The 124,215-nt window shown below is 45.6% G+C and overlaps 3 protein-coding genes and 2 long non-coding RNA genes across 6 annotated transcripts in view; 2 read left to right on the top strand and 3 right to left on the bottom strand.

The window, feature by feature from the left end:
* The first annotated feature begins 2,619 nt into the window (after nucleotides 1–2,619).
* Nucleotides 2,620–38,336, top strand: ADORA2A (adenosine A2a receptor). 2 transcript variants are annotated; one of them, XM_075012544.1, is made up of 3 exons: nucleotides 2,620–2,674; nucleotides 23,809–24,706; nucleotides 36,443–38,336. In XM_075012544.1, exons 2-3 carry the CDS (start codon nucleotides 24,357–24,359, stop codon nucleotides 37,404–37,406), a joined length of 1,314 nt encoding a protein of 437 aa, XP_074868645.1. In that variant the 5' UTR covers nucleotides 2,620–2,674; nucleotides 23,809–24,356; the 3' UTR covers nucleotides 37,407–38,336. The 2 variants fall into 2 exon arrangements, with proteins under 2 accessions (XP_074868645.1, XP_074868646.1); XM_075012545.1 differs by lacking the exon at nucleotides 2,620–2,674 and adding an exon at nucleotides 23,392–23,418.
* Nucleotides 30,492–75,128, bottom strand: LOC142022563 (uncharacterized). The gene is made up of 4 exons (XR_012647987.1): nucleotides 75,096–75,128; nucleotides 38,328–38,491; nucleotides 31,856–31,955; nucleotides 30,492–31,043 (listed from the first exon to the last, which is right to left on the bottom strand). It is a non-coding gene; the product is annotated as an uncharacterized LOC142022563 (long non-coding RNA).
* LOC142022564 (uncharacterized) lies at nucleotides 54,873–66,295 on the bottom strand. Its single transcript, XR_012647988.1, has 3 exons — nucleotides 66,047–66,295; nucleotides 57,684–57,823; nucleotides 54,873–55,412 (listed from the first exon to the last, which is right to left on the bottom strand). It is a non-coding gene; the product is annotated as an uncharacterized LOC142022564 (long non-coding RNA).
* Nucleotides 74,754–113,924, top strand: UPB1 (beta-ureidopropionase 1). Its single transcript, XM_075012546.1, has 10 exons — nucleotides 74,754–74,907; nucleotides 75,894–76,065; nucleotides 80,678–80,765; nucleotides 82,453–82,547; nucleotides 85,774–85,935; nucleotides 94,083–94,252; nucleotides 100,575–100,656; nucleotides 109,709–109,751; nucleotides 110,651–110,805; nucleotides 112,819–113,924. The coding sequence occupies exons 1-10, from the start codon at nucleotides 74,807–74,809 to the stop codon at nucleotides 112,900–112,902; spliced, it is 1,152 nt and encodes a 383-aa protein (XP_074868647.1). The 5' UTR covers nucleotides 74,754–74,806; the 3' UTR covers nucleotides 112,903–113,924.
* A 3,027-nt stretch (nucleotides 113,925–116,951) lies between these two features.
* The window catches only part of GUCD1 (guanylyl cyclase domain containing 1), a 12,582-nt gene continuing 5,318 nt past the window's right edge, over nucleotides 116,952–124,215 (bottom strand). Inside the window, exons 4-6 of the mRNA XM_075012337.1 lie at nucleotides 123,894–123,985; nucleotides 120,587–120,828; nucleotides 116,952–120,129 (exon numbers count right to left, since the gene is read on the bottom strand). Coding sequence (XP_074868438.1) covers nucleotides 120,038–120,129; nucleotides 120,587–120,828; nucleotides 123,894–123,985 — 426 coding nt within the window. The 3' untranslated portion in view covers nucleotides 116,952–120,037. The remainder of the gene's footprint in view (nucleotides 120,130–120,586; nucleotides 120,829–123,893; nucleotides 123,986–124,215) is intronic.

The raw sequence follows: 124,215 nt of genomic DNA, 5'->3' as shown, positions 1-124,215 counted from the left end.
GGCTGCTGAAGGTATCATCCAATATAATGCCTCACCCTCTACCCCTGGAAAGGGCGGGAGGAAGGCTTTTCTCAGCTTAAGGCTGTTCAAGATCTTTATCAATTATGTGATTTAAAAACTTGCAAAGAGAGGTCAATTATAAAGATCCATTTGACTTGCTTGGTAAAATGGGCTTTTTTGGGTTTTAATACAGCAAGGTTGTATATTTAGGAACAGAGAACGCAAGTCATACAAAATAAGGAACTGCATCCTGGAAAGCAGCTGCTGAAGGATTTGGTGTCACTGTGGACAGAGAGTTGAATATGAATGCTCAGTGTCATGCTGGTGCTAAGGTCACCCAAGCCACTGCAAGCTCCATCTGAACCAGTCCGGCTTCCTCCTGAAAACACTTTGGGCACCAGGAAAAGGAAGCAGCGATTGCTAGATACAGCTCCAACTTGTCTTCACTACCTTGACAGAGCCAGACTGTTGAGACATTCTCCACGTGTCATCTGGCTATGGCCAAGCTTCATCGAGGTTGGCCCATCTCTTCACAGAGAATGCGGAAGTGGGTGTAGCAGTGTATTGTGCTGTGCTATCAGCAGGCTGGTCTACTTCTCTACTCCAGCATTAGCAGAGTGAGCCTCAGAGCTCAAGTAGCATCTTCTGCCTGCTCCAGGAATGCGTCCGTAGCAGAAAGCTGCAGCTCACTGGCCTTTAGCAATGGTTACACTTGGGACTGAGCAGCCACATCCAGTGCCAGGTTTGGAAGAGCAGAACTGCAATCATTGTTCAACTGGTACAGGTGGAGCTCTTAATCCCATCATCTTGAGGGGACAGCAGGGGCCAGTCACCTATGATGGAATCCACGCTGACATACCCTAAAAGGAAAGAGCAGTTACTTGCCCTACGGTAACAGGGCTCTTGGAGGAGACGTAGTCAGTGTGAGTCCCGCACCCAATGCTCCATTCCCTCTTTTGGAATCCTCGGCAACACGGTCTTGAAATTGTGGGGGAACAAGGACTACTCTACCCTAAAACACAGATCCACCTCCAGGTGCTCTGGGTTACTGCAGAGTGACTGACCAGCCTCTCCTGAGAGTGCTACTGAAGAACAAGCAAGAAAACTACCAGTCTTTCAGGTCTTCCTCACCTATCCTAGAGCAGCAGAAAGGATTGGTCCCGTTTTTAAAACCAGCTTTTGCAAGTTGCCTTGAAGCTGATCCGCCGCCCAGGAGGCTCTTTTCTGTCATCCATTTGGTTACTACTGACGTTCTATTAATGATCTGCGGAGAACATCGATTTTCCCTGCTTTTTAGTAACTATATAATCAAATGACCAGCATCTGATGAGGTGAGTCTGTGCTCACGGAATCTCATGCGCAAAACTTTTCTGTTAGTCTATAAGGTGCCCCAGGACCCTTCGTTGCTGTTACAGATCCAGACTAACACGGCTACCTCTCTGATACTATATAATCAAATTGTCTCAGCAAAATCTAGGCCTGTGCTGGTTAGATGGCTCAACAGAAGAGGAGGATATTAAAACAGGCCTGAGACCACTCTATCTTATTTCAGATTTCCCCTAATCAGCGTTTAAAGCTCCCTGTCTGCCTCCAGCTTACTAGCCAGACTTCTAACAGAGCTACCTCTGTTTCTCTTCTCACAGCGTTAAGCTATTAAAATACACGCACTGCCTTTGCTTCAGGGAACGGCAGAAGGAAGAGTTGAAGACGAGAGAGGAAAAAAAAAAAAACTTCACAGCTCGAGTGACAAGGATAACCAGGGGCCAGGGTCTGACTTTCCCATGGGGGATGTGAGACGTTGTGCAGCTCTCGTTGACGGGCGCGTGGTGAAACCGCGCTGTGAGTCTGCATAAAGAAAGTGGAAGGAAGGGTGTTTCCTTCTGGGGGAGAGCCCAACCGAAGTGGAGCGACTGACTGTTTACCTGGGCATCTTTGATTTTGAACAGGAAGTGCTGCCCCCGCGCCCCGAGGGCCTAGGAGACCTACCACAGCCCGGCGGTAGCTCTCTGGAGGCTTTTAGATGGAAACCAAGCTCGGAATCCCCTCGGGCGGTATTTCTCCCCCCCCGCCACCCGCCGCGGAACACTGGTGTTCCCTGACCAGGCGCAGGTGTGTCGCCAGCGTTTGGCAAAATACCCTGAGGCTGGACGCCCCCGTGGTTAAAACCGGCCGCGCTGTTACTGCTTCAGCGCCCCCCCGAGCGGGTCTGCCGGGTGTGTTGCTGCTTTGCGGGGTGTCCGGCCCTTGTTTAAAGACGCCTGGCCTCGGTGCGCCGCGCCCGCGGCACATGGCTCCTGGGGCGGCTGGTCCTCCGCGGCGGAGGCTCCGTCCTTCTCCCTTCGGCAGCGGGACTCGGCAGCCCCCGCCCCCGGCGAGGGTGGGACCCAGCCGCGCTCCCCAGGAAGCCTGGTGCGCCTCGGCCAGCCGGGGCCAGTTCTTCCTCTGCCGGGGGCGAGCCCCGCTGCGTGGCCCCAGCCGGCCTCGGGTAGCGGCGCCCGGCCCCGCTCGCCTGCCTGGCTCCGCGATCCCCTCCAGGGGGCGCGCTGGGGCCCAGCCGGCGTCTCCCGGCGCCGGGGCTGAGTCCGCGAGTTTGAATCGGCAGGCGGCGGAGCGGCCACGCCGGGACGAGGGTCCCCCCGGGCGGCGGGCGGAGGAGATGCGCGGCCCGGGACAGGTGGGTGCTGCGCGGCGCGGCGCGGCGGGAGGAGCGTTCCCGGGTCCCGGCCGCCTGCAGGTGGGGGAGCGTCTCCCGAGCCCCCGGCTGCGCGGCGCGGCGCGGCGCGTGGGGCAGAGAACGAGCGCAGCCTCCGCGCTGCCCCGCCGCCGCATCGGGCCCTGGCACGTGGCCCTGGCGCCGGCCGGGTCCCCCCTTCCCGGGAGCCCCGGGCTGGGAGAAGCGACCCCCTTCCCCGGGTCTCGCACCGGAGGCGGCGGGGCGGCGCTTCGGCCCCAGCTCAGACCGCGCTGTGAGCCGGGCCGGGCCCTGCCGGTGCGAGGCGCCGTGTGTCTTCCCGCCGTACAGCCTGGAGCCCGGGGCCACTGCGCCGCCTGCGAGCGCTGCCGGGGAGCCGGGCGCGCTGGGCTCGGGGGTCGCAGCCGCCGCCGCCGCTTCCTGTCTCTCGAGCGGGTTGAGGTTTGGGCTTGGGGCTGGGGCTCCCCCGACAGCCCCGGCTCCAGGGACTCGGTCTGCGGTGGCCGGTGCCAGCTGGTGGCCGGGGCTGGAGCTGCTGCTGGGGGGTCTTTGGAGCTGGGGGTCGAAGACGGGCCGGACCCAGGAGGATACCGGAGCGAGTGGGGGTTTTCCGAGGGCGCGGGGCTGAGGTGCCTCCGGGTCCGGATTCTGGGCTGGTCTGTCTGCCCGGGACTGTGGAAATAGGTCAGGTCTGGGATTTGGGGCAGCTGTTGGGCAGGGTGGGGGCAGCTCCCCTTGTCCTCTGGGGAAGCTGCACAGGTTCGGGTGGTTCTGAGCGCTGGACGGGAGGTTTTGCAGCACAGGTGTTGCCAAGATGCACCAGGATCCAGGCTCTTGGGGGAAGGCGGAGGAGCGTCTCTGCTCTGTGGGAGTGTTGGGAGGGGGGCTCTTGAAGTCAAATGTGGGTAGTTCTGTCAGCATCTTGGCAGATCCAACTTTTACTTTCATCCCTGTGGGGGCTCCTGGCTGACTGTGTGGTGGCTTCCCGGATGGCACAGGTCGTCTTGGGTCTGAGGCTGTGCCTTTTCGCTCTGGGTTGTTAGCAGCACACTTGGGTCTGCTCTTCCACTGATGACCTTTGAACACTTAGGAAAAGGCAAGCAACTGTCCACTCCCTCTTTTCTCTCACCTGAGTCCAGCAGCTGCGGGATTGGGACAGTTCCTTGTCATCAGAGTTCCTAGCAGCTCTCAACTTGATTTCCCCCAGCCCCTAACTTCTCTTCAGTTTGGAGTCTAAGCCCTTCATCTTCCTTGCTCCACCAGCCCTCTGATCTCCCACAGCCACCTCAAATCCTCAGCTTTTGCGCCCCCCCCCCCCCCCGGAATCCTCAGACTTTCTAGCCTTTAGTGATGTTCCCCTGGAACTCAGCCCTGCTGCTGACTGGTGATCTTAAACAGCAAGAAACAATGGCTTCCCCGCAGTATCAGATACTGGTAAATGTGTGTATAGCACTCAGCGCTGGAGAGTTTGTCATTTAACTCTGAAACCAAATTATGTGACTAAGTAAACAGCTTCACCCGAGATAAATGAGATGGTTCATTTTTGCTAGCTGATATTTACACTGGGCTCAATGCCATCCAGCATTTCAATAACTTCTTCAGCTGATGAAAGCCAAGCACTCTGAGCATCAGTACATGGAAACATTGTCAGTAAAACTGTCAATAGAGGGATCTCATGGCTCAGCAAGAGGGAAAAGGTCATGACTGGGGTGAGATCCAAGTTGTGGTTGTTCTGAATGGACCTTCCATGGTGACTTCTGAATCATCTGCAGTTATTAGCAAAGGGGCCACATCTTCTGCTCAGCCCTCCTAGTCTGGTGTAAGGAAAAGAGGGTGTTTACAAAGGGCATGCAAGGTACTGGGTCGCATGGAGCAGCCAGGCAATGGGTGAGATTCCTTCAGCTCATCCTTTCTGTAGGCAGAAAGACTGTGGCAGTGAAACCTGAAGGCTGTGGCACATGTAGAGGCTGATAGGTGCTGTGCAAATATCACGCAATAAGGTTGTGTTTCTGAACACTGGTATAAGCCACACATGCAATCACATCTGTCTTATTACAAACCTAGAAGCACCATCATTCTGAAGATGGGGCTTGACAGTGTCTTTCTGGCGCATCTATGTATGATGCAAGGAGAAAACAGAAGGGGTTAATTTACAAGGCTAAAGTGTGAGTCATTTGGGTAAATAGTAGTTAGGGCAACTTTTATTAACTATTTAAACCAAAATTAGTATACCAAGCAGATGGTCATCTATTAGCTAACTCTGTCCTTGAGCATATTTATTTTCAGGCTTTTAAGTCCCAGCCTTGCACTAATGAGGAGCTGTGGTAATTGACAAATTCAACCTCCTGCATTCAATAGAGACAATTATACAGCGGGCCCAGTCCTCTCTGTTTTGTCTTTAAAATGGAAAACTACCAGATCAGATTGTCACAACCACCTACAAAGGGATTAAACAGAATGACAAGCAGGGATGTGAGAGATCCTCAAACTGGATTAGATTCATGGGAGAATTCACTTATACTGAATCTGAGTTTAAAAAAAGAGAGAGTGACCCAGTAAAAATACGATTAAATAGTCAAAGTATATGAAAAGTATGAGAATAAAATAGAGCCCTACTGGTGTGGCAAGTAACTCAAGCTGTAAATTGACAATTGCCACTTGTAAATCCCTAGATTTATATACAAAGCAAACGGCTACTTGCATGCACACGTGTGTATCGAAAGTAAAGAATGCATATGCCCAGCAGTCTGAGTTCATGGAATGCAGGTGGGAAGTCTCTTTCCACCCTTTTGCTGGGATGGACTAGTGCTAGACATATGAATATCAAGCCCCCCTTTCCACGGGAAAGATAAAGTGAACACACCTTCCTGCTTTTGATGAAAGGCATCAGACCCTGATGCACAGGTACTGACAGGGGGTGAAGAACTACTAACAACGTAACTATGCGGCTTTCCCCTTCAGCACACCACTAAGAAAATTGTTCCAGCACCTCTGCCCTGAAGGCGATATCTGGACTGTTGCAAACTTGCTGAATGGGTTGGGAGGAAAATATAGATCCAATATGAGTATTTGTGCCAAAACTTCTGTAGTTATTTCTTTCATTGCTGTTATTGTAATAGTTTTCCATACCAGCTGCTGCTTGCACTCCCACATCTTGATCTAATCAGCTCTCAGCAACTATTCTTATTGTGTAGTCTAATCACATGTAATGAAGTTTAGGTTGGGCCCTGTAATTAAATCCTGACAAAAAACAGAGAAAAAAATGCAATTGGGTATGAGGAATTCGGGCAAAGATGATTGTTCTGGATTTTCACCCTATCCAATGCCTGTAGACAGCCTCCAGAAAAGCCCTTTCATTTAGTGCAATCCAAGAATCTCTGCTCTTGGGTCTTGTGTCTTTTTCATCTGTTCTTCTGGGGTGGGAAAGACACTTTCTTCCTCCTTTTTTGCAAAGGCATTAGACTACATGTGACCAGATACATGTAGATTGTCCTGGTCAGGTGATATACCCATATGTTCTCAGTCAGCAAAGTAACAGGAAACACTAGAACTACTCAATCACTTGTAACCATTTCAACTTACATACTCACAAAATAGTGATCAGTAAGGGTTGGATGGCTCCATAGGAGATAACCTGCTGAGCAACAGCATGAATTCTATACAGAACCAATTATGAAAACACCCTATAGCAAACTCTGATATGATTACGAGCTTAGTAGACAAGGGAACATGGTGGACATGGTATGTTATAAAGGTCTTTTATAGTCACATGGGAATTGAAAAGTTAAAATTTAGAGAAACATACCGTGGGGAAGTTATCACATGGACCATTGAGAGAGACAGCAGCGGGAGAATTTTAGAGAAATAGGCAGCAGAGTGATAATGAATTAGGTTGTTGTAAAGTCAGACTCGGGAACTGCTCTCACTAGGCTGCAGTGGCCAACCAGTTAGGGACGAAGAGCCATGTGGATAGCGTGCAAAAAGCCATGTATGAGATATTTCTTTTTATCTATCTGTCATCTATCTAGATAGATACAAATAAACATATAATACATGGCTCAATGCCCTCCTCCTCCCCCAGAGTCAGGCACCCCCAACTTCCCTGCTCTAATCTAGTCCCACTCCCCTCCTCCAACTATAACCCAATCCCCCCATGCCCCAGAGCTAGACACACTCTCACTCCCCTCCCCCAACCCCGCCACTCTAACAAGATTCTGGCAACTCACCAGAACTGTTGCTGCTGCGCCAGAGCTGTTGCCACACACTCCTCCCACCAAGCAGTGGGGCGTGTGCGCGGAGCAATGGACAACACTCATGGGGCACGGCTCTGAGGAGGAGCCACATCTAACAGCTCAAAGAGCCGCAGTGGGCTACCCCTGCAGGAAGCAAAAGATGAAGGCTCTGATTAGGAAAGGCCTTAACTGTAAGCATGTGCTGAATGTAGATGCTTTCCTCCCAGGGAGGGCCTTATCTGCGGACCTGTTGGCTGGTCAGCAAACAGTGATGTAGAAAATGACCTAGGGATGATGGAATCAGCTGGAAGTCTCGACTGAGCTGATACTGTTGCACAAAACATGACCATTGGGCCGTGATATTTGCTGGAGTAGCAGATGGAAACCAGTGAAGAAGCAGTAGTCCCTTTCCGGGCTGTTCTGGTAAGGTCAGGCTTCGACCTCTGACCAGCACTGGGGCGCCTGCTGCTCATAAAGACAATATGCAGACAAATCAGAGCGGCGGTGCCGGGTCGGAAGGGAGTAACTACACCAGTGCAGTTACTGCAGGGTGAGGTTGTGAAGAGACTCCCCTGATCTTTGTCACGCCGAGGGGGTAACAGTTTGAAAATACTTGAAAGGTCATAAGCTAAAGGTCTCGGTGCAGCTCCTACCTCTGAGCCTGGCGGGCCATTGCCCCAGCACCTCTGGCTTGGCACATCCGTTATGAAAGTAACAAACTTGCTTGAGCCCCCAGCCCCTCTCATCCTGAAGGGAGCACTGCCAGGGAAGACGGACGGAGCCCAGGGGTTGCAGGCTGACGGAACACACCCAGAAGCATGAAAGGGAACGTTTTCCTGACTGTGTAACTGAGGCAATGGAATGATTTGTGGTGAGCTTCAAGGGTGGAGTGGTAGTGCAGGTGGAGGTGTGAACTAGCCCGGCAGGGCAGCTAGAGGAAAGCGGGGGAGAGGTCTCACAGAAATGTGATGATGTGGGAAATGACATGCTGGGCTGCTTCCTGCAAGGTGCTGAGTTCACACCTATCACATTGGTGTCAATGGAGTGCAAGGTGCTCAGTGTCTCCTGGGAAGCATTGTCTGTGTCTTGCAGAAGCAGGCCTGTATCTGCCAACTTGTGGCTAGACTTTCCAGAGTCCTGCATTCAGTGCCTGCATGTGCTGCCATAGCCTGCATGTTATCCCAGTCATGCCTAACTGGGAGCAGTGCGATGCTTAGGCAGCAGCTGTTCCCGGAGTGCAGTGAGGCAGTGGGAACTGCGCTCAACTTGCCTCTGCTGGGGGCCATACCTTGCATATCGTACCAGGCTCATTCCTCACCCAGTCAAGTGAATGAAGCAGAGAAGCTGAGCTTGGGTGTATTGTGATTTAGGCTTCTTTATGTTTTCCCCTCCAAAGGGAGTGAGTGCTAAGGTGTGCCATGTTCTCACACTTGGGACAGTCACACAGCGCTTGGTCTCTTGCTTCAGCCACTTTCTGAGCCTCCCAGTCTCTTCCCCTTCTCCTGGTCTCAGACATCCTTCTCTTTCCCCTCTGTTCAGTAACTGTTAGCATAAAGAAGGGCCCAAGGGTCTGGTGGCTGTATATCGGAATAGGTGGTACAGTGCTGGCATGAGAGTAGAACTGCGATTTAATCTCTGCGCTCATTTCACTTTGTAATGCTGTTTCCGTGCCTATCTCCCCAGGCGGTGGGGTCGAGGAGGTAAGAATTTATAGCTGTTTACTCTTTTCTTGCCATTACCAGAGCCTTCTGGGAGAGGACTGCTTGGTCCTGTGGGACTTACTTGAGAGCCTCTCTTACATAGCTGCTGAAATTTCTGGAAAGCTGAGTGTTAAGTAAGTCCAGATACAGCCCATTCCCCGAGGCAGAAGAGTCATGGGAAGTGGGTTAATAAACCTTCTGTTGCATGGCAATAAAAGTTTAATTTTCACTCTGAGATCAGTGCACTCAGGCACACTTGGGAGGAGCTCTGAAACTGGCAGCAGGGAACTTTCCCCTTACAATAAGGTCACCCAGAAGCGTTTGAGGGGCAGCTGCATTAGCCTGCTTCAGCAAAGCCAACGAGGAGTCCTGTGGCACCTGAAGACTAACAGATCTCTTTGGGCATTGGCTTGTTGACAAACCCCCGTGTCATCAGATGCATGGAGTGGCTTGCACATTGCCTTTCTCTATAATTTCCATTCTGCACATCTGACTAAAGGGGTTTTTGCCTGTTAAAAGTTTATGCCCAAATAAATCTGTGAGTTTTTAAGGATGACTTGTTGTTTTCGTGGATACAGACTGACACCCTGACCCCTCTGATTATTAAACTGCTAAGAGAGCTGTAATGTTCATATGTGGCTAGTGCATAGAGCAGTCCCCATATTCTGCAGCAGTCAAGAAAATAGTATTGCCAGACAGCATCTAGAGGGTATTTTTTTCGATCTTACTTTGGTAAAATAACTCTGTCCTGCCATCAGATGAGCAGTATTGACCTCAGGCTGCCTGTGTGGAAGCACCCCAGCAGTTTTATGTTTTCTGTACAAGGTCCAGGTTTTGCAGCCATACAGGAGACTGGTCAGGACTACAGCCTTGTACGCATTCAGTTTAGTGGACTGTTGGCCAAATTATGAACCTGGAAGTCCTGGACAGAGCAGGAACCACGAGCATTGAAGCCATGATTCTGAAAGCCCAGCTTTGCTGGACAGGGCACATCATATGAATAGAGGAGTCAAGAATCCCTAAGCAACTCCTCTACGGTGAACTGTCCCAGGGCAAAAGGAATCAAGGTGGGCCTCGCAAGAGGTATAAAGACTGCGTGAAGGGCAAGATTGCTCATGCTGGTTTAAAACCAGATCAGCTAGAGCAGCAGGCAAAAGACCGAACAGGCTGGCGTGCTCTCGTACAACACACGTGTGACAACTTTGAAGAGCAGCGACACATACGCCTCACTGATGCTTGTGAGAGGAAGAAAGCAACAGCAGCAGCCGCACCAACAGAGCCAGAACAATTCCCTCCCCCCCCCCCACCCCGTGTGAATGCCTATGCTGTTCAAAGCTTGGACTCCTCAGCCACTTGCGAGTCCACAACCAATGAGCCTGTGCCAGCTCAAGAGGTCGTTGTCTGACACGACGGACTACCTACTGCTTTGGTAAAGGCCAAGATGTGCCATGTTGGGGATGTTAGAAAGTACAGTGAACAGGTTCATTTCAAATGTGTTGAACACCCATGGTCTACGTTGTTTAAAATGGCCCATGATGCTGGCTTTCCCCCTTGAGACGCCTTCAAGGGAGCTGACTTGCAGAGCTGCTGAGCATCCCCCCTCCTGAAAATCAAGACACTTGAATCTGTCAGGTTGGATACCCAAAGACAAAAGTCCCTCGATCGCCATCACTCAAAAAGCCCAGATTAGTCCTGGCTTTATGGAGCCAGCTAGGGTTCATTTGGGCACGTAGCAGACGCTTCACCTGCCTGTCTAGCTGGGGTCCAAGGTAATTAATGCAGGTGGGGAGGGAAGATGTGGGGGAGGTGGCTTCAGTTCTTGATGAGGTAAATTGCATCCTTTGGTCTATGAGCCACAGGACTGCCCCTTTTCTACAGTTCATTTTGCTGTTGTTCCTCCCTCCCTCCCTGTCCTGAGAAGGGAGAGAGATTCGGTTCTCCCAGGGGGACCAGTGACTTCTCTAAAGCATTCATAACACAGCCTTACTGTATGTAATGTGTGTTTGGCTCCCCTTCCATTTTCAAGGGTGGGATCAACCAAGGTGGGCTCAGCACTTCTGAATTCAGTCTTCTCCAGTGTGTCTGGTCTGGGAGCGGAGCTTGGTTTGGACCCACATCAGTTACAAACCTCTTTGTAAGTCAGAGCAAACCCCACTGCCACTTAGGAATCTGTTTTGGGACTATCTTCTCACTTGCTCTTTGCTGACAGTAAGGGTTGGGTGTGGCTTATATATTGGAGAAGTTGATGGGAATTTCTGTAAAGCAAGGGCTGGAGACTTTTTAAAATGTAGCCTTTCTTGCAAGCAAGCTATAGATTTATATCTTGAGTATTTAGAGGCGCAAAGGATCATTCGCTGGATGTTGGAGGGGTAATTGTTAGAAGGAATCTCTGCTGCTTACTGATGTCTTTGCCTTTCCACTTTTTAGACAAACATTTGTGCTCATAAACAATTAACAAAAAACTCCTGCTAGAATAATATTTTATGAGGTGATTTGCAATAGGACAAGCTAGATCACCAGGCTGATAGGCTACCAGGAAACTATGGTGGTTCCAAACAACGTAACTAGCAATACATGCTGTTGCCAAAGTGCGGCATCAGACTCTGCTGGCTGAGCAGGTCCAAAGGAGGGATGTAGCAAATGCAGCAGAATGTGGTAGGAATGATTCTCAGCAAAGATCATAGAGACCCAGAGAAAGAATGTAAGTTTTTGCTCGATCCCTGGATGCACAGACTGGAGTCATTCGAGAAGAACACTGGCATTTTTTAGTAGTTGATTTGTTTTGTAAACGTTTTATTCAAAATCCTAATGTCACCTCTGAGAAAAGGTGGTGTAACTGGGCCAACCGTCTGTGCCAATAGTGAAAATGTGAGTTGTCCTGTAAACAGTGCTTTTTTGGTGCCACGACTGAGTGCTGGCACCTTGTCAGCCCCAGGCGTGGGATTGGCAGGGGGTGAGGGAACTGGCTGAGTAGCAGCTCCTATTTTTTTTTTTTTAAACAAAAAAATTACTGCCTGCAGGAAACGAATAGAATTGTGGTGCAAATAGCAGAAGAATAAATTCCCAGGGGAGAACAGGAGCATTGTTTTTTAAAAATCCTGTTCATTGCACTGAGTTCGTGGGACAGAAATGTTCCAGGTATAACAAGGGATAACACAGGTCAGATGATGCATATTAAAGAAATCTAAAAACTGGAAGCAAAAAACCTGAGGTGATTGTTCAAACAGTGGTGAATGATCCCTGCTTCCTAGGAGCCACATCCAAAGCCAACATTCACAGGCAGGGTTGGGCATCTGATCTTCAGGAGTGTTACATTTGCATTGCTATGGAGGCAGAGTGACCTCACTTATAAGGAGAGTTTTGTGGAGATGCTTCCCGAGTTGGAGCAGCCCAAGGTAGTGCTCAGTAGCCGAGGTGGGTCAAGTGAAAACTCACCCTCACTCCAAGGCCCACAGAAAGTGAGGCTGAGGAGTATTTGTTGGGCCGGCACACGTCACTTCATTGAGATGGGTCTCATATACCACGTGGAGGAAGCAGGTACAGTGTTCAGGCAGAATGTCTGCCTTGAAGATAACCAGATGGAGGCCGTTGAGAGGGGCCACGCTCCTGAGGTACTAGTCCCTGGTTCCCAAACTGAAGGAGCAGAACAAGTCAAGGAGAATGGTGCAATAGTGCATGTTACTGGTACAGCAAAGTACTAGGCCTCAGTGGTGCCTGTCATGAAAAGGAGGAGGCAGGGCTGAATTAACTCCTCTGGTGGGGCCAAAAATGAGTCCAGAGTGTGGGAAGGGGCTGCAGGCTGATGCAGGACGGTGGGTGTAAGAAGGGTTGAGGGCTGCAACTGGGATGAGGCTTTGGGGTGCAGAATGGGGCTGCAGGCTGAGGCAAGGGGTTGGAGTGCAGGAGGGGGCTCAGGACTGGAGGTTGGGGTAGAGGTGCATGGTCCAGGTGGGAGTTAGAGTGCTGAAGCAGGCTCAGGGTTGGGGTATGAGGTCTAACCCAGAGCCCACACCCCTTTCTGCACCCTAAGTCTCTAACTCCTTTCATAGGTCTGGGCCAGATAATGTGCAGGGGATTTAGGGGCTGCAGCCCAGAGCCCCAGGCTAAGGGGGCCTCGCAAGTAGATCTGGCCTTTTGGCAGTTAGATGTTTCTCCAGGGCCCTCCTTAGCCCGCAGCCATGGGCTGCAGCCCTTAAAGTCCCTCTCTTAATTCCACCCAGGGAGGAGGGCAGTTCAAGGTCTTCATGGACCTAAAAAGTCTCAGTAAAGAAGTAAGTGGGGTGAGGTATATTCTCCCCACCATGGAAGAAATTCAGCTGGTACAACAGTATCCCCCGCACTGGGATTCTGACATATTCCCTTCCACCCCGACTATGCCCAGCAGAAAACTTGCAAAACCCTCTGAAGGATATTGCTCTACTGCAGTCCAAAAGCTTTCCAAAGGAAAGTGAGTGAGCTGCTGGAAGCCATTCTTCATGGACGACACTTGGGGTACAAACGGAGGTAATGGTGAGATGAGCTCAGAGGCAAATGGGCCAAACTTACACGGAAAAAAGTATAGAAATGAGAGAGATCCTGTGCATTCTAAGAAGAGGTGGCGGGACATCCACAGAGGGCAAGTCCATCATCTTTCAACAATATAGAAATTTTTTGAGCAAATTCCTGCTGTGCTCCGGAAGGCCTAACTCTTCATGAATTACTTAAAACCCTGGTTCTTCCTTTGCTCTTCAAGTGCTCCTGGGTGGGGCCGTAACAATTGATGTAGAAGAGGAATCTGACCAGCAGAACTAGCACTGAGTCTTTCCCCCTTCCCCTGGAGACCACATGTTCTTCTGATTCACATGGAGATGACTAACCCTGTGGAGATGATGCACTAGTGATAACAGCAGTTTTTCTAAGCAGGGTTCTCTTTCCCTGTTTTCACTAGGATTCCATTCAACCTTTTCTTTACTCTTGTGTGATGCTGCCTAGCCTACGCTGGAGGAGCGTTACTATTTTGTCTACGCCTGAGCCAAGGGCTCAGTCCTGGGTCCTTCATGTTCCTGAGCCACACAGTGCAGAATTCCTGCTGTATGCTAAAGTTATTGAGACTTGGCTAAAGTGGACACCAAGGAGACTTTTTCTTTGTTTTTTAGTCTAGCTCTTGTGCTCTCAGTTGCCCCCTGTGTCCTTCCTCTACCTTTACTGGCACTGATTGGTCTGGTGCACATTGCAGCTAGAGGAGACATTGGCGGAGGGGGTGTGTCTTTGCCCCAGTTAACCAGGTAAAACAGGGGAGTCATGTTGGAGTGCAGGGACAGGCGGCTGTTGCCCTGGGGTCGAGCAGAATGGGTGGGTTCAGTCTCAGAAATGGCTGAAATCATCTTTGCTCAGAAGAAAATGTGAAGTGATGGAGGCTTTAGTGGAGCCCTTAAAGCAGGGCTGGCAAAATAACAGCTGGCAGGCTGGAGCTGGCCTGCCAAACCATCAGACCCAGGCTGCCACTGTCTCACAGCTCAGCAGGAGCCTCAGGCAGGCTGCCAGGCTTCTGTACCTGCCCTGACCCGCATGCTGCTCAAAGAGGCTGGCTGTGGGGGCCACGTGATCTCTGCACACGGTGTGCCCCAGGGGAGGATTTGTGTGCTGCTCCCACCCCCAGCACAGTCTCACAGCTCTCATTGGCTGGAACCTGCCAGTGGCAGCTGCCTTTGGCCATGCTTGTGGTATAGGCAGCACAGGGCAGGCCCCTGCATGGCGCACAGAGAGCACATGGCCCCTGCAGCTAGCAGCATGCAGGGGTGTGTCAGGCAGGGTGCTGCCGCAGATAAGCACCTCCTGGCCAGAGCCTGCACCTGGCACTTTATCCAGTCCCTTCCCTCAACTCTCTGCCCCCGCCTCCTGTATCCCTGCCCAGGTCACAACCTAGATCCTCTGCACCCCCATTCCACCTCCCAGACCCTGCACTTCAATCCCCTGCCCCTGGTCAAAATCCAAACCCCTGCAGAACCTCTAGTACTCCTGCCCCATCACACCCCCACCCCATCAAATCTTGACCTTCTCCTCTAGGTCAGACTCCTCTCCCACACACATACCCCAGCCCCCTAGCCTGAGCTCCCTTCTGCACCCAACCTCTGTCCCAGATTCTGCACCCTTCCATTAATACCATGGATGAATATGGCCCTTGACCACTTCCCAGATTCCTGGAGTGTGCCCACCCCAGCCTGAAAGGAACTTGGTTGCTCAGCTGGGAGTTTCTATGTTGCTTCACCGAAGGAGGACTTAATTCACAGATGGGTGTGTATGTGCTCCATACTGCCATGCCTGGGGAAACCTGAGTGGAGTCCAAATCTCAGTTCCCCACAGCTGGAAGAGGCTGGGAATGCTACAGAGGTAGTGAGCTCAGGCCCAGGCCAGAGGAGTTGTACACACCACTCCTGGTCGAGCTGAAGACAGGGCAGAATTCATGGGGTCCCGAAGGGGTCTTATCTCTGCTTTTTGCAGCCAGGAGGAGGATGATTTCAAAAAGATCCTTGAGGTAAAAGAATGAAGAAGATTTCTCCCCAGGACAGTGGCAGGGATGTTGACTCCCCGTGGGGGTCATGGTGTCTGCAGGGGTGCAGATTGTGAGAAGACAGACAAGTACCGTAGGCAGACTCAAGACAACATTTTCAAGTGGGCCAAGCCCCCACAGCTTCAGTTGAAAGTGATTACAACTGCGGGCACTCAGAGTACCTGCAAATCAGGCTAATAATATGCTGTTATATTCATGCCTGATTTGTTTCATTTTCATCCTTCGTTAATAACGAACGATCAGAAGGGAAATAATTAATATTTAATTTCCTCTTATTGCTGGAAGCAGATGACTAAAAGATCAATTAAAATGAAACCAATAAGGAAACCAGAAGAGCCACATCCTGCTGAGATAGAGTAACTCTTCCTCCTGCCTGTGCACACCAGTCACCTCTTCATCCATTAGCGAGGGTGTAGAGAAGCCGGCAGGCCTGCTTTCCACCCACGCCCCAGCTACTGCAACATGATGTGAGGGAGATGGGCAACCTGGGAAACAATTGTAAATAAGGCCTCTAAAACTGTGCTCTCTAAATGCAGGGAACAAACCAGCGAGCAGCATTTAAAAGCAATGGAAAGGAGCAAATATAGAGTTTTGAACCCGTTTGTTGCCAGAAGTGTTTCTCAGAGACAGGGAAAGTCTGGAGGCTGGGGAACGTGTGTGATTGGCGATTCTGAAGATATGTGGCAGAAGGCGGCAGGTTTAAAACCTCTTCAGAGGGAGGAGGTTGTTCTCAAGTGGCTGAAAGTTTCCTTTTGGAGTTCTGAAGGCAGGAAACACATGACTTATTCACAGCACCAATCTCTTGGTTAAATGTCAAGTGTAGGGTATGTGGAAATAATGCCCTGTACAAATCCTAGGTTTTGCCTGTAGGAGACAGGGTATTCGGCAGATGAATGGCACTTGGGACAATATAATTTTCAAGGGATGCACTTGGAAGCACTGTGCTCAGGAAATGTGGGGCCATCTCAAGATGGCTGTGTGTAGCATGAGTTCCAGTCATAGTGGTGTCTGCAGGTAAGGCCAGGGTGAGCGATCCAGGTTGCCAAGCCTTTTAATTGGGGCTGTGGAGGGGGAAGTGCTTTGGGTGCTACCTCTGTCCCCTCAGCAAAATCTCTCTGCTCCAGCCAATAGGAGCTGAGAGATTTTGCTGGGGAGTGGGGGCCGTATGTGAAATGGACCAATAGGAGCTGAGAGATTTTTCTGGGGGCGGGAACAGCACCTGAAACCCTCCACTCTCCTCCCCCAGTGGAGACAGACACCTGGAATAGCCAGCCTATGAGGGCTGCTGCTGCTTAGGTAAGTGCATCCTGGCCAGAGCCTGCTTGGACACTGCTTGGCAACTCCCTCCCAGGCCAGAATCCTCTCCTGCACCCATACTCCCAGACTCTGTGCCCCAGGTCACTACCCCGTCTTCTCCAAATTCCCTGTCAAACCCCACTCCCTCTCCTGCACCCAGTGCCCTACCCAAGCTCCCTTCTGCACCCAGTCGCCAACCCAGACCCCACACCCTCTCCACAGAAAAGTGCAGCCCCTGACCACCTACCTAACTCTCCAAGTAGCACCCCATCAAAAATTATATCCCACCCCTCAGGTCAGGGACGCCACTTCTTCCATCCCTGTGTTATCTTGACATGACTCACTTTCCTTAGTGCTGGTTTTCTCTGGTCTGGAACCAGCAGGGAGAACCCATTCCAGTCCAGAGAGTGGCCTGGAGTGGAGAAGAATGGCTCCAGGCAAGGAGGTGGGATGGCAGGGCTGAGGAGACTCAGCTGTGGTGGACCCTCAGCCTGTCAGAAGTGGACTTGGGGACAAAAGGAACAACAGGGTGGGGAGAGAGGTTCTTGTGTTTGCTTTTAATTCCACCTCAGACCATACACTGCAAGGTCACAGTAGCTCCAGCTTTTATATGTTAGAAATGCACATGGTTCCCTGCTCCATCACGCTACTAGGGAGATTCTCTTGTGCTGAGATTCTCTGAGGCAAGTGCCTCTACCTGGATGTTTCATGCACTGTCTCCAGCTGCTTGGTCTGGCACTCTGGCTGCAAAGGGAATGGACTCCTAAGAATTTTTGCTCCCAAAGTGGGGTCACAGTCTGAAGGCTGGAGGATCAGAGACCGTCTTTCTGAGAGATCCCGCCCCCCAGCCACTGTTCTGGGATTTTGCTAACATGCCTAAGATTGGCTCCCAAATTAAAAAGTTGTGGCTCTTGTCAAACTGTTTACTCCACAGCTGGAAAGAAAATGCTCATCGAATGAGGAGGCTGAGCTGTGATTAACAAATCCACTCCTCACCAGCATGATGATGGATAGTGCAGGCGTGAGTACCAACAGCAAGAGGTCTAAACTGAGCCTCCAGGGGACAGGAGCTGGAAAGGAATTTCTATGAGGAATGTTCGAAACAACATGATCTGAGGATTCGCACCAGATAAAAGCCCCCGGACAGCTCAGGAGACAGCAATGACAGCACCTGAGTCCAAAGTCAATTGGAAGAGCTCAGAACAAAAGCTTTTTGGCCTCCAGATGTGAGCGGTTGCATTGGAACATGCTGTTCAGAGTCTTTATTCAATTTCAAGAGACAGATTTTCATTGGGGCTGAAATCGGAGCTAGAACAGAGTGTTCCAAGTCATGACAAATGAACAAGGGAGCTGCTTAGGGGGGTGGTGAGTGGCAAGAAAGGTTTATTTAATAATGGGAGAAAGGCAGGAACACAGCCCAGTGTAACAAGGAGGGATTAATTCAATTAACAGCACAAGACATGAGTTGGAAGAGCAGTATTAACTGTAGCTGTCCAGCAGGCTGCAAGGTACAGGTTAATTTTCCCTATTCACAAGAAGTTTACAATATTGATCCCTTGAGGACCTAATGAAATATTAAATACACCACACACAATACCTCCATAAGTAAAGCAGGTCTGCGATTAGATTAATTTCATCAGTGTGGGCAGCTGGACTGTTGTCAGACATGGACTAGAAACTTAGCCAAGAAATCAGTGTCTCCACAACATACACCTCTTCTCCTTTGTGTGGTGGGTATTTTTTCATTCTGGCTCAGTAAGTTCGAGCTGCTGAGGCCTGGTCTGCAAGCTAATTTTGGAACTAAAGCCAGCTTCAAACAGTTCTGCAATCAAGGGGTCAGACTACTGGTGGGACAAAGGTAAATCCTGCCCCACTACGCGGGAGTTGTGGGAATGGCACTCACCTCTCAGAGGCCATTGCACCTACTGTGCTTGTGGCAGTCATGATGCTGGAGTGCTGTAAATTCACACCCTATCTAATGCCAGTTAGAACCACAGAGATATTAGTGCTGCTGAAGGAGTGGCAATGCTGGCATGTCCTGGCTGGAATGTTTGCTCAACGCCAGTTATTTGTCTTGAGATGTATTGGCTCTTACAGTTTCCCTCCCATGAAAACCCCAAGTGTAGCAGAGCATAAGAACCAATTGTCCTTTTTCTGGACAGAACACTGACGTGATCAGCAAAGACTGTGATGGAAAAAGAAGGCTGCAACACGCAAGTGGAACCAGAGAATGAAGCAGCAGCCAAATTTGGTGCCTCCAGAGACCAAATGAGAAAATCGGTCAGTGATGCAACTGGGGGAAGCAGAATATACGAGAACTCTCCTGACATCAGACAATTAAGGGCACTCATTGCATCTGAAGTTCCAGCATTTTTTTCTCAGGAGGATGGGCCCAATGGCAGAAAATTCCACCTCTCCCAGAATGTGTTTGAACTAGGTGGGCCTTTCCTGGAGTGATGAGCACCAGGAATCCAATCAAACTTTGGTATCTCATTCCTCAGATTAAAACCAGCCGTGTTGGACATAGATGAGCTGCCGAAGTGTTCCAGTTAAAAAAGGCACGATTAGGATTCAGATGAGTTCATCAGCCTACACAAGGAAGTGCTGATTTGGGAAAAGATATCCTATCAGTCCTGTTTCTCCTTCTCTCAAATGGGAATCATGACTGTGAAATCCTTTGTAGAGTGCTTTGAGTATGGCTGATGTCAAGCACTATGTAGAGGTAGATGGCAGTTTTATTGTTATCTGCATCCTGTTTAACTCGATTACTTCAGTGGCTTGTTCTTCTTGAGCACGTCTGTTTTTATAGCTGTCGTAGCTTCAGGTGGCAGATCTGTTCTTTTTAAAGTTGACTTTTTTATGGGTCAGAGGGTTTGGCTGACCTACTCCATGTCCAGCTGTTAAATTTCACTAAGTCATTATCTGACAGTGAGCCGGTAGTTAAGCTCCAGTTGCATTTAAATTTGTGTGTGTGTGGAGACATGAGTGGGAGCTAGAAAATCCACATTGTTTGGAAGGAAGAAAAGGATCTACAAAGGTTAGAGTGTTATTGTGTGTCATGGTACGTGTGTGTTGTGTATGCTTGGAGAGATGTGAACTAATTTGGTGCCCCTCTTCTCACTTCAAAGGCCTCATTTGGGGGCTCTAGCTGTGACGGGCTAAGCTGTGGAGAGAGAGAACTTCCCACAGACACACATGGGAGCTCTTGGAGCAATATTTTCCTGTCCATTAAAGTTGCCACTTTTTCCTCATTTTTCTTTTTCACTCTGTCATCTGTGCTACGTTACTCTGTCTCCTTCTGTCATCTCCCTTTCCTTCTTTTCTGGTAATCTGCTGCTAACGCTTTTGCTCAAGGGCTGGCTTTCAGGCTAGAATGCATTTTGGCAAGTGGGCCCCTCAGTGTGTTTCAGGCAGGATTTGAAATGGACAAGGGCATTTGGGGAGGTAATACGGGGTGTACTTTTAACTGTGGTGATATACGGTGGAAAAAAGAGCTTCTAGAGCAAGGATGAGGAGCCTCTGGTCTGCGGTCTGGACTGAGGCTTGCCTGGGTCAGGCCCATGGGGCTGGGGGCTCCTCTTCCCAGCATCTGGCCCACTGCTGGTGGGAGGTGTGGAGCCCCAAGCTTGTTGGCTGGAGTCAGGCGAGCTGGAGCTGGAGCCGGAGCCAGACCACAGGCTCTGTCTGGTGAGGGCAGAACTGGTATTGCTACTCCTCTCCATCACCCAGCTGAGGGAATAGCAGAGCACTGCTGCCTGGAGAGGCTTTTTTCCAGGGAGCGTTTCTACATGCTGCTGTTACTCCAGCTGGGACATGGCAGTAAGTGCCCCCCATTGCCCAGACGCCCAACCCAATCCTGCACTGTCCTCCTGCCTAGACCCCCTAACGCCCACCCTGCTCCTGCACCGCACCCCTGCCCAGACCCCCACCCTCAGCTTGCTCCTGTACTCTCCCTCCCCCAGCCTTCTCCTGCACCCTCCGTCCAACCCAGACCCCACACCTGCTCCTCAGCAGACCCTTCCTGCACACTTCAACCCTGAACTTCCCACCTCAAGTCCCCAGAAAAATAAATCTGGCCTGAATCTCCGTCCCCTGCCCCCCCAACCTCTTCACCTACCTGTCTGTGGTGCTGGCGCGTGAGGGGAGTGAGGTGTCTCAGTTGGGGGCACATTAGTGAGGGTTTTGTGGCCCCTGTCCCAGAAGAGGTTCCCCACACCTGTTTTAGAGGGACTGGATAGAGATATTTTTTTTCTAAAAGATAACAACAGAGAGTGCCCTACCTCAAGGGATGATTGATAAAACAGAAGATCCTTGTCTGCCTTTACCCGCTACATTGCAAGTTCATTTCCCCTATTAACTTCCCCTGCACAAACCCAAACTATACAGATAAAACAAAAGGGGATTTGGGGAGTTGATGGAAAGGTACGTTTTAGCACTTCCAAATCAAAAAGACCATTTCCTCTCCTTCCAAACACAGTGCTAAAATAGATAGTTAAACCAATGAAAGGTGCAAGATTAGATAATCTCCTTCAGATCAGATGTAAATCACAAGTTAATTATATTTTCATTGTTTTTATTCCTATATTTTGTTTTTGAAACATTGGTTTCATCTTCAAAATGATCTGGATAAATTGGAGAAACGGTCTGAGGTAAACAGGATGAAGTTTATTAAGGACAAATGCAAAGTGCTCCACTTAGGAAGGAACAATCAGTTTCACACATACAGAAATGGGGAGAGACTGTCTAGGAACGACTACAGCAGAAAGGGATCTAGGGATTATAGTGGACCACAAGCTAAATATGAGTCAGTGAGATGCTGTTGCAAAAAAAAAGCAAACATGATTCTGGGATGCATTAACAGGTGTGTTGTTAACAAGACACGAGAAGTCATTCTCCCGCTCTACTCTGCGCTGGTTAGGCCTCAGTTGGAGTATTGTGTCCAGTTCTGGGCACCGCAGTTCAAAAAAGATGTGGAGAAGCTAGAGAGGGTCCAGAGAAGAGTGACAAGAATGATTAAAGGTCTAGAGAATGTGACCTATGAAAAAAGGTTGAAAGAACTGGGCTTGTTTAGTTTGGAAAAGAGAAGATTGAGGGGAGACATGATAGCGGTTTTCAGGTATTTAAAAGGGAGTCATAAGGAGGAAGGAGAAAACTTGTTCTTCTTGGCCTCTGAGGCTAGAACAAGAGGCAACGGGCTTAAACTGCAGCAAGGGAGGTTTAGGTTGGACATTAGTAAAAAGTTCCAAACTGTCAGGGCGGTCAAACAGTGGAATAAATTGCCAAGGGAGGTTGTGGAATCTCCATCACTGGAGATATTTAAGAACAAGTTAGATAGATGTCTATCAGGGGTAGTTTAGATAGTACTTGGTCCTGCCATTGGGGCAGGGGGCTGGACTCGATGGCCTCTCGAGGTCCCTTCCAGTCCTAGGGTTCTATGATTCTATGATTCAGAGCAGTCTTTTGTGAAGGTGTCAAAAACCAGCTGGTGGTGCTGTTCCAGGTCATCTGCTCTTGCAGCACCAAAGCGTTCATCTGGGGAGGCTTATCTGCCTTGTTGAAACTGAACCCAGAGGTGGTTTACCAGCTGGCCCCAAGGCCCCTTTCTTTCCCATCCCTGCCTGTATTCGTTTTCCATATCTATAGTCTTAAAAAAGGGACAAAACTCCAGCAATCCTGTGCAACAAATGAGGTTTCAAACTGGACCCAAAGCATTGCATCCTGTAGTCACTTGTCCAGCCAGTGATGGACGGCGAAGGTCCAGAGCCTTAAATTAAACTCTGCAAGCCTTGTTGTTGATTGTGACAATTTGGTCAGTGTCTTTGGATGCCGATGTGGACAGTAGAGCCCTTCAATGCGTGCATTCAATTTGTGTGTCTTGGGTTAACACAACATTGAGAGGTGAGGAGCTGGCTCCTGGTTCCAGGCTGCCAGGCACCAGCTCCCCAGGATTCAGAAGAGTGGGGGAACTGGCCAGCTGCTGCACTGGTCTGTTTCCCGACTCCTGTCGGGGTGGCAGCTGAGAGCCTGACTCTTGGCTGCTGATGCTGACAGGAGCAGTTTCCCTATCTTATGCTTTCCTAAGAGAAGTGGGCAGCCCAGAGACAGGCTCTCAGCTTCCCCCCACTCACAGGAGACAGGAAACTGACCAGCACTGCTGCAATGTGCTGGTCATTTTCCCAGCTCCTCCCAACTTGTGTGAAATTTGAGTTACACAAGGTTGTCCAGGAATACAACCTTTGTGTAACTCGGAGGTCTGCTGTATATATCACAGCACAAAGGAGGGTTTGACTGCAGTAGCGATAAGTGCTATGCATGTATCTCACTTTTTTGACCAGTGTGTGTGGGTCTGTTCATGTGTACCGGTTAATGTATGTGTATATGGCATTAAGAGCTTCTCTGTGCATGGGAATGTGTGTCATTGGGGCCAGCTTGCTGCTATTTGCTGAGGTGTGTGTGTGTGTACACCTTTCTGCAGGGGAGTGTGTAAACCCTCAATTTTGTGTCTGCGTAAGTGTGTGTGTATCGCTGGTTGTAAGTCCATCATTACGATGCTGATGCTGACCCCTTTCATAAAGTGCTTTGAGATCTAGCAATGGAAATTTAGCAGAGGTTGCTATTATACATTTGCTTATAGTGGGACGCTGTGTGTGAGTATGGGTGTCTTCACATCACAAGGGATCTTGGATCAGCATGCGTGTCTTTCTCTCCAGGGCAGGAAAGTATTGAAGGATGTTTGTCTGAGATCTTTTGGGTATTTCTTGTGTCAGTATTTCTTGTTTTCCTCTCGCGTAGAGCTAAAAGCAGAGGAAGGAAATGTCAAACCTGTTACGTATGCAAACGTGCTTATGTTGGACCGTGTGGTTTGATCTCTGATCACATGCTGGTAACTCCTTTGCAAGTGCGTGTAGTATCTCAGTAGTGCTGAAATACACTCGTGTGTTAGTGCAGGTAACAAGTCATGTCCTTGTGATCGCTTGGAGGCAGGTGTGTGTGTGTAAGTGTGTGTGTGTGTGTGTGTGTGTGTGTAAGTCTCCACCTTTTTTCAGCTGAGGCATAATTAGCTGGGTTCTCGTGTTTCAGGACAGACTGTCAGGCAGCTGCTGGATTGCTAGCTCAGTTGTTAGCCTCCAAAACAAAGCAGTGCTTGTGTTTCACATCCTCGCTGTGCAATATTCACTTTGACCAGGCAGCTTCCGAGGGGGGATAAAATATAAGACTTTTGTCTGTGATGTTCATGTATCATTTTGATATGCCACTTACATGAGATTTTGCTTTTTCCATCTCATCACTGGAGCTGATTACTTAGTGTAGTGGTTTTTGTTGTATTTTCTTTTGTAGGAAGCAAGTGGAGAAGCTGAATGTTTGCAACAGCTAAGAAGATGATTCCTTGAGTCCTAGAGGGTTCGGTCAAAGGAAGAAAGGGAGAACATGATGATGATCCTGAGAGGTGGCAGGACATAGCGAAGAGCGCTCTGATTGCCAACAGAAACCCAACAAACCACACGTGACTATAGTGGGCAGCACACTTCAAAAACACATCTGCAGGGCTTTCAGTTCTGAAGGGGAAAGGGTTTCTCTGTATGAGGTTTTTCCTGGGGCCAAATCTGTCGGAGCTCAGTGGACCACTAAAGCGCTTTTGCATTATTCTGAGCATGCTGAGAATCTGCAAGGTTTATCCTGTCTGCTGACACCGGCAGGCCCTGTACTCCAACTTTCTTCCCTGAAGTGGGAAGGGGAGCAAGGTAAGCCTCTGGACAACAGCTGGCAGCAGAGTGCCCTTCAGAACCCAGACTGATTTGGGGTGCCTCAGTGGCTGTTCGCAGCACTGCAGATATGGACACTGAGCTTCTCTGGCACCTTCTTACATTGGCCCGGTCAACCTCACCATGCTAGTATATGGGACTGAAGGCTTCATTTGGGATGTAGCTTACATCATCCTGGAACTGGTCATTGCAGTGCTGTCCATCTTGGGGAACATCCTGGTCTGCTGGGCCGTCTATCTGAACAGCAACCTGCAAAACGTCACCAACTACTTTGTGGTGTCTCTGGCTGTGGCCGACATAGCCGTGGGTGTGCTGGCCATCCCTTTTGCCATCACTATCAGCACTGGCTTTTGTGCCTTCTTCTATGGCTGCCTCTTCATTGCCTGCTTCGTCCTGGTTTTGACTCAGAGTTCCATCTTCAGCCTCCTGGCTATCGCCATTGACAGAATCATCGCTATCCGAATACCCCTCAGGTAAGCCCAGAGGCGGTGGGGGCTGGAGTGGGGAAGAAGCCCAGAAGGAATGGGCATCTCTACAGTGTCCTAGGTGCTGTGATCCAGGGGGAAAAGAGAGTTAAAAGGGACAGTGCCACTTTCACTGTAATCTGAAAATGCTATTTAGATGCCAAACTTGTCCCTTCCTGCTGGAATTGTTGCATGTTGCATTTCTATTCCTTGTCCCACGTAAAAACCCGAGAAGTCCTGTAAGACCCATGAAAGCTCTTTACCTCATAAATAAAATGGCTAGTCTTTGAGGTGCTACAGGATTTCTTGTTGTAAGCTGCTGAACAGGGCTACCCCTCTGAGACAATTGTTTCCCATAATATATGTCCATGGAATTACCTGGATTCTACCTAGAAGCTTATGTTCTGCACTGAGACAGACTCATAACTAACTCTAATGATTGATTCTGAGTTGGACCAGACAGTGCCAGAGGGATCACTGTGGGAAAGCGAAGCACGAAAGGGAGGTCACAGTGGACAGCAGGGGCTCTGTCTGGTGGCTGGAGGTGTGCTGTTACAGTGAAATTCTCAAGGGCCAGCATGCAGCTGGAAGGAGGAGGAAGGGGGGTGCTTTAACACTATGCAGGCCGAGAGGGAGAGTGCACTTTTTGTTAATGTGATCAGGAGGATCCAGAATGGATCAGGTGCAGCATTTTTAACAGAGGAGGCTCTTTGGAAGAAGGCTGGGTCCAAATCCGTCCCGCAGGTGAGCACCCCACACACTGCGTCCTTTGGCAGGGAGGGATCTTCCAAAGCAGAGCTTGCTGCTGCTCTGTGGACAAGTGACCAGATTCACATAGATTAGGGGGATATTTTATCTGGTATGGGAGAACTGCTGCTATCTGATCATCATAGTCCTGCAAGTACATGCGCCAGCCTGGGGCTCGGCTGTCACCTGGTGCGGTTCAAACCTTGTTTGTACTGGGCTTACTACAGAGTGGGTAGCTTTGTGCAGCGGCTCACTGACAATGCCTCTTGAGTAATTTCTCAGGCATTTAAGACACAGAGGAAGCCTGTAAATGAGCAACTCCCTCCATTCTTCAGCAAGGGCAACCTGGAAGGGGGCAGACCTGGCTGTAACTGTAGTGACAGCTCTGTATCATTCTCTCTCCTCCTCTTCCTCTTTCTTACCCCTGCTCCCCCCAGCAGCTTGTTCTGATGCCCTCATTTTGAGGAGAATGCTGCAGCTGCAAAGGGAAATTATAATCACTCTTGCTTCTCATTTGCCACCCAGAAACTCCTGTGGTGGCAATTGTAACCTAACCCTGTCCAGTGTACATGGGCTGCTCTCCTGCCTTCTCTTCCCCTCCTCTGCCATTCAAGCACCGTGGAGGGCTGAAGAAGGGACCTGATGGAAGCAGCTAGGCAGTGGGGAGAGATAGTGAGAGCCCTGGGGCAGCCACATTCAGTATTGCAGCCGACTGTTTGATGAATTAAAACAATTTGTTGCCCCTTTGGTAATTCTTGTGACTTGTACCTAACGCAAATAACAAGATAAAGGCTAATTTCCAGGTGTTGGGCTGTTTCAGCAATAAGAAAACCCTTCCAGGCCTGTTCCTGGCTGCTTTCTTTTTGTCACCAGAAATGCTGCAGGTTTTCCACTTCCTTGTAGACACTTGCTACAGCAATGAGAAGAGTTCTTCTGGTACTGCAGGTAATCGCCCCTCTCTGAGGGGCAGTACCAATGTCAACAGAAGAATTCTTCCATCAACCTAGCACTGTCTACACTGGGAGTTAGATCGGTTTCTCTGTCTCTCAGGAGTGTGGCTCTTTGACACCACTGAGCAACATAGCTGGGTTGATGTATTTTTTTGGTGTAAACCTGGTCCCAAAGGTGGGGAAGGCTAGGCCTGCTGACTGTTCTGCATAAGAATAAATCTGGCTGCACAATCTAGCAACAGGCTTCTGATTTCGTAGACCAACCAATGAAGTAGGTTGTAGAATGGCTGATGCATTTGGACTGTGCTGGAAATGCCACAGAGAGAGGGACAAATCTGAATGAGCCTGAATTATTCAGTTATCTCTGTTAATAGTGTATCAGATGATTTTGAGCAAATTTACCAAGGAGCAGAAGGCTTGGAAGGATTCAGTTAGTATCAGTAAATGTTGATTTAATTGTTCATACAAACAGATGAGCAAATATTTTGATCTGTAATACACAAAATAAGAAAAAGGCTGCTTGAGAACTGATTAAGTTTGATTTAAGGGTACTTACTTGGCATATTTTGACGTGTAATGTTGTATTAATGGTTTATAAAGCTTTAGCTTTTTAAATGTCAACGTCCCCTGTTATCTATTAATTATTGCCTGTCACATACACCCTTTTTTCACATTTATGAAACTTTAAAGCACTAAAAAAAGCTGAAAAATAAGCATAGATGTTTTCCATCAAAATCTAATTCTGCCAAGTGTACATATAATAGAAACATTTATATTTTCATGTAACCAATAGAAGATGAAAATATGGAATACAGGTTGAACCTCAGTAATCTGGCATCCTCAGGCCCTGACTGGTACTGAACAAGTGAATTTGCCTGACCACGGGATGTCAATATTGTCTAGCAGAATTGCCAAAATTTCCACTGCTTGGGTTCTTAGAAGATATTTAAGAGTAAATGAGCGCTAAATACCAGCACAGAACACTGAGAGCCAGGACTGGTGGCTGTAAATAAACTTTATGGGATCACAAGAGATGTGGCCACACCCATGATAAGTGGTTGTGGGGCTAACTAAAAGCATGCTGGATTATGGATGTTGCCAAATGAGAAAGTGCTGGACTAGAGAGATTCAACATGTACCTAATTTCCTCTGCAGCAGAACTTAAAGTTAGTGGAAAGCCTGAGACACCGGCATGCTTGTGAAAAGCAAAAGAATGCAAAACATATAGCAAAATGTACAAGCAAGGATGATGACAACAGCAGGTCAAGCCACGCTGAATTGGTTGGGGTCTCATCCCCCAAATTACACTGGTCTAAGGCACAGAAGTGTAAATATATAGCTTTGTACAAGTGTCCATTGAAGGTTTAGCACAGCGGTTCCCAACTTTTCGAGATGGCGACCCATTTTGACAATTCAGTACGACTTTGTGACCCAAGTCAATTCAAAACTGGGGTAGGGTGCTGGGAGGGAGCTTCTGCCCAGGAAAAAATTTTTTTGTAAATCTTGATTTGCCCCTCCCTGCCCCCGCCTCCAGGTTTAAACCCCTCACAGCCCCAAACTGCCCCTCCGCCTCCAGGCTTAAACCCCTTGCAGCCCCAAAACACTCTCCCACCTACCTCATGAGCGCCACTGCTGCCCCCTGGTGCTCTTTTGCCAGGTGGCTGTTGCTGCTGCCGCCACTGCTTCTTCTGCATGGCTCCCCACAGCTTCTACTCCCTTTCCCCACCTGCAATGTGGGCAATTCCCTGCCCTGCTGTGCTGAAAGGGGACTCAATTTAAATGCTTTAATGGTTGGATCCCTTCAGCTGGCTGTTAAACCTATTAAACTGAATTCAATTTCAGTGTGGCAGGGCAGGGGCTGGAGTTGGAGGAGTGAGCAGCAGCAGCAGCAGTGGGAGCTGCAAATGGCTCCTTAAAGAGCCACATGTGCCTCAGAGCTGCCCAGCTGGTGACCATTAGAAAATCTAATGGTGACCCATAGGTTGGGAGTTCCTGGTTTAGCATGTTGTGATCCAGAAGGGCTAGAAGCTGAAGGGGCATTTTATCACTGGAAAAGGGAGAATCGCAAGATTTAATAGGATACTCAACACTTGATTCTGTGCCTCGAGGCATCTAAAAGTTAGTCCTTGAAATCCCATCCTTATTACTAGGTTGCAAGAATTAGAATTTTATTTTTATAATTTTGACGGATGGGGATGTTTAGTTTTTAAGCCTTTTTCAAATTTATTGATTTACATGTTCACAATTGCAGGAAACTCAGGGTGGATTAGAAAACAGTTATTGACAGATGTTGAGATTAAAATTGTTAAAGCTTTATAATTGTTAAAATACAAATTATCAGCATCACATGTCAAAACATACAAAGTAAATATATGTCAACTGAACTCCAAATTCCCAAGCAGGCTGTTTCTAATTTTGCCTGTTGCTTAACTTCAGTGATTATAGATGGAAATGTGTTTTTTCATTAGGCTGTACATGGTGAAATATTTATAATAAAAATCAAAGCCTTTTAAGCCTAATTATTATGTCTAGGGAAGCTGTTTTATGCCACTTTTAGAAGTTTCTAAAATGTGTTAATTATCCTTTTCTCTTCTTTTGAGATCTTCACAGTGGCGCTCATGGTGCTAAGGGAACCTGGCCTGTTGCAAGTGGAAGGATGTTAAAATAGTACCAGGCTTAAAGTTAAGTATGTGAGCAGTCCCCTTAGGCCTATTCACATGCTTAAAATTTATCACATATGTAAACGTTTGCAGGACTGGGGCCACAAGGTTTATAGTCTCCCAAATGTATCTGCAAAACCGTTTTTAGTGTGGTATGTAACAGTTTCACAGGGATGTGATAAATTTGGCTTTTGCAGGGTGTTGTGCATCTGAGTTGTGAAGGTGCTTTTAAAACCGCCAGTTCTGCATGTGAATCATTTGAGATGACCTGCATGGCTTTGCTGTGGCTTTGACACTTGACTTCTGGATGGCCATGTTGTTCACATGTGGATTAATAAAATCACCCTTTTAAAAAATGTCTTCTGTCCCTTATCATTCTGAAGACATTCTCTGCAGTGGGAGCTAATGCTGGGTTATTCAGCAGAAGGCTGGTCTATCCAGCTTTTTATACCACTATATTTTTTTAGACTGTAGATTTGGAAACCAATAAAGTTGGATCGCAGCCCTCTAATACAGTAAACCCTTGAGTTATGCGGGGGTTGCATTCCTGCAACCCCGAGTAACTCAAATTTTCGCGCAAGTCGAGGGGAGATGGTAACCAGGCTGCTGCCTGGTTCCTGGCTCCCAGAGTGGTGGGGAGCTGAGAACCAGGGAGCTGGGAACTGGGAAGCTAACCAGCCATGAGCCGGTCAGTTTCCTGGGTCCTGCAAGCCTAGGGGAGACGGGAACCAAGGTTCCCATCTTCCCACTGCTTGCTGGACCCAGGAAACTGAAGAGCTTGTGGCTGGTCAGTTTCCCGAGCTGCATAAGCAATGACGAGAGGGGAACGAAGCAACAGCCTGATTTGGGGCTGCCGCTGGGGGCTGGGCAGGGAGCCCAGCCACTTCCCAGCAGCAGGGTTGCTGGGACCCCCCCTCCCCAGCTGGGGACCCCGTGGCTGGCTCTGCCACCCAGGCGCTGCCTAGCCAGCTTTCAGCCGCGAAGCTATGGAGTCCCTCCACTGCCCCCCCACCCCCACCCACGGCACTGCCTCCCTCACACCTCATCTTGCATAAGTGTGAAATTGGCGCATTTCAGGTGCACATATCTTGGGGGGTTACTGTATGGGCGCAGTTAGAGGACATAAGTGGTACCCTATTACATTATTAAAATAACCTACATCGGTATGAGCACTTTATAGCAGTATAACTGTGCCCACACAAGGGGAGCTCTTCCAATTTAACCATTTTGGTAACAAATTGCACCCAATCAATACAAAAACCTGTATATAGCTTTGTGTACAAAAGGGCCTGTGTGTTCCCTTTTCAGCTTGTCTTCTACAATCGCAATGGTAAATGTTGTTGACTCTGTTTCTCCTGGAAAAAACTATGGATGAATAGACACCAGATTTCAGACCTCAGACATGATGAGAAAGCGACGCCCAGTTAAAGGAAAGGGGAAGTGATGTTTAATCTGTTCAAAATGTCCTAAGTAACCCAAACATTTGACAAGCAACTGAAGGAAAATATCCTTAAAGGTTCAACATTCCTGATTTGTCTGAAAGCTGGGTGGGGAAAACACACACGCTTGGTTATACAGGTTGAACCTCTTACATCCGGTACTCTCTTACTGGCAAAATCTGTGGTCTGGCAGGATCACAGATGTTGCAAGGCCAGAAAGTCCTGGGGCTGGGGCTGACCAACATCCACTGAGCAGGGGCCAGGGCCAGAGCAGAGGCCAGCAGCTTGGTCCAGACTGTAGCTGAAGCCCCTGCCTGTCCTGTGGCAGTGTGGGGCTGGAGCCAGAACCCTTACCTGCCATAGCCCCATGGCAGTCCCAGGAGCGTGGGGACAGGAGCCAGAATCCAATAATAGCTCGGGGGAGCTCAGAGTCTCAGGGGAGCGGGTGGCTGTTGCCACCTGGACAGAAGCCCTGGACTTTCCTGGTATGGCAAATACTGTCATGCAGAACCTGTCAGGTCCCGACCATGCCAGACCAGGGTGGTGCAACCTGTAATTAAAAAAAAAAAGTGTCAAACCAATAATTGATGAATTTTGCTTAAAGTAGCCCACAATTTCTAAACTTTATTTTAAAAAAAAGTTGAAAGAAAATGCTGCAAAATCAGAAAAAAAAACTTTAGGAAGTTTGTCAAAACAAGTAGCTGGTGATGTAAGGACTTTTGCTTTAGGCTAGAAAGTTTGTCAGGTTTGCCAGTTCTCCTGGACTGGACGGACCAACACTGTTGACAGTTTGCAGAAATGTTGGTGGTGCCCAGAACCCAGGTTCTGAGCAGGAGTTTGGGTGCCAGGTGCAGGCTCTGGGCTGGGGCAGGGGATTGGGGAGCAGGAGGGGTTGGGGTACAGGCTCTGGGAGAGAGTTTTAAGTGCAGGAGAGATCTGAAGGGTCAGGCTCTGGGACCAAGTTTAGGTGCTGGGTGCAGGCTCCGGGCTGGTGGGGGTGGAAATGGGCAGTGCTTACCTGGGGGAACCCCCCTGTGGCAGCAGCTCCTAGGTAGAGGGGGGTGCTCAGTGTGCTGCTGCCCACAAGTCCTGTTCCCTGCAGCTCCCATTGGTCTCAGGGGCACTCAGGGCAGAGGCAGCAGAGACACCCCCTCTCAGGCTGTTTTAAATCACCCAAACCTTAGGCCAGGAATATTCCTGGTGCTTAGGTACCACAGAACCATTAAACTCACTGCCCATTTCTCAAATTACATTTGGCCGGCATGTTGTCCCCATTCTCATTTTATTTGTGAGAGCAGTTGGGTGAGGTAACATATCTTGGATCAACTTCTGTTGATGAAAGAGACATGCTTTTGAGCTTACATTGAGCTCTTATCTCTCTTCACCACATTGGTCTAAGAGAAGATTTCATCTCGTCCACCTTGTGTCACTAATATTCAGGACCAGGATGGTTACAGCAACTCTGCAGACAACAAGAGAAGAAATCCTTCTATTTGTGATGATCCCTCATCAACTGTAATAACAGGCTGTCCAGCAAATTGTTCTTCCTATTCTGCTTTGCTCTTGGATAACTTAAATGGGCAAGTAATTGTGGGCACCCCTTTTCTGAGGATTGCTGAAACAGTCACTTAAAAGCTGTTTGCAAGGTGTTCCTTCTAGCTAGCATTGAATTTGCAACTATGAACTCATATTGGACTGAACATCACTTTTCACCCACACAGATTGAAATTCGTTGGATGTAGTGAGCCTGTGTGAAAACCAAGATGCTGAAAAGTCCTCTTTAATTCCCACTTGAGTCGTCCTGTTGCTAATCTTGGAGCTCAGATGTGGAACAGAAGCTCACACTTGATAATTTAACCCTAGGCAATTAAAGCAGCTGCTGAAATGTCTGATTTTGTGCTTTAACTCCCATGTTTTGGAACTGAGCAGTTGGATCTGCTCTTAGCTGTCCCTAGATTCACAGCCTTTTTTCTGTCCCTTGTTTGTATTGCCTTCCCTCCTGGTGTAACCTGCATTGGGGCAGATGTTTTCACACCCTTTTGCTGGTGTAGAATGAAGCACAGCCCCATGGGGAGTGAGTGTATTTTGTTTCCTCATTTGTACACTGACCCTCAGCCACGTGCAAGTTACATGGGCAGAGCTCACTGTCACAAGGCTTGTACAGTCTGGAACATGTTCTAACTTGGAGTATCACTTCCTGCCAGAGTCACTACTTATTCCCCAGGAATGGTCCCACTGAAATCAGTGGAGGTCAAGCCTCGCAGTAACTGCTGGTAGGATCAGTCAATTCTGATAAGCTCTTCCAGGCAGAAATTTGACTTTGACATGCTCGGATCCTGTGCCCTCTTGGCTGCCACATTCAGGACCATTGACAGAGTGCAGAGGGGACAACAGTCTTGGCCCAGCAATTCAAAAGGGCCTAAGACTCCCAACCACTGCAGCAGTGGCCAGAGCCCCAGGTCCTTTACATTGCTGCTGAAGCGCTGGAGAGCCAGCTTTGGGCAGTGTTAAGGGGTGTTTGAAGGGTATAACGTAGTCTGCGGGACACGCTGCCCCAGCTCCACCGCTTCCTAGAGTGCAGAGCTGCCCCCCCCGACACCTTGCCCGGGGAGCAGCAATGCTGTCAGCCTGGCTGTTAATGATTGTACTTCTGTGCCTGTAAAAAAAAAAAATCATATTTGGTTCCCATCTGGAAGGCCCCTGGCTGTGCTACAGCCATAAACCCACTCTGTGTAATCCTTCAGTCTCCACAGACCTGAGCTCACTTTCTTATTAGGTTACAAGATGTCACGATGTTCTGACCCTTCCAGAATTGTGGTGAACTTGTTTTGTTTGTTGGTAATGCGTTTTCATCTTTCTCTGTCTCAATGGATTTATCAAATAGGGCATAATGTTACTTCCCCCCGTGTGGTGAGGCACACATCAAACCTCTTGGAGATCCCTGAAGGAGAGACAGGATCGAAGGGTCCACTTCTATACTGATTAATTCTGCTGCCAGATCAGCACTCTAGGGCAGTACAGCAAGGAGGCTGCTTGGGTTAAAAGCTGCTTGAGAAGCCTTAAAGCCCATTGCATGGAAATCCCCAGAGGGTATGAGCGTGGGGAGGCAGGATGTCACTGGAGCTGCAACAAATGTATTTTTAGCGACAGGGAAGGGACCTCTCCAGCCGTGGGATAACAGCTGTACAATTTCAAAATTCCTCCTGACAAAGACATGGCCAATTCTAGGGGATTTTTTTAAGCTTTAGGTGCCATCTGCCAATCTCTTGTTCTCTGTTTGTGATTTTAAGTACAAGTTGCACCCCCCTCATCCAGCACCCTCAGGAACTGACCGGTCCTAAACGAGGGAATTTGCTGGATGAAGAGACGTCTCCCTTCCCCACCAGCCTGCTGCCCCTCCCTGCTTGTGGCTCTGCACCCCACTGGGCCCTCTGTCTCCACCATCCCCCACCTTGTGCCTCTGCTGCCTCTTTATCTCCAGAGTGTCCCGCACTGGCTCCAGCTGCTGGCTCTGTGGAGGCTGGTTCCAGCCGTAGCCAGGCTGCCAGCTCCAGCCCTGACTCTGGGGTACCAGCTTCAGCCCTCACTCAGCTACTGATGCAGCTACAGCCCCGGGGCCTGGGCTACAGCTCCGGCTGGGCTGCCTGCATGGCTGGAACATCCTAAGGGCCAAGGATGTTGCTGGACCAGAGATTGCCAAATTTGGGAAGTGGAACCTGCATACATTTTGAAGCCCAGGTACAATTCCATTCATGTCACTTAGGCTACATCTACATTACCATGGAAGATTAACCTAGTAAGGGTCGATCTTCCAGGGTTTGATTTCACACACACATGTAATGACACACTCAGGGGTCAAAGTTGACCCCTGTGCCCCTCGCGAGGGGCGAAGAATCAGGAAGGTCGAACGGAGAAATGCTCCCATCGACCTCCCCTGTGTAGACAGTCACTGAAGTGAGCCACAGATAAATCGATTTTTAGCTATGCAATTGGCATGGCTAAGATAGCGTATCTGCAGTTGACTTCTATGTGTAGTGTAGACATAGCCTAAGATTTGAATTTGACACTTTCTGAGAATTCACACAACTGTCGTCAGGTTCCAGAGATACCATCTCTATTTCCTAGGTCTGATTGAGTCCTCTCACCAGTTTTTAGAGAGAAGAGTTGCAACATGCTTCTCAATTTTTTGCACAATTTACCACTTTTTATGCTCTTGAAATGCAATTAAAGAATGAATGAATGATCAGCCTGCACTCCCAGCGGATGCCTGACTGTGTTTTCCAAGGACTAGGAACACATCCCAGTTCCCAGTTCTGTTTTCTGGCTGTGAGAGACAAACAGCATCCCTCCTCCCCTTCCCTGCGGGGCTTTCATTTGCCTTAGGAGAGGAGCGTGTGTGGGAAGAACAAGCCCCATTAAGAAAGAGAGTGAGTTCTTTTTTTTTTTTTTTTTCCTCAAGTTTGTTTGTTAAAAGAATCTGACATGGGGAAAGGAGGAGTACAACTGCTGGAGACCATGGGAGCAGCCCATCATCAGATCACGCACGCATGGGGTCAAGTAGTGTGGGACCCAGCACCGGACAGTGTGGGAACTCTGCCATTCCCCTTCTGTGTGAAGTGCTATGAGGGGACAAGAAATTGCACTCAGATGTGACACACTGCTGCAATGTACATTTTCAAACCTTAAAGCTGGCGCATTCAGCAGAGGACTTAAGGCGTATCACATATTTGAGACAGACAGTGGTCTTTTGGTGATGGACCAGTTTCTTACCATGCTTCTGTTTTCTCTCCCAAAACAGCTGGGTTGATTTAATGCTGGAAGCACTGGCCTGAGGGGTACGGTGATACGCTGACCAAAGAGAACAACAAGTCCTGTGGCACCTTATAGACTAACAGATACTTTGGCGCATAAGCTTTCGTAGGCAAAGACCCGCTTCATCAGATCCATGAGTGGGCACCAAAGTATCTGTTAGTCTATAAGGTGCCACAGGACTTCTTGTTGTTCTCGAAGATACAGACTAACACAGCTACCTCTCTGATACATTGACCACAGAGCTCTGGCAAACCCGGTATGTCCTGTTAATCAGAATCCTTGATCTTTGCTCAGCTGAGCCAGCCAGCCATACTGAATTGGGTACTTTGTGAGAGGCATAATTGTCAGTGTTGCTCAGCTGGTGAGGCTGTTTACGGATCCTGTCTCAGCTGATCAGCATTGGGTTGGCATTACTGAATTCCCTGTGACTGCCATCAAAGTTCTACCGTGCTAGGCCAGGAGTGCTGTGATGCCTAAGTGCTGGTACTGAACTAATGGTACTCTTTCTCTGAAACCTTCACCTCTACTCTGTGACATTATACGACTAGTACGGAAGGCTACAGCTTTGTGATACTGGGCAGTTGTACTGTACTCCTGCGACCCTACCTGCACTCAGATAAGGAGTGAGCAATACCATAGTGCAAGGGCACTGAATAGCTATTTCTGTGTTTGGCATTACACACAGATAAAGTTAGAGGAGCAACTCTGTATGTTTCAGTGCCCAAGGGACACAAAGCAGGACTATTGCTTCCTCTGTTTTTTGACAAGCAGGCTCATAAGCACATACGAGCACAAGCATAAGTAAGGCAGAGAAAGGAAATGCTGGTTGGCTTTATTTATTTAGAACTGACCTGGCCTGCTGGCACCCACCCTTCACCACCCAAGAGTGAATGGGACACATTAAGGGCACCCTGTTCAGGTTCAACATCACTCTGGCTTTCACAGCGTTGAGGGAAATGGGCGCAGCAGTGTAGTTCAGTGATGCTTCTGTTAAGCATATGTGGCAAGCTGGAGTGTTCCATGAGATGCTCTATCTCCCATGTACATTCCGTGGAGTTGAGCCACTGGGAAGTCACTTGGGCATCAAACGCTTGTACCAGCGACATTGTTGTAATTCTTCTCTCCTCTGCCTTCCAGGTACAATGGTTTGGTGACCAGCTCGCGAGCCAAAGGCATCATTGCCATCTGTTGGGTCTTGTCATTCATCATTGGCCTGACACCCATGCTGGGTTGGAACAAATGCTCCCAAGGGGGAGCTCAGGACAACGAGTCCTTACCCAACAACTGCAGTGAAAGAATGGTAGCTTGTCTCTTTGAGACTGTGGTCACCATGGAGTACATGGTCTACTACAACTTCTTTGCCTGTGTGTTGGTGCCCCTCCTTCTCATGTTTGGCATCTACTTGAAAATCTTCATGGCAGCCAGACGGCAGCTCAAGCAGATGGAGAACAAGATGGTACATGGGGAACGCTCACGCTCCACTTTGCAGAAGGAAGTCCATGCAGCCAAGTCTTTGGCCATCATCGTTGGATTGTTTGCTGTCTGTTGGCTTCCACTCCACATCATAAATTGCTTCACCCTCTTTTGCCCAGATTGTGCCCGTGCTCCACGTGGACTGATGTACTTAGCCATTATTCTATCTCATGCCAACTCTGTGGTGAACCCATTAATTTATGCCTACCGAATCAGGGAGTTCCGACACACCTTCCGTAAAATTCTCAGGCAGCATATTGTAGGCAGGAAGCAATTCAAGACTGGTACTGCCAGTACTAGGACTTCCACTCATGGTGGGGATGGAGAGAATACCAGCATCAGGATCAGTGAGTATGCTCTAAACATATGCACCAATGGGGAGCTGGGTGTGATCCACAAAGACACTGACATGCAGGTCTTCAGTAAATGCAAGGCAGGTTTGGAATGGCACCGCAATGGGAATTCACTAGACATGAAGGTAAATGGGCATCTCCCGCATCCTTGCAAAAATGGGGACCTCTCAGGTGTCTGCAGGAACATGGAGCTTCTTAGTGAAGAGCTAATTGGCAAGCATGTGTCTTACTCTGAACTGGAGAATTCAACTTTGGAAGCATCTGACATTTCCTGATGATTCTCACAATGTCTTCCTACTGGAAAGTTGTCTTTTTTTTTTTTTCTTTTTTTCTATTAGCTGCTTCTACTCTAGCAGAAAGGGAGGATTAAGTGGAAAAGAGGAGGGAGTCCAGGTCACTACTGGTTAGGGTTTCCGTACCCAGGACTTATGGAAAATCTTAAGAACTAGACTGGAGAAAGATCAAGAGGCACCATATTGGACAAAGGAAGAGGAGGGACACTATATCTGTCAAAGGCCCAACTCAGAGAGACAGCAAAGGTCAAATCTGGCAATTTTAGCATTGGGAGACTGTTCAAGCAGTATGTGTTGTGACATTAGGCCATACTGTGTGTCTGTGGTTGTTCAGCAGTTCAGTGTTTTTACCAACATAAATGAAGTTGCAGCCAAAACATTTACTTCTTCAGAAGCAGGAAGAGGGGGCGGAGCTTTTAACACAAAGGCCTCTGACAAAAGTAGAGGCTATAGCAGTGCCTACTGGGCAGAAAAGAGGCTGCTGTTGCCTGGAGAGTGAAGGGATTCACCTGGTGGAAACTTTCAGCACCTTCTACTCTGAGATTCTGTTTTAAAATCAGCTTTTAAACCTTAATAGAACAATGAGTTCCCGATTTTCCGCTCATGGTTAGATCATTACAGTCTATTGTATTATAGTGAGCTGGGATAGCCACAGAAGATTTTACCTCCCCTGTGTTCCATGGAGAGGGGGTGAAGGGGAGTGAGTTGTGCATAAGTTGCTATTATATTGTCAGTTATGAATATATACAAGAGAGAGTGACTCTGTCCACCACCCCAAGCCTACAGCATCAAACAGCTATATCCTGGCATACTGAGGCAAACTATTTTTGATCCTTCCATTTCACTGAAAGGACAAAGACTATATATGATGATATGGTGGTTTTATTAGCCAAAAGCAGGTACCTGTGTGCTGTGGGTAACAGCGGGGGAGGGGCAGGTCCGTTTAGGAACGGCTGACAGGATGAACTGCTGGCAGTGTTAGGAGAAATAGGAGATGACCACAGGCTAGGTCAATTTTTGTAATGTCTTTCTGTCTGGTTCTTTCTTCTGTCTCTGTACGTTTCCACCTGTGTATAAAAAATATCTATTCATTTCACAGCCTTAATTAGGTTCTCTCTTGTTGGTGAACTTCCATGTCTCATAACTTTTAACACTGTACTTTGTTTTAAAGGCTGTAATTCAACTGAGCCCAAGTTGCTTTTTTGTGTGTTGTATCAAACAGCTCCTAGAATCTGATAAACTGCAAAGCCATGTGTTTCTTTAGTAGGTGGGTGTGCATTATGAATGAATGCACATGTGTACATCTATACCAGTAGAAGTGGGCTATGTGAGTGTGGTTTGAGAGAGAAAGATGCTTGTATTTCAGAGAATTGGAATGCCCCCAGTGCAGCCCTCTGTGATCTGGGTAGACAGTGCATTAGCCTCGCCTGCCTGCCTGATATACCATGGTCTCAGTCTGTCTCAAATACAAGGTACGTAACAGTATGGTGTGTTACAAAAGGTTCTTAAATGTCTTTGGGAGGGCCCCATTAGTTGTGGCTGATGAAGTCAGTCACCTTTAAGGGGGTTAATGAAATCTTTATCCCACCCCACCAGCTTGTATTCTGTATGTGCCATGCATGCTATGAAAAAAAACAAACAAACCCAACAACCTATTCCAAAGATCACCTAAAATAGTTATTACTATAACGCTGATCTGGAAACAAGCCTGATAATCACAGGGCCTTTTGGGGCTAGAGGCAGGTGCCATCAGTCCCACTGGAAAGCTAGGAATCTTTCCTTTCCAGTGATTCATTGTTTGATCCTGAAGCATTTAGATCAAGCATGTCAAACATATGGCCCAACTGAATTTTTTTGCAGCCCTGGGGCTGGCAGCTGGCTTGGGCAATGGAGTACCTTAAATTTACATTTAAATTGAAAATTATTACATACGAGCAAATAACAATGTTACACATCAAATTTTGTGAACTATTAATAACATTATAAAACAATAAAATTCATATTAAGTGTTAAATTCTCAGTTAAAATTACTGTATTATATTCAAATAAGACCTAAAATATTATTAATATACCTAAAACATAATTTATAATAATAAATAATTCTGACTTTCCAACAGCACATTTTTTGGTGTCCCTGAAAGCACTCAGTTTTTGTTTGTGCAGCCCTCAGTAGGCTTTGCGTTTGACATGCCTGATTTAGATATTGCCTCTCAATGCTGTCACTGGTCCAGGCCTGAGCTTTGGCCATCCCAGACCTCAGCTCAGGCAACTTTTTTGGGGGAAGGGATTCAGAAATTGGGATGCGAGAGAAAGAAACCCAGTGCTTATTCTTATTCATTCCTTATTGACAAACTGTAGTAAGGGAATTTCCTATTTTTTGTGCTCCCTGGGTGAAAGGAGGATGGGGGTTGGTATACAACTTGGGGAGTTCAGCAGTGAAGCTCCCAGGCCAGCATGTGTTTTTCAGCAAGTACATCTGCTGACAGAAAGTTACTTCTGCCACCAAAGATTCAGCAAAATGACAAAACAAATATTAAAATAATAGAGACATCGCAGTCCAGTTGAATCACTTCCTTTTTTGGTATGAGCCTTCCACATAGTCTAACGTCAGTGGAGTAGATTATCAGTCTGGCACTACCAACACCCACGAGGTCATTTCCCTGTTCTCTTACATCACCATTAGTCCCGCTATAGCTTGCATTTGGGATCTTATTGCTCTTGATCTTTCCTGGTGAAATGAATTTGTCTGTGCTTTATGGGGGATTGTGCATCTCCACCCTTCTGTGATTTCCATCACTAGAGGAATATGAAGGGAAAAAGAGTCTGTAATCTTTCCAGATCTCAGTTAGGCTTGGAAATGCTGCTAAGAATTACACAAGATGACATCCTGCCTTCATGTCATAATAATTAGGTCCTCACAGAAGCCGGGCAGAGAAAGAAGTGTGGGAAAATACCAGCATTGCTCATGTGCTGGAACACACTCAAGTGCAGAAAGTATATCCTGTCATGTTCTGGTGGCTGTCACACCAAGATCTGCCTGATGCTATATTACATCAAACTTTGCAAGAGCCAACGCAGGCTGGCTGCTGTCCACTACTGACCGAGCTTCCTCATCCCCAAACGTGCAGCTTGCTTACTGTAAAAACAGAGATCATCTACTTGGGGGTTCCACTGGAAAAGACTCCAGCCTCACGTTTGTCATATAAGTTCACTTGGTCCAAGCCATGTCAGAATTGGCTCCAATATTGCTATTCAGAGCATTCAAACCAGAGTGGATAAAAATGGATACAGTAAACTCTTTCATATCTGGCAGACCTGGGACCAGGAGGTTGCCTGGTGTTCAAATATTTGGATAAAAGAGACAAATACCAAGCAATGCATAACACTAAAGAAAAACAAGATTAGATATCAAGAAACAAACAAACGTATGCAGAGAACTTTTTTTTTTTTTTTTTTTTTTACAAACAGTAGTAATTATTTGTATTTATTTTCACTATACTGTACTTATGCAAAATGTAACTAAAATTTACTTATGGCAGTAGTTCCCAGCCTTTTCTAGACTGGGATCCATTCCGACAATTCAGGAAGACTTGGGGTGTGTCCACATTCAGAACTAACTTCGAAGTTAACTTTGAAGTAGGGACCCCGACTATGAAGTCCTTACTCCATTCCCGGGAATGGAATAGTGCCCTATTTCGAAGTTTAACTGCAAAGTAGGGTTTTTGTAGAAGCTCAATTTCGGAGTTGCTTACTTCGAAGTTGTACTTCACAGTAAGGAACTTCAAAGTTATTTTTGTAGTGTAGACACAGCCTTGGTGACCTGAGGCAATTCAAAAACAGGGGAATGGGGAGGGAGCAGAGAGATAACTAGCTAATTTTGCACCTGGGGCAAGATTATAAAATTGCTTCCCCTCATGTTTATACAATCACAGTAATTATTTAATAGAATAAGGGAAAATACATTAATAATAATAAAATAACAATACTCTTTATTATAGTATATTACTTTCATTATTATAGTTGATCTGAGTTGTGGTAGGGGAAAAACCCTCATCCCCAAACTGCTTCTCCCCCCCTGCTCCCTCAGCTTAAACCCCACAGTCAGGAGCTGGAGGGAGTCACACTCGAGCTGGGGAGGATGGGGGTCACACTCAGAGGCTGGAGGAGGTGGGTGAGTCATGCTTGGGCTAAGGGGAGATACAAACAAAAAAATGAAAACTGACTGACAAATCAGCTACAAAGAATGCCGGGGAGAGAAATTAATTACTGCAAGAGTCTAATAAGTGGCTTGCCTGGGATGACTATAAATATCAAAGGTGAAGAAGCTGTTTTTGAAATGCACAATTGCTTCTCTATTGATAGAGATAGCTGCGGCTTCTTTAAGAGCCACATGCAGCTCTGAGCTAATGGCAACCTTTAACAAATCTAATTGCAACCTATGTTTGGGTCCCGACCCATAGGTTGGGAATCCCTGATTTATGGTTAAAAAGCCCATTATTTGTGAGTTCCGCATAAGAGAATGCTGGATATGAAATAGTTTATTGTATTTTTTTTAAAAATGAAAAGAAAACAGTTCTTTATTTAAACCTGATTTTTTAAAAATCATCAATACTAAATTTCTTATTTAAATATGTGACAATTAAATCTCATCACAAACCTACTACAGACACACTTACAGCCTCATAAAAATGTGTTATTAGCTCTAGTCTGCCTAACCTAATTACTAGCTCTTGCTTCTGGGCTTTCAATTTCTGTTTCTTGGAGGAATGCCTAACATAGTGAATGCAAGGGGGATGGGGATAGGTTTAGAAGATAAACTAAGAACTTAAAAGTTACTTAGAAAAATTAGATGTCTGCAAGTCACCAGGGCCTGATGAAACACATCCACTCAAGTAGCTGATAGAGGAGATATGTGAGCCTTTCTTTAGCTAGCATCTTTGAAAAGTCCTGGTACTCTGGGGAGATTCCAGAAGACTGGAAAAGGGCAAATATAGTGCCCATCTATAAAAAGGGGAATAAGAACAAGCCAGGGAATTACAGACTAGTCAGTTTAACTTCTGTGCCAGGAAAGATAATGGAGCAAGCAATTAAGGAATTCATCTGTAAACATCTTCAAGAAAATAAGGTGATAGGTAACAGCTAGCATGGATTTGTAAAAAAACAAACCAGCCAAACCAATCTGATAGCTTTATTTGATAGGACAACAACTTTTGTGGATAAGGGAGAAGCGGTGGATGTAGTATACCTAGACTTTAGTAAGGCATTTGATATGGTCTTGCATTATCTTCTTTATCAATAAACTGGGCAAATACAGCTTAGGTGAGGCTATAAAAGGTGGGTGCATAACTGGCTGGAAAACCATGCTCAGAGGGTAGTTATTAAGAGTTTGCAATCATGCTGAAAGGGCATGAGAAGTGGGGTTCCTCATGGGTCTCTTTTGGGACCAATTCTGTTCAATATCTTCACCGATGATTTAGATATTGGCATAGAGAATACACTTAATAAATTTGCATATGATACAAAGCTAGTAGGGGGTTGCAACTGCTTTGGAAGATGGGGTCATAATTCAAAATTATCTATTCTATACAAAATGGAGATATGATCTGAGATAAATAGGATGAAGTTTAATAAGGACAAATCCAAAAGAAGGAATAATCAGTTCAAACATACAGAATGGGAAGTGACTGTCTAGCAATGAGTACTGCAGAAAGGGATCTAGGGGTCATAGTGGACCAGAAGTTAAATATGAGTCAACAGTGTGACACTGTTGCAAGAAAAGCAAACATGATTCTGGGATGCATTAACAGGAGTGCTGTGAGCAAGACATGAGAAATCATTCTTCTGCTGTACTCTCCACTGATTAGGTCTCAGTTGCAGTATTTTGTCCAGTTTTGGCTACCACATTTCAAGAGGTATGTGGGAAAATTGGAGAAGGTCCAGAGAAGAGCAAGAAGAATGATTAAAGGTCTAGACGACATGAATTATGAGGAAAGACTGAAAAAATTGGGCTTGTTTAGTTTAGAAAAGAGAAGACTGAGAGGGAACATGATAGTGGTTTACAAGCACCTAAAAAGAGTGCTCCAAGGAGGAGGGAGAAGAGTTGTTCTTCTTAACCTCTGAGGATAGGACAAGAAACAATAGGCTTAAATTGTAACAAGGGAGGTTTAGGTTGGACATTGGGAAAAACTTCCTGTCAGGGTGGTTAAACATTGGAAAAAATTGCCTAGGGAGGTTGTGGAATCTCCATAGCTGGAGATATTTAAGATCAGGTTAGACAGGCATCAGGGATGGTCTAGATGGCACTTGGTCCTGCCATGAGGGCCAGGGATTGGACTCAATGACCTCTTGAGGTCCCTTTCGGTTCTAGTGTTTTCTGATTCTCAGCAGACTAAAAAGTAATACATGCAAGGGCAGATAGAAACTGGATAGCACTGTTTTTATTCTGTTATGTGGTGGTAGCCCTTGGTCAAATGTGGCAGAAAAGTTAAGATGTTCTCTTAAAGACAGAGAGATAATATATAGGAAGGGATAGAGGCGGCATAGAAAGGAACAGTGGAGTGGGCTGGAAAGATAAAGGCAAAATATTATTCAACACACACACACAGAGCTTCCTATATACCCCCACACTTTAGCCACAGAAAAACTGTCATGGTTTCTGGGCATAAGAGACAGTATCTTGGAATATTTTAAAGAAATTCTTTTCCTGGGTAAAAAAGGAAAATGTGTCAAGTGTAAGCAGTGCAAAAAACATGATGCAGGACTTAGTTCAAAAAATGAAACGGCATAAGGAAACTGCTTATTGGAGAAAAATGATGTGGATGAAGATGCAGCTATGGCTGAGTGGATCAAAGGGTTAGAAACTTAAACAATTCACTTTGCAATGCATTGTTATTCAAGACTATCTCTGTGCTTTTCAGCATGAGTATGATTTGACAAGTATATTTCCAAGCTGTTTGCTGTGTTGGATGGTGCTAGAAGAAAAGTTTAGCTTCACTAATCCTTACGGCTCGTTTAATTAGTTAACTAGTTTTAGAAGCTGTCACTCAAGGCTACAATGCAGAAAGCTGCAATAAGAGGATCTAGAGTTGCCAGTTGCCATGGAGAATCATTTTCTTATATTACATAATACATGCTCCTTATTTGGAAACATCAGCCACAGACCATGATGGTAATGCCATAAGTCTCATTCCTATTTTACTTCAGCATAGTTCCTGGTTTGTATGGTACCTTACTGTAATGATTTTTCTGGTCCATAATTAGGGCTTGTAGCTGCCATGATCACGATCAGCCAGAAAAGAGGCCTGGGGAATTATATGGAGCCTATCAGATCACACTCTTCTATCTTTCACATGATTCATGTTTGAGATAGACCTTCAGGATATCTTATTGAGGAATGACAGGCAATCAGCTGCCATGCTCAGGAGCAGTGGTTAGATACAAGAGTCCCAATGCTCACTGAACAATGTTCTGTAGGAAATCCATAGCTGTAGGAGCCAGTATTGCTATCACATAGTGACATTGACAGCAAACACCACAGACACAATGAGACTCACTGTCACGGTACTGCCAACTCAAAGCATTAAAAACCCACCAGTCAAGTTCCCAAAAACCATGAGATTTTAAAAAGCAGGGCTTTGGGGTTCTGTTTATTCACCTTCCTCTTTTTAAGCCTCTTTAGGATTCATATTTTCAGGTTAGCCTCCAGATTTGTGACCTGGAAGTACAGATTTGAATGTGAAACCATGACTCCAACAATAGAGGCTGTAGCAAAATCATCCCACTTGTGAGGCTCATTAGTACTTCGGATTGGCCAAGAGTCTGAAGAGAGACAAAGGAGCTCTGTGCCAAGTACAGGCTTTCCTCCTGCCTCTTCTATCTGACCTTTTTCAATTATCTATCTATTATTCCCTTCTTCTCTCAATTACAAAGATCAATATGGTCAGTACAAAGGTCAAAGAAGATATGGTTCTCCTCCCTGCCCCCCTCACATCTCCTCACTTCCTTCAGAGTGGAGAAGAGTTAGCTGATGAAACACAGCTGTTCTGAAGAAAGAGAGTCTAGGTAAGGTGGAGGACAGGGTGGCGGGAATCAGAGGAGGAGAAGGAGAATAACTCTTAGGGAAGCAAAGACAAAGGGAATTGGTCCAATGGGAAGCAGGTAGTAGTTAGAGGGAGTCTGTTCCAGCTCCCTCAAACTATTCTTTTAAAAGCGTCCATCTCCCGCAGAGAGAGCTATTTAATGTTGACTCTGTGAGGAGATTCCATGAATTTCATCATTCCCAGGAGACTAGCAAATTTTAGGGTTTATTTGCTTTGCTCAGTTTTAGATGAGGTTTTGGCTGGTTGCCAGGATTGGCTTTATGAAGAGCTACTCTTAGTGCCTTTTGCTTGACAGTATCCTGTCTGGTTCTGTGTACCCAACACATCACAATTTTATTTTGTATGGCACAGGTGAGCTGGACTGTTTCAAAATCCTTTGCAAGTGTGCCTGGTACAGTAGCAGAGTTAAATAGCGGAAAGCTATGTATTGACAAGACCAAGATGGTTGAATGACAGATGACATTTGAAAACTGGTGGAAAAAAACAAGAAGGGCTATTTTAGAGCATGAGATTTTTAACCAATGAATGTAATTTGGGGTGGTCAATAAGTGAACACTTGTACTGGGGACAGAAGGATTTTGGACAGCTCAGGGATGGGAGACAAGTGTACTGGAGGATTCTGGAGCATTCGTGGGGCAGAAACATGCTGGAAAATTTGGGGGTATGCACTGGGGGCTTTAGGGATGCACACTGGTGGCATAGCTATCCTGGATAACCCATGCTTCTAGTGTTCCCTGTTAGCTGTACATTTGTGCAGCTGTTCAGGAGACATTCTAATGTTGCAGAGCACCCCCAGCTTATTTTGTTTCTGCTGGCAGTGCACATTCACACGCGCCTCACTGCAAAAAGTTATTCCACATAAGGATGGAAAAAGTCCACTTATGGATGGAATGGATTAGAGGAAAAGTTGCATGCTTCCTGTATTTATGCTGGCTTTCCCCAGGAAGTTATAGCTGATAGTTCCCTGCCTGGTCATTATGTGGCTGAGGCAGAATGGATTTTTGGGAGGCTCTTCCCTCACAGCAGATGGTCATCTGAGAATGTCCATCTGTAGCAAAGGCCTTTCTTCTTGATCAGTACCTTAATCTTCTACAGGGATGGCTAACCATAGTGCAGCCATGCTCTTGAGAGGGGTGTGGCATCGGAGCTGTAGAATAGTAGAGAGTTGTTGGATAAGGAAGCTGCCTAAAGATCAATCCTCTCCACAGTTACAACTGGCACAGGAGTCAGCCCTAGCACTTCACAGCAATGCTGTATGGAAAAAGTCAAAAACCTGACTTTTTTTACCTTTTTTTCACCAGCTTGAATCAGGAGTAACTATAATGATATATAAAAATAATATATATTTTCACCAGTGAGAAACTGGTGAGGAGACAATCTGGGCCCAAAATATCTAGAACGTGAGAATCAGGCCTGAGTCTGGTCCTTGTACTTCTCAGCCTTACTTTGGAAGCTATGTTAGTCCAAGCCACAAGGTACCAAAATCAGGACTGGATCCCTCTTATCCCAGAACACCTGTTGCATTCACTCCTGGCCTCCTTTTATCTCACAGATTTTTCTTTTCCCTTTCCTCTGTTCATCATCCCCATTTTGTATTACATACTCTCACCATTACGTAGGGCAAAGGGTCCCAAATACATTAGTGCATACATGGCATCACTCACCCTTTTAATTTAAATGTTTTATAAATGATACATTGGCTGCTCCCCCACTTTCCCTCTCTCAACATCTGTCACGTAGGAGTGGGAGCAGTGTGGCAGAAGAGGAAGTGGATTCTGTGCATGTCATTGTATTTTAAATGTATTGACCAATGGTTTAGAATGTGATGAGTCATCAGAGAGCTGGGCACCGAAGGGCCTGCTGCTGGTGGTGCTGCTGAGTGTAATGTCTTGGTTACATTTTTTTTAAATGAGTATTACAATAATAAAATATATTTCTAAAGGACTGTGAGTGCCTTTTGTCCTGGGGCTGTGGAAGCTGGCTTGCCCTCTGGGTTTGTTTCACAATGTATTATTAGTGTGAGTTTTTCTGCTGGGCCCATCCTGAAAGAGCATTTCCTCTGCTACCCTTGGCTCCTTCTGTTAAACTTCCCCTGAAAGAATTAACATGATCCAAGATGCCAGACCCAGAAAGAGGCCAGAAGCCCTTTGTATCCCTGGTTTGCTGGGATCTGTTATCCCAGCACTGGGAGGAATAACACTGATGTGTTCATTGGTCTGCATGAGCAGTGGACTGTGGTTTGGCTCAGGTACATGGTCTTGTCATGGCAGATGGAAGTGGCAAGTTGTTAAAAAGCCAGACACTTGAATTGGGAGAGCACTCAGACCCTTGTGCAACTCTGCTGGCTGATTTCAGCACCTCACATCTGACTGGGTGCCCCTGCTCTTTCAATGCATCTCAGTAGTTTATCAGTACACCTCAGACCTCCTAAATGCAGTGACTTTGCTATTCCATTTCTGTGTACCCCTACATGGTTGTATCAGTCCACCTCAGTCCTGATCTGCACCATCCTTGCCTCTCCAGGCCTGGCCCCTTGCTAATGCTAGGAAGTCTAGGGAGGGAATGACCACTGTTCAGCCTTTCAGTCTGGTGTGGGACAGCATTCACAGGCTGCAGAAAGAACTGTGTCCACCTCCCCTCAGCTAGGAAGGGAGACTTAGTGATAGTGAAAATGATCCACAACTTGAGGGAGAAATCAGTGAAAAAAGTGAGCTGGAGTCCCTGTGGACTCAGGATAAGCAACGCCTGAACTGCTTCTTCCAGGATGAAAGTGAAAATATTTTTCATAAACACACTCTTCTGTTCTGAAGCATCAAAGAAAAAGAGCTTGGCAGAACAATGGGAGCCTGCCAGAGTACAGTGGGAGTACCTGAAGGAACAATGGGATCCTGCTGGAGTACAGCGGGAGTTCCTGCAGGAACAAGGGAAGTACATGTCCTGGAGGAAGAAAACTGAGTCCTTGGGAGAACAAAGAAAGCACCTGGTTTACAACACAATTCGTCTAACCTTCAAGACTCAGAGCTTTGCTCCGTCATCCAAAGCTCCACAGGCAAAGGCGGAAAACAAAGGGACTTTACAGTGCTTTAAGGCAGTCCTAGGACCAGATCTCCCCTAGTAACAGTTACATAGGCTACATGCTTTGTGAGAGATCATGATCTGCCTTTCAACTGGGCAGACAAGATGATCTCTTGAGTGTTTTTCCATCTCTGACATTTATATGACCAAGGTAGTGGTGCTAAAACTAGCCAACACCCAGCATCCTAAATCTAACACTAATGCAATTCGCCTACTAGGTTTTCCCCTGCTGTAGGAGCCCAGTGGTGGTTCTCTTGGAGAATGAGTCCATAAAAGCCCAGCGCCCTCTCAGCTCCCATTGATTTTGGGCTGAAGTGTGTGGAAGTAGAGAGATTCAGCAGTAGCTCATGAAATTTTTCATGTAGCTTAATTGCTGAAAAATATTGTTTCAATCAATCTGTAATTAGTCATGCATTGACCTAATTAGTTTTGGTTGGGAAAACTTTTTCCAGGCCAGTAAACCACATGTGTGGCTGAATCCCATTTGGAGGCTTCTTCAACACAAGGGTTTGGGCACCTGCCCAGGCTGTGGGAGGCAAAGGCCTGTTTCTGCTCACTCAGGTGGGGGAAGCTCTGAGTTCAAGTTCCTGTTCTGAAATGAAGATTAAACCTGAGTTTGTGCATGGGTTGTTGACCAGTGTCACAGCCCAGGCCACCGTGCCTTCACAGCATACTCAATTACACCTTAATCTGTGATGTAGATCATAGCTCCCCTGAGTCCCAAACCCTTGCCCCACTTTGAGCCCCCCAATCCTGAGCACCCTCCTGCACACCAAAGCCCTCATCCCCAACCCCACCCCAAAGCCCCCATTCCCAGTGCAGAGCCTTTACCCCATCCTGCACTCGAACCCCCCCAGTCCACAGCCTGTACCCACTCCTGTGCCCCAAGTCCCTCATGCCGAGGCCACCCCAGAGCTTGTACCCCAACCCTTTGTCTCAGTTCTGAGCCCCTCAATCACAGACCCTCTGTTGAGCCCAGACCCCACTCAGAGCCCTCACTGTCCTGCTCCCCAACCTTATGCCCCAGGCCTGAGCCCTTCCCACACTCAGAATCCCATCATCTCACTCCTACCATGTAAATTTTCTTATGTGCACCAAAATGAAGGTGATGTGTAACACATCACCTCCAAGCTGGTGCATGAGAAGCGTCATTCCAGGGACTGAACAAATTAGGGGAAACACTCATGTAGAGGTACGTATAATGGATAGTTTGAAGACCATATTTTCCCCCATCCCTTCTTTTGCTCTCCTGAGAACTGTGTGCGCAGTGGTGGGTGCATAAAATATCTGAGATTTTCTCATCATAAAATGGCATTTCAATGGAGAACCTGTGGGAGTTGGACATAGACAGCTCTTATTGACTTTTACGCTTACCAATCTTTTGCTTCTTCGAAAATCTCAGGTTGAATATGCAGCCAAGGAGAAAGTCTGTAAAGGAAGCAAGCTCAGACTTGGATACTACAGGGAAGCACTCTTCCTTTCTAAAGCCATGACAGACAGAGTTTGAGATCCACACCACAAACAGGATGGGGTCAGAGAGCTGCACTGCAAACCAAGTTGGCACCACATGGTAGGAACAGTCACTGGTAAGATCCTACAGAGAGATAGGAAGCTTCTGATCAGAATCCAGAAGAACGTTCCAAAGATGATGTCTCGTACCATGGCAGTAAAACACCCTTCTACCTTTCAAGAGAAGGTGCTCTCAGTCATGGGGAGTGGCTGAAATCAGTCAGGGTGGTTCTGAGGGATAGGAGGCTCAGACAGAGGGAGTAAAATCATCCTGCATCTTCAGAAAAATACGGACATGGAAACTGCAGTGCAAAATGTCCCTGTGGGAGCCAAGGATGTCCAAGGGGAGTACTCCAAAATTTGGCATGACTGCATCTGGACTAAGCCCTAGCAGCTGTGTCCTTAGAAGGGACCTGGAACTCCAAGGCTGCAAATATCTAATGTGTCTGTGTTTGGATTTTAGGGTGGCGTCAGACTCTCATATATGGTAATCTTATCCAAGAGAAATCTAATGAAATAGAATTGAAGACTAAGGATCAGTTATACAAGGAATGAAAAAAAAAAAACCCAAAACCCCAGACCATTTAAGTGTGAGCTGCACTGATGGTGCCTCTTGAACCCGTGTCCTGTTATTGTTAGTGCGGAATGCAGAGGCCTGGGCCAGTGAAAATAAGGAAGGCAGCCTGACAGATACAGATTTTTATCTTTTCAGATTTGTTGTGACCTCTCCTAGAGTATAATAAATAAAATTGACTAAGGAATTGGCAAGTGCCCTATAACACACAGTCCTAGTGGCAGGACTCAGCAGAATGTTCTGCTTAGCTTTAAATGCCTATTTCAGAGGGGTGTTAAACAGCTGAGCTGTGGTAGGTGCTGAAACAGCCTTCTGTAGAACAGATACGTTGCATTTGGTGTCTGCATGTGTCTGTTGCTGCTGATCCTGGACAGAGAAGATTTTTTAGGCTCTATGCTGATTCTGCTTTTAAAACTGAGCCATAAACAGAAAGAAACGACCGAACAAATTGTTTGTTCCAATGGCCTGAAAATGGGGAGGAGGGAATCCCCCACCCCTGTGGCTGAGTCCAGCCCTCAAAATTATTCACATTTGCAAGTGCTCAGCAGCTCTGAGGATTAAATAAAACTCCACCATTATTACCTCCTTTCATTCCTTCCAAATAGCCAATCCCTTTCTGCACAATGGACACCGGTGATACTAAATCATTCAGTCATTTGGAAAACTTGGCTCACAGCAAGCAGCATGAGTTGTAGCTTTGTGAATTACTAGTCTTTGAATTCCTGCCATCTTCTATTAATACTGGCATAAGTACAAGCATGCCTAATCTGTCTGGTCCTAGACATGGTGGTAAGCTTATGATACATAATGATCTTCTCAAGGAGGAATAGGAAATATTAATATAATGAACTACTGGAGCAGTTTCTTGATACTAATTGTGTATTATCCCTTTTGAGCCACAAGGCAACCTGTGTACTGACGTGTGTACTTGCAGTAACTCTAAAGCCAAAGGAGAAGCATTACATGGTGATAACTCATGAGGATATTTGTCGCCAACATTGCTTGTCCTAGTGATAGCAACGAAGGGTCCTGTGGCACCTTATAGACTAACAGAAAAGTTTTGAGCATGAGCTTTCATGAGCACAGACTCACCTCATCAGATGCTGGTCTTGGAAATCTGCAGGGCCAGGTATAAATAAGACAGAGCAAGGGTGGGGTTAACAAGGTTAGCTCAGTCAGCAAGGGTGAGGCTTACTACCAGCAGTTGATCTGGAGGTGTGAACACCAAGGGAGGGGAAGCTGCTTTTGTATTTAGCCAGCCATTCACTGTGAATACAAAAGCAGCTTCCCCTCCCTTGGTGTTCACACCTCCAGATCAACTGCTGGTAGTAAGCCTCACCCTTGCTGACTGAGCTAACTGTGTTATCCCCACCCTTGCTCTGGCTTATTTATACCTGGCCCTGCAGATTTCCAAGACCAGCATCTGATGAAATGAGTCTGTGCTCATGAAAGCTCATGCTCAAAACTTTTCTGTTAGTCTGTAAGGTGCCACAGGACCCTTCGTTGCTGTTACAGATCCAGACTAACACGGCTACCCCTCCAATACTGTCCTAGTGATGGTATTTCTGGTTCCAGCCTCAGAATAAGCAATCTGTAAACTTCACAGATGTTCTGTAGAACTGAACAGTTTGAACCAGCGCTGAATCAGAAGCAAACTTGGATGACATTCTTGGTCACTTGGGTGTGCCTGGAAACATGAACCCAGACAGACATGCCTGCTGTTGGAGATTGATCTTATGTTTTCCTGAAGTGTGAATTTACTTTGTCAGTGGAAATGGAAACACGATAGCTATGCACAGAAATGCTCCACATTGCAGCACTGTCTAGGTGCCATTTTTTTTTTTTGGATGAACATTTCATTCTTGAATGGCTTGCCTCAAACCAAAGATCCATTTGTAAGAAATGGGTAAAACAAGTTCTAACTGGCCAAACAGTATCCTACTATATTAGCACTGTAGCCAGATAACTTTCATGGATACCAAAAATGGTCACAGTTAAGTTCCATGTGACGCACAGTGAATCTATATTGATAAAGTCCCATGCAAAAATACAGCTTGGTTTGAATGGTGGAGCCACTGCTTACTTCAGGAGTGCCCTGCCTACAGCCTTCAGGTTATGAATGGTCCACCAGATCATTTCATAAGGTTTCACCACAATATACTAAAGGCCAATTCATTAGCATTTTGTCGTCATGTTTACATGATTTTAGTTTACACACATATGTAAACAAGTTGTCTCTATGTACAGTAGTATGTAAATACACACAAAACAATATGAAGGTAAAATATAAATCAATACAGGTGATTTATATCATAATAAAACATATGGACTCTGTTGGACCCAAACTAGGTTGTGCTTCGGTTTATGTGGCCCTCTCCTGTAATAAGATTTGTCACCACTGACCTAGTCTAACCAACCTGTTGTGACAGAGAGTCCTTTTTTAACCATCTGCAACACTTTTTGTGGAGTTATAAGTGAGCAATCCAGTGCCTTTTAATGATTCTCCCTTCTGTTGAGAGGAGGAGGAACAACATATTCCTGAACTGACAGCAATCACCATTCTCTTGACACTGCAGCAAGAGCCAATGCTCATTGGGAAGAGATGTGCTGCTGTCACTGTTAAACAGGCAGGGCTCCTTAGCCACCCAACTCAGGGAGGGTGCATCAAGGCATACCCTAAAGTGAGGCTCTGGAGGGCAATATGTTCAGAGAATCATTACTGTTGGCAAGTAATGCACCTCTGAGTACAGAACATGTTGGAAATCGCTGCATTTGAAGACCTTGTTGAATGAGTAATCAAATGATGCTGCACCTGCTGTGAAGCTATAGACACCAGTATGTGAATGAGTAAGCTAAGATGTTCAGTTGCCTCCACATGACTATGCAGTCCACTCCTCACCCAAATTCAGCCTGAGCACAATTGGCCTCCCCCTCTCCAGTGATGCCAATGACAGTGTTAGCCCAGATGTGAACTGGGATCTTTATGCCGAGCTTTATACCCAGGAGCCTACTGGTAAAGGTGCTGAGCCTCTACTGTAAGGTCCGCTCAGCATCAGAGGCTGGCTTTGATGGCTCCTTCATTACTAAGGTGCTTGCTGTTTGGGGCTGGCACAATACTATAGGAATTCCTTGCCTTTCTCTAAACCCTTTGGAAGACATGAAGAGGAGACAGAAGGGGGAGAACATCAATCTCTTCCAAATACCCAAATTTACTTCCAACAGAAGAAAATGCTAAAGATTGCAAACATTTTTCTCCTCTCCGATCATTAATAACTCAACACCACCAACAAAGCCTAAGGCCATCTGCTTGTCCTACAGCTGTGTCTTTCTGAATTCATCAGACACAACATCTTGATATCCTTCCCTAGGAAATACACAGTAATAGCTCTCATTGGCACTAAAGCCTTTCAAGCTGTAGAATTAACGTACATGTGTGTAATCAAAAAACCAGGGTCCTGTGTTCTTTAGATCTGCTCCTAACTCTGTGGGTAGCAGTTGTCAAAAAGGCAGTTTTCAGCTGGCTGCTCTCTCTTAATGCCTGCTCCCCACGGAGTTTTCTTTCAATACTGATTTCTGTAATTTAAAATTATCTCAAAACGTAACACTTTCTGCAAAAGGAGATCCAGACAGCACAGCCTATGTTGTCAGAGATCCCTAGCATGATTGTACTTCCCATGATGTCGCTGCTGAATGACCTTCTTAACACTCATCAGAAACAATGTCATGGTGAGATTTCACTGTACCACTCAAAAGTGAGATTCAGTGTCCACATACTGATACCACCTTTGGTTTCATCTTCCTCCGTGGGAATATTTGATTCCCTTCTTAATCTGGAAAACAGTACATTCAGCATGGAATCCTTGTAACGACAGACTAACCTTCTCTTCCCTTTAAACCCAGGGCAAGTTGCTTTGGCATTTGGGCCTGGAGGTCTGTGAAATGCACATAGCTCAGATCCAGCAAGGATAAATGCTTAGGGACGGGGTCAGCAACCCCCCAGCACTTGTGCCAAGAGTGGCATGAGAGCCAATTTTCATCAGCACAAGAGGTGGGAGACAAGCCCCGCCCCTCCTCCTCCATGCAGTGGTGTTTGCTCAAAGGCATGCTGCCTCCATGAAGTAACAAAAGACCAACTAATGCTAGCAACCACCACCTAAACAGTAAAGCTCTGCATCATAATTTATTTATTAATAAAGCTGTTGCAAGTAGGACTATTAGTGCCTTTAAAAATATCCCCAGCACTTGGACTATACATAGAAGTCCTATGAAGTCCAGGTGAAATTTCAGCACTCTGCCTTGGAAAGGTTGATGACCCCTGGTTTAGGGTCTGGATCTCATTTACATTAAGGTCTTCTTATGAATCAGTCCTTGATAGAAGTGCTTGTCTGTCCCCAGTATAGTCAGGGACATCCCTAGGTCTTTAGCAATACATTTGCTGTTCTTCCACTTGGGCTGGTGCTCTGTGTGTCAGATCTCTGTGTTAAAAAGTGTGTTCCAGTTTTCTCCCTGAAGAGACAGAGCTGCTAAAACTGCCTTCAAGATGAGATGCACAGGAACTTGTTCCCTTTCAAGATCCCCAGCCTTTGACCACTTCTTCCTTTTGTGCACCCTAAGGTAGGCAGAAGATGTCTCTTTTAGTTGCTTTGCTGAATTTTGGTCAGTGCTCCCATTAGGCATGCAGTGGCTTTCCAGCAGGTCAAACCTGATCCCCGATCCCTCAAGCCTGCATATCTGCACAAGAAAAATAATCACTGGACATAGCATCAACACAATCAAACAACAGACAGGGTAGAGGCTGAGACATACAGCTCTCTTCTATGTAGGTACAATAGCAGGGCACTCTTAGCTATGTCTGTATGCCTTTCAAGAGCCTTTATACTAGTGAAAACTGCGCAGTAACTCAGATTTTCCCATGGACTCCATTCCTCTTCATGGGACCTGTGTATCAGCCCAAGCCATGAAGGCTCCCATCCCACCCTAAGATCTGTGGGTTTGTCGGACCCTTGACATCATGCTAATGTTATGTTTGGCTGAGGTCTATCACTAGTTGGCTTTTTTTTTTTTCATTTTTCTGTGATGCTCAGTGAGATGATGGGCATGCCATCTGTGTATCCCAAAATAGATTACCTCAGCAACCAAAGGGGGGTGGGGAGAGAGGAGTGCCCCATGGTTCATAAGGAGGCTTTTGTTATGAAGATCTAACAGTGCAGTCCCAGCTGTGAAGAGGAACAGATGGAAAAGGAATATAAAAATAGATCTAAGCATGCTCACTGAGCCACTTTCCCTTGCTGGCTCAAGGGGAAATCTCAGATGTTCTCTGCTTAAGAGTGGGGAGCTAGGTGATGTGCAGCTGGCTGTCTGGAGCACATTCAGCTCTTGTTGGAGTCAGGGGCTCCATCTCTTTTCAGGCCTGTCCACGCCACAGCTGACACGCTGAACAATCCTATTTGTGCACAGCTGCTGTGAGCACATTCCATCTCAGCTGCCCCTGTGCAGTGTGGACAGCTGTGGTGTTTTTTCCTGGAGATGCCATGTTACTAGACTGTGCTACATTCTATCTGTACAACAGGGTTAGACTGCAGCATAGGTCTCAGCATGAAAACTTCATGCACACGAGCTTGGAAAACAGTGTTAGTGTCCTGCTGGAGACTGGTGATGCTAATGTGCTTTCAGGCACAGGATTATCCAGCTTTGGACAGTTAAATTAGAATCAGTGTTTGTTATTTGCATATGTCTGGGACTGGTGAAAATCCGTAACATTTCTTGAATTTTAGCACAAGCTAAAGATTTAATGGCAGAAAATACAGCATTTGTTATTCTCTAGTTTAAAGTCATCTAATCAAAGAACAGAAATAATAGTATGTGAACATAAAGATCAGCAAATTGTTAGTAAGCTGAAAATTGTTTCTTCAAATGATTTGGGGAATATTAACAAATAATTAATGAGTTCTCAGACGTTAGGATCCATTCATGAACAGAAACAAGGACTGAGGTCTATGTTTTCAAAAGTGACTACTCGTTTCAGGTGCCTGGATTTTTGAGGACCTAACTGGACCTCTGAGAGTGGTCTGATTTTTCAGGGCATGTGAGCCACTTGCCCTCAGGAAATCAAGCTCTTTTGAAGTGTCTTAGGTTAGGCACCCAAAATCATGAGTTATTTTTTAAAATCTAGCCCATAATTCATAGTACGTAATCCACCCTTCTAGTAGTGACTTTTGACCTTTCCCCTTGGGATCCAAGGGGGTGCTCAGACAGTGGAAAAGTATCAGCAGAGGAGTGGGTTGCTACAAACACTCTCTGAGGGTATTAATAAAAGTGAAAGCAGAAAGAGGTGATGGAGATTGGCTGCAGCAACATTCAGAAGATGAGGTGACACTGTGGCCCAGAAAGTGTGTGTCTAGGTAGAATGCTGTCCCCTGCTTCTAGCTTGGCCTCCACACTCTGTCATCTTCTGTTAACTGAATAAGGATAAGATGGACATTTCCTGCCTGTTTCCATAATGCGTTAATTTGATACATTCTGAGCATCTTCCTGTAGCAAATGTTCCTGAATCTAATTGAATGTGAGGTCAGGCACGTGGAGAGGGCATGTCAGGGGAAGTAGAGATATAGGGGAATCTGCATGAAGTGGTAGAAGGAAAGAACTAAATTTTGGCATAAATTAGTGGTCAGGTGTATGTTGCCTCCTTTATAAAAGCTCCTGATGTTAGCTGCTGTCACTTTTCTATGTTCTTTTTCTTTCCTGTTTTTTTTGTCTTCTCCTGTCCCGTTTACATTGTGTTTTGCTGCCTTTTGTCTTCTTCCCTCTCCCCGTTCTCCCACTTTGCAGAAAGCTTCATGCTATGAGCTTTGAGGATGTCTGTGGAGGTTGCCCAAGAATGGGCTGAGCAGAGGAGAGAAGCTTGAGGTAGCTGGGTGCTGATGGAGGCTGCCCCCCGGGCATGTGAACTGACCCCACAGCTGCTTCCCTTCAGGACCAGGCTGGGAAGATGGATGGTCTTACCTGCATATTCAGCAGGATGTTTGCAGTGAGCTAGCATGTGGCTGGATTGGGGGCCTTCCACTAATCCTCCCATGCTATTCCTCTACTCCTAGTGGAGAGATGAGAGACCTGAATGGAGGGAAATGGGGTCGCAAATAGACCTAAATGGAAAGCAGGGAGAATGAGTAGTGACAAAGAGGTATCTGTGTTAGTCTGTATTCTAACAAAACAAAACAGAAGTCATGTAGCACTTTAAAGACTAACAAAATAATTTATTAGGTGATGAGCTTTTGTGGGACAGACCCACTTCTTCAGATCTATAGAATTTCCAGTCCAGACCCAGTTATAGGGAGCACAGAGAGGAAGATGCCACCTTGGTGGTAAACATCAGCATTCCAGGGCCTGCTGTTAATCCTTAGGGAAAGTGTCCCTCAAGCAGCCGTAGATAAGTTAAGGGGAACCCCACTGGCTCCAGGAAGCTGTTTACTGTAGAAGTCAGCATGGAAGTTGGCTATCAGAGTGCATATTTGTAAGGTACGTGCATGTTCATCTTGTGCCTTTTAGTCAGACTCATCTGGGTACATTTCTACTTGTTAAATGCTCCTCTTGGTGTTTTATGCTTTCAAATTCATCCCAGCTGAGGTCAAATGTTTGACTTGGTCACCACCATTTGCGTTGTACTCAAGTGGTGCCTTCCTTCCAAATTGTTCAGTGTGTTTTACAGACAACTTGGCTTATGCCCCTGGGAGAGAGAACTGCCTCTACTATGGCAGAGGCAGAGACAGACACCAAACGTAGAACACCTGATTCTCACTCTTGTTCTTTAAGCTCAACATAGTTGTGTTTCCGTTACGTCTTTAATGTCCAAAATTTCATAGTCCCCACATCCCACCAACATTCTCTACATTCACAGGTCTGTTCTTCTGTCCATTCCCCTTCCTTCTTCTACCCACACTTCATTTTAAATTCTCTGGTCAGAAAAACTTTGTCATCTTTCTTACATTCTTCCCAGGACTCATACTCTGAAGAGCTGCTCCTCACACACCTTTTCGAGCTCTTGTCAGTTGCTGCCTACAAGTTCCCTTTTTATATGTCTGTGGCTATACCCTCTCCTCTCCACAGCACCATTCTCACTCGCTCCTTCAGGATTGTCTGCCAGTTGTCTCTTTCTTCTTTTCCAGCTGCTCACACCACAACTGTGTTTGTCCCATCAGTACATGATAGCATCAATGGATCCTTGTTTGAAAATATGACCCTAAACATGAGTGATCATGAACATGAGACAGGAATTGAACTTGTTCCCATGAGGCTTCTATACTTGTATAGACTAGAGCAGGGGTCAGCAACCCTTCTAAAGTGGTGTGCTGAAATTTGACCTTTTGACTTCTATGTAGGGTCTGATTGCTTGATGATACTTTTTAATGTCACTAATAGTCCTACTTACAACAGCATCATTAATAATTTAATAAAGATGCAGAACTTTACCATTTAGGTTGTGGTTTGTAGCATCAGCTGGTCCTTCGTTAATCCACAGGTGGCATGACTTTGACCAAGCTCCTAGCTGCATGAGGAGAAAGGGTCGGGCTGAGCTTCTGCCTGACATACCAATGAAAATCAGCTCATGTGCCACTCTTTGCACCCATGCTGGGGGTTGCAACCCCCTGCTCTGGAGTCTGGAATTAAATTGTCTTTTTTTCCTATGGTTTTGTTTGTCTTTCAAATAACTTGTTAATCCATCACTGTCCTCTCCCCTGCATTGTTCTGTCAGTAGGATTTCATGGGTTTCTAATGCATTAGGAGCCCAATGTGAAGAGGCTCTGCCATCCTTATGATGTTTGAGCTGCAGCTTTGACAACTAGAGAAAGGACATTGGTATATTTACCACTGTAAACACACGTACGTCCCTCACACCCCAAGGCAGAATACTGTACTACATAATTAGTATATTTGAGGCAATCAGTAAACTGTGCATACACACTATATTCACTTGCATGGTGCTGACAGTTGTGATAAGTTGCACTGTAATGTGGTACACAGCATTTACAGGCCCCTTTGACTTCCTTCCTAGGCACTGCCCTCTAATCCGTCTCCCCTAGAATTTATTCTAACATTCCAAAACTCTCTGACCAAATGAAAACAAGTGCTATTTTTAAATGAATTAGAGAGTCTGAGTTAATTTTTTCCTTCTTTCTCTCCCAGCAGCGAATTTCTACCCCTCTCCCAATCTAAAACACTTTGCAGAGCTGAGGTGCAGGATGGGCAATTTTCAGTTTGAGTCTGATATTCAGAGTCTGATATTTTGTGATTCATTGGGTTAGAAATGTGCTTTTTCTTAAAAAGCTAGAGATTTTCTCCTTTCAATGATACAAGACTGTTTTGCTTCAAGGTTGGGTAGGGCATATTTCTGAATTTAAAACTGAAGTACCGTGCAAGGAAAACTGTATTTTTGAGACCACCACCATAGAGGGCTTGTTTATAGTGTAAAGTTCAATTGTGGTAGAAAGAAATCTTGAGGGACTGTGATAACATGTTAAACACTCAGTGTAGACTAAGATGATAAGGTTAACCATGACCGGCTGACATGTTCAACATGACCATCACCATCTAAACTGAAGGCTAAATCATATTTGACCTTATATGAGTTATCAAAGTTCCTCATGATCAACATGATGTATTTTCTAGTATTGACCAGTCCTCTGATATGAAAAATATTCTACAGAAGACTAGAAAATGTGAGCCCAGTTAAAAATATGAAGAGGATGAAGGAATATTGAAAATAGATGGCTGCATTATAATAGTTTTAATTGTTCTTCCCTTTCCAAAGCCTGTATCTGAACTCAAAGTAATGAAGGGAGCCTAACAACGGAGAGGAAAAATAGCATTCATGTGTATTAGAACTAAAGCTGGGCATGAGCCAAGTTGCAAACACTGATGCATTCTGAGATGCATTCTGGCATCCTTTAATGACACTGACACCAATGTTGCTGATTGGCTCTGTTAGGAACGGTTGCTTGAGGGCAGTGGCTGCTCAGTGCCAAAACATCTTGGCTGTTCCAAAGCTGAATTCCCAGACAGACCCAGCTGTGGGATCATCTGTAAATGATAATCTGTTAGCCACTCTCTCCCCAACTATCCCAGGCACTTGGAGTCGCCAATAGTAAACTTTTTCCCTCACCATTGTTTTCAGTTAATTAATTAACCTCCCACGCTCACCCAGTCGATGCACGTTTGTTAACTTTTACTCATCACATCCCACTTCTATGGGGGAACCATACAATCCTTTCCCTGACAGGGCCATGAAAAACTCCAGCTGGTGTGAATCCAGCAGCAGAGACCAGCAGTTTGATCCCCTTGAGCTATTCCAACCTCTTGGTTCTCTTGGCAGAAGCTGTGTTGTGTGCACATATCGTGCTTCTCCACCCCCATCCCCTGGCTCTGAGCATCAGATGGTGCTCTGCCAGAGAAATGTTGTTTGGGTTGAAGTGGGAGAAATGGACTTGTATGGAGAGGGGTGGTTGTTATTCGATGATTGTCCAGGTATGTCAAAAGAGGGCTCTCCCTGCCCCCAAGCCCAGGCTGGCTTTGTGGAAGCACCACAAAGATGATTTATGTTACTCGGTTGGCTGCAGCTGAGCTGATGCTGCTAGTTCTCATTATGCTGAGGCCAGGAGGAGTTTATTTTAATGTCAATGTGTTTGTGGGTAGAAACATAGTCAACTACCGATTACCTTATGTGGAAGGCAGGATAGGAAAGTGTGGCTAGGAGGACAAACACACCTGTGAGTTTAGTGGCATTGTCTGAGCCATCATCAATGCTGACCCCAGCTACATCATTGTCATTTGGTGCAGGGAGAAAAGAGAATTTCACGAACAAGAATGATCCATCAAGCTCAGCTTCAGGGTCAGGGAAGTCAGCCAGGAATGTTCTCTCTCGCACTACCCAGGAGGACAATGTGGGTTCAAAGGGGAAACAAAAGTGACCCTTACCCCACTTTAAAAGTCATTGCCCTGAGTGAAGACTGTTTTCCAGGATTCTGTGCAATGGAGGCAGCATTTCTGGACTGTAATTTCCAGTCATGATGGGAAGAATAGGGTGAGACCTTGAAGTAATACAGCATTAGCAAATGGCCATCTGGAAAGATAAAGCAGCAGGAGACATCCCTTCCAGAGGTTTCAAGCCAACTAACCTAAATGTGACCTATTTCATCAGGGAGTCTGGCATTAAACGACCAGAGTAGCACTTCTTAAGGCACGAGCACAAGACGTTGGGATGGAGTGAGGGGTCACCTATGCGCCTTGAGATACAAGATCATCCAGCTGGTTATCTACAGACAGCAGACCGTCCCCAAGGAGAAGTGGTGGTAGTGCCTTTTGAAAATAGGGCTATCTTTGCATGTGACTAGGGCTGTCTCTCCAATTCAACTGATGTCTTACAACTCTTGTGGGAGGAAGCACATGTTCAATCTAATGGGATAATAGAATAATATGCTGAGTATTTCAGCATTGAGACAGTCCAGCTGGTGGCTAGAACCACAAATAACCAAAGAAAAACAAATTTTACATGTTTCAGGAAGCAATTCAGTGCATAAAAAGGCTGGGGGCGGGGTGTTATTTGTATATAAAGAACAAAACCTGTTCTGTTCCGCCATATCAGGAATGTCAAACTCATTCTGTGGAGAAGACCAAATTCCACCTTTAATGATGAATTCAGGGGCAGGCTATAGAGCTATAATTCCTTCTGGGCCCACAGCAGAATTCCCATTGATGGCAATGGGATGTCAAAGACAGAATCTAGTTAGTAACTGTATCTTTAGTTATTATCATCCTTAATCATTTATTCAGAACCTTACTGACACCTCAAGTATCATTTGAAAATATCCTCCTTGTTATGCCCAGGGCTATCTCTAGCCTTTGTTTCTCTCTGTCCCCATGCTCTTTTCTGTGCTTCTATTTCCCTTAGTCTTTTTGTGTCTCCTCTTTTCTTTCCTCTGCAGCTAGTTCCAGTTCCTGCCCTCATAGGTGTTCTTCTAATAATGAAGCAATTAATGCTGGCATTTGAAAGTGTCATCATCAGCTTTTAGAATTAGCATGCTGCTAAGATTTATGGGTTGGGAAATTGACTCCTTCCAAAGGATATATTTCAGGTTGTCTACTGACCAGGGCAGACACCACAGCCTCTGTTATACCCGGATCATGTTTGGAAGACTGTCTTCAGAACCGTGAGGACTAGAAACTTTTCTCTTTAAATGAAAGCTGAGGTCCTACAAGTCACATAGATACCATAACTATGGTGTGTGACTGCTTGACTCTCTGGGCAATCTGAGTACTTTGTGGCTTTATCAGCCCAGAGCCCCATGTATGGCTGCTTCATATAACATGCTGGCTCCTGGGTGGCGACTATAACTGCTTTTAGCTTAGTGCTCTAACTAGCCAGATTCCAATCTCAATACATATATTAAATAAGTCTAAATTTACACCTCTGTTGTGGAGACCACAATCTGAAATGATGATCAGAAATTAAGGACAACACTAATGACATAAAATGCTAACGTGTCCCAGCCCAGGACCACAGGGAGACCAATCTCACTCTTTCCCCCATTCTGTGCCGTTTGTTGGCTATAGGGTCATTCACCTGGGTCATTTTCCCCTGGTTAGCTTTTATCCTTACAAGCTCATAGCCATTCTCATATGCTGGGGCAGAAGCGTGGGGGGAGCATGCTATATTTTCACAAAGGGAGTTTCCTTTCCTGTTCCTCATTTACCTTTCAATTTAGTAGCATGTGTTGCTTTCGTTTGAGGAACTGGCTTTGGGTAAAAGGTACGTTGATGAAATTCACTGTTGAAGTTATTTCTGGCACTGGGAGAGCTGGAAGGAAGTCAGTGTTACACATGTTACTGTTTGTCCTTGGAAGGTCCGAGAACCCTCTAAACTCTTGGCTGAGGAATGGCCCTCTCCCTTTTATCTAAAAACTTTTTGCTTTCCTGTTAAGTTAATTAAGCTTCTATTTTGTCTTCCTTGTACCATGTTGACAGCACCTCGTCTTTTCTTGGAGACAAGAGTTCAATAAGCATTAAGCACCACTTACAATGTCAAGCTTAGGTTGCTACTGTTTGTTTTCAGAATTTGATCTATCTGTTCAATTCCATGTGTTAATGTGGAGCCAGCAACATTAGCCTTAAGAAACCAAAGGAAAACATTAGTGAGAATAGCAATCATCCTTCATATGAGAATTGCTATTAGAAAAGGTATCGTGCTCAGTGTTTCTTCCATGTCTCTTAATGTAAGAGAGACTGTATGGTAATAGCCACAAAAGTGGAAATCAGGGCCCCTGCAGTTTTGGACTTCAAATCTGTGGGGTTTGAGAGACTCATGAGAGTTGAACTGCTGAGACTGGATGAGACTGGGGAGATTTCTTAACCTAGAAGATTGAGATGAGACTGCAAAATGTTGCATTTTACTTCAGGTTCATGCTATCTGCCATGATGGTCTACACCTGAGAGCCCATTTGTGGTACTGTGACCTTTTACTGGACACCTTACTGTATATGAGAGGGCTCATTGATGCTGCAGTGACTGGGGGCTATAAAGATCCAAGGTAGACTATTTGCTTAACTCTGTCAGTTCCAGTTGTAGGCAGGAGTACGAATGTGTTGTTCTTTAGTATTTAGGCAGGCCCAAGATTATATGTTTCTGGTTCCACTGATCAGAGCTGAAGTGTTTTCTCAACAGTTCTCAACAGTGTCAGCTGGTAAAGAGCCTGCTCTCTATTTCATGCTATTCATTGGAAATTCAGAGACTGATGAGGTTAGCCCAGTCCACAATTTTGGTTATGGATAAACAGTCTGATGTTGCAACTGCAATCTAATTGGATGCTGCTGCAGTGCCACTGTAGCCCAGATATCATCCAGCGGGCAATGAGTCGAACCTCTCTAATCCAGAACTCTCTCACTTGGCAACATCTATAAACTGGCATGCTTTTAGTTAGCCAGATGACCACTTAGGTGTGACCAACTTTCCTGTTGTCCCATAAAGTTTTACTGCCACCAGTCCTGGCTCTCAATGTTCTGTGCTGTTATTCAGCTGTCATTTACTCCTGTATGTCTTCTAAGAGCCCAGTAGGCAGTGAAAGTGTTGGTAATGTGCTAGACAATATTGACCTCCTGTGGTCTGGCAAATTCTCTTGTTTGGTACCGGTTGAGGTCCCCAGGGTGTTGGTCAAGACAGGTTCAAACTATACATAGTTCACTATGAGGGTTGAGGAGGCAGTGTAGTCAGGTTGGAAACAGCCGACATTATAGTCCTCCCACCCAAATCCAAATCTAATACAGCATGTGGGATGGAATTAAAATAGAACTGGTGCTGGCGTGATGTCTTAGAAATGCCTGTAAATTAGATACATGTACAGACTTATCACAGCACCAGACTTTCTGCTTGAACTGACTAAGCTGCCCTTCGCAGAAGTAACATGGAAGCTCCCCAGAATGATATTCAGACTAGCCTGAAATTCCATAATTGCTGTACATCATTGCTGTTCCAATTGGTTGATATGAGGTGTGGGGGATCTTCAGAAGTTAATTCTGTTAGACCACCACTCTGCACACTGATTTCAAAACCAGTTAGACTATGATCCAATCAAAGTAATAACAAATAATGGTAAAAGTCAGCATTCTTGGCAAGTCAGCATCTGAGCAGTTCCGAGCCATATGCCCATGGCAATCTTGTCTGAAGAGGTGTAGACTAGAGATCAAACAAAAGCTCCCACCTTGAACTGAGCAATGAGAAAATGATGAAAAAGCAGCTGAGACTGAGGGCTACCTCTAATCTTCTGGGCTATATTTAAGAGTTCAGATGACTGACATCCTTTTGGAGGAAGAAATAACACAGGCAGGTGGAGTGCTGAGTTGGACAGAGAATGGGAGTGGGGAGCATAAGAAGAAATCCCCAACTTCCTTTAATTAATAGTAATGTGGGTGGCTAGATTTGACCCTTTATTTCTGTTACTGGCCTACAAATACAAGCAGCTACATGCTCAGCATTACACACAGAACTGAAGCTTAAATGAGGGCTGCAGAATCAAATTTAGGCTTCTGACCATGTCCAGAATAGTCATTAGTAAATGAGATGACTGAAGATCTGAAAGTCTTTGTCTTTGTCACTCCCAGAGGACAATAAAAAGAAGCCAGCACCTTTGATACTGAAAACAGCTTTCTGAAAGTTTCAATGATGCAGTGAAATCCTAATTCTACCTGCTCTAAACTCTGGTCAACTGAATGTGAAATTGCAGCTAATTAAATGAGTATTTGAGAGCCCTCTACTGGTGGCTATGTTGTTAAACCCATCAACTAGTAAAATGTTTTCTATATGGCTTTGTCCAGCAGACTCACTCTTTGGATCGTCAGCTTCTCGTGGTGAATGAGCTTGTGTGTTCCAATGCACCTGAGAGCGATGCTGTAAGGAGTCCTGTATTCACAGCAGGGTCTTCCATGGTGGCAAGATTAAGGGGGAGATTCCAAACAAAGAATGATCCTAAAGTCCTCTATGGCAGAACAGGCAGGAGATAGCAAACGTAATGCTACAATGGCTGTGAAGGCAGATGAAGGCTGCAGCGGACAGGAGACTCTCAGTTGTCATGGATCCCATGCCATTGGACCTGGGCCTTCTAGCCATCAAAATCTGTGGTAAAAGAAGTCATACACAGTCATCTTCCTCTGCATACTACTCTTCTAAACTTAAGCCCTATGGCAACTGGAGAATGGGGATGGGAGCAGGATTGTGAAACCAGGAAGCTCTTAGTCATGAACCAGCACGTAGGCAATGGATGTATGATCAGTTGTTCTGTTTTGAGGACTGATGTGGCAGAACAGTCTGGCTGTTGCATCCTCCACTGAAAACCCTTATTTAGGATATGCTCTGGGGGCTAGAAAAGGTGCTTTAAAAATAGTCCACCTAAACTGCCCTGAGTGGATAACTACGTCTGGTGGGTTCACCTCTATGCAGTCAAAATCAAACAGTAAACTTTGGAACACGGAATATTTGGACTCTAATGGACAATCCAGACAGTGAGTGATCCTAAAGACACACAGCAATTATCACGCATGAGCTGAAATGATTCAACACTGATACAGCTGCCCTGGCAGAAATGCGTCACCCAGAAGGACAGCTAAGAGGAGAAGGTGGAGGGTATACTTTTTTCTGGAAAGGAACCCCAAAGGAAGAAAAATGACTTCATGGAGTACGATTTGCCATCAAAAACGAACTGACAAATATCCTTTCTGAAGTCCCTGTCAGCATCAGTGAATGTCTCGTGACTCTCCATTTGAAACTTGCCAAAAACAAACAGGCTACTGTCATCAGATGCCGAAGATGATGTGAAGGCATTGGCACCAGCAACTCTAATGGAGTGCTCCTCCTTATGAAATGTGTGGAACATGAACTTGTCATCACAAACATCCTCTTCCATCAGAAAAACAAATTTAAGACCTCATGGCAACATCCTTGATCAAAGCACTGGCACCTCATAGACTATCAAAACAAAAAGCAGTCAAGTAGCACTTTAAAGACTAGCAAAATAAATTATTAGGTGAGCTTTCGTGGAACAGACCCACTTCTTCACACCATAGCCATACCAGAACAGACTCACTATTTAAGGCACAGAGAACCAAAAACAGTAATCAAGGAGGACAAATCAGTAAAAAATGATCAAGGTGAGCAAATCAGAGAGGGGAGGGGTAGGCGGGGAAGGTCAAGAATTAGATTAAGCCAAGTATGCAGATGAGCCCCTATAGTGACTCAGGAAATTCCCATCCTGGTTCAAACCACGTGTTAATGTGCCGAATTTGAATATAAAAGACAGCTCTGGCATTTCCCTTTGAATAGCGGTGCAAAATTTTTTTTTCAGTAACACACATATTCTTAAGTCATTAACAGAATGGTCCACTTCATTAAAACGTTGACTAACTGGTTTGTGGATGCTTTTCTCCACGCTGCTGTTTTGCCCCCGGGGGGGAGGGGATAGCAGCAGCTGTGGCACACAGAGATAAGCACCCCACCCAGATCCACAAACCAGTTAGTCAACGTTTTAATGGAGTGGACCATTCTGTTAATGACTTAAGAGTATCGGGGAACCTGCTGGGAAGGGAATTCAGCAGGAAGGGAATCATCATAAAGCACGATGATTTACTTTCCCTGAGAGGATGGCATACCAAATACAGAGAGATCTGTATCCACCCCACTATACCACTCCCAAGCACAGCCCCTCACTGCTCTGATTGGCTGGAATTCAGACCAATCACTGTGGCAGGGGAAGCCTCTCCAGGCAATGTGTACTGCTTGCTCCCCCAGCTGGGGGAGGGGAGCAGGAGGAGGGGTGATGGTGGTGGTGGTGCCACTTCCTGGCTCTGCCAGGCAGAACCTGTGGGCTAGATCCAGCCCCAGCTAGCCTGATTCTGACCTGTGAGGCTCAAGGCTAAACCCCTCTCCCCAACATGCTGCAGGCCAGATGCTGAGGAGGGGAGTCCCAAGCCTTAGGGGCCAGATCGAGGCACGCCATGGTCCAGATCTGGAATGCAGGCTGGGGGTTCACCTCCCCTGCTTTAGAGAGATTTTTGTGTCTGCTTCAGGAAATATTGGTGAGAGAACTAGATATTTTGGACTGTGCTGTGTAGACAAGGGATAGGGGCTACTTCAAAAGAAGCTGTTCTGGAATAGCTTATTCTGAAATAACACTTCTGTACAGACATCGTATTTTGGATTAAAGGCCCTGAAATAGGCTCTGTTGTGTGTGGACACACTATTTATAAGTTTTGATTATTTTGGGGCTTCCCTATAGTGTAGATGCATTATACTGCAATAGGCTTATTTTGGAATAATAACTCTGGAATAAGCTATTTCGGAATACCTCTGTAGTAGAGACGTACCCTTGGATATGCCAGAGTACTCAGGCAGGTAGGCAGAGGGGGTGTGAACTCCCCCGCAGGCACAAGGTGGCAGGTATAAGAGGCAATGTCCGGGATCTTAGTGCTCTACCTCAACTGCTCCCCTCTTCCTATCCTTATTCCCACAAGAGCAGCTTGCAGACCCATGACTCTTCCCCTGAAAGAGGCTCTGTTAACTTAAAAGGGAAAAACCTTCCAGCTTGTCAGACTTGTTAGCATAACATGGAGCCTGTGAAAGAGACATTAAATGGAAATTCAAAGCATTTAACAGGCATGTGCCAACTGTGAATTTACTGACAAAAAGTTATATCCACAGGTCCTCAAGTTAAAAATTTGCTTTAAGTATTTCAGTAGTTTGTGCCATGTGGCTGAAGCTTCTAAAATGACATCTCTAAAAAAATCCTTTCATAGATATTTAGGTGCACAGTCTAAGTATTTAGTTTTAGCCATAAATGCATGGATCTTCAGACAGGTTTTTAAAATCTATTCTTCAAAAGACCATCCTGATCTAACCTCAGAGGACAATAAAATAACCCAACCCAGGGGGTTGTCTTCCCTCCCGCCCCTACACTGTACCTTAACTCCCAGCCTCCTACCCTGCCGCCTGTGCCCTGCCCCCAAGCCCAATATCATTCCCTGATGCTTTGCTTTGGGTCCTTCATGTACTCAAACCCTTACTCCCGAACCCCTCTCACCTCCAGCACACTTCTGTACCTCTGCACATTCTAACCCTATGCCCTGAGCCCCTCATGTACTCCAGCTCTGATTCCTGTACCTCCACATCCCCAGCACGCTGCACTAACTTCTGCACCCCTACACACTCTAATCCCATGTCATGAATACCTCATATGCAGGTGAAGAACTGTTTGCTATAGAGATGGTATCCAGTTTTTTACTGTGGAATCTGGCTTCACTGGGTATTTAATTCTGGACCAGTCCCGTCCCAGACATACCTGGCATTCACTTATTTAGAAAAAACATCATGTTGGTAGAAAGGAAACGTGCACACCCTTTAGAAGTTGTTTTGAGGGAGTTCTCAACTATTTTAAACTATTCCCTCGGTCAACTATCTTCGTCTGAGCTGATTACCAGAGCAACCGCCGTTCAGAGGGTTCAGTTATTTCACAGAATATATTAGTCCAGGTAATCCAGAACATTGGATACAAACTTCTTTTAGAACTTTGTGGAAATTCTGGATCAGCATTCAGATTCGTCTTAAAGCTTCATAACTTTGATCTATCTTTCTAAGGCCTTGAGCTGGGATGTTCAGATTTGAATGCAAGATCTCAGCGAATGTAAATCATCATCCTCTATTAGGTTCCCTTCCTGATTAGTTTTAATATTTGGTGCTTTCAGAGTTTATTTTGCTAACTATTCTATTCCTTTATTCATAACCAGTTCCTGAGAAATAGCCTGCTCTCCCTATTACTACTTCTAGTTTTCTCATTAGCTATTAATTGCTAGTAGGTCTTTATACTGATGTAAGGTGCTTAATCTGGTGCACAGAAAATGTATTGTTTTATCAGGTTTCTTCCCTGCACAAGTGTTCTTTTCAGAAACTTCAACTTTATTGCTTTGAAGTCTATTTCCTACAGTTGTCCATTTTAAACAAGGTTAAATTACAAACAAACAAGTCACCAAAAGAGAAGTCACTGCTAGTTCATGCTAAAATTAGAAAAGAAACTTGATGAGGACAAATCAACTATGTGACCTTATTCAGGAACTGGACATGGAACAGACTCAATGCTTTTTTCCCTACAGCTTGCAGCACTTAAAGAAAAGAGTTTAGTCAATCCCAAAACAAGGCCAGACCCAGTTTGTTCCCAGGGTTGTAGCTTTCCCAGCTTGCAGCCATTCTGGGTATTGATGTGCAGTGTTAAGTTCCTGCCACCCTTCATCCCAAGAGCTGGATGAAGTGATTCTTTATATTCTGGCTTCTCCTCTCTTGATGTTCACAACTCCACAATAGCTGCTGATAATGGGCCACGTTCTTCTTGACTGAACTTACCCTGTCAACTCTGGCCCTCTTCTTGACTGGGACTCCCTCCTTTTCATGAGCTTTTAAATTAGGTGCTCCTCTGGAACCCCCCACTCGTGCATGTGACAAAGCAGGTCTCTGCCCCCAAAAGCTTATGTTCCAAAATATCTGTTAGTCTATAAGGTCCCACAGGACTTCTAGTTGTTTTTGAAGATACAGACTAACTTGGCTACCCCTCTGATAGTGATTCTTTATATATAGCTCTTAAATCAGCTACTAGAACACTTCAGGATCTTCAGATGAAAAAAATATTTTCTCAAAAACGAATTCTCTAAACTCGTGGACTGGGACATTCAGGTGGAGGTTCAGCGATGAATGTAGTAGGAAGTCTTAGATAAAATTATGCTAGCTACCCTCGGTCTAAAAGAGTGCCTCCCTTCTCAAATTGTTCCCCTTTTCCATTTTCTAATATAATATAATATAATATAATATAATATTTTATAAATAATAATAAATAAAATATATATAAAAATAAAATTTTTGGTGTCACAGCAGAGTGCCATCCCAACTATTAACTAGTCTTGAAAATTACCCAAAAACTAGAAAAAATTGTAACTAATTTCAGCAAGCCAGAGCCCTTCCTGTGCTACAACGTGCACAGAAGGCATTGCAGCAACTTTTTGGATAAAGGAGGTCTGAATCAAAATCTCTACACCAGGGCTATGGCTACACTACAGCGGTCCTTCAAAAGAAGTTCTTTTGGAAGATCTCTTCCAAAAAAACTTCTTTCAAAATCTCTTCCAAAAAAACTTCTTTTAAAAGATCGTAACCACACAAAAAGTGGATCAAAAAATTGATCTGCCCTTTCGATGTGTGGCCGCTCTTTTGAAAGAATGGGCCAGAAAAGGCTGCACATCAAAAAATCTGGCACCATGGAGGACTGCTCTTTTGAAGAAAGAGCGCCTGTGGTGTCTATGTGTTTTTTTCCATCTGGGAGCAGAAGTAGGCCAAAGGGACAAGTGACACATTCTTTCGATTTAATATCAAAAGAACACATTTTGTGTGCAGATGCTCCGCAGGATTTTTCAGAAGAGCCCTGGCTTTTTAAAAAAAGACTCGCTAGTGTAGATGTAGCCCAACTGGCAAGAGAGACCAGAAGATATAGGTGTCTCTTGAGTTTGACATATACATTCTAGTTTCACCAAAAAGTGGTGTGAGGATTCAAATGAAAGCCAGCATCAAGCAAACCATCAGTATAATTGTGAAGTGTATGTACTGATACCCTGTTAAGAGTTATGTATAAATACTGAAAATATATTCCTAAAATGTGTGTCTGGGGGATTAGCCACCAGTAAAGGTAAAAAAAATAGGTTTCCTGTCAGAGAAGAGCTGTATATTTATATACCTGCTTTCATGTGAAATTAGCATTCTCTTGTTTACAGTGGGTCTCCTATCACTTGTCTGAACTGAATGCAAATAAAGGGTTGTGAGGTCCTCAGAAAGAGACTAACAAAAAAACAAAAAACCAGTGGAGAGGGGAGAAGAGAGAGGGAGAATCTTATCTGGTACAGAACAGAGTGTATTTGGGAGATAAAGGCCGCATCTACACGTGCACGCTACTTCGAAGTAGCAGTGCCAACTTTGAAATAGCGCCCGTCACGGCTACACGTGTTGGGCGCTATTTCGAAGTTGAAATCGACATTAGGTGGCGAGACGTCGAAGTCGCTAACCCCATGAGGGGATGGGAATAGCACCCCACTTTGAAGTTGAACGTCGAAGTAGGGCATGTGTAGATGATCCGCGTCCCGCAACATCGAAATAGCGGGGTCTGCCATGGCAGCCATCAGCTGAGGGGTTGAGAGATGCTCTCTCTCCAGCCCCTGCGGGGCTCTATGGTCACCGTGGGCAGCAGCCCTTAGCCCAGGGCTTCTGGCTGCTGCTGCTGCAGCTGGGGATCCATGCTGCATGCACAGGGTCTGCAACCAGTTGTCGGCTCTGTGGATCTTGTGTTGTTTAGTGCAACTGTGTCTGGGAGGGGCCCTTTAAGGGAGCGGCTTGCTGTTGAGTCCGCCCTGTGACCCTGTCTGCAGCTGTTCCTGGCACCCTTATTTCGATGTGTGCTACTTTGGCGTGTAGACGTTCCCTCGCAGCGCCTATTTCGATGTGGTGCTGCCCAACATCGAAGTTGAACGTCGACGTTGCCAGCCCTGGAGGATGTGTAGACGTTATTCATCGAAGTAGACTATTTTGATGTCGCTACATTGAAATAAGCTATTTCAATGTAGTGTGCACGTGTAGACGTAGCCAAAGACATTCAGGTGACCATCACTAAAGGAGTAAAAGGACAGTAGTTTTGCTTCATGAAAAATGGAAAACTTTGTGTGAGAAACTTTTTTATAGTTTTAAAATGTTCAAGTTTAGTCTCTAGAAAGCAAGTTATAATTTTGTTTCATATGAAGTCATTTGTTTCAGATATCTTATTCACTATTACTTGAATCTGTTTTGACAATATATTTATAGTGAAAACAAGAATAAATTTACCAAAGCAAAGTGATGGTCCTAAACTAAATTTTACAGATTAGGGTGTATTGTTTCTTTGGGAACAGCCAGCCTGGTGATTGTGTGAGTATTCAGTGGATAAGGGGCTGGATGCTTCAGAGAATGCACTGAGTATGCAGGGGTTGATGTATGTCCATTAACCTGTATATAGAGAGAGAGGCTTGGAAAGTAGTGTTTTGCTGCTAAAGGCTGGTGGTTTCAGGGCACTGACCCACAGCAAGGACACCCAAGATTATTTTGTGCTAAATGCAGTCAGTGGTGAGGTGCCTCACAATCCTGGGTATCCCTGGGGACAATCTCAGGAGAGCATGGGGCGGGGGGACCTGCAAAGGCTTCCCTTTTCTGATGCTACTGGGAACCTAGATGATCCATGGATTCTTCTTCTTTAGATTAAAGGTTAACATTAGTTACTCTTCCCTGGCAAATATTTAAGGGCTTTAATATTTAACGTTTGCTATTGTTCAGATTTCTCAAGTGTTGTGTTTTGTCATGTCTTGTGGGAGACAAGTAAAGACTCTAAAAGTCATAGTTTTGATCTATTAAGACATACCTAACAGTTAATGAACTATAAACCCAATCTTCTCATGGGAACAAACTGCTTACACATTATTCATTTCACAATAGAACCTGAAAGCATGGCCAGGAGTCATGGACTCTGGTGGGAATAATGAGGGTTTAAACAGAATGGCCTCCTGTTACTTACTAAAGGAATTATGCTTTATTCATACCCACTGTTCCTTGTCCCAGATAGGTATTTAAATGGAGGTTGATACATTACCTCCTTATTTTGTTTGACCTGTTCTTTGTGTGACAGACTGATTCTCTCTGGGTCTAGAATTATTTTCCAGTGATAACCTGGGGCTCAAAGCCAAGTTGAAGACTAAGTTAATCATTACTGTGTCTGGCTGCTAAACAGTGTCTTTTTGCTATTAATAATGGTACACATAGAATCACAGAACTAGAAGAAACCTTGAGAGGTCAAATCCACTCCCCTGTACTCATGGCAGGGCCAAGCACCAGATGCATGACATTTTTCCTGTAGCTAACAGAGGGATTAAAGGCCGAGTAAATTCATAGAGTCTAGGGCCAGATGGGACCTTTGTGAATGTCTTGCCTGATGTAACATTGGTTATAAAGCGGCCCCTAAAACAGTACCTAGAGCAAATCTTTTATGGGAGTGGGGGCAGCTGTGCCTCAGTGATTCTAATGGAAACAAGGGGTTAGTGGAGGGCTTGCGCGGCTCCAGGAGGGTGAAACAGGAGTACCTTTCGGTGCTGGGTGCCGGTTCCAATCCAGCCTAAACCTACTGGCTTTCAGAGGGCAACATGCTAAGTCAATGGGGAAACCAACCCTTGGTGGGATACCACAGAGCTGGCTGGCCGCTGTCCCTCCCCATCTTCTGGTGGTGCTGTCCCCAGGACCCCTTGAGGGGCAGGCTGGAACAGCTCTGGCCTGCCCCCGCCCCCGGCTGCACAGACAGTGAGCAAACCCACCAGACCTGGCGCCTCTGACCCGCCCCCCACCGCACAGCCAGGGGAAGGGGCGTGGCCGTGGCGGCGGGGGCGTGGCCCGCGAGCCAAAGGTCCCCTTTCGAGGGCATAAGGGGGCGTGGTCGGTCCGGTGGTCGGGGTTGACGGTCACTTAGCTTGCCCGGGCCAGGACAACACGCTGCAATGGCGGCGGCTCTGGATTCGCTGGAGAAATGCCTGGAGCGGCACCTCCCGCCCGAGGAGCTGGACGAAGTGAAGCGGATCCTCTACGGGAGCCTGAGCAAGTGCGGGCGGAGTACAGCTCCCACCGTGCCCCCTCGGCGGGCGCGAGGCCGAGGAGTTTTGGGGGCGGGGGGGGCTCTTTAGCTCGGGCCGGGCGGCTAGTGGGGGAGGGGGTGACTAGAGGCGGTGTGGCCGCTGTGGAGGTGTCTGAGGCTCCGGTTCACTTCAGGGTGCGGCACGCGGCTCTTACCTGGCCCGGGGGTTGGCGGGAGCGGAGCTCGCGCTGTTGGCGGGGGGGTGCGGCGCGCGGCTGTTACCTGGCCCGGGGGTTGGCGGGAGCGGAGCTCGCGCTGTTGGCGGGGGGGGTGCGGCGCGCGGCGCGCGGCTGTTACCTGGCCCGGGGGTTGGCGGGAGCGGAGCTCGCGTTGTTGGCGGGGGGTGGGGGGGTGCGGCGCGCGGCTGTTACCTGGCCCGGGGGTTGGCGGGAGCGGAGCTCGCGCTGTTGGCGGGGGTGCGGCGCGCGGCTGTTACCTGGCCCGGGGGTTGGCGGGAGCGGAGCTCGCGCTGTTGGCGGGGGGGTGCGGCGCGCGGCTGTTACCTGGCCCGGGGGTTGGCGGGGGGGTGTGGCGCGCGGCTGTTACCTGGCCCGGGGGTTGGCGGGAGCGGAGCTCGCGCTGTTGGCGGGGGGGTGCGGCGCGCGGCTGTTACCTGGCCTGGGGGTTGGCGGGAGCGGAGCTCGCGCTGTTGGCGGGGGGGTGTGGCGCGCGGCTGTTACCTGGCCTGGGGGTTGGCGGGAGCGGAGCTCGCGCTGTTGTCGGGGGGCGGGGGTGCGGCGCGCGGCTGTTACCTGGCCCGGGGGTTGGCGGGAGCGGAGCTCGCGCTGTTGGCGGGGGGGGTGCGGCGCGCGGCTGTTACCTGGCCCGGGGGTTGGCGGGGGGGTGTGGCGCGCGGCTGTTACCTGGCCCGGGGGTTGGCGGGAGCGGAGCTCGCGCTGCTGGGGGTGCGGGGCGCGGCGCGCGCTCTTCATTCCCCTGCTTTGCCGTTTCAGAAAACTGGACTTGCCGGCGGCGGCGGCGGCGGGCGCGAGCCAGGGGGCGTTCGAGCTGCAGGGCTGGGGGTTTGGAGCTGCGCCCGAGCAGCTGCGGCCGCCTCGGGTCGTTCGAGTGGGACTCATTCAGAATAAAATTCTCCTTCCCACAGACGCCCCCGTGGCAGAGCAGGTACAGTCACCTACGTGGCCAGGGGGTCTGGGGCGGCAGGCTAGAGCCCCTCTTCTGTTGGGTCAAGGCACCTTGCTTGAGCCTGGCAGTATTCATTCCTGAAATCATGGAGTTCCTTGGCTTGTCTGCACTCGGAGGACCTACACTGGTCTCCTTGCATCAGTGTGGGACCTTTGGTGAAGAGACACTAGGTTTCTCCCACCATGATAACTACTTAACCTCATAATCTAATTTCTTCATAATCTGAAGGCGCCTGCGGAGCTGGAGGAAGACATCATAAGCTGCAGAAGAGGGTTTTACCCACAAAAACTTGTTGCCTAATAAAGGTGTTAGTCTTTAATGCTGCCACAGTCGATCTTCTGGAGTTCGATTTAGTGCATTTGGTAGGAATGTGCTAAATTGAACTCAGAAGGTGTCCTCATCAGCATCGGAACTCTTGCTCCTCATGAGGAGTACTGGAGGTAGATGGGAGACTCCTGCAGTGGATACCATGCAGAAATGCAAATTAAGATATGTTGATTCCCACATTAATCACCTAGCTGCTGGAGTTGAATACCTTAATTTTCTCTTCCCCATTAGTGTATATCATAGAATCATAGAAGAGTAGGACTGGAAGGGACCTCGAGAGGCCATCGAGTCCAGCCCCCTGCCCTCATGGCAGGACCAAGCACTTTCCAGACCATCCCTGAAAGCCATCTATCTAACCTCTTCTTAAATAGCTCCAGTGATGGAGATTCTACCACCTCCCTTGGCAATTCGTTCCAGTGTTCGATCACCCTGACAGTTAGGAACTTTTTCCTAATGTCCAACCTGAACCTCCCCTGCTGCAATTTAAGTCCATTGCCTCTTGTTCTATCCTCAGAGGCAAGGAAGAACAAGTTCCCTCCTTCTGCCTTATGACACCCTTTTAAATACCTGAAAACTGCTATCATGTCTCCCCTCAAACTTCTCTTTTCCAAACTAAACAAGCCCAGTTCTTTCAGCCTTTCTTCATAGGTCATGTTCGCTAGACCTTTGATCATTCTCATTGTTCTCCTCTGGACCCTCTCCAATTTCTCCACATCCTTCCTGAACTGCGGTGCCCAGAACTGGACACAATACTCCAGCTGAGGCCTAAGCGGCGCAGAGTAGAGCGGGAGAATGACTTCTCGTGTCTTGTTCACAACACACCTGTTAATGCATCCTAGAATCATGTTTGTTTTTTTTTTTTTGCAACAGCATCACACTGTTGACTCATATTTAGCTTGTGGTCCACGATAACCCCTAGATCCCTTTCTGCTGTACTCATTCCTAGGCAGTCCTTTCCCATTCTGTATGTGTGACGCTGATTGTTCCTTCCTAAGTGGAGCACTTTGCATTTGTCCTTATTAAACTTCATCCTGTTTACCTCAGCCCATTTCTCCAGTTTATCCAGATTCTTTTGAATTATGACCCCATCCTCCAAAGAAGTTGCAACCCCTCCCAGCTTGGTATCAGCTGCAAACTTAATAAATGTACTTTCTGTGTCAATATCTAAATCGTTAATGAAGATATTGAACAGAACCGGTCCTGAAACAGACCCCTGAGGAACCCCACTAGTTATACTTTTCCAGCAGGATTGAAAACCATTAATAACTACTCTCTGGGTACAGTTATCCAGCCAGTTGTTCACCCAACTTATAGTAGCCCCATCTAAGTTGTATTTGCATAGTTTATTGATAAGTATGTTATGTGAGACCGTGTCAAATGCTTTACTGAAGTCTAGGTATACCACATCTACCACTTCTCCCTTATCCACAAGGCTCGTTATTCTATCAAAGAAAGCTATTAGATTGGTTTGACGTGATCTGTTTTTAACAAAACCATGCTGGCTGTTCCCTATCACCTTACCACCTTCCAAATGCTTGCAGATGATGAAGCTAAACTGAGGGGAAAAATGGCTGAGGAGAGTTGGCAGTTTTTCAAAGGGACATTATTAAGGGCCCAAAAGCAAGCTATCTCGCTGCGTAGGAAAGATGGAAAACATGGCAAAAGACTGCCTTGGCTTAACCAGGAGATCTTGCATGATCTCAAAATAAAAAAGGAATCGTATAAGAAATGGAAACTAGGACAAATTACAAAGGACGAGTATAGGCAAACAACACGAGCATGCAGGAGCAAGATTAGAAAGGCTAAGGCACAAAATGAGCTCAAACTAGCTACAAGCATAAAGGGAAACAAGAAGGCTTTTTACAAATACATTGGTAAGAAGAGGAAGACCAAGGAGAGGGTAGGGCCATTGGTCAGTGAAGAGGGAGAAACAGTAACAGGGAATTTGGAAATGGCAGAGATGTTTAGTGATTTCTTTGTTTCGGTCAGAGAGGCAGAAGTTATGTCAACAGGAGAGCATCACGCCTTTGAGCGATGTACGTTACATCAACTTTAGTTGTAGTGCAGCCAACCTTTTAGGCTGTTCTTATGTCTCATTACAAGTCTGTCACACCCCTTAAAGCTGCTTTGTCTGTGACTGCAGAAGTGATTGCACACATCATCCCTACTGATCTCTTGCCACATGTGTTAGCTCCTCATATTTAACAATTTGTTCTACCTTGAACTGAGATGTGACGCTCTGAGCCCAGGTCTGTGTTACAGACCTATATTGGTATAGGTACCTCCACTAGTAGTGGAAAAACCCACACCCCGAGAGTGACACTGACATCTGATTCCCCTCTTCTGGTGTAGACAGCAATGTGTTGATGGAAGAGCTTCTCAAAGTGGATTAAAAACAACAAGACATCCTGTGGCACCTTATAGACTAACAGGTGTGCTCCAAAATGTCTACTAGTCTGTAAGGTGCCACAGGACTTTCGTTGTTTTTGAAGATACAGACTAACATGGCTACCGCTCTGATACTTGTCAAAGTGGATTAAGTACCTCACTCTCTTTTCAGCATTGGAGCATCAATATTAGAATTCTACAGCAGCACAGCTGCATTATTCTATGTGAGAACAAGCCCTGAGTACCTCTCCCAGACCAAAAGAAGAGTTCTGTGTATGTATCTCAAAAACTTGTCTCATTCAGCAATAGAAGTTTTTTTTTCCAATAAAAGATGTTACTTCACCCATCTATGGATGAGGAATAAGGGGATTTTGATGTTGGCAGGGTCCTTTCAAAAAGGACCCCCGTGTGGACAAGCCATGCAGGAGTGAACCGCGGCACTTTTGAAGTGCCTCAGCTGCTGCCTCAATATGCATTTCAGTGTCTTATTAGTATTCTTTGATTTGGCTATAAGCATGACCATTTTGAAGTTTTTACTAAGTGTAGATGTAGCCTCTTTGTGTTAATCAAGTTTGTGCTTTCTCTGTGGGGTCTGCCAAAAAATGCCAGTTGCTGCCCTTTGTCATCTGTTTGCCTGTCCCCAAGAAACTCTCCTGAGACCAAATCATTTTAAATAGTGTTCCACAGCTTTTAGATCTGTTGGCTCAGTATTGACCTAGGTGGGATTTGAGGTGGATATGTATGTGAATGGTGCCAAATCACTTTACCACTGCCCCATGGTGGCTTTTAGCTAGAATTCTCCAGTGAGAAGAATTCCTGAGTGAAGATTTTTAACTAATTAAAGAAAAATACAAATAGTCCATCACTGGTATACTGCTTGGCTCTTGTGTTCAGAAGCAGCCAGTCCACAGTGGTGGTCCTTGTCCTCTGTTCATCCTGTCATTCCTTTATCTAAACATGAGTAGTGGTCCCACAGATTATCTGTAGTGCTGATGGCCGTCTGACTTCTAAACCTGATCAGAGTTGTTAAGTTTGTAGTGCTCAAAAGCGAAGTAGTATGCTGCTCCAGCAAGTATTTGATAAGTTCCCAATACTGCCAGTTCAAGACTGGTATTCCAGGGGATGTTCTGGAATCTACATGTGCTAGCCTGGTGCACAGATATCAGTTCAATAGACTGGCCCATCCTCTAGTCGTGTTGTGCTTACTCATTCACATTGCTAAAGATTGGATCTGAAAAGAGCATCAAAAAGAGGGTGGGTTTTTTTTAGTTCAAGTAAGCTTTATAGATCTTTAAGAAATAAGTAGGGATGAGGTACCAGTATTTTTAAAGGTATGTAGGCGCCTAATGATGCATTGCAGATCTATGCTTTTGAAAATTCCACAAGGCACTTATCTGCATGTTTAGGAACCTAACATGTTTTTTTAAAAAAAATGCCCTAACTCTTTTGAGCCTTATGCTGGAGTGATTGTTTGTGTTGAACAGTAACTTACTATACAGATATTTTCACTGAAATTAATGGGACAAAGCGCCAAGCAAGGTGGTACTATGAGCATGTCTATACGTACCTGGGGGTAGGAGTGCCACAATCATTCTTCTGGGGATTGATTTTGCCGTGTGTGAAGACGCGGCAAAATCAATCTCTTTGGGCTTGACTGCCGACCCTGGTACTCCACACTGACGCACGGAGTAGGGGACATCGGCAGGAGCCCTTCCTACACTAGGGAAGAAAGTCAATCATGATACGTATATTCTAACTGCACAGATGATCCCTAGTGTAGACCAGACTCAAGTGTGAACTAAGTGCCAGAACCAAAGCCTTAATATTATAATGAATTATACTGTATAGTTTTTATAGTCAGATTTCTTACAACTAGGTGGCTGCACTACACAGACGAATAGAGGAGATTGTGGAGGTGGCTGCAGTGTGTGGGGTCAATGTGATCTGCTTTCAGGAGGCCTGGAGTGAGTATTTTCAGTAGCTTCCTCAAGTCTAGACTCTCTACCTTTAAGATACTAACATTTCTGAAAATAGCCAATTCCTTTCCCCTTTAACAGGTACCCTATATAAAATATGTTCTGCTGCAACCATGAAACAGATATTCCAGGATATAATCAACTAATGCTAATGAGCATATTCTTTATTCTCTGAAAGAAACTTTAAAAAATCCTTATTAGCAGAGCTATGTGCAGGTCCGATATAAGCCTGCAAAGATTAGGCCTCCATCATCAATAGTGGAAAATATGTCCTAGGGCACGTCTACCCTACCGACTTTTGTTGCCAAAAACTGCCTTTTGGTGACAAAACTGTGTATACACTACAATATGACTTTTGTTGGGGAAAACACACAGTTTTAGCAACAAAAAGCTTCCATACGATGAGAGATTTTTTTCCCCCTTCCTTTGTTGTGAGGAAGGAGCCAGTATAGACACTGCTCTTTGTTTTGTTGGCAACTGGCTTCCACCACTATCCTTAGATCTGATGCTTCTACTCCATGTTTTGATTTCTCTTGCCCTACAGGCATGCACCTCTCCCATTTTAAAGCTCCTGGAAGTATTTGAGAGCTGAGTGTGCTGCTCCTCTGGGGAACAAAGAGCAAATCATTTGAGAACAACGAGTTTTGTGGCACCTTTCAAATCATTTGGGTACTCCTGTTCTGCTCTGCACTAGTAGGAACATGGCAGCAGGCAAACTGCTGCTGTAGGGGCACAGAGACAGATTTCTATGCTGTTTTAACATTCCTCAGTAGGTAGAGCTCATAGAGCTATTTCTGATGCAGCAGGGGAGGATATGGGAGAACTTGAGGAATCCCAAGATGTGCAGAGATCATCTGTGCATTCCTACAACACTGCATTGTGGGATGCAAACCCATGAGTGTATTGCTCACCCATTGATGATGATGTCCCCAAAGTGGACATAATCTGTCAACAGAGGGAGCAAGTGAGAACTCTGGCAATTTTTTTGACTTTTGGCTGTTGACTTACTAAGTTTTGTTAACAAAACTTGGTAGCATAATCTTAGCCTTAGTCATTAATTTTGTTTCTTCCTCAGATACCCCTTTAAGTGATCTTCCGCCCCCGGTGTAATAGTGGGTAATCTTTACTCTTCATTTCACCTGTACTATACTTCTCCCTTCCTGACCACTAATCAGAACCACCTTACTTTTGGCCATTCAAGTTTCTGATTTCAAACTATCAGGGACTCAGGGTGGCTTTTTAACTGAACAACTGTTGGTTCATTAGAAGGATCTTTGCTCCACAGTGCTGAGTGCCTGTGTGAAGTGCTTTGTCCTAAGGAATTTCAATTCCTACCAGTGGAGTAAGAGGATATTAGATCCTGGTCTGTTGCATATAGATCACTGGAGCTGTGTATGTCTGGTCTTGTCATGATGTCGCTATGATAATGCAGCTTTGAACATCTAAACTTTAGAGACCTCTAAATGACATATTTTTTGAGAACCAAACTCCTTTTGAGCAGGTTAAGAGATAGTAGTGCCATCCTCAGATGTGGTAATTATTTTCCAGTGTCCACAAAAGCAGCTTCTGAACACACTTAATTGACCCATGTTATATAAGTAAAGCAGAATCCATTCCATATCTGCAGAGTGACCTTGAATATTTGTATTGACTTCTCATGTTGGTCTTTGTCTAGCTATGCCCTTTGCATTCTGTACAAGAGAGAAGCTTCCATGGACTGAATTTGCTGAGTCAGCAGAGGATGGTCTGACGACAAGGTTTTGCCAGAAGGTAGAAAATTGTATTAATACCATTCTATCATGACCACTTTTTAATATCAGTTTTGCACCTTGTAAGAATCAAATAACCAAAAAGAATTTTCCAGCACACACAGCGCATATATTGTGAGAGCTAGTGAAAATGTAAATGGACAACACTGCACATGCAATATGAAAGTTTTAAAATATTCTTACTTTTTTATATTTGACCTGTGAGACTTCCTACCCTCACTTTTCCAAAATTTTTGTAAGAAGAAAATTAACTTCGCAGCCACTCACCTTTAATTTCCTTTTAAAAGGAATTTCTTGACTAGAACAAACTATGCATTAGCCACGCGTTACACAAAGATTATTCTGATGCATTAATTAATGTTCTGAAAAGGAAATACTTTCATATGTAACGCAAAATGCAGATTTCTGTGCTAGTTTCCTTTTAGTAGTAGCTGGCAGCCATTTGGCCAGGGATCGCTAAGTGAAAGACTGATGGTGGAATAGTTTTCACCTTCTGCCATCTTAAATAGGCTGCAGCTCTCTTGTTTTATAGTGGACATTGTACTTTTCTTTATTAAATGATTCATTGAGATAATCAGATTTGTTGTGGGTCTGAATCTGTCCAGATGTGATCTGATCTACCAATAACGTATGCATAACCACCTAAAAGCTTTAATATCTCCGGCATACGTGATCATGCTGGAGAGATATACATATCTTATAGAGCTGGAAGAGACCTCAAGAGGTCAAGTCCAGTCCCCTGTCCTCCCGGCAGGGCCAAGCACCATCCATGACAGATTTTTTTTTTTTTTAAATCTATTTGCCTCACACCCTTAAATGACTTCTTCAAGGACTGAACTCACAACCCTGGGTTTACAAGGCCACTGCTCTAACCACTGACGTTAACATGAGATGGTTGGGAAAGGTACATAGTGTGCTCATCTTTAGGAATTCTGGTCTGTTTAGAAAGCTGCAGAATGGAACTTTCTTCCCAGGAAAGAAAATTACCATTGGAGACATGGAGATGCCAGTAGTGATTCTGGGTGGTCCAACTTACCCTTGTTCTCTCAGCTCATGAAGCCATATATAGGCAGCATGGACCACAGTAAGGAGCAGTTAAACTACAGTCTGAGCAGTGCAGAATGGTAGTAGAATGTGCATTTGGCCATCGAAAAGCCAAGTTCAGGAGCATACAGAAGTGCTTAGACCTCAGCAAAGGCAATATTCACCTTATGGTGGCAGCCTGTTGTGTGCTCCGTAATTTGTGAGACAAGGAGGAAAATTTCATGCCATGCTGGAGGGCTGAGGCAGATTACCTGGCTGATAATTATGAGCATCCAGACGCAAGGGCAATAAGGAGCGCACAGTGAGGGCCACTGGTAATCGGGGAGATCTTGGAAGAACACTTTATGAATCACCCTTGTGCAACACAAGCAATAAAAACATTGGTCTTGTGAGCTTAATCTTTTTTATTCAGGGGACTCGAAAGGAGTTCATGGCAGGGGATTCAGGGGTGAGGGTAAGTAAACAAATTTTGCCAGGACAGGTGAGGGAATGTCAGTCTTCTGCTCTCAGAAGTGCCTCTGGGAGTGGAATGCAAGGCTTGCTTGAGGAGGATGGTCCAGGATTGGTATGCTAGCATATAGTCGTTTAATGCTCTTTCCCCTGCTTCCTTTAGATTGCAAAAAGAGGTATCAGCCTCCTTAAAATAACAAACACTGATAAGGAATGGATGCTGACTGAATGTGGGCACAAGGGTGGTTGGTATGCCTCACTGCTCTGTAGCGTTGTGATTTCAAATTACTCACTGATGGCTTCTTGGTATGGAAAGGACTCCTATCAAGGAGGTCAGCATAATGCAGGCCTGCTCTAAAAGCTTGTGATGAGAATCAAAGAGTACCTGTCTGAGAGCTTTAGGGAGATGTGCAAGGAGGATTCATGTGCTGTTCACAGCCACATTAACAAGTTGTTCAAGGGGCTCTAGCCTGTGTAGGTATAGCACCCACCACAGATCACAACCAATTGCCTTAACATACTTGTAGCATGACTAAAAATGAGAACGCACCAGAGGTGCCCTCCCTGCCATCAGGGTCTGGCTGCAAAACGTCCTGGGAGGAGGGGATGAATTTCAAAGTTACAAAAAGTTCCTGGCTGTTGGCGAGATCAACTACTCCATTCACCAGCTGACCATTGTTGTCTTCCTCCTCTTCCCCATCCACCACGTCCATGTTGCTTTTGTCAGAGGCTTCCTGAGGAACCTCTTTTGAGGTATACACAGACTCTTTGGGGACAGTGGTTGGGTCACCCCTAAAATCCCATGGAGCTGCTCATAGAAGCAACAGGCTTGTGGTAATAACCCAGGACATCCATTTGCTTCCTTTGTTTTATTGTACGCTTGCCTGTGCTCCTTTGTTTTCACACAGCACTGCTGGGAATCCTTGACATATCCTTTTTCCTCCATACCTTATGAGATCTTGGCATAGATGTCTGCGTTTCTCTTGGAGCTTCATAATTTTGCCAGCATCCTGGATCTCCTGCGTGCTCCATGCTGGAGTTTGTCTGTAACCCTGGGAATTCATGGTCAGGTTTGCTGCTAATGTGTGCTGCCTGGTTTGCTTGCCACATTGGCCAAGCAGGAAATGAAATTAATTTTCCAGGATGTTTCCTGCACATCAAGGAGCTGAAAGTGGTGGCTATAATGGTCACATTGGGGCACTCTGGGACGCTTCTAGGAGGCCAAGAATGTTGAATTTCACAGTACTCCATCTGCACTACCCCAAGGTCAGCCATGCAAGGTCAAATTTGGTGTTACTCATTGTGGAAAGCAGGACCTTAGCAAATGTCAACCATAGGAACCCTTCAAGGCAATGGAAAGGAGCCTGTAGAGTAAAGTGATTGCTTAGAAATTTTACCTGTCACCTACATTCGACCTAATTTCCTACTGTTGACCAAGCCATACTTTCCCCACCATGACTACAACTGCTTATTTATCAGCTGATTTTGACCCTTTCAATTGTGGGTGGGTCTGGCCTATAGGTTAAGAACTGCTACTATGGTAGAACTCATCTAACAGGACCTCAATGCTTCTGCTAGAAGGCTTCAGACTGGAAAGTTTTCAGTGAGGTATCTCTCACTTAACAAGAAAATTGTAACACCTCTCCTATGTTCTAGTTTGAGGGGAAAAAAGATGAAAACAGAGTTTGATAGCAGGCTTTTCTGTAATAGAGATTTTCTATTTATTTCTGTAGCTGGCAAAGAAACACAATATGGTTGTGGTGTCTCCAATTCTGGAGAGAGATGATGCACATGGAGGAACTTTGTGGAACACTGCAGTGGTGATTTCAAACTCTGGATCCGTCCTTGGGAAGAGCAGAAAAAATCACATTCCAAGGATTGGAGATTTCAATGAGGTGAGAGGCAGCATTGCTTATAATAAACTGGCAACACTTTGTAGCTCTGGATTGTAGAATGTTGGAAAAATATAGCTACATAACTGTTCTGTCCATTTTGTCAAGGTCGAGTTGTGTGGCCATGATGCCATTGAGAGATTTATGCTGAGCTCATAAATGACAAGCATGGAATATGGTCACACCAGAATCCCCAAGATGCTATTGTACCTTTGATTCATTTTATTTTCTTTATTTTATAGTAACAGAGAAAAAGCCGTACTAGTGTATATACTATCAAAACAAAAAAGCAGTCCAGTAGCACTTTAAAGACTAAGAAAATAATTTATTAGGTGATGAGCTTTTGTGGGACTGACCCACTTCTTCAGATCATAGCCATACCAGAACAGACTCAATATTTAAGGCACAGAGAACAAAAAATTGTAGTCAAGGTTGACAAATCAGAAAAATTATTATCAAGATAAGCAAATCAAAGAGCAGAGGGGCAGAAGGATGGGGGGGAGTCAAGAATTAGATAAAGGAACTTTCACAGCCGTTTGGAAAGAGAGGCTGCTGAACTCTCTCTTATATTCACATTCGACACATTAGCACGTGGTTTGAACTGGGATGGCAATTTTCTAGCTCATACTTTGCTTTATCTAATTCTTGACTCCCCCCTCCCTTCTGCCCCTCTGCTCTCTAATTTGCTTACCTTGATGATAATTTTTCTGATTTGTCAATCTTGATTACTATTTTTGGTTCTCTGTGCCTTAAATATTGAGTCTGTTCTGGTATAACTATGATCTGAAGAAGTGGGTCTGTCCCATGAAAGCTCATCACCTAATAAATTATTTTGTTAGTCTTTAAAGTGTTATTGGACTGCTTTTTTCTTTGTTTTATAGTATTTTCCCCGAAATAATTTGCTCCTCTCTACAGGTTATCACCCCAATGGGCTTTCTTTACAAAGCAACTTCACAAAAATATTGAGGAGCTTTATAAAAATTGTGTAATCCATAAATATGGTGTCATTTGTGTGTGAGTTAGGGGGCTCTGATGCAGTCACACTCATGGTTAATTTCTTGTATGCTGAGAATCCTTGTGTTATATGGTTTAAGGATGAACTGTTCCTGTGATTTCACATTGCAGGGTGTACGTGCTCACTTGTTTTGTCACCAAAGGCGGTTTTTGGAGACAAAACTTGGTAGTGTAGACAGAGCCAAAAGCTTTGTTAGCTTATGTCATTCAAAAAGCTTTGCTTGGCAAGTGCTAATGTAAACAGTGCTTTAGCAAAGGCTGCCTAACAAATAATGTTTACATTGCCTAACTTAGCAACACTTGTGGCTAAAAGCTGTGTAGTGTAGATATACTCATAATCAGCCCTCAAGATCCAAGATGCATTTTATTCATTTCAGAGGTCCTTTGTTTTAAACTTCCCACCCAGAGATCTCTTGATGTTTCAAGGCAAGTCCCTGGAGTTGAGGAAACTGGTATATGAATTTCTCCTGAGGGGGCTGTAGATGGCCTTCATACAATGGTTTCATAGTATTGTCTGAGCACCCGGCAGCTGACTTTTGCCTTTGGTGATTGTTTCAGGTTCCTGAAAGATTTACCCAAATTTTCTCCTCAGCCTATACCAGCCTCCATTCCCCCACCACACTCACTCTTTCATAAAAATTAATACACATACCTTCCATGTTACTCCCACCTTATTTAAAAGTTAAATGAATACATAAGAAATACCATGTTCATACTGTATAGACCTAGAACACTCTGTCTCAGAAGTTCCCAAACTGTAGCTTGTGGAGCACTTGCTGGTTGCCTGTTTTCTCTTAATTTCCAGCTGGGAAATGGCAATGAAAATAATTCTATATAAGTAAAAACAAAAAAGCAGTCATGTAGCACTTTAAAGACTAACAAAATAATTAATTAGGTGATGAAGAAGTGGGTCTGTCTTTACATGACTGCTTTTTGGTTTGATTGAATACAGATTAATACGGCTAGTTCTCTGTTACTATATATAAGTACTTTCACTTGTTCATGCATACAATTGCTACAGTTGCCACTGCATTATGTGATCACCAATAGGAGGTGGTCCATGTCAGGAGAAGCATCAAAACAATACTAATATATTTAAACAATTTGACACGCCTACTCTTTCACTAATGGTTAAATAGCATTTGCCTAAAATATCCTGGCCTTTTAGAAGTTGTTAACTTCTTCCAAGTAGGATCAAGGATAATCTGCTGATAACATGTTATTTTGCCTGGATAAACAGAGGAGAAGGGCATGAGAGTAAGAGAGAGGAAGACAGACAGCTAGATCTAAGCTGCGTCTACACGTGCACGCTACTTCGAAGTAGCGGCACCAACTTCGACGTTAGGCGGCGAGACGTCGAAGTCGCTAACCTCATGAGGAGATAGGAATAGCGCCCTACTTCGACGTTCAACGTCGAAGTAGGGACCGTGTAGACGATCCGCATCCCGCAACGTCGAAATTGCTGGGTCCTCCATGGCGGCCATCAGCTGGGGGGTTGAGAGATGCTCTCTCTCCAGCCCCTGCGGGGCTCTATGGTCACCGTGGGCAGCAGCCCTTAGCCCAGGGCTTCTGGCTGCTTCTGCGGCAGCTGGGGATCTATGCTGCAGGCACAGGGTCTGCAACCAGTTGTCAGCTCTGTGTATCTTGTGTTGTTTAGTGCAACTGTGTCTGGGAGGGGCCCTTTAAGGGAGCGGCTGGCTGTTGAGTCCGCCCTGTGACCCTGTCTGCAGCTGTGCCTGGCATCCCTATTTCGATGTGTGCTGCTTTGACGTGTAGACGTTCCCTCGCTGCGCCTATTTCGATGTTGGGCTGAGCAACGTCGAAGTTGAACATCGACGTTGCCGGCCCTGGAGGACGTGTAGACGTTATTCATCGAAATAGACTATTTCGATGTCGGCTGCACGTGTAGACGTAGCCCTAGACTGAGGGCTGAGCAGCTCAAACTAGGGGGATGGGATTATTCTGTCTTTATTAACAGAGAAAACTGCAATAAAGTAACAAAACCCAAACCCAAAAAGTGCTGTGAGTTGGACTTCTCTGACTGGAAGGACTGTCTTTGTAGAACAGGTGGGGAAGGATGTTGCCTTGCAATCATCTGTTGTGAATCAATGAGAACTTAATGTAAAGAGGAGAAAGATTGGTCTCTAACCTTTTCAGCTGTGTGTGGGAGGGTGTATAAATGAACAAAAATCAATCCTTCTTGAGACATCAGTTAGTTGCTGTGGAGATGATTATGACCTCTAGAGAGGAATAAAGAGCAAGAGCTGATGAATTCCCCCAAGCAATAACAATCTTGTTTTTCCTGTTCTATCACGGTAGAAAAAAGCAGGACTGTGAAATAAAAATAAATCAAAAAGATACAACATAGGCAGATCTCTTTTGAAATAAAATTATTTATTAGAACATAAGTGACTGCCAGGCTGGGTCAGACCAATGATCCATCTAGCCCAGTATCCTGTCTCTGACAGTGGTTAGTACTAGAGCTTCTGGGGAAATTTGCGACTATTCACCTCATCTTCTGCTTCTGGCAGTTAGAGGTTTAGGGTTGTCTGAAGTATGAGGATAGTAATATCCTGTGTGGCAGCTCCTTGCTACCCCAATCTGTTAGCCCGTCAAACAAATACAAGTACTTGAAGTACTTCCTTTCAGCCAGGTCTACACTGAAGGGGAAGGTTGAATTAAGATACATAACGCCGCCTACATGAATTATGTAGCTGGAGATGCCATACCTTAATTAAAACTTCTGTGTAGTTTCCATTGCAGGAGGTCAATGGGAGCAAATGCTCCCGTCAACGTCCCTTATTCCTTGCTAGGAGCAGGAGTACAAGGAGTTGCTACCAGATGAGCTAAATCAAACTCTGGAAGATTGACCACGCCATTGTCACTCTTCCGCTTAGTAAGCTATACCGTCCTGAACTCTCCAAAAGCATTTCCCTGCAGCATCCAGCCCATCACTGACTTCCCACAGAAATAGCAAGTCCACTGTCTCCACCAGCCCTCAGGTTCAGCTGAGAATGAAAGTTGCTATAATGTAACATCACTGAAGGGAGTTTTATAATAAAACAAGGATTTTTTTTTATTAATAAAAAGGGAGATTCAAGTGATATCAAACAGAGCAGAAAATGGCTACAAGGAGAACAAACAAATGATATGCTTCCGAGAGATTACATAGAACATCGATAAGCACCAACCTTTGTCTAAAGCAGTTTTTTCACCTACAGCTGCTTTGAATCCCCGACCCACATAGTTGGTACCTGGTATTCACAGATGAAAAGAGATCTCACCTGTGTGTTTGCTCAGTAATGGACAACAAGATGTCCTTTAGCTGCTTTTTGTATTCCCCAAAATTCATTAATTTTGTCCTTGGAATCAGGATGGCCCCTTGGGTTAGTGTGCTGGCACCTTTGTTCTTTCCTTATCTTACTAACTGGTATTTACCTCTGATGCAAATAAAAAGCTCATTGGCTCTGGCATCACCATGCGCTATTTAAATTATGTATATGGGCAAATCAACATTATGGAGGACAAACTTGTTTGATCAACTCTGCCCCAAAGCATATTTTAGGGACATTGCCAGCACATGCACAACTCTGCTTGCATCTTAACATGCATCACACAGTGATATTAATGACTTTAATTTGATGATTCACATGGCATTCTTTACTTACGAATACTGTGAGAATAATGTATTAGGTGTGGTGAGTGTGTCTGACCTAACAGTTGGCATTGACAGGCTCTTAAGTTCAAAATTGTGGTAGAATTATGTGATTCCTTCACTCTCAGACTAAGCCTGGAGTTGCAGACCACTGGTGGATCCATGATTATCTCAGCTGGTCTGATCTCAGGTTCCTGATGCTCAGCCCAAACACACACTGGCTTAGGTAAAACAGGCGGATTAATTACAGAAGGACAGATTTTAAATTATTGTGAATAATGAGGCACAAAATTTAGAGTTGGATTGAAAAAAGATAAATTGCAAATGAATATCTAATTTAATGATCCAAGTGAGTTTAAAAGCAAAAATGTTGTTCTCACTGCAACCTCACAGTAGCCTGACTGGATTGCTTCAGCTAGGACCTCCTGTCCAGTTCAAAGATGCTTTCTTCATGTTTCAAACATTGTAGCTGTCATGAGCTCAGATGAGGGTGAGAGATTGTGACAGGCTGCACCCTATAACCCCCATATTCCTCATTTTTATATCATTGTGAAGCTATATATAAAGCATGCGTTGTAAGGTATCTGAGGAACGCTTATGATCTGCTGAAACTCATTTATCTATCTAGATCATCAATACTTATGAAATTATGTGAATGTATTGCATATTTTTTGCTAAAAGATGCTGTAAATTGGGGAATCAGATATTAGCTTCACAGAGACAACAGCAAGGAGAGTGAACACCCAGGCCACATGTCAATGGCCATAGTCCAGCAAAGTAGTTACAAGGCAGTGACTCACCTGCATGAGACCATATGTGGGGAATTGCTCAACTTTGTCTGGCCGTACTGCTGAGTTTCCAGACAAACTTGGACTTGTGCTTCTCAGGCACATGGGCTGAGGGTATAAAAGCCAAGTACAGAGACCATGCTTTGCCTGTCTTCTGTCCCTCCATGCTGTAACCAAGAAGGGCACTAAAGACTCCAACAGAAGTCTTGTTTTTCTTTAGTGTTATGCATTGCTAGGTATACCTCTCTGTTATCCAGAATATTTGAATACCTGGCAACCTCCTGGTCCCAGGGCTGACGGATAAGAAAGAGTTTACTGTACATAGCATGCATCTCCATTTGGTAAGGTACTCAGGTTATCATCATGGAATTAATAGAAGGTAGTTTGAGAAGAAAGAAAGAACTGCTCTTTGTTGAATGATGTCCCCATGGGTGCTCCACTGTAGGTGCTGGGCCCATCACGGCGCTGCAGTCTGAAGATTTTTCCGAAGCCACAGTCAGCTGGACTGCATATGCACAGTCACTGCCTCATGTCATTTGCACTCTTTTGGTCACGCCCATGGTCCAGCTCCCACCAGTTCCTCTCAACTGCTCCCAGGTTGCAGATGGGACAGGTTTCTCTCCTCAGCAGTCTTACCTCAGAGAGAGTCTTTTTATTGTTGATAGTTTTTCGTTGTCATTCATCATTTTTCCCTCCATACTTACTCTTGTTACTGGTTTAAAAAAAAAAAAAGAAAAGAAAAACATAGTAAGTTAACATAGTTCGTTCTTGTAGTTTGTAGCTAGTTACGTAAGTTTCCATTCCTTCATTTAAAAAAAAGAAAAAGACTTAATAGAAGTGCCAGGTGCACTGGGCTTTAAGAAATGTGACATGAGGTGATACCTGCTTCTGATGGATGAGCCTCCTGTATTTGCTGCTTGGACAAGGCTCATGTGCCTCAGAAGTACCTGCATTGTTTGAAGTTAATTGTGAGAGCCTGCCGTGATAGGGAAATGCAGCTCTGCATGATTTTATTTGATAAAGCCCTCCAGCCATCCTCTTTGGAGGCTGTGACTTCTCCTGACCTGATGACCCACAAATGGAGAGCTTTGTTGGCCTTGGTGGCTTCACCCAAAGAGATCAGGTTGTTGCCCACTAGATCCTTGCCTGCAGCATCGCAGAGCAGACCAAAAGTCTCAGACAAGCCCCAGAAGGAGAGCTTAGTGGCTTCTAATTCAGAACTGGCTCCATCTGCAAAGCCAAAGAAAACTGAGTTCGGCACCGACCCTAAAGAAAGCGGCGCCTAGATCAGCATTGGCACCTGCAGCCTGGAAACCAATGGCACCAATAGACTCCGGATCATCAACCTCTGCCATGCCACTGTCAGTATCAGTGCTGATGACTACCGCAGTTCCATTGGCACCAAGACAAACGGTACTGGTGTACTCAGCACTTAGGCAATTGGCACCAAGGCAATCAACGACCGGGATGGAACAGAGAAAAGCGACCTCCAAGACAAGACACCAGAGCCCCTCTCCCGCACTCTTTTTCTTTAACCTTTACTCTGGCACCATCCCCATCATCACTGACACAGTGCTCTCCCACGCTGCCTTGCCGTACTTCACCTCGTTCCCTGCTTAGCAGGCTACCTTCACCTTTTGTCAGCCCAGCCAGAACAGAAACTGAACAATACAGCTGTCACTTCTCCACTTCTCCATCAATAAGTACCTTTTAGATGCTCAGACTCACCTCTCTCACCTTGAATGTCCTGATGGGACCATTACAGATGGCCACACTACAGAAGATACTCTTCCTCTCACAGGTCTTACTATTACCATGACCACTACTATAGATTCTCTCCCTACCACTACTCATACCATCAACATTACTGATCACAATCACGGGGGAGAATCTTATGCAAATATGTTGCATCTGTGTGATGGCTGGCCCCAGTTTCCCCATCTCCAATACAACATCCTCCCTCTCCTCAGCGACTCTCATCTGACTCTGGAACTGGTTCATTTGGAACTTCATCACACTTGTGGTGTCTTATTTACCTGGCAACAACATTGCTGCAGATTTCCTGAGCAGACCACAAATGGAAACTTCACGATGGGGTCCTTCGTCTCCAATTCCAGCATTGGGGAACTCCTCTCATAGACCTCTGTGCTACCTGTTGCAACAAGAAAAGCTGTTACTATAGCTCGGGGGTGGGGGGGGAGTGGGCAGTGGATCACTGGGTGATGCATTCCTTCTTGACTGGAAGGGAACTCTCTTCTACACCTTCCCTCCCACAGTGCTTATACCCAAGATCCTGCAAAAGATCCCGCTTGCCTTCAATTGGAGAAGTTGTAATTTGTGCTGTTACCATTTTGGAGGGTAGGAGTGATCAGGTCATCAAGTCAGGAGAGAATGTGCTATTGCTACAGGAGCCTGTGAAAAAGTCAGGTGGTACAGATCTTATGTCCAGTAGTGAGTAAGGAGAAATAAAAATGGGGCTGGAGTTTGATCTCTACAGCTCAAGACAGCCATTTCTGTTGGATCTGGACATACAGTGTAGGTATTTGATAGTGTAGGGGTGCTGTCTTTTCACATGCTATTGTTCCCCAGAGATTGTGAGTTTTTTAAAGGCTGGTAATGAATTTGCAGGGTTGGGGGTGTGTGAACTTGGGGACAACACCCAAAGACACCGGCTTCTGTTTTTTTTCCCCTAGTCTACTTATTATATGGAGGGCAACACAGGGCACCCTGTGTTCCAGACTCAGTTTGGAAGGATTGCTGTGAATATCTGTTTTGGGCGCCATCACCCTCTCAACTGGCTCATGTACAGTCTCAATGGAGCAGAGATTATCTTTAACCCTTCAGCCACTACTGGTGAGCTCAGGTAAGATTCAGATAACTTGTGGACTTTCTGTTGCTTAGCATGAACTGTATTGTGGAGTGAAATACCTGTGCGTCCCCTGTCTCCTGAAGGAGGAAAATCACACTTGTTTTTCCTAATGTTTTGAATTACACTTCATTTCTTTTGTGATACCAGTTTGGAGTTGCTCATGATGGTGAGTGCCTACATCAGGGCAGACTATCAAAAGGAGAGCAGACACCCCAAACTGGTGGTGTTCTAGAATTAGATTTTACCAACCCAGTAACAAATATGTACTCCTGGATCACTATACTAGTCTAACAGACAGGCCTCTTAGACCAGGTGTAGGGAATTTAGGATCTGGCCTGTAGCTTGCCTTGATCCAGCTTGCAAGGTTCAGGGCTCTCCCTCCCCTCCTTTCTGTAGAGGGGTGAGCCAGCATTTGTGCATGCCTCCAGCCCTTATCCTCTCCTACGCAGACCCTGAACTCCTGCACCCACACCATGCTCCCTTCCTCCATCTTTCCCTCCTGACCCTGCATCCCCACCCTACTCGTATGGTCTGCCTCCCAACCTCCACCTGTAGGCTGGTCCTGCACCCTAAATCTCATTCAGATCCCTGCACCCTGCCTCCTGTCCAGACCTCCCACAGTGGTGGCAGTTATGTAATAAACTGACAATTTATCCTAAAATCTTTCCAAGTTACTAAAATTGTCTCTGGGTAACTTTCTGCCTGCCTTGCCACCTTCTCCCAGCCTACTACACTCGGCTCTGTCACAGCAGTGAGAAGCAGAGCATCATAAACCTAGGGCACACTGCTTCCTGACTGACGCCACAGAGAAATGGAGCACAGCTAGTTGAGAGAAGGTGGCAGAGTAAAGCAGAGCAGGCTGCCAGTCTACTCTGGCTCCTGCTGCCATGGTGAGTGCAGGGGTGGGGTGGGTATTTCTGGCGTTTCCTGTGCCAGGTGCTCATAATCCCGTAGCTCTTGTTGCTCAGGTGAGGGGGCCAGAAGTGGCAGAGAAGAGGTGGGACTTGGAGAAAGGGGTGGAGTAGGGGGGCAGGCCCTGTGGCAGGGGGATTGCCCCAGATCCAGTGCCTCCTTAGGGACAGCCCTGAATACAGGAAAGTGAAAACAGTGCATGTAATATACCATTATTTTTTATGAAGTTTAAATGCCATATACTCTTTCACACATTTAGCAGTCACTTTGATCTACGTACTGCACAAGTGAACTGGCTGGTCTTCCAACTGTTCATTTGTAAGCATACAGTGAGACCTGGGATTTTGGCATGAGCTGGCAGCGTCACAAGTGTATCTGTTAGCTGAGGTCCAGTATTCCAAAATGTGCCAAAAGATCATTTTGGTACACAGTATAGTACATGTACTTTCCTATTAATCCAAATGACAGTGGAATCTGAAAAGAATCTAGTTCTGCAAGATGTACACTCTATATGAGTAAGCAGTGTTGCTTGACCTGTTGATTATATATTGATTATACTTGGAGGATTGGTAAATTCTGATCCTGAGATCAGTTCCAGTATTACTAAAATTACTCTCCATTTGAGAACCCCGACTCCAGTGTTCCAAAGTAGATGGAGATAATACAGAATGTACATCTGAGTATCCACATATCTCCACCATCCTTTTCAAAAGGACCCAAGGTGTTAATCTTCAGACTCACCATCAGATTCACCATCACCATTATGAGTGGTGACTGTCCCAGCATCTCCCAAAGGTATGCAAGTTGGGATACAACTTTGATATAGCCAAATGCATATTCAGTAGGGGTTTCACCCTCTTTTCCATCCCTGTATTTCCTCATCCTAGTAATGTTGGGAAGCCCTTTCCCTATACCTACTAATTATTTTACTTTAAGATTATTAGCTTCTACATCAGTTAATAACTATGGTGCTTTGGTAGGTTGCATTTGCTAATATTCATAATTTAAAGTATTCCAAGGTGGTAGATTAGTCATTCTTGCATAGTACAGTGTTCTATCTTGGGATAAATTGTGACCTAGGGTTACTCTTGGTCAGTTGCTTATGCCAAGGGTTTTTGAGACTAGTGCATTGATTAGCTAAACTATTACAGGCCTGGATCTTGAGATTTGTGGGCCCATTGCAGTACTATCTTAACTTAGAACTATGCCTTATCTATTGGCTACAGCTGCTGTGATATTGTGTTATGCTCTGTGGTAGGTTTTCAAGTATGCATTTTTTAGGACTTGAAATCTTATTACTTTTTCTCTGTTCCCTCAGTGTTGATCTCTTTATAAAGATGCTCTTCTGAGGGTGGGAAATTCACCAAGTTATAATAGGAATCGAGATTCAAGGAGGAAGTTATATGATACACCCAAAGAATTAGTTATTTTTGACATAATGTACACAAATAGAGTCAGTGCTGTGGTGTCCAGTTCGCTCCTCGTTCACCACGTGGGGCACCGGGATGTGGCTAATGCGGCTCAGGAGAGCTGCACACATGAGGCACCCATCCGTTGCTCTGTGCATGCACCCCACCACAAGGTGCTGGGACAAGCACATGGCAGAGGCAGCTACTCTGGGTTCCAGTCCTGGGGTGGCTCCAGCTCCAGGATGGCACCAGCATGGCTCAAGGTGAGTAATCTTAGGGGGGAGGGAAGGGGGCTGTGGCGATTGGGTGAATATGTCTTGGACACCACTGAGTTAGTGGGTTCTTTGAGTCATCTTCCCTGCCTGTTACAGGTACTTAATTACCTCGGTTTTGATGCTGGGGATCAAATGGGTCAAGCAAAGTAAAAGCTGAGCTCAAATTTGTATATTTCTGGGGCAGGAGCACTCACTCTTTGGAGTGCCTAGCACAGTGAGGCCCCAGTTTCAGTTGGTATCTAGGTGCTAATGCAGTACCAATAAGAAATAATCATGTTACCTCTTTTGGCTAAGTATTTGTTTCTGTTCGGAGAAATTGATGACGGAGTCAGTTTACAGTAAACCCTTGAAAAGCATGATTTCGAGTTGCACTTGATTCGCATTAACGCGAATTAAACGCAACTCAAAATCCTGCTCCCTCTGGCCCTGCCTCAACACCCCTGGCCCCACACCCCCAGCCCCGCATAGCCCTGGTTCCTACCTCCACCTTGGATCAACCAACCTCAGTTCAACACCCTCCGTCCTGCAGCCCGGCTCACCACCCGCTCATGGCTCTGATTCAACCCCTTGCCCCAGTTCACACACCTCTACCTCAGTTCAATGCCCCCCTGGCTCCAGTTCAAATCCCACATGGCCCGGCTCACCCCACCCACACGCACACAGCCCCGGTTCAAATCCCACAAGGCCAGGCTCACCACCTGAGCACGGCTCCGTCTCCCCACCCCTACATGTGGATCCAGCTCACTACCTTGTGGCTCCAGCTCACCCCCCCGTGCAGCTCCAGCTCAACTCCACTGCCCCACCCCAGCCTTAACCCACCCTTGGCTTAATCCCCCTGTCCCCCCCCATGGCCCAATCCACCTCCAGACTTAACCCTCCCCAAATGCCCCCTTTCCCCCAACCCCCAGATCTTACCTTTCAGAAGACCCCCAGGTGCTCCTGCTGCTTCCCCACCTGCGGAACATACGTTCTGCCGTGGAAGAAAGCCTCCCTGATTTACACGAAATTCAAGTTATGTGAGGGTGAGTGGGAACACAACCCTCACATAACTTGAGGGACTACTGTATTTCTTTGATGGAATCCTGTTTATTTGCAAAGAACATACACAAAATGCTGTTTTCCTGAATGCAGTAGGAATCAAACAGCAGAAGGCAGCTATTTAATGTGAATCCCAAGCCCCTTTCCATCCAGCACTCCACCCAAATTTGCTTTCCTAGCTTTTTCTCAGGGTTATAATACAAGTGCTTCTCTGGCCTGGCAGGTAGGTTTCCTTGCTACCTTTTCTGTCTGCTTCTGTTCTGTTTGTGCTGCCTCTTTGCTGCTTTCCCACATCAACATCCCATCCCTGTATTTGCATTCAGACCCCCATGAAACCCCTTGGGCTAGTGGTCTAGGCCTTGGAGAATGATTTCCATTGTTTCAGCCATCTCTAAACAAAAGGGCATTTAGTTTTCCCCTCAATTATGCTGTTCTCCTTACAGAATTGTAATCATAGTGCTTCGTATTTGAGGTAATAACCACTTCCTGCGCAGAATAACCTTTGCCTTTGAGTTTGTCAGCCCCAGGGTATGACTGTTATCAAGGAATGGGAAGCCCCATTGAGTTGTTTGATACTGAATTTTTAAATATTATATTCAAATTGAAAATGCTGACAGAAAATCTAACAAAAGGAATCAATCCCTCCAAACTAATTTTAGGCCTCTGCTTTCCTTCCTACTGTCTCAGCAGGGTTTGTCTGTCCAGAATAATTGTACTGTATCTTTGCTTACATTGCTTTTAAAAACAAAGAGAAGGGAGGAGCTTCTCCCAGTGTAAACCATGTGAAATAAGCCCATGAATTATCCCAGAAACAAGAGCCCTGCTGAATGGGATAGGAAAGAACAAAGAAGTTTTAAATCATGGGGAAGAGATTTATTTCTCGAAAGATGTGAGAGCCCCATTTTCTTTGCTTCCTCTTCTCCAGATATCTCCTCGAGTTTCAATTCTTTTTCATGTAAGATTGGGATTTTTCTGTGTGCCCCAAAGGGATTCAGGAACTGACACCAATCTTTTGCTAGCAAACAAAAAATGCTGAATATATGAGTGAATCAGAGTAGGGATTGCAATACCAAGAGGAATGTGATTATTGATAAATAAGTGGATAGTGAATACATTGGTATTTGTAGGAGTGTGAGAGGGAGGCAAGGCAGGGGTTAAACAAGGCCTGTTGGCCCCATCAGCCCCCACCCCGGTTAACCTGTGGCCAGTGTAAGGCCTGGAGGGATATAAAAGGAAAGAAGCCACCCCAGTTTGGGGCTGACAGCCAAGACGCAGGAGCTGGCTCTGAGGCAGCAGGCCCCAAGCCAGAGCTGACACCCGTTTGGCCGCCAGAGGGTGCAGCCAGGACCCTTCCCTAGGCACTGAGGGGAGTGGGGAGCCCACCCCCCCAGGAACCCCTCTCCTCCCAAATGGGGAACTAGTTTCTTGGGGTCACGCCCTGAACTTAACCCATAGGCTCTTGGGTGGGGCTGAAGACCCACCCAACAGGCCCTGGCCAGGGGGCCTAGCCACTAGGCCATCCAGTCCCTGGTGCGAATCGCTCACAGTATTACACACACAAAACCAAGCCCTTGAACAGGGAATTGGAGTAATATGGAGAACTATAATTTTGAATCAGTAATTGTACAGTATCCTATCACAGAATTGCCTTAGGAAATCTGAGTTTCCAGATAAGAGCTGGATTGCTACTGTTTTAGGTCGTTTAATATTGGGAAATGGCCTTAGAAAGTGTTCAATAAATACAGAGTGACTTTTACTGCGTTTTACAAATATCACCATTAGAATGATGCTTGAGATGTTGGTCCATTTGCAGCCGATTAGTAGAAGAGCAAACAGAAATTACACTGCCTTCATGAGACACTTCATTGCTTTTTGGGTGCTCCAGGCTCTCCTGATTATTGGCTGTTTTCTGTTTATTGCTTTTTGAGGCTATAACTTCTATTGCAGGAAGAAGACTCTTGAATCCTATGCAGAAAACACTCTCTAGGGAAATGGAAGATAGCTGTTCTGTAGTAACCTCTTGGCAATAGTCTCCTTTCCTTCTGTATTTGCCCTCCCTTCTGTGAAATTGTAATTTGCAGGGGCCTTACAGCAGAGTCCCTTTTTCGTAGAAGTGCTGGCAGGTTGGCTCAGCAGTTGAAGACAGGGAGTAATAAACCAAGTCCTTTCAGTTAAGTCAATGAGCATCTTGTAGGTGCCTCAGTCGTCTTGAGATTTATTTTTGATGGTCATCCACTCACACTGTGCCCTTGGCGCTTAATATTGAGCAACTACATATGGTTATGAGGTGATTTTGCAGAAAAGTGTGCATCCAGTCACTTCGTTTTTTCGGGGCTGTAAGTACTGTCAAACCATATTTTCTCCGATGGTATGATCCCTGCATCTCAATATATTTAATGAACAGAAGGATGCCTGAGTTTTCAGTAGGATGGATTGATTTAAATTATTGGTTTAAATCACCATGAAAAATATTGATTTAAATCAAGTTTCCCACTGATACTACTTTACATGTTTCTTAAACAATAGTGCAAATCTCAGAGGGTATTTTTTTAAATTTTTTTCAGATAAGTTGATTTGTATTAATTTAGGAAATAGTACATAATGTTCGTTACCTGTGTCAAATTAAGCTATGAGCCATGCAGATAAACAATAACAACCACCTTTTTTGTTACCATTTTACAGTGAGTCACTGTGGCCAATTGAAGCAAGAAATGCAGCTATTGCTAACGACTGCTTTACATGTGCCATAAACCGAGTAGGAACGGTAAGTATTTCAACACTTTGCTTTGTAGCCTTAGTTCTGCATCTATGCACTATGATACTGTACTGTATAGTACTGTAATACTAGCTAATGAATTGTATAGTCTCACAGCATTACATCGTAGCACTAGGACACCTTGAGCATGCCTATATTCCTCTTTATAGCATGAGACCGCTCATGAACATGTGTAATTTGTTTGAAGAGTGAAAGTGTTTTAAGCAGGGAGAGTGAACCCCTGCCCCTGCTGCTGGCTGTCTGCATTCTGCTGCAGCTCCTTCCTATTCTTGACTTGTTCTTCCTTTGTGGTGATGAATTTAACTAAGGTGGATGCTCCTTCCCAGCTTACTAACTCTCTTAGCTCCTATGCAGAACCCAGTGTAATCTTAGCTAGGCTTATTGAAAAAGACATATGTCCTCTCACATCTGTGACGGAGCTGGCCCCTACTAATCAGACACGTTCTCTCCTTACCTGAAATCATGGAACTGATCCTGCTCTCACTGCAGTTGTAGCAGAGCCCTGTCTTCAGAGCTAGTGACACAAGGTTGATGAGATAATGTATTGTATTGGACCAAGTTCTGTTGCTGATGGCAACAAACTTCCCAGCTAAGCAGAGATCTTTTTCAGATCTGGGAACATTACTGAATGGTACAGCTAAATACAAGGTCAAACATATTGATTAGCATAAATAGTTAACACATTTAAAAGGATCATTTAGGAGAAGTTGTGATGAAAGATCAATATCAACTTCTTCATAGGCCACCTTGAATTTCTGGACAGATGCACAACAAAACCAATGATGTACTAAGACACAGTGATGATATTTTCATTCTTTGGATAAATGACCTAACTTCCTTCTGGATTTCCACCACAACTTCAAGAACTACTACCCATCCATCAAACTTTTCTAGAACACCCTCAGCAACGACAATTTCCTGGCCACGATTAGGTTCAACAATGAAACCTTACAAGATAACTTTACACAGGAAACCCCATGGATCATTGCATTTACCTTCACAGATCCAGTAACCACACCGAGAACTCAGTTTCCTTCAGCCAGCCCCTCAGCTGTGCTCCATGGAGAAAGTCGTAAACACGTACCTTAGCAGGCGTAAAACCGCCTTTACCAAACGAGGATACTCCACTAGAGAAGTAGATCCCATCATGGAATGAGCCACCAAAACCCCACAAGACATGCTGTTTTACTGCAGGGACCTCAAACCCTAGCTGTTACCTACCACCCCATACTGGAGCCCATATGGGTAGCTTTAAACAGCTACAACCCCTATTTGATGGGAACAAATTCTGAAAGTCTTTGCAAAACCCCCTCTTTGCACCTTCAGATAACCCACTAACCTCTCCAGCCTCATTACCAGAAGCAAACTCCCCACAAACCAGTACCAGTCAACTCAAACAACACCAGACCCTGGCATAGTAACATGCAAAATCTATAGACTTATCACTACCGCTACAATGATCAATATCTCCCACAACACACCTTCCAAGATGTATAGGTGCCACTTATGCGTATCACCGTATGTGATGTTCATCCTCCAGAGCACTATGTGGATGAAGTCAGATAGATATGATGTTCTTGAATGAACTCACTGAAAAACAATAAAAGACAAAAATTCTATATTACTCATGGGAGAACAGTTTTCACAGGACAATCATTCCACTCCATATCTGACATATCATTAACCTCCCTGCCCCTTGTGTTCTTTGTCCTGTGACTGGAGGAGTGTTAATTGGCCACTTTGATGTAAATGGTTCCTTAAAATGTTAATTACTTATCCTAAACAATCTTGTACTGAGCTGTAACACTCTGAGTACCTTTGCCCTATGTAGCTCAAAATCTTGTCTGGTCACCAACAGAAGTTGTACAATGAAAGGTACCTCACCAGTGTTGTCTTCTTGACATCCTGGGACCAACATGACTACATCAACACTGTGGCATTCTGAGATAGAGCATATGCAAATTCTATGTCTGGCATCTTAGGGTAGGTCTCCACAGCAAAGTTATTTCTAAATAACAACTGTTATTTTGAAATAACTATTGTAGCATCTACACAACACAACCACTATTTAAAAATAATTTTGAAATAGTTTATATCGAAATAAGGTTGCTGTGTAGACTTACCTCAGGTGTGTATATATTTTAAAGGTGCTCCCCAGGACTCTGGCTTTATGTCCACCCAGGTAGAGCATATATTCTTCTTCGAGTGTCCCCGTGGGTGCTCCACATTAGGTGTCGGGCTCGCCCGGCGCCGCAGATCGGATCTTCCAAGCAGTTTCTGCCGGACCGCGCATGCGCCGGTGCGCGCCGCTCCCCCGCGCGCTCCCGGCCATGTGCGCGATCCGGTCCCCGCCAGTTCCTCTTAACCGCCGTCGGCTGCAGACGGAATCCAACTAGGCTAAGGCCAAGTAGTGTATTCAACGACTTTATCTGTTTTTTCTTAAAGTTTTTTTCAGGCACTTAGGCTACTATAAGCTAGCCGGTTGTTATTTTGTAAAAAAAAAAGAAAAAAACAAAAAAAAAAAAACAACGAACAAGCTAGGAGAGGGACAGCTCAGCCAGTCCCAGTAACAAGCGCCGGAGGCCAGGAGCTAGGGCTATCAGCCCTCCTGCTAAGGCAGGCCATCGGACGGGGAAAACGGCACAAAGAAGGTGCTAAGTACCCACTTAAAAACTCTAAGACTCACCAACAATGTCCTCTTCAGGCTTTAAAACAAGAGAAAAAAAAAAAAAAAAAATGCTGCTTCTTGATAAGGCCCTCCAGCCAGAAGCGCCGGAGCGGCCGCAGCAGGAGGGACCCTCCGGGGCCCTTAAAAGGAAAGCTGCCTCCCTCACTCCATCAGCGCAGAAACGGAGGAAAGTATCTCCAGCCCGATCCCTGCCGGCAGCAACAGCGAGCGGGACGGGAGGAGCAAGCAGCCCCCAGCCGCAGCAACAGCTGATCGGCGGCGGCACGGAGAGCCACGTGGAAACGGCTCAGCCTCCAATACTCAGCCAGCCGCCCAGCACCGCAGGCAGGGCGGCGGCTAAGCAAACGCCGGTACCGGCGGCACCGCAGGCAGCGGCACCGACCCCCGGGGAACCGGCGGTGCAGAGCGCGCAGGCACGCAGCCTGCCGGCACCGGAGGACACCGCACATGCGGCATCGCCCTCGAGCGTGCCGAGCTCGGTGCGGACGGGGCCGGAATCCCCTGTATGCTCCCCAGCCCGATCCCTGCCGGCAGCAACAGCGAGCGGGACGGGAGGAGCGAGCAGCCCCAGCCGCAGCAACAGCTGATCGGCGGCGGCACGGAGAGCCACGTGGAAGCAGCTCAGCCTCCGATAATCAGCCAGCCGCCCCGCACCGCAGGCAGGGCGGCGGCTAAACAAGCGCTGGTACCAGCGGCACCGACCCCTGGGGAACCGGCGGTGCAGAGAGCGCAGGCACGTAGCCTGCCGGCACTGGAGGACACCGCACGTGCGGCACCGCCCTTGAGCGTGCCGAGCTTGGTGTGGACGCCGGAATGCCCTGTATGCCCCCCAGCCCGATCCCTGCCGGCAGCAACAACGAGCGGGACGGGAGGAGCGAGCAGCCCCCAGCCGCAGCAACAGCTGATCGGCGGCGGCACGGAGAGCCACGTGCAAGCGGCTCACCCTTCGATAATCAGCCAGCCGCCCCGCACCGTAGGCAGGGCGGCGGCTAAACAAGCGCCGGTACCACCGACCCCCGGAAAACCAGCGGTGCAGAGCGCGCAGGCACGCAGCCTGCCGGCACCGAAGGACACCGCACATGCGGCACCGACTTCGAGTGTGCCGAGCTCGGTGCGGACGGGGCCGGGATCCCCTGTATGTCAGGGGCGGAGTTACCTCCTCAAGGGAGGGGGAAGACTGCACACAAGAGGAGGCATTGCAGCCCCTCTCCGCACAGGGCTGTGTAGTTGCTTTCTCACAGCCCTCCGCTATGTTGCAGACTCCAACTAGAAGGCAGGGGTCCCCCACCCCTTGGCCTACCCGGAGCCCCCTTCTCCATTTCTGCAACCAGCCTCACCCTGGCTGGGACCACCTCTCCAGGGTCTCGACGGTCTCCCTCCCCCAGACGCAAAGCGTATGCACCAAGGGAGTGGTCTAGGTCACCTTCCCAAGACCAGTGCTTATACTGCCGTGGTCGCCCCTACCACGCAGGGCATAGACACCATCGGCAATCTACTAGGGAAAGATCCCTACGAACGATCTCGTACCCCCGAGGGCAATTGTGACCGGGGACAGAGACTTAAGCATCTCAGGGGGGACTGGTTATGGAACCCCGAGATTTTTCCTCGCACACCTCTAGTGAGAGGGTGTACCATCATCAGCAGGAACCGGAAGGGTCCAGAAAGACGTACCCCAGCGGTTCCTCGCTTTCCTCCCCGGATGAGGCTACGGCCCCGGGGGGCGTCCATCCTCCGGACGATCTCAAACAGTTCCAAGAGCTGTTTTACGAGGGTGGCCTTCACGCAAGGCTTCCAGACAGCAAAGGTGCAAGAGCAACACCATAAGCTCCTCAAAAATCTGAGACCTCCGGCCTCCTCCAAAATAGCATACCGCTGATGACGCAATCTTGGAGTCTGCCACTATGATATGGCAGACTCCTGCGACTATTCCGCCTGTCCACAAAAGAGCGAAAATAAATAAATACTTCGTGCCCACGAAGGGCATGGAGTTCCTGTTCAGCCACCCACAACCAAATTCTTTGGTGGTGGAGTCGTCGCAACGTGGGGGAATAAACAAACATGCCAAAAAGCTAGAGCTGTTGGGCAGAAAGGTCTACTCCTCCTCCACGCTACTGTTGCCAATGGCAAATTACGCAGCGCATCTAGCGAACCATAATTTCAACAACCACATTAGGTTGACCTCCCTCATGGACTCGCTTCCAGAGGGCACGAAACCAGTGCTCAAGGCCATCATCCGACCATTTTATAACCAGTGGCAAAGGATCACCACAGACACATGGGTGCTGGAGATCATAGCCACGGGGTACGCCATCCCCTCCCAGTTGCTCCCACCGCCATGACCTCCACCCGGGGCCCCACCTCCAGGAGACCTCCCATGTAGCGAGGCTCAAGCAGGAGGTAGACCATCTCATGCTCGTAGGGGCAGTGGAAAGAGTGCCGGAGCAACTGCAAGGGAGAGGGTTCTACTCGAGGTACTTCCTCACGGGGAGGTCCATCTTAGATTTTCGAGGCCTCACCGGTACCTGCGCAAGCAACGTTTTCGGATGATCACAAACGCCTCCATCCTTACGGCACTAGACGATGGAGATTGGTTCGCAGCCCTTGACTTACAAGGTCCTACCGTTTGGGCTCTCCTCAGCCCCCAGAGTCTTCACCAAGACCTTGGCAGTGGTGTCAGCCTACCTGCACAGACAGGGGGTATTTATATTCCAGTATCTGAATGACTGCCTACTCAAAGGGGCCTCAAAGGAGGAGGTACTACGCATAATATGTGTCACAGCAGGCACGTTCTCTTCGCTCGGCCTGCTTATCAATCTGACAAAATCAAAGACAGACCCCGCACAGGACATAGAGTTCGTAGGGGCACGCATAAATTCTATTACAGCGAGGGCGTATCTACCAGAGACTCGCTTTCGGGCCATCGGCTCCCTCGCGCAAGGCTTCACCTTCAGCCCTATGGTGCCGGTTCTGACGTGCTTACAGCCGCTGGGCCACATGGCAGCAGCAACGTTTCGTAGAACAGAACGCCAGGTTACACATGCGCAGCATGCAGCATTGGCTGGCGAGCGTATACAAACCGGCAGCACACACTGTTCACAGGATGGCGTCGCCCACAACGGAGGTGCGCAAATCCCTGCAATGGTGGGTAAACCCCGAGAACCTGCTTACAAGGGTACCCGTCCACCAACCACACGTATTGGTTTTTCTTACTACAGATGCCCCCCTCATAGGGTGGGGAGCACACATGGGCGAAGAGGTGACGCAAGAGCTGTGGTCCTCTATGGAGCAGTCACTGCACACAAATATACTGGAGCTCAAAGCAGTGTTCAACGCCTGCAGACACTTTCGAGACCAACTGAAAGGCAAGGTAGTCGGGATCAGTACAGACGATACCTCCACCATGTTTTATATAAATCGGCAAGGAGGAGCTCGGTCCCGTGCCTTATGTATAGAAGCAGTCCGGTTGTGGAACTGCTGCATCGCCAACAAGGTAACCTTGAAAGCCTCGTACTTACCAGGCGCTCGCAATGTGAAGGCAGACCAGCTGAGCAGGCGTTTCGCACTCACGCACGAGTGGCAGATCCGTCCCGATCTGCTGCAACCGATTTTTCCACGCATGGGGTTTTTCCCCAGATAGACCCTGTTTGCTACTCAGCACAACAAGAAGTGCCCACGATTCTGCTCCAGGGCAGGACTGGGACGGGGGTCCCTGAGGGATGCCTTCGCGATCTCATGGAGGGGCCCCCTGCTTTACGCTTTCCCTCCCACAGTGCTCATCCACAAAGTGTTGCAGAAAGCCAGGAGGGAAGGAACCTGAATGATCCCGATAGTCCCAACGTGGGATCGACAGCAATGGTTCCCCCTATTCCTGCGCATGTCGGACCGGCCACCGATGTCCCCTCCGGTGGCGCGGGATCTGCTCACGCAAGCCCAGGGGTCCATAGTGCATCCGCACCCCCAAAGCCTGCGACTACAAACGTGGTTAATCCATGGCTCAGCTCCCTAGAGAGCACATGTACGGAGGAAGTGCAGCAAGTCCTAGAAAGTAGCAGGAGGACTTCCACCAGGAAGACCTTCAAGCAGAAATGGACTCGCTTTACGGCATGGTGTTCTACCAAACAGCTAGCCCCCTTTCGGTGCCTATGGCTGTGATATTAGAGTATTTACTGGACCTCAAGAGAGGAGGACTCTCGCTATCCTCGTTTCAGGTCCACCTGGCCGCCATTTTGGTGTTCAGACACGAAGAGGAAGGGCACACGGTGTTCGCCCATCCCATGGTTACCAGGTTCTTCAAAGGGCTGGTAAGCCTATACCCCCCTCAGAAACCGCTTCCACCTCTGTGGAACTCGGACCTGGTGCTTAATGCGAAAAGGGGACCACCGTTTGAGCCTTTGGCCACGGTTTCCCTCCGCCTCCTTATGATGAAGACGACCTTTCTTCTCGCAATCACGTCGGCTCGCAGGGTGAGCGAGCTTGAGGCAGTTATGGCAACGCCGCCCTGCGCTGTTTTTCCAAGGAGGCGGTAACCATACGGCTGCATCCAGCCTTTGTTCCTAAAGTTTCTTTCTGAGTTTCATACTAACGAACCTATTGTTACCCTTGTTTATCCAAAGCCTCATAACTCTAACAAAGAGGTGCGCCTACACCTCCTGGACGTGAGCAGGCGCTAGCTTTATATATGGACAGGACCAAGTCCTTCCGGAGAACGGATAGGCTCCTAGTCTCTATCGCTCCCAAATCAAAAGGAGAATGTCTCTCTTCGCAGAGAATCTCTAAGCACATCGTATCTTGCATAAAAATGTGCTACAAACTCAAAAAGACTCCTTTACTGGCCACGCCCAGGGCTCATTCCACTAGGGCGGTGGCAGCATCAACAGCCTTTTTTCAAGGGCGTTGCGCTAAAAGACATTTGCAGAGTGGCGACCTGGTCATCCTGTGACACCTTCGCCAAACATTACGCCCTTCACAGGGTATTCCAAGAGGATACCCGTCTCTTGGCAGCGGTCCTCTCGGGGACAAGCTGCACATAATCCGATTACCCACCTCCTATCTTGGGTTACTGCTGGGTAGTCACCTAATGTGGAGCACCCACGGGGACACTCGAAGAAGAAAGAAAGGTTACTCACCGTAGTAACGGTGGTTCTTCGAGATGTGTCCCCGTGGGTGCTCCACTACCCGCCCATCCTCCCCGCTCCGGATCTCTGTTTAGTGTTTTGCAGGAGCATCCGAGGCGGTTGGTCAAGGAACTGGCGGGGACCGGATCGCGCACATGGCCGGGAGCGCGCGGGGGAGCGGCGCGCACCGGCGCATGCGCGGTCCGGCAGAAACTGCTTGGAAGATCCGATCTGCGGCGCCGGGCGAGCCCGACACCTAATGTGGAGCACCCACGGGGACACATCTCGAAGAACCACCGTTACTACGGTGAGTAACCTTTCTTTCTTCCTTTCTATTATCTGTAAAGACTACATCATTACAATCTCTCTTCTCCCACCCCACACCAGAGACGTCCTCCCTTTGATCGTTACCTTCTTGTGGTAGAAAGGCTTGTGTGTCCCAAAGGCCCTCAAAATTATGTCATCTGGAGTCTTGTGCTACTCGCAGGGTCACCCTTAGTGAACAGTTGTAAGAGAAGGTTCCAGATGAAGCACAGTCCGGACTTCTCAGGTTGCTGTACACATAACTGATTCAGAATTACAGTTTTCCTCCACACCACTCCAATTCCCTGTTCAAGGGCTTGGTTGTGGATGGGTCATTTACGTATTTGAGAACATGTCAGCTCTCTGTGGCTGTGAATAGGGTAAGGGCTGTAGGCTGCAGCAGGACAGAGACATCATGTTGTCTCAGACTCTCCTGCCGTTGGATCCTGGGCTGCTTCTTGTCATGTTTGGTAGCCTGTGCATCGGAGCTGATTTCATGCATAGATCTCTGCTATGACCAGGACTGTGACACACGGTTACTACTCCTCAGAGCACTGTGAATACAGGGCTGTCACTCAAGCAAATGCCTGTCTTCCAAACTAGTCCACCATAAAATTCTAGCAAGAGAGTCACTATCTTGAATCTAGAAACGAGGTGACTCTGAAGATTTCCTTTTGCAGATCATGTTGAGGGTAAGCCAGACATGTCTTAATAGATGTATGCCAGGCATGAATTAATATGTTGTTATAGTAACCACTGTATTGCAGTGATCTCATGAAGCGGGCCTTTGCCCACAAACGCTTATGCTCCAAAATATCAGTTAGTCTACAAGGCGCCAAAGGACTTCTTGTTGTTTTGCAGCAAGATTCTCTTTCATTAAATGAGACTGTAGTGCCATCTACAGATTCATTTTAAACTAGCCTTTGTTTCACAGGAATACTACCCGAATGCATTTACATCTGGAGATGGTAAGAATGGTACGTTCAGTAAATACTTTCATGAATTGGTAAAAGTTTATTTTGAAGCATGAATAGTTATCATTCCGTCTGTTTGCTTGTAGTTTCCATAGCAATGGCAGTATCTGCTTCCCAGAAATAACTCTGTTTGGACTTCTGAATAGATAACCAAGCATTTTATGAAAGATTTTTTGAAGAAGGGGGCTCTTTCGAAAGATCCTGTGGAACATCTACGTACACAAAGCATTTCTTTGAAAGTATATTGAAAGACTGTGGTGGTCCTTTCGAAGTCGGTCTTCCTTTCCCATTTCAGGAAGAACACCCCCTTTTGAACACTTCTTTTGAAAGAAAATGTGTGTAGATGCTCCCTGTGGCCTGTCTTTCGAAAGAGCAGTCCTCATTTTTGATCCCTGGCCCATTCTTTTGAAAGAGTGGGGCTAAGTGGATGCTCTCTTTCGAAAGAGCAGATCACTGTTTTGATCTGCTTTTCTCTGTGCGGACACACTCTTTCAAAAGAAGCTCTTTCAGAAGAGATCTTCCAGAAGGGCTTCTTTCAAAAACATCTCTGTAATGTAGACATAGCCATTGTGATGTCACAGTTATCATTTACTTGATTGCAGGCAAGATAGGAGAGAGAAACATAGCTTTTATTTAAATGCAGATAGTTTTAATAATTAGTAAGTATAGACATACATTATCAAAATCCTATTAGAGTTACATGGATTGTCCATGTGAAAGCTCTTGTGTGTGTGAAACTAAAGGTTAGAGCTCAGTTTTCTTGTGGCTTGTTAAGTGGGGGCACAGCTGGAGGATTAAAAAAAAAATGAAGCAAATCTCAGTTTCACAGGGGAAAGAACATGTAAAATTTTATACTTATTTGCTCATGGCATTCTGTGCTGATTATTATTTTATTTATTAAGCCCACCATGACTTGGGATATTTTTATGGCTCAAGTTACGTGGCTGCACCAGATGGCAGTCGGACACCTGGACTCTCGCGTACTCAGGATGGGCTGTTGGTGGTAGAGTTAGATCTAAACCTTTGCAGGCAAGTTGGTGACAAATGGAGTTTTAAGGTAAGTCCTTTTTTTCTGTAAAGAAACCTGGGTAGTGGTCTAAGAACAGTTTGCTAACTTTTAAATGACATTTAATGGGCCTTATACATTAGCTTTTATGGAAGTTAAGGTGTTGCTAAAGATGGAACTTTCTAATTCTTATGATTATGAAGGCAACATTCAGAAGGCTAAGTAGTGGAGTGTTCACTTCCTGAGCACACTAACAGCCTGAAACTGGACGAGAGCTTCCCGCAGTCACCTCTTACTGTTTCATTTGGGAAGTGAATTAAGCTAGCTGGAACTTAAGCCACTTTAATTCTGTATGAGAGCATCTACACAGAGGATTACTGTGGTTTAACTAACCTAACACCTTTAATTAATTTCTGTTCACTTTCCTGAAGGAATGTGAATATTGCAGTTCAAAACTTGAGGCTGGCCCACGACAACTGATTCAAGCTCGTGGGGATCAGGCTAAGGATCTGTTCAACTGCTGTACAGATGTTCAGTCTCAGGTAACAGTCTGAGCTCTGGGACCCTCCTGTCTTGCAGGGTTCTAGAGCCCAGCCTGAGCCTGAATGTCTACATGGCAAATTTTTCAGCCTTGGAGCTTGAGCCCCACGAGTCCACGTCAGCTGACCAGGGCCACCCACATGTTTTTTTTACTGTGTAGACATACACAGAGCAACCACGTGTAGTTAAGCCTTAGTTTTAGTCCTCAGAACTGCTATAAGTCTTGAATTGTGATCAGCCTTTTTTCCTGAATGCAATATACACTTTGACTCCTGGCAACAAGTAGGATAAGGCCTCTGTCTAGCAATCTTTACAATCTGCCATTTTCCTTTTTATAAATCTTTATCTGTATAAATGCACATCCAGCTTCCTTGTGTTTTACTCTTGTATATGCTTTTGCCATGTGGTCTTTTGTATTTTGTGACACACTAGACAACAGCAGGTGCTGACACTGAGACTGATTTTTCCCGTGCCACAGTGTGGTGCTGTGGCAACGTCAGCCCTTGCTGGCATGGGTGGTCATTGTCCAAGATGGTCACTTGATAATGAGTAGGACATCTTCATGTCACTCTCCTATTTGTGAGTCTGTTGATGGCAGATCAGCCTGATTCTGGAGCTGCAGATCTGATCACAGATAGGGCAGTTGTTGGTAGCTGTTGGATTCAGACTGTTTCAGATAGGAGAAGCTATAGATAGTGCTCTGTCGCTGAGGGAGGAGCAAGTTGACTCCCTTCAAAGCTGATGTTTCAGGCTGCTTGCACATTCAGGAAAACAACAATATCACAAGTTTTCTTCACAAGTATAATTGATATAAACATAGTGGGGTTTTGCTCTGAAAAGTAACTGTTAAAAAAAAAAAAAGCTTGGGATTTGTGTTTTACATGACTATCTTTCACATATGCTAATAATAATAAATTACTATTGTTATTATGTTGTTCTCGGTAACTACCAGCCCTGAAACTTCTGCCTGGGATCTGAAAGCCAAGATGGGTTCTTCCCTTACTGTGCATCATCATCAGAGCATGCTATCACACTGGGAGCTATACAAGATCCTTTACAAATACAGCCCAACTGCTCCAGTGACATCTTTAATCCATTGAAAGCAGTGGGGTTTTGGGGTGTTACTGGGAACATCCTGGAACACTTCTAACTTGTGCAGTTCCACTGCCTTCACTGGGTGTATATTGGTGTAACTGGGAGTACATATGCTTTGTAAGATTGTACTATGTTTACACAGTCACTTTACAAATGCAGTTCTATGCTGCAATGGCTTTCTTAAAATGAGAGCTTAGCTTTCAAAAGAAATTGCTTGTCATGGCATTGGTAATTTTTGAAGATGGAGAGAATTAGCACCTTACTATTTTTGGTAATTAATGCTTCTTTTTTAAGAAGTGATCTCAATCAAAATTTCCTATTGATATTCCTTCAGCTGATGATCTGTAGTCTTCCCTGTCAGTGGGGAGGAGAAAGAGCAGCTAATGGGAAATTACTGATATAGGCTACAGCTCTGCCTTTCTTTTCCAGATGACTGGAAGATACGAGATGTATGCAGAGGAACTCTCAAAGGCTGTCCAGTCTGACTTTACACCCAATATTATTAAAGAGTAACTATGTCAGTGTCCTCTGGTAGGAGAGCTGTCATGCCAAGCGTCTCCTCATTTAAAAAAAAAAAAATCAAACAGACATGATCTATGCATATTAGTCTGCAAAAGTCACCATCATTTATTGTCTCACAGTTGATACTGCTGCTGAAGCTAGGCAAGTGCAGGTGCAGTGACTGCGTGTCAAAAGCTACTATACATTTTTATAAAGCAGCGATATAAGCAACCTACCATCATGCAAAATGATGAACACATGATATCTAGGTTTGGAACTCACTTGGTCAGATTTAGTTTAAATTCTGAAATGTGCATGAAACTATGAGTGTTGCTGAAAGGTGATGATATATCATGTACAGGTTGAACCTCTCTAATCTGGCATCCTCGGGATCTGACTGGTGCCAGATGAGAGAATTTGCAGGATGACAGGAAGTCAATATAGTCTAGCACATTACCAACACATTCACTGTTTACTGGGCTCTTAGAAGACATTTGGTGGTAAATTACAGCTAAATAACAGCAGAGAAAACTGAGAGCCAGGACTGGTGGCTGTAAACAAACTTTATGGGACTGTGGGAAACTTGGCCACACTCATAAGTGGTCATCCAGCTAACTAAAATCATGCTGAATTATGGATGTTGCTGGATGAGAGCATGTTGGATGAGAGCATGCAACTAGAGAGGTTCAACCTATACAAAACCCCTCTGGCCCTGAGGAAATGCTAGTGTGCTTTCCCTGTCTGCTTTGTTGGACTGTCATAAACAAGCCAACACTTAGAGGCTTTGTCTGGGACCTTTTGAAGTTTCCTTTTTGTGCACAGAAACACTCACATAGTTGAGTAGAGTATTAAAAATACAAGCATTGACACTTTGGTACTCGATAAGGCACTGACTGTATTTCTTCTCACTTCACATAAGTTTACACTGACACAAGTAATGGACTGCCTGTGCTGTCACACAGATGTAATTTGTAAAGGCATGTTTGTGTTTAGAGCCATTTTGCCTTTTTATTAAACTGCCATCAGCTATTCCAGTAGTTGTTTCCATGGCTTCAGACACTCTTAGCTTTACAATGATGTTTGTGGTTACTGTGTGTGCTGGTAGTGTCTTGCTGGGAGAGCTGTGTAAATTTCTCCAGGCTGGGAATGAGGGTGGCTGCACTGAGGGGCTGTGTGTGTTTGGGTTTACTGTGTATGCTGGTTGTGTGTGGGTTATATTGTGCTGGAAGTGTATGTTGATTTTTGTGTATGGCTATTGAATCAGGTAATCCAGTATGCGTAGTTTTCCTAGTACAACCGATGAAATTGTGAGCAATTTAACTGTAGAGTAAGGTTAGTTGGATGTGTTACCTCTTATATCACAGTGGTCTAGAACTCTTTGCATAGCATAGCTAAATGCATGCCTTATGATAGCTATATACCACACAGGTGTAATATGTAAAGGCAAAATGACTGAGAACTTAAAAATTGGATGGTAATAGACTATGAAATCCAGTGGTGCATGAACCTACAAACACAGCTTTCAATCCATATTTTAACCTGTTTCCATTGCTTCACACTGACTTGTTATGCTTCAGAATGCCATTCCTAAAATCTTTCTATAAGCATTGCTGCAATGCTGTATATTTTTGCTTGTGAACCTTGTATCTCTTAGGTTGTTTATTTCATTGGGGCGGTAGTGCCCTTAGCGTTGATGTTTCAAAAGTAGACTCCTTAGAGCAGGTGTGTCCAACGTTTTGATCCATAATTTTACACAGCCCATCAGATCATTCAGAAGGCCTGCAGTGGGGCTTCAAATCTCAGCTGAAACATTATTAGACCATGTAGAATATGTTTGGCCCATACAAGCTTATGCTTAGGTTTATCGTGTCCTCATGTGCAATAAAGTCGGGCACCACTGCCTTAAAGAAGGAAAAGGTCTGGCCAAAGTTTTCAAAATGGAGTAGCTGAAGTTAGGTTTTTATGACCTTATTTAGGACCTTAATTTTGGCAACCATTTCTGAAAGTCTTGGCCTCTGTCTGACAAAAGATTTAAAATGTGTATGCTTTGGCTTGCATTAATGAAACAGGTTTGAGGCTATTGAAAAATCACTGAAGGACAAGTAATTGTTAACAGTGAGCCAGGCCCAGCCTTAGGGCAACGCAAGCAAGGCAGTTACCTTGGGCCCCTTGCCTTCAGGTCTCCCTGCTCCAATTGAAAATAGCATCCGCTGCCCCCCAGCCAGGCCCTGCTAGGATGGCTTTGAAAAGACCTGCGGATCAAAAAGTATGTAAGATGGAATAAAAATAAAAGATTTGTTTGTAGAATTCCCAATAAAAAAATTTAAAGGTAGAATTTTGTTGAGCATTGATGGAAATTCACTTGTTTGTGACACTTACAATAACTTACCAGTAAAAACAAAAAAGCAGTCAAGTAGCACTTTAAAGACTAACAAAATAATGTATTAGGTGAGCTTTTGTGGGACAGACCCACTTCTTCAGACCATAGCCATTACCAGAACAGGCTCAATATTTAAGGCACAGAGAACCAAAAATAGTAATCAAGTAATAGTAATCAATTGACAAATCAGAAAAAACTTATCAAGGTGAGCAAATTGGAGAGTAGAGGGGCAGAAGGGGTGGGGGGAGTCAGGAATTTAGATTAAGCCAATTATGCAAACACATGGTTTGAACTGGGATGGGAATTTTCTGGGTCATTATAGGGGCTCTTCTGCATACTTGGCTTAATCTAATTCATGACAGCCCCCCTTCTGCCCCTCTACTCTCCAATTTGCTCACCTTGATGATTTTTTTCTGATTTGTCAACCTTTATTATTTTTGGTTCTCTGTGCCTTAAATATTGAGTCTGTTCTGGTATGGCTATGGTCTGAAGAAGTGGGTCTGTTCCACGAAAGCTCACCTAATAGATTTTGTTAGTCTTTAAAGTGCTACTTGACTGCTTTTCTGTTTTGATAGTATATACACTAGCATGGCTCCCTCTCTGTTACTGTTACCAGTAAAAAGTGAGAGAGAGTAATCCTACAACACAAGGGGGCAGCACTGATTACTTTGTAGACCATTTCCAGTGCTAAAACCAAATTGTTCTGTAATGCTAGAGGAACTCCATTGAAATCAGACACTATTCTGTTTTATACCGATATCATTTTAATTGAAAATGTAGTCCCTAATAACCAATTTGAATCCTAACTATCTTAATGATATTGAATTTAAAAAAGTCTCAGTCAAGCACCATTAAATGCTATATATTCACTTAGAGGTTTAATCTTAAATTCATGAAGCTATTACAAGTGTTGCTTTGTAGAGTATTGATTAGCTTGGCTGGGAAGGACAGAGACAGCTTTTAGCCACTCACCTTTTTAAATTACAGTGCAGCCAAACAGAACTCTTAACAGCATTCAGTACTTTGTAATGGAATATATTACAACAGACTTACACGGCACTTCAGGATTTTGTCATCTTGTATCCAGTTTTTAAATACTAGAAACTAAAGCATCTTGTCACGGGTAGAAATTGCATTAAGTAAAAAATAAAAACTGAGGCTTCCTAGGAAGATCTCTTCCAACAAAACTGTCAACAGATCGCAGCCAAACTGTGAAGCCGATCACAAGAGAGATCTGCTCTGTTCACAGAGAGCAGCTGGACTGCTCAGCCACTCTATCCGCAAAACAGCCAACCACAAGCACAGCAGGCAAGGTTGCATAGTGTCCTGGAAGGCCTTTCTGTCGACAGAAGGCCCCCTGGAATGTCCAAGCCAGCTTTTTGTTGACAGATCTGATGACAGCAGTGTTCATCATTGCAAGCAGGGTACAGCTGTTGGCAAAAATGCTGCATTCTGTCAACTTACTATGGACTTGACAGAACGACCTTGCAAATTTGGATGCCCCAGGGGCTTTGTTGGCAAAACAGCTGTTTTTGCCAACAAAACCCCCATAGCTTAAGAGTTCCAAAATGGCAGTTTGAACCAATTGTATCATTTCTAGTTTAATACATATGTCTTTAAAGGATCGTCACGCATTTTGCATAATAAGCTGATCGGCAAACACATCTGCTACGCTACAGTACACAGTTAACAACTTAACACTTTTATTGAGAGTGACTTGATTACAGACAAAATATATTTATGTATAAAATTTCTCTTCATGTAAAATATCCCTTTGTTGTGGACAATGTGAATAAAACAAGGTATTACACAAACATTCTCAGAGCAAACTTTTTGATAAGCAAACTTTTAACAGCAAAAAGATTGACATTCTTTATTTCCACCCAGTTCAATCCTATTCTTAACCTAAAATTTGATTCATGCCTGCTTGGTATCAACTCTACCCCAATAGGGCCTTCACTTATTCTCTTGAGGCTCATCTTCCCTGGCTGTAGGAGAGCCTGTGGCAGTGAGGGTTCCCCTGTTCTCTTCTTTGTCACTTAATTAGCTGTAATTTAATTTTTAAAATCCAGCCATGCAAAACTTATTAACTCAATGGCAGTAAAAATTACACCCATAGGTATGCTTTCATCATCTACATTCGATAGTCACACAGTGAGAGAAGATTACATTTTGCCTCTGGAGTGAATACATGCACAGGCTGTCTGCTCTCAAGTTTTAGGATCAACATACCAAAACCAAATACAGTACAGCTCAAATCAGATGTATGGCAATGTACCATGATTCTTAACTGCCTGAAACCGCCCCCCCGCATTCAGCTAAACAAATCCCTTTCAGAAAATAAATACCACCGTGATTAAATTATAGTAGAGGAGTTGTGTGATTCAAAAAAAACACACATTAAAGAAATCTACTGTCTGAATGTAGTTAGTTTACAGACATGTTATTAGTAGCAAAACTAAAAATCCTCCACACTGAAGCACCACACACAAATGGATTTAGACATACAATTCTCTGATAGAGGCCAGTTGGTAATTGGTAAGATTTTAAGAATTATAAGGCAAAACCTACTAGTTTTTGGCCACAGCACCTTTGCAGTGATTGTAATGGAACTGCTAATGCTTCTGTTTCATCAGCCAATAACTCGTATCTGAATTCCCAGTCATCTTCATATGCAGCAAGGGCTCCAGTGCATTCCAGCCACACCTACTGTGACTGAGTTCTGATTGAAGCCATAAGTTTCCATCAAACTTATTTTTTCAGATTTTGCACTTGTCAAAGGGTACTGCAGTTCTACTCACCTGCCACTGTATTTCAGGCACTGACAAAAGCAGCATTCCAGATTATATTGAACACATCCTGTCAAGTATTTCTGGGTACTCTCCCCTATTTGTAAGCCATCTAGATTAGAAAATATTTTTCCTTACAACTGTTGTCTTTTATCATGTTGCTAAACACTTATTCCTGTACATCATTTTTTACCACAAAGGATACCTTTTATTTAGTATCTACACCATCAAGGATTATGGCTTTAGGCTAAGGATTTAGAGGTGTTCTCTGCTGGTTGTCTAGGAACAAAACATACATTATAGGACTTACATCAATAGCAACTCCTTTGTTTTTAAAATCATTTAGAATTTAGAGGTGGGTTTCAAACAGTTACAATTTTAGAATAGACTAGATTTTAGGCTCATAGTACTTCCCAATATATTTTTAAATCAGATGTGTATTACCTGAATTTTTGGGTCAAAAGGCTAAGTATAAAGCCAAGCACATTTATGTTGTTAAAGTCCTAAAGCTAAATTTAAAGAGGCAACAAGATTAGGAGTTGGACTTTGTAGGAAGTGTTAGGACAGGCTCAATTTGGTGGTTATAGCCTACATTTTAATGCTTCTCTACCAGGCAGGCGATCCCAAATAATGTTAAAGGGGCCTGTTATGATCTTATAGTGTAGGGAGCATCAGAATACAGCAAGGGCAATGCTGCTTACTCCACAGCACAGCTGTAGAATGAGAAGAGGTAAAAAAGTCTGGGCTCCTGTTATTGTATCTTTGGACTTCTGCCAAGAGAAGTCTGCTCTTTTTGCCTTCTCTATTAGAAGCACAGTTCTGATCCAGGCTACTGACAGTATCTATTCCTGGGAAGTCCCTCCCTCTCCAGAAACATTTAATCTCAAAATACAATACAGGCTTTGGGCAAAATACATTCTCTTTACTGACAGACATTTAAAACAACTCCCTGCTCACAAAGTACATGAGTGGCTACTTAGTGCATTTGCTTATCAACAGTTTGAAAATTGTACCTAGACTTGATCACTGGATATTAGGGACGGAGAGTGTGTGTGTAGAAATGTTCACAAGCTTTTGTACACAGACTTAAAAATTATTATTTTTAGAGTCGCAGCAAATGGCAGTCTTTTGTGAACAACAACAAACTTTGACCAAGCCATTCCTTGAGATGTTTTAATTCATGCAGGACAGATCGATAGGCAAAATAAAACTCAGTGCCTGTTACTGAGAGGGAGTGGCCATAGCCCTTATCAGGAAGAATAACCATCTGTTGACAGTAAGGTCAAACTGCAGATTCAACTGCCAGGTACAGGTGGTGAAAGCAGTCAAGCTGATTTTACACAAGAAGCTCGTTTTGGCCAATGGTATTTCATTTGCATTAAGCAAGACATGCTGATAAGATCTGCTACAGAATGTCAACAGCTGACATTTTATTCCTTGGAAAAAAAACAATCATGGGTCAGGTTAATCATTTATCTTGTCTATACCCTTCTTTCAATCAAATAACTAAGTCTAGGATGAAGATCAGCTCTGGCAGTTTTGAAGGCAAAGCAAAATATATTTGCTCTTTTTCCTTTCTTGTTTCATGTAGCTGCACTTGTGCACAAATTCCCAAGTGAAGATTAAATTTGTGTTCTGGGGGTGTTTTATTTCAAGTCTTTAATTCGGAAGCAATCTCATAGCCAACAGTAAGAGTTGGATTCTGAGGGGATTGCATTTTGAAACTGCTCTCAAATGTGCAAGGTTAAACTTAAAATGTGTGTTATACATTGCAACACAGGAATTCATGTTCAAGAATGAAAAGGTGAAGACAACTCTGCAATATGTTTGTATGAACATCTATAAAGCATCCCTTGTTTAACATCCCACTGCAATTCAGGAACCAAGTCTCTGCAGTAAGAGTCCTGAGAGAAGCAGCCAGCTGCCATGGAGATACTGGGCAGACTAAGCTAAAGTGACAGAGCAGCAGGCTTGGATGTCAGCTGTCTGTGTAGATAAACAGGATATCCTCATCTGTGCCGTAACTTGTCCTGGCTTCCTCAAAGTTACTGATGCTGGTGCTGCATGTTCCTGTGGGGCAGGAGCAGAGTGTTAATCAAGCTGAGCCAACAGAAGAATTTGCTCATGAACTAGTCATTACTTATGTGAGTAGTCCCACTGATGTCAAGGGAAATGCTTATTTGCATAAGGGCAGAAATGGACAGTGTGTATTACAGATCATGTTCTTTCTTTGAGATATCAAATATGTCTATAGTTTAGTTCTCCTAAACTGTGTCCCTCTTAATACTCATAAGTCTTCTGCAATCAGAGGTATAGAGGCCATAGGGCCTATTAGAATGTATGTCCAATGCTTCATCTGAATCACAGCACACAAAAGAATGATATCATTGAATTTTATAAAAACAAGCTTGGGCCAATCAGTTGGTTCTGCCTGACTCAGATAGGAAACTCTGTCTGGTTTTGCATTATGCATATTAATAACAAGATGGATATTCAACACAGAATGAAGCAAGGTTCAGTTACTCACTATCAGCGTAGGCAGGGTTGTTGTAGTAGACACTCCCTGAGGCTTTGTTGTAGCCACATAACACAATGAAATGGCCCTGATAGTCAGGATTCCTGCAGAAACACTTCTGGCCAATAGGAAGGAAGCAGCAATATTTGACAGGGCTTGAGCAAAGTTCACACAATAACAAGACTGCATTCACCAGGACAATGGCTATGTGACCTTGGGCAAGGTGCTCCTGAATGTCCTGGACAGTCACTGTGCTGCAAAAGAAAATTGAGATGTTCACAAAGAAGCCCCAGAAAGATGTCTGTATTCACTGGATTGGGCTCTCCCCACCATTTGAGCATGGATGATGCCAGGGAAGACCAGAGCTGTTCTGGCTGAAGTTCACACAGCAAAGGTGCGTAAAGTAGGGGCAGGAAATTTCATGGGGTGGGGAGGGGCAGCTTGATTCCCCCCCCGCCCCCCAAAAGTCATAGTGGCTAAAGGAATGAATCACTTTCAAAGTGCCAATGGAGAGAGACAATTTCAGAGTTAAAAGCCCCTGAAAATATCACAGCACCACCACACCAGCTGGCTTCAAGTTTAAACAAGAAGAGTGCACTGAATACAGTAAACTCCTTCATATCTGGCAGCCCCAGGATGGGGAGGTTGCTGGATATAAAAATATTCTGGATAACAGAGAGGTATAACTAGCAGTGCATAACACTAAAGAAAAACAAGATTAGATATTAAGAAACAAACGTATGCAGAATACTTTACCAACAAACAGTAGTACTGTACACTGTAAACAAACTGTATTCGCTGTATTTATTTGTATTTCACTATACTGAACTAAGATTTACTTTTGGTTAAAGTGCCAGTTATTTGAGAGTTCCAGATAAAAGAATGCTGGATATGAAATAGTTTACTGTCCTAGTCTGTACGGCTTCTCTTACTATACAGAAAGAAGACAGCCCTTAGAGTGACAAGTCTTACAATTTTACAAAAAAAAAGTGGTAAAAATTCTAATGCCATCTCATCCCATGATCTCACACAGTCCCGGCACAGTGTGGAACACTGTGCCTCTCATACAAATTTTATAGCATTTACCTCATACATTGTGGCAGCCTGACAAGAATAAGCAATAAGTAAACTGCTCTAAACTGGGTAGCCAGCCCGCTATTCAGATTTAAGAAAATGAGCAAAAGAAATAATTCAAAGGGATAATGGGGAAAGAAGAAGAAGAATTAGGAAGTTCGATAATGCAATAGTGTGCCTACACTTTCAGAGCAGAACACCTCTTGATTTAGAAGCGGATGGTTAAGATTAGTCCATTCTGTGTTACGGGGCAAAACATTTAAACACAAAATCTGTGCTAATTGTTTGCACTGAGTGAATTCCAGTATTTTTAGCTCATTTTCTTCATGATTTTGTCAGCTTCTCAGTTTGTGCCACAAAAATAAAAGTTTGTTTTTCAGGCTAGTGACTGAGGCTAAGGGTTTCCTGGTTGGACAGATGTTCTCCTCCCTGATCTGTGGGGGACTGCGGACAGACCCAGCATAGGTTGCTTGAAACACTGGGCTTTGGACATTTGGTAATGCACTGGTACGTCCATTTCCTGTGTGAATGTTCCAGGTCTGGACATATTGCAAAAAACAGTGTTTGCAAGTGTTCACTTGGTGGCATATTTAAGACTGTTTTGGAACTTATTGTAAAAGCAGGGCAGGGATAGTGGTAATGCTTCTATGTCTGTATACTGTAGAATCCCCACCCACTGGAAGCCCCAGTGGAGCTGGTCTCTGAAGCCCCAAATCTTCCTCAGCTGAGAGACTGGAAAGCATAAGATCTCCATCATCTTGGTTTCTGCATCCCTAGATACCTTTATCAGGTAACAATACAGCTTCCCACTTGTAAAGTCGCATTGTCTGTCTCTTATTCTTGCTAGGATTGCTCCACTATTTTACTGTGCCCCATTTAGAGCATGAAAGTCACCCATGCCCACCTGGTGATCTCATTTGTTTGACCTAAAGCCCTTCACTTAGAGACACAGACACATGGTATGTTGCATACCAGTCTGCACTCATCCCCTGGATCAGATCCAAATGTTCAGGCGGCATGCAATGCCTCACTGAGTATATGCAAACTCCTCCCCCTCCCTGATGTGAGCCAAATGCTAAAGCTTTGTTAACTGTGCTAGATAATGCCTAGATTTTTGCTGCCACTGCCACCACCACCTACTCCCAGGTCACAGCAGTAGGTGGAGAGGTGCAGCCATGCAAATTCTGAATACATTAACAAGACATTAATGATTCTGGCAAATATAGGTTTTAAAAGCACAATAAGGCCATTGTTTCCAGGCACAAATAGTACCCTTTTTGCTCTCGCTGTCACTCATTCACCCCAGTATAAAATATAGAGAGTCAAATGTTGCCTGGTAGAAGTGGATGCAATTCTTGATTTCAGTTTGCCCCTGTCTACAGCCAGATTCAACGTGACCTAGAGTCTTTTCTGCTCTTCAGAATTTCACTTCAACAACAGGGTTTTAGAGAGAGAGAGAGTGTGTGTGTGTACGTGCGCTCATTTGGCAAATGTATAATTTATAGGACAGAGCAAAAGCACACATGCCTGATTTTGGTTTTTCTCTTGGAAGGTCTACACTATGAGGAAAAATGGATCTAAGATACACTAATCTGAATTACATTAATAGGGTAACTCAAGTTCATGTAGCTTAGATACAGGGTTTGCATTGTGCTGAGTTGATGGGAGGAAACCCTTCCATGGACTCCCCTTACTCTGCTACTCCATTGTAAAGAGAAGAGTCAATGGGAGTGTGTTGATTTGGCCAGTTTTCCCTAGATGCCCCACGGGAATCAATCACTGCAGTACCAATCCCAGCAGTAGTGGAGACAAATCTACGCACAGAGTTCACCATTATTACCACAGCTCTAGGAACAATGGATTTTTGCCACTGCAACATTTCCTTCAGTACTCATGGCAACTTTATTTAATAAAAGCTAATTAGAAGATAGAGAACATTTTCCACTAACTTATCTTACTGGAAGACCAAATTTTAGACCTAATAAATAGCTAGTTTCCAATCCAAAATGCTGCTTTTCCCCTTCCTGGGCTCCACTTTTCTGCTCTTCTTCCTAGCCACCATTCTGCTTCCTCCATCTGTCAAAACAGAAGGAGTGGGCAAGGCCAGTGAAAAGACAGGAAACTAAAGAGGGGGTGGAGCCTGACTTCCCCAGTGCAGTCAGAAATAATGAAGTTACACAAGTGTGAATGGAGATCAGGCCCCTAAAGTTTCCAAAGGGAAAAGGAGATGAAATTAAAAACTCACCACTTTTCCACCAGCACTTTATTGGCTTTGGCTTGTGCAAACAGCTGGTTCACTCTGTTCTCTTCCGTATCAAAGTGTTTCCTGTAGAATGACTGAGGGGGAAAAGGATAATTTATGAACAATTCATCAAAATTAAATTCAGATAATCTCCAATTTAAAACCAGCTAGAGAGGGACTGGGTGGTTTAGAACATTGATAAAGGGTTAGGGTGTCATTCTTCCTCAGGTCACTGGAAACAGGGTAGGAACTCTCCTCTAGGTCATCAGTTCAAATTCAGTCCAGGTCAGTAGCCATTGCAGCTGCCATCTGATGACTATTACGT

This window comes from Carettochelys insculpta, chromosome 18 (assembly GCF_033958435.1).
Source record: "Carettochelys insculpta isolate YL-2023 chromosome 18, ASM3395843v1, whole genome shotgun sequence".
Classification (NCBI taxonomy): domain Eukaryota; kingdom Metazoa; phylum Chordata; order Testudines; family Carettochelyidae; genus Carettochelys; species Carettochelys insculpta.
This window is presented reverse-complemented; position numbering and strand designations above follow the sequence as displayed.

What these genes read in the sequence shown, in the direction of transcription:
- ADORA2A (XM_075012544.1), top strand. Translation starts at nt 24,357, where the DNA reads ATGCTAGTATATGGGACTGAAGGCTTCATTTGGGATGTAGCTTACATC. An exon ending in GCTATCCGAATACCCCTCAG is followed by an intron (nt 24,707 to 36,442) that starts GTAAGCCCAGAG and finishes TCTGCCTTCCAG; the next exon opens with GTACAATGGTTTGGTGACCA.
- UPB1 (XM_075012546.1), top strand. Translation starts at nt 74,807, where the DNA reads ATGGCGGCGGCTCTGGATTCGCTGGAGAAATGCCTGGAGCGGCACCTC. An exon ending in CCATAAACCGAGTAGGAACG is followed by an intron (nt 100,657 to 109,708) that starts GTAAGTATTTCA and finishes TTTGTTTCACAG; the next exon opens with GAATACTACCCGAATGCATT. An exon ending in ATCTGGAGATGGTAAGAATG is followed by an intron (nt 109,752 to 110,650) that starts GTACGTTCAGTA and finishes TTATTTATTAAG; the next exon opens with CCCACCATGACTTGGGATAT.